At 42.1% G+C, this 125,147-nt stretch overlaps 14 protein-coding genes, 1 long non-coding RNA gene and 1 pseudogene across 18 annotated transcripts; 2 read left to right on the top strand and 14 right to left on the bottom strand.

The window, feature by feature from the left end:
- Nucleotides 1-3,945: 3,945 nt before the first annotated feature.
- On the bottom strand, nt 3,946-7,438 carry LOC130373521 (gamma-crystallin M3-like). 2 transcript variants are annotated; one of them, XM_056580068.1, is made up of 3 exons: nt 7,338-7,438; nt 4,388-4,627; nt 3,946-4,224 (listed from the first exon to the last, which is right to left on the bottom strand). In XM_056580068.1, the coding sequence occupies exons 1-3, from the start codon at nt 7,338-7,340 to the stop codon at nt 3,946-3,948; spliced, it is 522 nt and encodes a 173-aa protein (XP_056436043.1). In that variant the 5' UTR covers nt 7,341-7,438. The 2 variants fall into 2 exon arrangements, with proteins under 2 accessions (XP_056436043.1, XP_056436044.1); XM_056580069.1 differs by lacking the exon at nt 7,338-7,438 and adding an exon at nt 4,739-4,753.
- A 2,024-nt stretch (nt 7,439-9,462) lies between these two features.
- On the bottom strand, nt 9,463-10,343 carry LOC130373522 (gamma-crystallin M3-like). The gene is made up of 3 exons (XM_056580070.1): nt 10,332-10,343; nt 9,989-10,231; nt 9,463-9,788 (listed from the first exon to the last, which is right to left on the bottom strand). Exons 1-3 carry the CDS (start codon nt 10,341-10,343, stop codon nt 9,516-9,518), a joined length of 528 nt encoding a protein of 175 aa, XP_056436045.1. The 3' UTR covers nt 9,463-9,515.
- Nucleotides 10,344-21,573: 11,230 nt separating this feature from the next.
- LOC130373781 (gamma-crystallin M1-like) lies at nt 21,574-22,358 on the bottom strand. The gene is made up of 3 exons (XM_056580413.1): nt 22,326-22,358; nt 21,962-22,213; nt 21,574-21,849 (listed from the first exon to the last, which is right to left on the bottom strand). The coding sequence occupies exons 1-3, from the start codon at nt 22,353-22,355 to the stop codon at nt 21,574-21,576; spliced, it is 558 nt and encodes a 185-aa protein (XP_056436388.1). The 5' UTR covers nt 22,356-22,358.
- Nucleotides 22,359-26,383: 4,025 nt separating this feature from the next.
- LOC130373780 (gamma-crystallin M1-like) lies at nt 26,384-27,351 on the bottom strand. The gene is made up of 3 exons (XM_056580412.1): nt 27,310-27,351; nt 26,792-27,043; nt 26,384-26,659 (listed from the first exon to the last, which is right to left on the bottom strand). The coding sequence occupies exons 1-3, from the start codon at nt 27,340-27,342 to the stop codon at nt 26,384-26,386; spliced, it is 561 nt and encodes a 186-aa protein (XP_056436387.1). The 5' UTR covers nt 27,343-27,351.
- A 3,762-nt stretch (nt 27,352-31,113) lies between these two features.
- LOC130373544 (gamma-crystallin M2-like) lies at nt 31,114-32,839 on the bottom strand. 2 transcript variants are annotated; one of them, XM_056580123.1, is made up of 3 exons: nt 32,822-32,839; nt 31,472-31,714; nt 31,114-31,389 (listed from the first exon to the last, which is right to left on the bottom strand). In XM_056580123.1, exons 1-3 carry the CDS (start codon nt 32,837-32,839, stop codon nt 31,114-31,116), a joined length of 537 nt encoding a protein of 178 aa, XP_056436098.1. The 2 variants fall into 2 exon arrangements, with proteins under 2 accessions (XP_056436098.1, XP_056436099.1); XM_056580124.1 differs by lacking the exon at nt 32,822-32,839 and adding an exon at nt 31,819-31,833.
- Nucleotides 32,840-37,313: 4,474 nt separating this feature from the next.
- LOC130373545 (gamma-crystallin M1-like) lies at nt 37,314-38,084 on the bottom strand. The gene is made up of 3 exons (XM_056580125.1): nt 38,073-38,084; nt 37,702-37,953; nt 37,314-37,586 (listed from the first exon to the last, which is right to left on the bottom strand). Exons 1-3 carry the CDS (start codon nt 38,082-38,084, stop codon nt 37,314-37,316), a joined length of 537 nt encoding a protein of 178 aa, XP_056436100.1.
- A 3,798-nt stretch (nt 38,085-41,882) lies between these two features.
- On the bottom strand, nt 41,883-42,685 carry LOC130373597 (gamma-crystallin M1-like). Its single transcript, XM_056580203.1, has 3 exons — nt 42,674-42,685; nt 42,269-42,520; nt 41,883-42,155 (listed from the first exon to the last, which is right to left on the bottom strand). Exons 1-3 carry the CDS (start codon nt 42,683-42,685, stop codon nt 41,883-41,885), a joined length of 537 nt encoding a protein of 178 aa, XP_056436178.1.
- Nucleotides 42,686-46,233: 3,548 nt separating this feature from the next.
- LOC130373599 (gamma-crystallin M1-like) lies at nt 46,234-47,037 on the bottom strand. Its single transcript, XM_056580204.1, has 3 exons — nt 47,026-47,037; nt 46,620-46,871; nt 46,234-46,506 (listed from the first exon to the last, which is right to left on the bottom strand). Exons 1-3 carry the CDS (start codon nt 47,035-47,037, stop codon nt 46,234-46,236), a joined length of 537 nt encoding a protein of 178 aa, XP_056436179.1.
- Nucleotides 47,038-50,534: 3,497 nt separating this feature from the next.
- Nucleotides 50,535-51,338, bottom strand: LOC130373559 (gamma-crystallin M1-like). The gene is made up of 3 exons (XM_056580142.1): nt 51,327-51,338; nt 50,921-51,172; nt 50,535-50,807 (listed from the first exon to the last, which is right to left on the bottom strand). Exons 1-3 carry the CDS (start codon nt 51,336-51,338, stop codon nt 50,535-50,537), a joined length of 537 nt encoding a protein of 178 aa, XP_056436117.1.
- Nucleotides 51,339-56,130: 4,792 nt separating this feature from the next.
- On the bottom strand, nt 56,131-56,934 carry LOC130373560 (gamma-crystallin M1-like). Its single transcript, XM_056580143.1, has 3 exons — nt 56,923-56,934; nt 56,517-56,768; nt 56,131-56,403 (listed from the first exon to the last, which is right to left on the bottom strand). The coding sequence occupies exons 1-3, from the start codon at nt 56,932-56,934 to the stop codon at nt 56,131-56,133; spliced, it is 537 nt and encodes a 178-aa protein (XP_056436118.1).
- A 3,858-nt stretch (nt 56,935-60,792) lies between these two features.
- Nucleotides 60,793-61,598, bottom strand: LOC130373468 (gamma-crystallin M1-like). Its single transcript, XM_056579988.1, has 3 exons — nt 61,587-61,598; nt 61,179-61,430; nt 60,793-61,065 (listed from the first exon to the last, which is right to left on the bottom strand). Exons 1-3 carry the CDS (start codon nt 61,596-61,598, stop codon nt 60,793-60,795), a joined length of 537 nt encoding a protein of 178 aa, XP_056435963.1.
- Nucleotides 61,599-62,616: 1,018 nt separating this feature from the next.
- Nucleotides 62,617-62,735, top strand: LOC130373921 (5S ribosomal RNA; annotated as a pseudogene).
- Nucleotides 62,736-71,597: 8,862 nt separating this feature from the next.
- LOC130373466 (gamma-crystallin M1-like) lies at nt 71,598-72,403 on the bottom strand. Its single transcript, XM_056579986.1, has 3 exons — nt 72,392-72,403; nt 71,987-72,238; nt 71,598-71,873 (listed from the first exon to the last, which is right to left on the bottom strand). Exons 1-3 carry the CDS (start codon nt 72,401-72,403, stop codon nt 71,598-71,600), a joined length of 540 nt encoding a protein of 179 aa, XP_056435961.1.
- A 6,844-nt stretch (nt 72,404-79,247) lies between these two features.
- Nucleotides 79,248-86,539, top strand: LOC130373474 (uncharacterized). Of its 2 annotated transcripts, none has more exons than XR_008893517.1 (3): nt 79,248-79,433; nt 79,661-79,860; nt 86,164-86,539. It is a non-coding gene; the product is annotated as an uncharacterized LOC130373474 (long non-coding RNA). The 2 variants fall into 2 exon arrangements; XR_008893518.1 differs by having other exon boundaries at nt 86,128-86,539.
- A 5,704-nt stretch (nt 86,540-92,243) lies between these two features.
- LOC130373778 (gamma-crystallin M1-like) lies at nt 92,244-93,103 on the bottom strand. The gene is made up of 3 exons (XM_056580411.1): nt 93,092-93,103; nt 92,684-92,941; nt 92,244-92,578 (listed from the first exon to the last, which is right to left on the bottom strand). Exons 1-3 carry the CDS (start codon nt 93,101-93,103, stop codon nt 92,306-92,308), a joined length of 543 nt encoding a protein of 180 aa, XP_056436386.1. The 3' UTR covers nt 92,244-92,305.
- A 23,738-nt stretch (nt 93,104-116,841) lies between these two features.
- On the bottom strand, nt 116,842-119,635 carry LOC130373777 (gamma-crystallin M1-like). Its single transcript, XM_056580409.1, has 5 exons — nt 119,543-119,635; nt 119,213-119,329; nt 117,625-117,694; nt 117,245-117,513; nt 116,842-117,117 (listed from the first exon to the last, which is right to left on the bottom strand). Exons 1-5 carry the CDS (start codon nt 119,633-119,635, stop codon nt 116,842-116,844), a joined length of 825 nt encoding a protein of 274 aa, XP_056436384.1.
- Between the last annotated feature and the right edge of the window lie 5,512 nt (nt 119,636-125,147).

The following is a 125,147-nucleotide window of genomic DNA, read 5'->3' as shown; positions in this document are numbered from 1 at the left end:
TGGTTGCTACTGAACGTGACCAGCATTCGTGCGCCGGACCGATGGAGTGGAACTCGTTTGATGCGTACGGTCGACGCATGGGCACGATGCCAATTTAGACAAGCGTACCCACTAAAAGAATATAGTGCTGCATGCTAAGTGTGCGAGTATTACTCCATGTGCGTTCATGCCTGGCCGGGCGTGTATTTGCCCGCTTATAAGAGCATACATGGACTTTATTTTCTTCATTCAGAATTCTGTCTCTAGATTATGGTCTACATTTAAGCCTATTCCAAATTTTACAAAAGGTTTGCATTTGTTAGTGATTTTGTATGTTTTTTTAATAAAAAATACTATTCTTGTTCGGGGTTGGATCATTAAAATGGCAATCAATGTTATAATAGAAAGTGTTCGTTTTGTACCTTGACCGACAATTTTGAAATAACAACGTCGCCCTCTTCTGACCAATGTTTTTAGTGCATTTCAACGCGATGGATTAGGCTACGCTGATTACAAATATGATATAGAGCTATTGTAGGCCGGCCTACATGGAGATATACAAATACAATTCGTAGAGGAAGTTTTTCCTTGGGAGGCTTCGACCAACTCTTGTTTGTCGACAAACCACACTTAGTTGCATGTCGTCGTGGTCCCCAACCTCATTGAGCTTACGCTGTGATCTAGTAAGGATAAGGCTCTGTTTTCTCCAAACGTCTCCTCCCTCTCCCTGTGTGTCTCAGGTCTACTGATTTAAAGACTTCTCCCCTGAGAATCTCCCTGTTGTTTTACATAAAACATGAGTATTGCACCTAAGACTGGTTCAGTGTCTATCCCAGATGTTTGCACGTGTCACACGTTACCTTGCTCTACGCAAATGTATATTTAATTAGAAACTAAATATGGGGTAATTATTTGAAATTATTCAAACACGTCAACTGTAGGTCTTTCTTTTTGTAAGTGAGAAATACAATGGCTCCTAATGACATGTTAACTCCCATTAGCTCATATATAGTAGGCCTACAGTGTCATCTTATTTTTGAAACACAAGTTTTCTTGATGTACATAATGGATTACTGCCTTCGAGTGGCATTCAGCATGCAGCTGGGGCTGGTTTGTGGACTACTTGTATAGACCTGAGGTTGGTACAAGAACACAACACTTCATCACACAGTGTGCATGGTTGTGGTCAGCAGTGTGCGATTCTGAATTGGGATATAAATATTCACAAATTGTAGGAAAATGTACATGACCATACAAATGACTTATAGCTATTGATTCATTACTTATAGCTATTGATTCATAACACACTTATTACCCTTTATGGGCTTTCTCCAAGGGCTAAGCCAGGGCTATTCAACCTCCTTAACAAGTGGGCCGAAAAGGAAAACCACTGGGGGTTCATGGGCCACACAGAGTAAAACTACGTCAATGAATCGCTACAAATAAATCGTACTTAAAGTAGTGTTAACTTAATATATATAGTACTACTACATGGAATAAACTTGTCAGACGCATTCCTTCCTTCTTCACTTTTAATCATATCACTATAAAAGATTTTGTTCTCACATATTTTGGACACGTATTTAGAATTCAACCATGTTGTTTGAATCATCACAAAAGAGAACTACTGTACATATGAGACATTTTGAGCCAGTGACTCAGTGAGAAAGATTGCACTGCCTTGTTTGCCTAGTTTGGTTCATCCTGAGACACTCATGCAGCTTCTCATAGGTCATCGGGCAACGTGCCCTTGTTCTGATGGCATTCATATGAGAAAAGCTACTCATACGTATCGGTGGAGCCAAACATTGTCAGAATAAGTGATGCCAGTTCCTGATTGTGGGGTACTGATACTGGCTAGTATCACCGGCTACACACAGAAACCTGATTTGCATGCAACTATGTTTCTCCTTTATTTTATTTATTTTTTGCATGCAACCTCTTGCGGGCCAGAAAAAAATTAAGAGGGGCCGCATTTGGCCCACGGGCCGCTAGTTGAATAGGCCTGGTAAGCTCTTGGACAGCTTTACCAACTGATGAGTGTGGCCCAGCAGTGCCATCTGGTGGCGGAAATTGAGTATGGCACATACTGCTCTGACAGGCTATCAATTCTATGTTTCAGTTATTGTATAAGCTCCTAGAGACCATAAAAAAATCCCATTATAGGATGTCCTTTACCTTAACTAACACTTGCTCATTGAAAACAGTCCAAACTAGATTTATCTATATTAATTGGACCCATAACATCTAAATAGAAATATAATTGTTTATTCTCATCGACAGTGACAATTCAGATCGGTTATTGTCCAGACGCGTATAAAACCCTTTTATATCAACTCTGACTTGCTTTGAGTGTAGGTCGTCAAAAAGTATACATAGCTCTACTGATAGTAAACTGGCAGTAAAGGCCAAGAATTGGGAGTTCCACTGAACCCTGCTCCCCCCCAGAAACACAAGACACAAGCAAACAGGAGCCTGTACCACTCTCCGTACAATGCCATTCACAGGTTGGAAAGTTACACGGAAACCAAGTCAGAAAATGTTTGCGAGAATAGTCATGTTTATTACTTCATGAAATCTACAGTTTTTTATAAATCCTAACCAAGTAGTTTTGTTGCCTAAACCCAATCAAGTAATTTTGGTTGCCTAAATCACGTAAGTCTATAAAAGACCATGGACCAACAACCCCTGGGAGAAAGACCTGAATACGAGCCATTCATCCACTACAACCTCCTAACCTCCATGTAATTTGTGGCTCTTTATACTACATCACCTGACTTTCTTAAGGCTTTCCGGCAGGAAGCCATGAACACAAAGCGAGTGCTAAGGGCCATGGCAGCTATTTTTCTAAATGGTCTCTACAGACCTGCTTGAGAGTATTATGAAATCAACCCAGAGTTTCTGGATTCAGTCTATAGTCAAACTACACACTGGATGGACTCAGCCAATGTAGTGCAACAGTTCCCACGCACCCCTTAATTCTCCATGGTTCTATTGCATTGAGTGCAAAAAAAAGATTATCTGTATAGGTTCCAAAAAAAAACAACAGCTTTGATCATCATACTATCTTGAACAAAATGATTAGCTTGCATTTAAGGTCCATCGCCATTAGAGGAGGATGTATCGGTTGTTATCATTACACATATGGACATATTGACAGACAGCTTACATTTAGGGTTGATTATCCACTATTGTGGTATGTGTGTTTCTGTAGCTGTAGAACTCTATGTTATCACCCCAAGGCCCAGACACGAGACAGGCAATGTATTACAGTACACTATGTGTACAATGTCATTGTATGTCATTTCTAGAGGAATATGAATATTTCTACAGTCGGCAACTTAGCTTTGATTGGGTGTGTGTGTGTTTCTGTGTTTCTGTGTGTGTGTGTGTGTGTGTGTGTGTGTGTGTGTGTGTGTGTGTGTGTGTGTGTGTGTGTGTGTGTGTGTGTGTGTGTGTGTGTGTGTGTGTGTGTGTGTGTGTGTGTGTTTGTGTGTGTTCAGTGCCCGCACACACAATTATTCCAAAAATAGGCATTGTTTCTTTTCTCTTTTAACTTTAACGCTGCCATTTTATTGTGTTGTTTGTGCTTGCCATATTTTTATTTATTATTTTATCCAAAGTGTACCTGTCAGCCTGTCATTAAGGATCAGCTAGGGATTTGGCTTCTCATTTAAGGATGCCTTGATAAAGACTGCCAACTTGGGGCTCAAACAAAGTACTTAAGTTTAACACCACTATACTATATTCTTCTGACATATAATGGGAAATAAATGTATTTGGTATGATGATGGTATTTATATGTTAAAAGGTGTAAACTGCTGCTACCTAACCATCAAATATGTTTAGCCATCCAGTCATGCATTCATAAGATCATTGACATACATTTTTCAAAAGTCAAAAGAAAGTAACTAGTTACAAGTGAGTGATACTGTATTAAAAGTTACTGAATTTTATTCACTGGCTTCAATAGCAGGAATCCATGATACGCTTCATGCTCATGAACCTCTGGCCGCTCATGCCCATATCGCTGAAGCTCCTGTACTCTCCGGGCCTCATGTACATCATCTTGCCCTTGTAATGGGGCTGCTCGTACATCAGCCAGTGGCCGTCCATCACGTTGCAGGACTGGCAGTCGGACATGCGGTAACGATCCTGGATGTTGTCACAGTCGTCCATCATCTCATTGGACTGACCACCGAAGTTCTCGTTCTCGTAGATCTTCATCCTGAACTGGCCTCTGTGCTGTAAGTCAACATACGTGGAGAGACACATTTCAATCAGCTGTAAATATTAAAAACAATCAGCACTAGGGTTTGACTTTAGTCAAGGTACAGAATACAATTAGGCTATACATTTGCACAAAAGAGGATGTGTGTATTCAAAGTCAATGTTTAATACCGCTTACCATGGGGATCATGCGGCAGGACCTGATGCAATCGCTCATGCCCATACGCTGGTAGTCAGAGTACTCGCCCCTTCTAACAAAGTACTGGTTTCCCATGTAGCTGGAGCGGTCGTAGACCATGAAGCAGCCGCTCTCCACCCTGCAGGAGTGGCACTTGCTCAGGAAGGAGGTCATGTCGGAACAGTCATTGCTGGTCTCATAGGAGCGGCCCTGGAAGTTCTTGTCCTCGTAGAAGATAATCTGAAAAGAATTTCCAAAGAGGTCACTATCTTACTGTAAAGCAGTGTATTTCAGATGTGTATTACATTAACCAAACACCAGTTTGATGAAACATTTCAAATTACTTCCCACCTTGCCCATAGTCATGATTGCAGTTGGTTGTGTATTGGCCCAAAGTGATTGCACAGTTTCATCTGTGTGTCTCTCTTGCTTTTATACCTGACCCCACACCCAAAGAATACATGACCCTTTTGTTCAAATTCCTGACAGAGCAACATGGAACAGAGGCCCCCTGTACAAAAGAACTTTGTGTATCAATGTGTACCACAACGTGGACTTCAAAGCACCTGATTTGTGCTGGTGGCTTATGTGAAAAGAGGTTTGGCTATTGTTCTGATATGGGTATTGCTGATAAGGGGGTGACTGTGAAAGTGAAAATATAAATGAGCTAAAAAAGTGTTCATGTTACCATTTATATTTGTTTTGAGATACTTCAACTGTAAATGAGCTATCAACCAACATGGGCATTCTAAATATCTAAATGACATTGAGTATAGTGTAGAGATTGTTAACAATAAAATAAAGTACTTCATCTATTGCTGCAGAAAAATAGAGAAATGCTGCAGTCATATTCTATTACTGCAAACCATCTGCATAATGGGACCTAATACAATTGTCTATTTGATTGCTTATTTCTTATACTTTTCTACTCTACTCAGACTGTATCTAGAGTATTTGCAGTACTGTACCATATCACATGTACTGTATTGCAGGGTGGATAATGCTCCTTTTTGAACGAAAGTGGTAGTTTTGTGATTACCTACATTGAGATGTTTCAGTACTTTCTATGGTATATACAGTAAAGTACAGTATATACAGTACTGTAAAAATGAAGCAAACCAATACAGTAACATTTCGTGGTTGCTCTTTTCTATAGAATGACTAGAAGACCTTCTTGGGGCGGACGCCAACGCCTGTTCACCCAACAGCAGGAACTTGCCATTGTGGGCCTGGTCCGAGCAAACAATGCACTCCGTCTCAACCAGCTACAGCAACAAATACTTGCAGATAGAGAAGTATTCAATACAGTTTTGTTTGATGGTGCAGTAGCCCTTGAAGGCTTATGGCAGCATACAATGAGATATTTCCCCCGCGCTGCCCCAGGACTTGCACAATTGCCCTTTGGCCAATTATGTTACGACCCCGTCGTCTTGTTTTGCTGAGGTTGAATCCAGCCTCATCAATGTAAATAAATTCATGAGGCTGTGCAGCTCAATCCATCTCCAAGATGCGCTGTAACAAAACAAAATACATGCAATACATATTTTAGATGGCATTACTCAAAACACTCAACTACAGTACTACACATACAGAACCCCCACCCCATCGAACAGGTACCTGGTACCTCTCTGAATGTATCTATGTGGTACTGATACAATGGCACATATTCAGCTGTAACTGGATGACACCAATACTGTATTGTAAATGTAAAGGACTGTAACACTTACCTGTACATATTCACGTCGAAGTCCTGTGACCCTGACACTGTTTCTCTCAAATGGGACCCTGTACAATTGCTTCATGGTAATTTGGTGCTTTACCAAGATGCGTCTGATAGTGGAAATGCTCACTCGCTCTATGTTATTGAATACTTCTCTATCTGCAAGTATTTGTTGCTGTAGCTGGTTGAGACGGAGTGCATTGTTTGCTCGGACCAGGCCCACAATGGCAAGTTCCTGCTGTTGGGTGAACAGGCGTTGGCGTCCGCCCCAAGAAGGTCTTCTAGTCATTCTATAGAAAAGAGCAACCACGAAATGTTACTGTATTGGTTTGCTTCATTTTTACAGTACTGTATATACTGTACTTTACTGTATATACCATAGAAAGTACTGAAACATCTCAATGTAGGTAATCACAAAACTACCACTTTCGTTCAAAAAGGAGCATTATCCACCCTGCAATACAGTACATGTGATATGGTACAGTACTGCAAATACTCTAGATACTCAGAGTAGAGTAGAAAGTATAGAGTTGAAGACATACCTGTTTTCCAGTCGGAATGTCCTTATCATGGATGAAACTGTGAAACGGCTTAGATTAGGGTGGACTCTCTGCCCAGCTTCCCTCATAGTCAGGCCACGGTTTATGACATGGTCCACCAAAGTTGCTCTTATGTCATCGGAAATAATGTTCCGTGCACGGCCCCTTCCACCACGTCCTCCTCTATGTCTCTGTCCTCCTCTTCCTCCTCTACCTCTGCCTCTTGCTCTTGCTGCACCCATGCTTGCAAAGTTCTCAAAATGGCTTAACTGAGGCCTTTTTGCAGCTGGCTGATTGGTGTTCAGTTTTGGAAGAAAGTGTTTTAAGGTGTGTAAGTAAGTATTCTCAATTAACCAATGAGTTTAGGATTTTGAATGAATGTGTTTTCCCAATGGTACAATGAGACGTCATTTTTGAATTAAGTGTTCTATGTATGAAATACTGTGTAGTGTGCAGGAGCAAGTGTGTTGCAGAAAGGAGCAAGTGTGTTGCACAATTGCAACTAAAGTGCAAAGCAGCGCTTTTGTTTAAGGAATGGTTACATGTGTTTAAGGTATAGAAACAAAAACTTCAAGTTGTGTTGCTTTGGTCTAAGCATGTGTCTATAGTGTTCAAGCAATTGAAAAAAACTTGGCTTAAAGCATTCTCTAAACGTAAACTTGATCCAAGGCCTGATATCATCATTACCTACCATTTTGATTGATTAAGAGATTTCACAGATAGATTGAGAGTTTCCTACAGTTGGTGAGGAGTTTAATCTCTTCAACTGAACTGCTACTTTTCTTGAAAGGAGTTCCCTTTCTTCTTCTTCTTCTTCTTCTTCTTCTTCTTCTTCTTCTTCTTCTTCTTCTTCTTCTTCTTCTTCTTCTTCTTCTTCTTCTTCTTCTTCTTCTTCTTCGGTGGCCGAGGGTGAGATTCACTAGCAGGAAGGAGGTGCTTGAAATATGTCATACCAGGTGGAAATATGTGGTCCAGGGGGCTTTGCCCATGCTGCCCATGCTGCCCCTGCTGCATCCCCCCCCCCCCCCCCTTTAATAATAATAATAATAATACATTTAATTTAGAGGCGCCTTTCAAGGCACCCAAGGTCACCTTACAGAGCATAAAGTCATCATAAATCGTTTAAAAACAAGACATTGTGGAAAAAAATAATAATAAAAAAAATAAAATAATATATACATATATATATCTCAGATTCAACTCCTTGACCTCAACTGGGGGCCATTGACGGCCCTAAGACCCCCAGCCCAGGGGCCTGTACACTACTTGTGGCCCTTCTCACAAGAAAAGGGGTACTTACCATTACTGTAAAAAAATTAATCTGGTTACTTCATTTAAGAGAGATTGTGAGCGTGCTAAAATCCCTGATCAAAAATACTTTATTTTCCTCTGTTAAATTGTTGGGTCACCCAGGAGTGCCTCAAAACAGAGGTAACTGTTGTTTTTTGCATACAGCAATTTAAACCTGCACTATGTCATTTTTATTCTGCCGCTGTTTACTTTGGAATTTTTCCCAACCATCATGATAAAATCTCCAAATGATATAGCTATAACTGCAGCTCCAACTCAAGCCACTAGATGCTGCTAATGGGTCAATTTAAATAGAGCCGGTTTAGGCTTTTTATTACCACAACGGTACTAAATGAAGATAGATGGTAGGATGGGTGGTGGGATAAACAAATGGAGGGATATCTGCATGGGTGGATATTTGGATGAAGAATGGATGGATTAAAGGTTGTTTGCCTGGCTGGATGGATGCCAGCAGGGTTGAATGCATGGATGAATAGAATGCTGAAAGTATGGATGTAACAACAACGATGCAAGGATGGAGGATTGTATTGCGGAATGCTGACTGAATGGTGTGATGGCTGGCTGACTGGATTGATGGCTGGATGAAAGATGAAAGTGTTTGACGATAGTCAAATACAGCAATAATCGTATCTGTCAATTCAGAGGGTTATGTAATCTTATTAAAGTAACTAACTCTAGTTGGGATGTCGGGCCAATTGAACCACCAACACTTTCACCGCTTTAAATAATGACATACACTCCTACAAAGCATTGAGAGGGTTAGGTTTAGCAGTAGCCCTAAATCCAACTTTTTGCAAGTAGATCTACTGCTATATATTAAAACTAATACGATACTATAATGCTATTATAGTATAGTTTAAAGTTAAACTATATACTATACTATAATATCTCATCTCATCTTCTTCCGCTTATCCGGGGTCGGGTCGCGGGGGGAGCAGCTCAAGCAGGGGGCCCCAGACTTCCCTTTCCCGGGCCACATTGACCAACTCTGACGGGGGGATCCCGAGGCGTTCCCAGGCCAGTGTTGAGATATAATCTCTCCACCTAGTCCTGGGTCTTCCCCGAGGTGTCCTCCCCACTGGACGTGCCTGAAACACCTCCCAAGGAAGGCGCCCAGTGGGCATCCTTACCAGATGCCCGAACCACCTCAGCTGACTCCTTTCTAAGTAAAGGAGCAGCGGCTCTAATCCGAGTTCCTCACGGATGGCTGAGCTTCTCACCCTATCCCTAAGGGAGACGCCAACCACCCTTCTGAGAAAACTCATCTCGGCCGCTTGTACCCGCGATCTCGTCCTTTCGGTCATCACCCAGCCCTATTATACTATAATATATATAGTGTATAGTGAATAGTATATACTTTACTATATAGTAAAAATAGCAAAAAAATATATTTGCTATTAAAGTAAATATATTTTACTTTAATAATAAAATATATTTTTTCAATATTTTTTTGGGTCAAATTTTATTGACAAAGACCACACAGGTAACACGACAAATTAGCAACAGATGAAATACTTTATTTTATAGTAGTGCTTTATTTGTTCATTTACAAAATAAATTAACACATGTCAGTGATACGCCTCATGCTCATGAACTTCTGTCCGCCCATCATATCCTTGAAGTTCCTGTACTCTCCGGGCCTCATGTACATCATCCTGCCTCTGTACTGGGGCTGCTCGTACATCAGCCAGTGGCCGTCCATCACGTTGCAAGACATACAATCGGACATGCGGTAACGATCCTGGAAGTTGTCACAGTCGTCCATCATCTCGTGCATCTGGCCACCGAAGTTCTCCTTCTCGTAGATCCTGGCCCTGTAGGCTCCCCTGTGCTGTATAGGGGAGACATAGAGAGGCAGTCGTTTACAGTTTGGCTGTGTTTGATCAGTGAACCCATGCATGTTTGAAGACCAACAATGCTGGCTGTATTACAGCTGTAAAACAGAACTGTATCACCAACCATCAGTGGTAGCCACAAGTCACATTCTGAGATGTCACGGTGCTAAATATGCAGTGTTGTAACAAGTCGTACCATGGGGATCATACGGCAGGAACGGATGCAATCACTGAAGCCATTCATGCGCTGGTAGTCGGAGTACTCTCCCCTCTTCATGAAGTACTGGTTGCCCATGTAGTTGGAACGGTCGTAGGCCATGAAGCAGCCGCTCTCCACCCTGCAGGAGTGACACTTGCTCAGGTAGGAGGTCATGTCGGGACAGTCGCTGCTGCTCTCATAGGAGCGGCCCTGGAAGTTCTTGTCCTCGTAGAAGATGATCTGTAATACAGAATGAAAACGTTACCATGTTTGCAATAAACAATTAAAGATAGTAAATGATGAGCAGAACAATGTTCTGCTCTGTCCACTGTGAGCGTACCTTTCCGTGCATGATTGCTGATGTAGTGGGCAGTGCTGTAGCTCTAATGCCTGATGGAAGCCTGTTTTATACCGAGAGAGGCATCCAAACAATCTATGGGACCATTGTAGGAAAGCAAGCAGTCAGCAGTATGCAATGTCATTCATTGTTTGCTTCCAATGTTTCTATACACTAATGTTTCTATACGCTAATGGAGAAAATGATTCTAGACCATCAGCCTTTTCTATACCCATAGTTTTGAATACAGTTTGTTCACTCTTGAATGTAGTAATAAAATAGTGGTTTAGTTTAATTGTGTTCACTCTTGAATGCAGTAATACTGGTTTAGGATGACACTGTATAAAAATTTAAGGCAGTAAGAAAAAAATAATATATTTAGATATTATTTACTCAACAAAGAATAATATTGAATATTAAATTGAACAATTGCAGAAGATATGAATGGTAGAAATATTGTAGGAACGTTTTAGTTAGGACCAGTAAAGGTTTTGTCTTGCATTACACAACAAAATTAACTGTTCAATTGTCGTTCTATTTGTATACATCATTCTTTTACAGATGCATGTGTGTTACAGTGTCTGCCGTAGATCTTGGAGGGAGATTGGATCACCCTGTGTGTTTTGACTGTCTCTAGGAGTCCGCCTTTCTCCTACTCAACCAGAAACACCTGTGGATTATCTTAATCAATGCTTCCTGCTTCGGCTTCCCAACCATTCTTCGCCAGATTGGCAAACAGTCTAGCAATGTCAGTAGCGTTCTTTGTCTCTATGTATCCTCGTTGTTATATTCAAGAACGTCGGGTTCTAACCCTCTGCTTCTGTCTTGATCTTCTCTCTACTGCGGTGCTATCATTCCACACCTCCTTCCTGGTTTCCCCATCGCCCCAGTCGGCCCTCCGTATAAACCAGCCTCTCCTCATTCCCATCAAATAAACATTTTAACTTTACAAGCCTTGTCTGTCGCCATTTGTTTGGGCTCCCTCATTCTTGGGCCGTAACAATGTGTTGGCATGAGGTGCAAAGACATGTTAAGTCATCCAGAGGGAGGGGAAACTAACTCATGGCCGCTTGTTCAAGAGAACAGCTTTTTTGTGGCACACAGGATCATATAAAAACATTATACATAACTACAATTCACAATCCAATCATCAACTCAACCAGGGTGGATTCAAAATACTAACCTTTATGTAGAACACTAAAATGTTGATGCTGCAGAAATAGTTCTTATAGTTTGGCAACTTAGCTAGAAACTATATAAGGATTGTTCATTTTATGATAAAAGCATCAACATTGGTACACTTGTAGCCAAAGACAAATAGAACAAAATTAGATGTGGAGGAATGACACATTTTCGATATGGCGTCCATTTTCAAGATGGCCGCCAGTGACCGCCTTTGTTTTGAGATTAAATTTCACATTAACAATGGATAATAGGTGATAGAAACATGAAATTGAATAGTAATGCTAAAAGACACAAATGAAAAACAATACAGATATTGACCCATCATGCATTTTTTAAATAGCGACCATTTTGCAAATGATATGAGAAATGTTTGATTTAAGCAAAGCACTTGGGAACCTTAATTTGAATTGCTCCTTTTTCAATACGGTGGCGGGCATGCCACCATATGCCTGGTCGCCTAGGAAAACAGTGCTTTCAATACAATTGCAATTATCTTGTTTGGATATCAGTTAGGGTAAGAGTTTGGGTAGTCTGTGTACATTTTGGGGTCATCCCTATGTTCCCCGGGTCCTATGTTCCCCGTTTTTCCCAAAAAGGGTCCTATGTTCCCCTGTAGCCATACATACGGCGGGGAGCATAGGACCCTTTTTGGGAAAAGCGGGGAATCTTAGGACCCTTTTCTGGGAAAAGGGTCCTATGTTCCCCGCCATCTATCGATCTTTAAAAATATTTTAACTTTGAAGCGACATTCGCGTGATGACAGCCAATCGGCATTCAACAGCGTGGCCACTGAGTGACATGTGTAACGTAACAGCCAATCAGCTTTCAACCGGGCAACTCAGTGCAGTGCAGTCCGGGGTGAACTGCAGCATGGAGGAGAAAGTGATTGTTGCCGTGAGACCCAGCAATTCCCTCAAAATGCAATGCAATGCAAGGTTGGTTTTATTTCTAACATTATTCTATAAACAGACATTTAAATCTATAGTCTGGTGTTATTATTGATTGACCTCGGGTGTACTGTGGAGTGGGTAAGACTGTTTTTAATAGCAGGCTAGCTTTTCCCGTTCACTTGCGCTAGCCTAGCACGAGAGAACTCCGCAACTAGAAGGACTGAATAAAATCGGTTGAAAACTGTCTCCAGTGATATAGAATACCAATGCTCACTTGGGAATCAGGCCCTATGTCCAAAATTCCGAACTACCCCTTTAAGTTACCCGGCCGGAAGGTGTACAAATCGCACAGGAATTAAATGTCGCTGGATGAACGATCGGGCTAGGTGTAGGGTAGTTATCACATCTGAACCTAGTTGTATCCCATAGCACATTGGTAAAAGGATAGTCCCTCTGCCTTCACTTAAGAAAATGGCGAAGAACTTTAAAGTTGTGAATCTTGTTGGTAAAAGGTCTACATCTAAGGCTGACTGGAAATCTCTGTGCAATATGTCAGGAAGTCAAAGCACAAGAATCATTGACATGGTTAATGCGAGTGCAGTCATTCAAATTCCTCGGAGTCCACATCTCTGCTGATCTCTCCTGGTCGGTCAACACCTCAGCGCTGGTCAAGAAGGCCCAGCAGCGGCTACACTTTCTGAGGGTGCGCAGGAGAGAGCATCTAAACGCACAGCTGCTTGTGACCTTCTACCGTTCCACCATCGAGAGCCTGCTGACCTACGCTGTGTCAGTGTGGCACTCCAGCTGCACGGAGGCCGACAGGAAGAGACTGCAGAGGGTGGCAAACGTTGCTCAAAAAATCATTGGCTGCCCTCTGCCTTCCTTAAGCACCATCTACGGCTCCCGCTGTCTCAGCAGGGCCAGAGGCATCCTGAAGGACACCACCCACCCCGGCTACCATCTCTTCAACCTGTTGCCCTCTGGCAGGCGCTTCAGGTCCATATATGCCAGAACAAATAGACTCAGGAACAGCCTCTTTCCTAAAGCTGTCACCATACTGAACTCAGTTCTGCACTGATGTTTTTTTTTTGTCTGTTGGTAGTCTTTACTGTGTATTTAAGTTTTACTGTGTATTTTAAATTTGTATTTATTTATTTATTTATTTATATTATATATTGCTTTTGTAATTATTATATATTTATATTCGATTACATGTATGCATGTATGGAGCTGCTCATTGCATTTCGTTGTACTTGTACAATGACAATAAAGCTTTCTATTCTATTCTATGCCCATTGCAAAATAGGTGAGTAGACAAGGGGAGTGGGTACATTTCAGTTGCAGAGCATTTGACAAAGTTCAATTAACTTGAACAGCTCCCTTCAATGTTCGCACTTGGATGGTTAGATAAGGATTGATCTGGTGTGGGACCGCTACTGGTCTGAAACCTTGAAAGCTGCTACAAGAGCAAAACGTGGCCAAGGGGTGCAGAGAGACGTGTGGTGGGTGCTGCACCCATTCCCAGGAACTGACAAAGCTTTCTTAGAGTTGACAGTAATAAGACCGAGTTGTTCACCTTACTCTCAGAGGCTCTGCTCTGGGAATTATGCTGGAAGACCAACAGCTCGTTGGGTGCACTCACACTAGGCCATCTGGCCGTGGCCGCTCGCCTATTTTGCAATGGGCATGTCAATGATTCTTGTGCTTTGACTTCCTGACATATTGCACAGAGATTCCAGTCAGCCTTAGATGTAGACCTTTTACCAACAAGATTCACAACTTTAAAGTTCTTGGCCATTTTCTTAAGTGAAGGCCGAGGGACTATCCTTTTACCAATGTGCTATGGGATACAACTAGGTTCAGATGTGATAACTACCCTACACCTAGCCCGATCGTGCAAAACTGGCCCCATTGTTCTCTGGCCTGCACTTACACTAGGCCATCTGGCCGTGGCCATTGGCCGTCGCAACTGTGGCCTGGCCACGGTAGGCTCTTGTACATACGTCATCACGTCGTAAGTAAGTCTGCCGCCAGTCAGAGTTTTAACAACAATGGACAACAACACAGAGAACGCAGTTCACACTTTGCTGAGTCTGTTGCTTATTTGGAGCCGTTCTCAGATAGAGACCACGCTCACTACTGATTTTTTCGAGTACGCAAACAAGCGTAAACATCGCTTGACGCCATGTTTACCGTTTAATAGGAAAGAAGGCTCGTCGCCTTTATTATGTCCATGGTCGTCGCATGGACTATACGTCATCCAGCTCAGGTTGCGTAGCCGTGCGTGTGCATGTGCGCGTGTCGGCTCATTAGCATCTGTACCGCGGCGGCCCGTACCGTAGCAGCACACCTCTCCCAAGTGGCCAAGTTGGCCTGGCCTGGCCAGACTGGCCACACTCACACTGGCAGATTTGAGCACGGTTAGGTGTGAAAACGGCCACGGCCAGATGGCCTAGTGTGAGTGCACCCTTAGCCACCACTTCATGATCTGTCTTCAATTGCTCCATGAACACATGAGGAAGCTGATGGTAGAATGTTATTACATGTGGCCCATGCAGCAAGAAATGGTGATTGATGATAAAAACTGTTGATACTGATGTTGTGGTAGTGGCTGTGGCAGTTGCTCAGGATCTCCAGCCAGAAGATGAGCTATGGTTGGCATTTGGAACTGGAAAGGGTTTTCGTTACCTTGCAGCCAATGCAATTGCAGCAGGACTGGGGCCTGAGAAGTCACAAGCCCTTCCGGTGTTCCATGCACTGAACGGCTGTGACACTGCATCCAGCTTTGCTGGCCATGGGAAGAAGACTGCATGGGCTCTATGGATTGTCTTTCCAGAACTTACAAATGCATACATACCCCAAGATGTTATAACTAAAATCGAGAGGTTTGTTATACTGCTATATGACCGAAACCATCCAATGCTGTCTGTTCTGTCTATCCCACCGACAAATGCTGCCCTAGATGAACATCTCAAGAGAGCAGTTTACCAAGGAGGACATGTGTGGGGTCAGATGCTGGTACCTACACCAGAACTACCTTCACCATGTAAATAGGGCTGCTCAAAGACATCTGAGGGTTAGTATGCACCCTTCTGGACATGCCTGTGGGATGCAAGCCAGTCCAGATATGAACTTGTCTCCTGTCAATGTAAGAAGGGTTGTGTTAGGCAGTGCAGGTGCAAAAAAGCTGCTTTAGAATGCACAGCTCTCTGTTACTGTGAAGGGGAGTGCTTAATAGACTTTCCTGCGCTGGACCTACTTAGACTATCACATATTTTGAGTCTTAAATTGCAGCTTCTGAACAATTCTGATGTTCATTTACTTTACTTCAGATCCAGAAAAATATAACGACACAAAGATCATTCAAATCAGAGAAATCTATGCAACTTTATTGCAACTACCATTCTTTGCTCGTTGGCTGCCATCTTGGTCACCATCTTGAAAAATAGTACGATCTAAATGATAGTTCACAAGTGCAATGCAGATAAATCCAACATATATCCTTGATATATAATCAACATCACGTTATATCCCTCATTTATTTGAAAATGTATCTGAAAGCAGTTGTCACTGGCAGCCAATTTGGAAAATGACCGCCATATTGATCATTTATGAGGGTCCATATCTGTATTTTTTTGTGTATTTGGCCATAACGGTACCAAATTTGATGCTTATATTACATATTATCCATTGTTAATGTGAAATCTATTATATATTATCTATCTATAAACAGTTGTCACTGATGGCCATCTTGAAAAAATGGATGCTATATTGAAAATTTGTCGTGCCTCCACATCAAATTTTTATCATATTGAAAAGTCTTGATCCTTCCACATGTTCCCCATGTCTTTGGCTATAACTGTAACATATTGGATGCTCCTATCCCATATTATCTATTGTTAATGTGGAATTTCATCTAAAAACAGTTGTCACCAGTGGCTATTTGGAAAAATGGCCACCATATTGAGAACTCTTGATCTATCTACATGTTCCCCATGTCTTTGGCTATAATTGTACCAAAATGTATGTTTCTATCACCTATTATCCATTGTTAATGTGAAATTTAATCAAAAAACAGTCATCACTGGTGGCCATCTTGAAAAATGGCGGCCATATTGAAAATTTGTCGTGCCTCCACATCAATTTTTTTTCTATATGCCTTTGGCCACAAGCATACCAAATTTGACGCTTTTATCATAAAATGCACAATCCTTCTGGTTATCTGCCACACTATTATGTATGTCGCTTCTATCCAAACTGACATATATAAGTGCATTTATCAGAAGAAATAGAAACAATATATCGGTGTGGGGACAGTAAGGATGTTCATAGAACAATTTTTAGGTTAATCCATTCGCCATATCCAACAAAGATAGTTAGGATAAGATGCTCCAAAATACCAAGTAATTTTTGGTATTGTAAAGTGCCAGGACATACAACATACAATAATTGTGTACATTAAGTGCCATGATATACAACATCAAATTTTCTGAATTTTCTATGAATTTCTATGAATTTCTATTTTCTGAATGTTAATTAAAGGGGATATATTATATGTGTCACCTTTACACCAACTTGTGATGTCAAAAGAGGCAAATACTCAAAAGTGAGAAGCGCCAAGTGCAAGTAGCTTTGTGGGCGGTTCTACGGCGATGTCGCTAGTTTATCGGCACGAAAAATTACTCTTGCGCCCGCCGCATATCTAAAAAGGGTTGGTCTGAAGTAGCCTAATTACAAGCAGGTGTGGTTTGGGCGTAACGTGCAACAAACCAAAGAGAGTGCCAGCTCCCATCCCCTTTAAGAGCCATGAGTGCATTTGAATATGACAAGTTGATATTTTGACAGCATGTCTGCAGTCTCCGATGAGACAGATGCACATGAATTTCAAACTGCAAATGGCTCAGTTTATGACAGTCAGTTTTTAGCCAAATAATATGGCCTAATTCACACATGGAATAAGGTTTTCTTCCACAACTTCAGAATACTGAGTCCTCAAATACATTTCGGCCTATATGATATAACATATGATATGCGGTAACTGCGGTTCTATTTAATGATATACACCAGGGGTGGGGAACCTTTTTGTCAACAAGGGCCGGATCAATTTTTGTAACTTGTTTGGAGGGCCGCACTTTTTTTAGGCCTATAAAAATAGCTCATGTCAAACAAAATTGTTTAATATATATATATATATATATATATATATATATATATATATATATATATATATATATATACATAGGCCTATGTTTAAATGTATATATTTTAAAGCTTATCTCCCTGTGCAACGACATACTGCTTTCTGATTGGCTAATGGGGTGTCCATTAAGTCCATGGAACAGTATACCTTTGACGTAATCCCAGTAGAAAAGTTAAATCAGGTATCATATCAATGCTCTTGAATAGTTACTTACGTTTAACAACCAGTAGGCCTATCACCAGAATTAATCAGGTTATTATGCCATTTATTTTCCTTAATGTAAAGGCATTTCTTAATATTAATAAAAACACATTTTGTGGATTTTGTAAACGGGAGTTAGCGGGAGACTTCTTCGCCACGCTGTGTCCATTAAGTCTGTAGAATTGTAGGCTACACCTCGACGGTCGTTATCCCTTAATTAGGACTTCTCCCATCAAACAACAAAAGCGAAAATACACACTGAAATAATAATAAAATGAATAGCCTAACAATAAACTAAGTATACGTAAAACATAGCCTGCATCAGGAATAAATGTGGCAAATGCAGACTGAAACGGAGTTAATGATCAAGGTAGATTTATTTTAACATCAGCAATAGAGGAATTGACAAAAAATATTCCAACATTAAAAAAGAACATTACACCTGATTTAACAGTTTAATTTGATAATAACAACACATAATCACAAGCGGTGGATAACAGCATGGATTGGCAGTGGCACGCACATTAACATTAACGCACATTCAGTGCGCAGCTGACTGAGCAGCACAGACGTATTAAATAACGTACTTAGCTAACTTGTACACTACTACATATCATACTAGGCTACTACTAATACTAAAATAATAACAATAATCTTGAATTTTTTTTAATTTATAAAGAGGAGATGCATGAACTGACCCACTTTCCTATGGACAGCCCAAGCTGCTCAGTGAGATGGCTGCAACTGCTTCTCTTTCACTAGGCCTCTGATGTCGGATGGCGATGAAGATGAAGCTACCCGCGGTTGATTTTCGAGGTGTTGGTCTGTTAATCTTGAGCGGAACCGAGATTTTGCTAGAGTCAATTTTGAGAAGAATTGCTCACAGCAGTAGGTTGTCCCAAACACAGATGCAAATCTCAGTGCATGTCGCCTGAGAACAGGAAAATCTGTAGCAGGCACATACAATTTATAGAACTCAAGCAGAGGGAGGTTGTTGTACTTTGCTTTGAGCTCGTCATTGCTTTGCAGCTCAATGATTTCGTGTTGCAGTTTGTCAGGCACGTCAGCTGGTTCCACATTAAATGGCGTTGCAAAAATTTTGAGTTTGTTTGTCTTACTTTTAATGTCCTGAAACCTCTCACCAAAAGCATGAAGGAGTTTTGCGCACTCTGCTGCATATTCAGATGTCACAGCAGGCTTCTGCTCTTGCAAAGTAGGAAAGTGCACGCTGTTGCCCTTTGCCAGTTGCATTTGCCACAGCTTTAGTTTCCCTTCAAATGTCTTCACATTGGAGACCAGAGCACTGAGTAGCTGGTTGGGACCTTGGAGCTTGACGTTCAGCTCAGAAAGGTGTTTGGTGATGTCCACCATGAATGCCAAATCACACAGCCACTTGCTATCTCTGAGTTCATCGACAGGCTTGCCCTTCATATCCATGAATTGTTTGACTTCTTCCCTCAATTTGTAAAACCGTGCGAGCATCTCCCCACGACTCAGCCATCGCACTTCACAATGGTACACCAGATCTCCGTATTCCGACTCAAGCTCACTTAGAAGTTCCTTGAACTGGCGGCTATTCAGTCCTCTGCTTTTGATGAAATTTATGGTGGAAACGACTGTTGACATGACATGACTGAGCTTCAGGGAATGTGCACACAAATTCTCTTGATGTATGATACAGTGGCATACAACTAACTCACTCGGATCTAGGTTTTGACGGCTCATTTCTCTTCTGATCAATGCGGTTAATCCCTTTTGGCCGCCGACCATGGCTGGGGCCCCATCTGTCGCAAGGCCACTTAACTTTTCGAATGGAAGTTGAAACTGGTTCATAGCTGACATGACTTGCCCAAATAAATCCTCACCTTTGGTCGTGCCATGCATGGCTTGCAGTGAAAGCAATTCCTCTGTAGAGTCGAACTCCGCAGTAATCCCACGCACAAAAATGGCTAATTGGGCAGTATTCGTGATGTCTGTTGTCTCATCACAGGCTAGTGAAAAAAACTCAAAATTCTGTGTTGTGTCCTTCAATGTCTTTTCAATATTCACTGCCATATCCGTAATCCGATCAGAGACAGTTCTTCGCGACAAACTCACACTTTGGAACAATTTGACCTTGTCAGGGGCAAGCAGTTCTGCTGTAGCGACAAGGCACTCCTTCACAAATTCCCCATCTGAATGAGGTTTCAGCTTCTTGGCTATTATCCCCCACTCACCACATAACTTGCACGAACAACGTTTTCTTTCTCCAAATTCGGTCTGGTGAAAGCTGCTTGTTGGGCACCCAAACTTCGCTTAAGTGCGTTTATCTTGTCAGAGCGTAACTGCCCCAGCAATTCACTTTTCTTTTCTTTGCTGATGCCATGCTAGCTGTCAGATTCAGTAGCTGTTACAAATGGAACTGTGACAAGTGGTTGTTTAGGCAACCTCACGCGACCCTCAACATTCCAAACAAAAAATAAATATCCTTTTTTTCCTTCATTTCGTACAAACGTTGTCACTTATGCTGGTAATTTGTTAACATTTTATTTCATATTTGATTTTATTTAATATTATAAAAATATATATACATATAGCCTATTTATGGGTTGCTTGCGCTGCTTTTTTTTTTGCCTTGCCTCCGCGGTCCGGACGAAAGGCTTTGGCGGGCCGTATACGGCCCGGGGGCCGTACGTTCCCCACCCCTGATATACACAATACATTATAAACATCTTTTCCTATCATTATTGTAAGCATTATCGTTATCGACTTGTGTTCCTAATATGCATGTGTCCCCCGTTAATATTCATTGCCATGGACTATATTATGCGTTACGTGTTTAGTTTGCGTGTGTTTAAACTAGCAACGACACATGCGCCAGTGATTAAGTCAATTGCGCCGGAGGCAAGATAGGGCCCCTAGTGCATATGTCACCTTTAAGTGCTATAAACAAAGGCCTATCAGTTGTTTTGAGGTGATGCTCGTTGCTCTCTTAAGGACCAGTTCTGACGCTAGACTCCTCGGCTTCTGTATCTGCTAAAGGTAATATGTAACACATTACTACAATGTTAGTGAAGTTGAAATGATAATAATGTTACTAAAGTAACATTGTAACATAAGGTTTTCCTTTAAAATGTAGTAATAATATGTTTATCACATTTGAAAGGTAATCGCCCAACACTGGTCATTATCCAGATGCATTTGCTAGAATATAATTGAAATGATAATAGTGCATTAAGCCTAGCCTTGGAACCAGACGATTCCGCAAGCTTTTCATTTGATCTGGCATGTGACTGGCCCCACTCCCATTCAGACAGTTCAATGTGGCTGACTGATAGGATGACTGTACAGAGGACTGCTCTATGGGAGCGCTGCTGAGGCCTGTTCATAAACAACAAAGATGGCTGCCGCTGATGTTTCATCCATTTGGCGGCTCCGATTGGTTGTAGGTCTTTCCAATTGTTTGCATTGGCATTTTGGCCTGCACCAGTTTATAACACCTCTTGGATTATGAAAATTAGCTGAGAGGTTTTAGACTTATATGCATTTGTGAAGTGGTCTGGTGGTATCAAGCCACATGAAGCCCCCTAGTGAAGGGCTAGGAGGGGCTGGACTCGTGGATCCTTCATAGTTATTTTCTAATTATGTGTAATATTTTACTATAAGCTCATTTCAATTTTCAAAATATTTGTTGTTTCACTTACACTCAAACTGCTTTGTGCATCTGAAAACAAATATGCAGATTCATGGCTTTGAATTAAATTCGATTTTAATTACAGATGTTACATTTCTAACACATGTCAGTGATACGCCTCATGCTCATGAACCTCTGGCCACTCATGCCCATATCCCTGAAGCTCCTGTACTCTCCGGGCCTCATGTACATCATCCTGCCCTTGTAGTGGGGCTGCTCGTACATCAGCCAGTGGCCGTCCATCACGTTGCAGGACTGGCAGTCGGACATGCGGTAACGCTCCTGGATGTTGTCACAGTCGTCCATCATCTCATTGGACTGACCACCGAAGTTCTCCCTCTCGTAGATCTTCATCCTGAACTGGCCTCTGTGCTGTAATGCAGAGATTCAGAGAAACAGTGTAAGCAGACTAATAACCAATACACAGTCAATGAAAAACAATGTGTAAGTAGGTGAAAATAAATTAATTGTTGAGTTATCTTACGAAGGGGATCATCCTGCAGGACCTGATGTTGTCAAACATCATTCCCATGCTCTGCATGCGGTGCATGTCGTTGTACTCTCCCCTCCTCATGAAGAACTGCTGGCCCATGTAGTTGTTCTTCTCGTAGACCATGAAGCAGCCGCTATCCACCCTGCAGGACTGGCACCTGCTCATGTAGGAGGACATGTCGGAGCAGTCGCTCATGCACTCATAGGAGCGACCCTGGAAGTTCTTCTCCTCGTAGAAGGTGATCTGAAAAAATATAGATGTTTTCAATATTGTTAAATTGACATTCAAAGATAAAGCTTAGATATTTGCAATGCTCTACAATGAATGTATTATTTCATTTTTTTTAGTTGCTTACCTTGCCCATGTTCATGCCGGTGGTGGTCATACTTGAGCTGTGGTACTGGTGTTGCTGCTGTCTGGTTTGGTTTTACCCTTACTTTTATACTTGCCAATACCTACAAAGAATTTGTGGCCCCCATTGTGAAAAGCCCTTAGCCAGCAACAGTATAGAGGCCTGTATAGGGCTGTGTGACCCTGTCATGTGACTGGTCTCTCGAAGACTCGATTTTTTCCTGATCCCTTTCATCAGATAACACAATGCATTTTAACAGTCGTCATTGAGCCAATGGCAATCTATTGTCTTGTGCTGTTCGATAGTATCTATCTATCTATCTATCTATCTATCTATCTATCTATCTCTCTCTCTCTCTCTCTCTCTCTCTCTCTCTCTCTCTCTCTCTCTCTCTCTCTCTCTCTCTCTCTCTCTCTCTCTATCTATCTATCTATCTATCTATCTATCTATCTATCTATCTATCTATCTATCTATCTATCTATCTATCTATCTATCACACATTGCAGCAATGTTTCACAAAGAATATTTAACTTTGTAAAGAGTTGAATTTTATATTATTTTTAATAAAATCAAAATAAAGAACAATTTAGCTATGCTAACTGAATAGTGACTATATGCTGATATTCTTCTGATCGAACTGATCTGAAATATGTAAAAAAAGACAGTTTATTTGGACTTCATTGACATTTTGAAATGACATTTTTTCCCTGTATGATTTCATCATTTTGTGAACAAAATCACTGCTGATCATTTCAGCCCTACTTATAGGCCGAATCTCATTAATTTGCTCCAAGGAAAATCTCAGCCCTACCCCTCGCTGTTGCGCGTTCACGCGCCGTGGAGCCATGTCCCAATACCAGTTTAAAGGTAGCTTAAGGGGTAAGGGGGAGGGCTAACATCCCCTCAAAATTGAGATTTTCGATGGGCACACTCAAAGCGCTTTAGTTCTGACTTGCTCCCACAATACCTTGCGAAAAAACGGAAAATCAAGAAATATCCTAGACAAGATGGAGGGCAAAAAGATGCGACAGGATTGGAAAAACACAAATGTAAGTGTTTTCTCTGTAATTAACTATTAATTATTTTATTACAGTTTTTCTCAGTCGCTTTGATTCATTTCTCAGATCAGAATTGAAATTCTCAAAACTACCTGTTCAATCTTCACATCAGTGTGTCACTTGTGCACATGAAAAAAACTGTTTCACATTTATTTGAACACGTTGCAAATGCTTTGGTACATCCATGCACATGATTATGCACAATTCTCTGCTCTTTCCTACATTATCAATTGCTTATGTCATGTTGATCAAAATGTATTGTAATGGTCTCTATGGAATAGTCTCACCCCCACAACATTTAGGTATTAGTTCATTGCATAAGTCTTTACATGCAAAATGGTTGAACAAGTTGTCATAATATGTCAAGCATATTTCTATACATTTCTACACACTGGCATTAGACTCTTTTTTCTGGTCTTTTTTCTAAATCTGTCCTGAATTGGTCAATTGCTACCAGATGAATCTTGACTTTCTCTAAAGAAGGGAAATGTGTGAAGTGTTAGATCAACCAACGATCAACCAGTACTGGAATAGCTCAAAGGTGCATCTCCTGAACCATGAACTGGCAAGTATATATATAGCTGGAGCACAACACAATGTTACATTGTCTGAGAATTTGTGGCCCAACAGACAGGAACATCAGGAGTTGTAGGATGACTGCACTGTAATTCCTACAGCAATGGATGTACAGTTTACCCTAAGGAGATTTTCCTATGTTCACATTTCTAGCAATGACATGTTCTGTCAACAAATTATAGTACAAACAGTCAAAGCGTAAATGTGAATCTTGTCCAGTCTCTTGCAATCAATCTCCCACATGCACTAAGTTGTAACTTACAATTTACAATAATTGTCTTCAAAACTTTAGCCATAGTTTACATCAGAACATCCCTCCAGAGTACGCTATTATATTGACAACATGACTAAGCAATTTGACTGTCTTATCCGTAGACAATGACACAAGGACTTGTCATTCTGATGGCACTGACATGTTCATTGAAACAGATATTTACTTTTGAGAGATGAACTAAGGATTTTGAGCTAGAGACTGGCTTTTGCAGGTAATCCATGGTGTTTTGCTATTTGAACGCATTGTTTTGAGAAATGCACTTACTGGTTTGCAAATTTTAATTCTGATCTGAGAAATATACCAAAGCAACTGAGAAAAACTGTAATTATACTCTGCAGCCCGGCCGCGGGCTTCGAAGCCCGGCCGCGGACTCTCGGAAGATCTGGATATCATACGACATGAGCCCGGCAGCTCCCCGACCGCGGGCCGCCCGACCCCGGTCCTCGGCTGGGCTGCAAAGCCCGATCACGGGCTCTGTAGCCCGGCCATCGACCGGGCTACAGATGTCAGCCTGCAGAGCCAAATTATTTATTTTACCCAACCAATTCCCCTGCTATGTATGTGCTTCTGAGAAGCCCGTTTGTTGGGTTGTTTCTGCTCTGTATTAGCCAAAATAGAGAAAAAATAGTAAGAAGTTGTCTAGCTCTGATAGTTTAAATCTAAATCATCATAATAGCCTAATTACAACAAACACAGTCTCTAAAGCTGAACCAGAACGAAACAGGAAGTGAAGGTTAATGCACTAATGTGTTTAGATGAAGCGTAATCTTGATGCCTCTGGTATCGTTGATTCGGGGCTAGGTATGACTCAACAGATTGGTAAAGGTTTAATAGTGTTTTATTCAGAGATTCAAGGTATATGGAAATGGACTCTGGAGGTGGTTCATGAAGCATCTCACGCCTATAGAGTCTGATTTACCCAGGTCTATCCTCTGTCTATGTTGGTATAGGCTGAATGGTAAAGAAGCCACACCTTTAGTTTCTTATTCATCTCAGTCCCACAAAACGCTTTTGTCTTGACCACTCTATATGTAGAAGCACAAACTTACCAGAACTGATGTAGGCACTATGTGTGGTCCAATGACGTAATAATAATGTTTGATTTACTGTAATATTGTGTGGTCTAATGAGGAAATGGAAAAAGTTCATTTCAATCAGTGTCCACCCTTTACTATGTTACTATCCCCCAAGCGGGTACATAGTGAAATGGGACCTATTTTGTATCTAGCGCCACACATCTTCTTGGCTAGCCCCAGCCTGACATCAAGGTCATATTTGAGGACATTTGACAGGAAGTATAGATTTCTCCAGAGTCTCTGTTTTATCAGGAGCTGAGGAAAAGGTGGAAGATCTGAAGGTGCAGACAGGGATCATTATTCATGTGTTGATTATTGATCGTATGTATTGGTCGGCCCAGGTGAACTGACCTGTATCGTACATCATTGATGTTGACTGTAATCTTGGCTAGCCTCAGCCTGATATCAAAAGGATGTTAGAGGAAGTACAGAACACACTGCACTAGCAGGAGCTGAAGAAGAGGCTCTAGTATAATATTTTATATTTTAAAAGGTGGATGGAGGTGAAAGAGACGAAGAGCAGTCACCTTGTTTAGAAATTGGCATAAAGGAGAGGAAAGTGCTTGAGCGATGGTATGAAGTAAAGCAATGAAAGAGGGTTAGAAATAATTCCTATTAACTTTGTCTCCATAAGCTCCCCACTGCAAGTGTTCTCAATTGAAACCACAGCAGAATTTGACTGGAACCGGTGCGATAACACACCTAACACACCGCACCTAAGTTGGATTACTGTGTTCACAATGGTGTTGTGGAGTTTGGTTCTTTGTTTTTCCTCAGTACTTTCAAGTTCCTTCAGTAAAAACATTCAACTTAAGGCAGGGGCCTACCCAAGTTCAGCATTGACCGGCAATCGTCACTTCAATGTAACCTGAATAAGAGTTACGTTAAGAAAATAACTCAGAGGTTAAACACAAACGTTTCCCTAACAAATACCTCATAGGCCTATACCCAACTACCTAAACCACTGCCAATTCCAAAATAATCAGTTTTCTTCTGTATATTCAGTTGTTATGTAAATTCAAATAACCAGTGAGAAAATAGGAAGTTCAAGTTAGATCATGTTTTATTGATGATCAACTAACACATGTCAGTGATACGCCTCATGCTCATGAACCTCTGGCCGCTCATGCCCATATCCCTGAAGCTCCTGTACTCTCCGGGCCTCATGTACATCATCCTGCCTCTGTACTGGGGCTGCTCGTACATCAGCCAGTGTCCGTCCATCACGTGGCAGGACTGGCAGTCAGACATGCGGTAACGATCCTGGATGTTGTCACAGTCGTCCATCATCTCATTAGACTGACCACCAAAGTTCTCCCTCTCGTAGATCTTCATCCTGAACTGGCCTCTGTGCTGTATTGCAGAGATTCAGAGAAATGGTGTAAACAGACTAATAACCATTACACAGTCAACTTAACAGTAGATGAAAATAAATTGAAATTTTGAGAATAAAATTGTTGAGAAATTGTTGGTGAGTTCTCTTACAAAGGGGATCATTCTGCAGGACCTGATGTTGTCAAACATCATTCCCATGCTCTGCATGCGGTGCATGTCGTTGTACTCTCCCCCCCTCATGAAGAACTGCTGGCCCATGTAGTTGTTCTTCTCATAGAGCATGAAGCAGCCGCTCTCCACCCTGCAGGACTGGCACCTGCTCATGTGGGAGGACATGTCGGAGCAGTCGCTCATGCACTCATAGGAGCGACCCTGGAAGTTCTTCTCCTCGTAGAAGGTGATCTGAAAGAGTAGAATAATTAGCACATATTACTTATGACAGAAAGGTAGAACACAGAAAAATGTCCTGTATTGTAGAATAGTTATCCTTGGTTTGCATACTGTCCCTCATTGTCTGTGGCGGTTCAGTGTGGCCCTAGTCCTCTATTTGATACATGGCATCCATGTTTGCATGCTCTCTGAAATAAAACCCCTTTGTAAACCTCTGCAGAAATGGAAACTGCAATATGTTATCCATGTATCTAAATACGTTTACAAATCAGCCGTACCTTGCCCATCATGTTTCTGTCAGTGGTGGTCATGTTGCTGTTACTGGTGAACTGCCTTTCAATCTGTTATACCAAGGTCCTTTTATATGATGTCAAGCCTAAACAACCAGAGGCCCTTCCTGTCAGAAAGTCCTTACTCAGCTACACAATCCTTTTGATGCTGAGGGGATCCCCCTGCATGTTTCTGGCATCTCTGTTGTCTTTCTCTTTAGAAAGCCATTTCACTGACAAACAAATACTATTCATATATGAAGGATAATAAGTGTATTTATACGTGAAGGACAATTTGTCACTCAATTGTGATTATTCCCAAATTAAGAGGTACAAACATGCATGCTCTTTCATGGGAAAATTATATTTAATATGATATAATTTGTGATATAATATTACAAATAAATAAAAAACTTATTTCATTAGTAGGTACAGATTATTTATTTATACAGTTTAATGTCTAAGTTTATAACGTTTACCTAGAGGTAGCTTCCTTCCTCACTCCAATTGAAAGAGGTTTGGTCATTAGCCTTTGTATCATCACTTTATACAAGACGTTTGATACTATCGCCATGTTATCCCTGGCCTGACTTCTTTATTGTGTTAATTCCTTAAATTGTCTTGCATTCCCACTTCCCCCCATTAACTTTGCCTCCCCACCCCGGCCCATCCAAAACACTCCACAGTCACTCCCTTTACCTAAGGTTTGCTAATATCAGACCTAATAATCTTTGCAATGTTGACTGCCCACAATGGGATGAGATTCATTTAGACGCTTTTTTTTACCTGAAGATGTTTGGTCATCTGATAATGCTCCATTAAAACAAATACTTTGCTTTCAAGAAGAGTCTTACAAGAAATTCTTTTTTATCATGGTTTCATTTAGTTTTGGGGTACTCACAAATACCAATCTTCTATAAGTAGTTTACTTTTGAAACACCTAAATTTTCATAAGCTATTTATGGAAAGAATCAGCAGACTAGATTCAAAGGTGATGTTTTTGACACTGCACCCTGGCAGAATTAACAGAAGCTGGGTATTGTCGCCATACGATTTAATAAGAACAATTTACAATAATTACACTAAATCAGGTGATTACCTTTCTTTTTTAAGATTACATATTGTTCTAACACCGTCTAGTAGCACTACCTCCACTGTGAAGACCAGTGTCTTAGATAGACAAGCATTTTATGTTTATTTGCTCTAATGTTGATGTGGTTGCTGAACTATTGTGTACTTTACTACGCTTATGCTGTCATACTTTGATTGCTCTCAGCCTCAATAAATAAGTAATTGTTTAAATGAACATGCGATAATAAATGACATTAAAATACAATTTTATTATTTATTGTGTAGTATTATCGCTTGTGCAATTGCAATGGAATATATAAATCTGTTGCTTATAACATATTACATTTGTACATGACAAGAAACCTTTTATCATTACAAAATATCCACCAATAGCAACATTTGCTTTTATGCAGTCAAAAGAGGAATAGAAGAAAATAGAAAATCTTTATCACAATCAACCAATTAAAGGGTTGGCTTAGCTCAGGGGGTAGAGCGGGTTTACTTGTAACCGGAGGGTTGATAGTTTGAGTGTTGAGCAGTCCCTGAGGAAGACACCTAACCTTAACTGTTCCTGACGAGCTGGCTTTCAGAATCAGAATCAGAAAAGGTTTATTGCCAAATACATTTACACATATGAGGAATTTGTCTTGGTATTCGTATTCGTTGCGCACGATCTTAACAAACAATAAACAGTAAACAATAAACAATAAGCAAGTATTGAATAATAAGTACTGAAAAAGATAAGAGTAAATAAAAAATATAGTACATTTAAAAATTTAAATAAATAATTAGAGATACTCTATATACATATACATATGCACCGTAATAAGAAAAGAAAAGAAAAGAAAAGAAAAGAAAAGAAAAGAAAAGAAAAGAAAAGAAAAGAAAAGAAAAGAAAATAATATACGTACAATTGTGCGTGATGGTGAAAGTAGTGCAAAACTTGTTGTCATCATAGGCAGATGACTGTGGGTGTTGATGGGGGAAGGGGGGGTAGTGTGCGTGTCAGTGTTGGTGGGGGTCCGGGGCCGTTGTTGGGGAGTCACACAAGGTGATGGGGGAGGGTGGGGCTGCGTTCCTCCTGAAGTCCACAACCATCTCCACTGTCTTTAGAGCATTGAGCTCTAGGTTGTTTTGGCCACACCAAGTCACCAGGTGGTCAATCTCCCACCTGTAGGCAGACTCATCTCCACCAGAGATGAGCCCGATGAGCGTGGTATCATCTGCAAACTTCAAGAGCTTGACCGACTGGTGACTGGAGGTACAGCTGTTGGTGTACACTAGGGAGAAGAGCAGGGGAGAAAGAACGCAGCCCTGAGGGGATCCGGTGCTGATGGTCAGGCTGTTGGAGACGTGCTTCCCCAGCTTCACATGCTGCTTCCTGTCAGACAGGAAGTCAGTGATCCACCGGCAGGTGGAGTCGGGCACGTGCAGCTGGGAGAGCTTGTCCTGTAGCAAAGTGGGGTTGATGGTGTTGAATGCAGAGCTGTAATCCACAAACAGGATCCTGGCGTAGGTTCCTGCTGAGTCCAGGTGCTGGAGGATGAAGTGGAGGGCCATGTTTACAGCATCGTCCACAGACCTGTTGGCTCTGTAGGCGATCTGCATGGGGTCCAGGAGAGGGTCCGTGATGGATTTGAGGTGCGACAGGACAAGGCACTCAAAGGACTTCATGACCACAGAGGTCAAGGCGACTGGTCTGTAGTCTTTGAGTTCTTTGGGCCTTATTTTTTTGGGGATGGGGATGATGGTGGAGGATTTAAAACAGGCTGGTACATGGCATGTCTCCAGTGAGGTGTTAAAAATGTCTGTTATTACTGGAGACAGTTGATCTGTACAGTGCTTGAGGGTGGAGGGGGAGACAGAGTCCGGTCCAGCTGCCTTGCGGGGTTTCTGCCTCTTGAAGAGTCTGTTACCTTTTCATGGATGACTCCGCCGTGAATGTGTGTATGAAGCGTTGTAAATCGATTTGGAATGAAGTGTCTTTAATTAGCCTCAGTTGTAATCTAAGGCCTCAACAAACCAAAACTCAAGTATAGAGCACATGTATATAATGCAAACTCAAAATGTGTTGACGTTGTATTCACACGTTAATCATTAAGCACCACCCCTCCTATTTTTTTTGCACCCACCTGATGTTTTTCAACAATTTTTTTTTAGCTGATCAATTATAATGACCTAGATAAGTGAGTCCACGTGGGATTTATGCCTTCTGTGGGAAACAAGAATGCAAGAAAGTTCCACTTGAGCTTTGGTGTGTGGAGGGCTTAAGAGAATCTTAATGCAGTGCGTATCTGTCATAAATGTAATATTTTTTTCTATTTGGGTAGCTATTTCAAATACGGCTATGAAAATATGTATTATTACATTCTGAATATAAGAAAGCCTTAACATTGAAGTCAGCCACCAAAGACATTACTTTTATAAACCAACCATTTAAAATCCCCCACTCCTTACTAATTAAGGGATTTTTTTCTTGCCCTCTGGGGAGCTAGGGTCAGGGGGGTGTCATAGATATATGGAATGTTAGGCCCTTTGAGATGGTACCTGTGATTAATAGCATTGACTTGATTTGATTATACCCTGAAGCAGGATTTTTTTTTTTTTTTTTTAAATATGTTATGATTTTAAAATAGTATTTGCCAAATATGTAGGTGTATTACAAAGTTCACATCAAGCAACAGCTTTTAATTTTACCAGTTAATCATTTTGTATCTTTATTTACATTTCATTTATCAGGATTTACATGGAATCCATGATACGCCTCATGCTCATGAACCTCTGGCCACTCATGCCCATATCCCTGAAGCTCCTGTACTCTCCGGGCCTCATGTACATCATCCTGCCCTTGTAGTGGGGCTGCTCGTACATCAGCCAGTGTCCGTCCATCACGTGGCAGGACTGGCAGTCGGACATGCGGTAACGATCCTGGATGTTGTCACAGTCGTCCATCATCTCATTGGACTGACCACCGAAGTTCTCCCTCTCGTAGATCTTCATCCTGAACTGGCCTCTGTGCTGTTGGGATTAAATAGAGAGCTTAGAATGTGGTTCATGAGTATGATTAGAATTTAAATGGAAGGAACGGACTCTCTCTTACCATGGGGATCATGCGGCAGGACCTGATGCAGTCCCTCATGCCCATCATGCTCATATAGTCGGAGTACTCTCCCCTCTTCATGAAGTACTGGTTTCCCATGTAGTTGGTGCGGTCGTACACCATGAAGCAGCCGCTCTCCACCCTGCAGGAGTGGCACCTGCTCAGGTTGGAGGACATGTCGGAGCAGTCGCTCATGCACTCATAGGAGCGACCTTGGAAATTCTTCTCCTCGTAGAACGTGATCTGTAAAGGAGTGTTTTTTATAGTAAGAAGTTCAACATCACTGTTGGAATTAGTTGATATTAACCTTCATTTAAGAAATTTCAAAGTGTGGTGACAATGCTTACCTTGCCCATGGTCATGATGGCGGTGGTTGTTGCTACGATCTGTGCTATTGGTACACTGATGTTGTTTCTGTTAAAAGCCCTTACTTTTATACCTGAGCAACCCCCTACCCCTGCATTGTTTAAACCCCTGACACCGCAGCATGGTATAGGGGCATATAGAGGGCTAAATGGGGTTGTTCACATGTCCAGTAGCCTTGATGGCCATAGAATAACTAATAATAGATCTATTGGGTGGTGCACACAATACATGAACATGCAGCACAATGTAATGGACAATGGTTATTTGGAAACACATTCTATCTAAACATTTCTAGATTGTTTTAAATCTAAAAAAACATTAGCCTTTTTTGATTTGCCTAAGAATTGTATGATACAATCTGTAGTTGGTATGCATTGTTGCATTGTTAATGTAAAATAAAATAAACATTGGTCCATTGGAGCCAAAGAAAACTGATTTTGCAGCAACCTATCAAAAAGGAACTATTTAGTATGCTGAAGGGTTTGTTTTCAATGGTTTGGTTCCTGCAACATCAGTTTAATGTTGATGTTGATATAACAGTTGACATGAAAAATTAATATTATATCATGAAAATTTGCACAACTTGCTTCCGCTTCAATAATCACCATCAACCATGAGAAGCTGCAGTCAGAATAGGGCGCTTGTTGTGGAAAGTACAACACATTTAGTCTAACAAGGAACGAGATCGGAAAACCGCTGAATACATTTACATTTGCAACTTTATTGAGAATGTTAAAAGAGTAATACAAAAGCTGAGCTGGTCTACAGAACACCTGCTTTCCAGCTTGGCAAACACTTTTTATTGTCTGCCTCTGTTATTCCTCCCATAAGCTCCAAGCCAGTGTTGTAATCAAACAATGCACATACATGGCTCCAGCGTCAAAAGACTGCTGTTGTTTCCATTATGTTTGTGGTCTCCAAGCAGAACTTGGCTTTCTACGTACTGGTGGAAAAAATTTCACCCAGTTTCCCTAATCCTTTAACCTCACCTTCCTTATCCATTCCTCTCACGACACAAATTATTCACGTTGTTTCACAACTTGACAATAATATTCAGAATATTTATATATATTGCATGTGATTTTGTCATAGAAATATAAAAATGTTCTATGACCATCCCTCTCTCTGTGTGTTCTCCAGGATCTCATCGTACAGCCAGCTCTGGGTGAACTCCTGACTCCTCTCACGACACATAATGATTTTAATGAATATATATATATATATATATATATATATATATATTTTTTTTTTATTAGTATTTCTTTTATACTTTTAATTCGCATTTCTCTTTTACATGTTGATCTTTTGTGTTTTTAAAATATGATTCCTGCCAGTGACAAACACGAAAATGAGAAGCTGCATCTAATAATAATATAATATATCTTAATATCTATATATTTTACCTGCACCATGGACATTGGCTTTGTTTGTTAGGTCTAATGAACCACATCATTATTTTTGGTGTTATAGAGTCAGAACAGTCAAATACATTCAAAAGTATGTATACCACCAGTATACCAATAATATGTTTACTTGTTTCAGAACAAGTAAACATATTATTTGAGTTCCAGAAAACATGTTTTTGAAGCTGTTTGCTGGAAAAAGCTTTTGGGAAAAAAAATCTCGCCTACCGCTATTCCCATCGGTTTCAGTCCCTTCAAAATGCGCTGTTTCTGGTGTCCGTAGCTTTAATGCAAATGAGCTGTCAGATGTCAGCATGGAGGAGAAGGTGTTTGCGGACTCCTGGAGCTCTACATAATATAATATAATAATAATATTATGCATGTGTTTTTATGTTTGACGTCTCTTGCACTATAACAACAAGTAAAGACTCGTAGTGGGGGATATCTTGGCCATGGTTGAGAAGAATTGGGGGAAAGGAACTTTGGCCTTGACTCTGAAGTCCATGAACCGCGACATGGAGGGGAAAGGGATTGTACTCCGGGAGCTGAGATGCCGATCTGCCACTGAGCTCCCCGCGCCGGAGCTGCCGGACTGCTGCCGAAGCTTCGGCGGCACCGCCGGAGAAGCGGCAGTCCGGCCACCCTCGAAGTCGTCCGGCCACAGCCGAAGCGGCAATCCGGCAGCTCCGGTGGTGTACTCCGGGAGCTGAACTGCCGCCGAAGCTTTCCGGCTGCTCCGGTGGGTGTCCTCCGAGAGCTGAAAAGTCTGGCGGGGGTAGCTCGCCTGACTTTTCTCCTCCTCTGGACTGCCGCTAAAGCTTCGGCAGCAGTCCGGCAGCTCCGGTGGTGCTGCCGGTAGAGAAAGGGATTGTACTCCTGGAGCTGAGCTGCCGCCGGGTTCCTCCCGCCGGAGCTGCTCATCTATGGCGACACATTAGTGCCATAACTCACTAATGTGATAAAAGATGCATTCGGGCGTATTATTAACTGCGAGCACACAAATGATCTCTGCGCGCGCAAAACAGCCTCTCGCGCGCGCAAATTACCTCAGCCCGCGCAAAACAGCCTCTCGCGCGCGCAAATTACCTCAGCGCACGCAAAACCTCTCGCGAAAGATGTTTTTACGCTCTCGCTCGAATTTAATTTTGGCACTATGGGGGAGGGAACCAAGGCAGGGCGGGCTTTCCTATGATTGGCCGTTTCTGAAGCGCGATATTTGATTGACAGCCCTCCTCAGCCCTCCTCTCATTCAATTCTGAATTGTACAGTAAATGGCTGAAACGATAGTTACGTATTGTAACTCCAGATTCTATGAGTATAGGCGCAGCCTTTTAAGTGTCGGCCTCATTGTCCTTTAAATAGCTGAAGAAAAGCTGTTTATTGGGAGCAGAACGTCCGCCGGCGCCCGACTATATGTGCGAAATGCGGACGTCGTTGAGGCACGCCGCACGCGGACGTAATTGAGGCCCACGCTGTTGGTGGTCGGGGATTACAAATTTTTCAGTGCTACGGCTCACGCCTAGGGATAACCCAATAGCGATAGCCTTAAAAGGCTGCGCCTATACTCATAGAATCTAGAGTTACAATAAGTAACTATCGTTTCAGCCATTTACTGTACAATTCAGAATTGAATGTGAGGAGGGCTGTCAATCAAATATCGCGCTTCAGAAACGGCCAATCATAGGAAAGCCCGCCCTGCCTTGGTTCCCTCCCCCATAGTGGCAAAATTAAATTCGAGCGAGAGCGTAAAAACATCTTTCGCGAGAGGTTTTGCACGACCTGAGGTAATTTGCGCGTGCGAGAGGCTGTTTTGCGCGCGCTGAGGTAATTTGCGCGCGCGAGAGGCTGTTTTTTGCGCGTGCAGAGATCATTTGCGCGCTCGCAGTTAATATCTACGCGTGTGGAATAATATAATACGCCTGAATACATCTTTTATCACATTAGTGAATTATGGCACTAAAGTGTCGCCATACTCATCCGCTGGTCCACAAAATCGTAGCTATGCTCTGATTGGAGGGGAGTGGGGAAGTGGGAGGTAATATTCAAATGTGCCCCCTTCCTACGTAGGGGGTGCGCTGAAACTGACTCGCTCGTTTGGTAACTGTAGGCGGGGTACTTTCAGAAATGCATATCTCACTCAAAAAATCGTGTACAGACTTTTTTCAAAGTTTACATGCGTGTGGGAGCACCAGAGACCCAAAACAAGTCCCAGGAAAAGCGTTGTTTTTATAATATGTCCCCTTTAAAGCAAATAGCAGGGTACAATAAAATAATTCTGGAAAACAACTTTATCATGTATCGGTCCATAGTCTTATCTAGAATCCAAACTCTCAATTATAGTGTGCTACTCAAGAGGCACACATTTGCAGGATTTATTTTTCTACGCATTCCTCCAAAAATATTACATAGTCAGATTAAAATTTAGACATAAAAAAAAATGAACTGAGAGGTTCATGGGTGTGGAGTAAACTATTAAAGGGAAATGATGTACCACAGTTTAAAGTGATGCATGCCTCTGTTTCAGCAACACATGATACAGATGTGGTTGGTAGGTAGGCGATAATTCACCATATCATGAATAGACACATCCCCGTAAATGCATATTAACGTGCAAATATTTTCCCAAATGCTGCAGTGTATTTGGTTGTGTAGGTTTTTTATTTTGGAGGTCTAAACGTGGCCATTAATGAAAATAAAAAGCCATTGAATTATAAGCACTGAATATTTATGAATTTAAATAATGAATCTGAATTTTTTGCCTCTGAATTTAACTTATTTTTTCAATAAATCATTTTCAGCTTTATTTTCTCAATGTTAACTAATTCAACCTCCCCAAATTCAACATGCCAAATTCAGCTGCAAAATTCAATGCATGAAAATTCAGTGTTAACATCCGGGGAACCAAAGAAGAGCAATCAATCCTAGATGCTAGATCGCGGTCAAGCAAGGAGTGCGGGAATAAGAGCGTCACTGGTTCTTTCTTGATACAAACGTTAATGCTCAAAGGTAAATCAACGTCATTAAACACTGACTGTAGCTTTTTATGGGGAGAAAAGCAACGGTGGTGGACCGTATAAACGCCCTATCCATTGTATCGGTCTGTAAAATGCTAATCAAATCAAAATTATTTACTAAGCATATTTAATAACAAGTTGAGGCGGGGGGGAGATCTTATGTTTTGATTATGTTTTTTTTTTTGTTTTTTTTTTACTGCAGTATGAAATAAACGATGAACTAATGCCTGTAGGTGAAGTGTGTGTGTGATTGCAGTGACTTGGCTGGATTTACATGCAGCGTAAGGGTAATTGTAGTGGGTCAAGGAGCCCAATTTATTAGTTGGGGCAATCCGCAGAGGTCACTTTGCCTATGTTTGGTGTGATGAACGAGAGCGCAGAGCCGACAGTATTGCGCAACTAAACCGGCAGCAACCTGTAGTTGCAGTGGAAGCACGGCGTGCCTCGGTAAAGGCGCCCGACAGCAACTGGCTTTTATTTGTCATCCTCATATCTGTATCATGTCACTCTGTGCGGAATAGTGTTGGCTCTGCGCACTCTTTAAAGTCAACATGTCGACATTAAACTTGAAATGTCGAGAATAAAGTTGAAATATTATGTCGACTTTAATCTCGATTTGTCGACTTTAAAGTCGACATTAAACTCGAAATGTCGAGGATACAGTTGAAATTAGTTGGGAGAGATAGCAACCGCTCCACAGGGCCTGCACTGAATCCAATGGCTTGTGTGGATAATTTGGTAAAATTGTATTTCAGAATCGAGTTTAACAAGAAAGAGATCCTCGCTGTTTTAGCGCAGAGCCACAGTGTGGTGATTAGTGTAAGGATGCTGAAAAGGTTGTGCGGAAAAATTCGTCTGTTCAGGAGGAGGCCCTGTCAGACATGTTAATTTACTAGTCGATGTGTCGACTTTAATCTCGTCACGGCAAAAATATTTTTTTTCTTCATGTGTGGCCCTAATACTCCGTCGTACAGCTATGTATGCAAGTGCTATTTAAGTTATATTAATAAACAACAAACCGGAACATTTAAATTAGATCATGTTTTATTGATGATAAAACTAACACATGTCAGTGATGCGCCTCATGCTCATGAACCTCTGGCCGCTCATCATATCCCTGAAGCTCTTGTACTCTCCGGGCCTCATGTACATCATCCTGCCTCTGTACTGGGGCTGCTCGTACATCAGCCAGTGTCCGTCCATCACGTTGCAGGACTGGCAGTCGGACATGCGGTAACGATCCTGGACGTTGTCACAGTCGTCCATCAGATCATAGGACTGACCACCGAAGTTCTCCCTCTCGTAGATCTTCATCCTGAACTGGCCTCTGTGCTGTATTGCAGAGATTCAAAGATAATGTCAGTAGACTTATAACAACAACACAATCCATCTAACAGCTGAAATGTTCAATTCAATTGAACAGTGTAACGTTGGGGACTTCTCTTACATAGGGGATCATCCTGCAGGACCTGATGTTGTCAAACATCATTCCCATGCTCATCATGCGGTTCATGTCACGGTACTCTCCCCTCCTCATGAAGTACTGGTTTCCCATGTAGTTGTTCCTCTCGTAGACCATGAAGCAGCCGCTCTCCACCCTGCAGGACTGGCTCCTGCTCATGTGAGAGGACATGTCGGCACAGTCGCTCATGCACTCATAGGAGCGACCCTGGAAATTCCTCTCCTCGTAGAAAGTGATCTGAAACAAATAATTTGTCAACCATAGCAGATCATGCTTGGATGTTGCCGCTATTCATTGATTCTAAAAGGAAGTATCTGAGTCGGCTTCAATTTTTTAAATGATTTGGTGTATTTTACCTTGCCCATCATGATTGCAGTGTTGGTTTCTCAGGTCCTTCAGGGATCGGTTGGTCAACTGATACCCTAATCTGTTTCAAGCCGGTACTTTTATACATGAATAGACTCAAACACTGCATGACGCCCCTATTGTTCAAACAACTGACCCAGCAACATGCTATAGAATTCCATACAGAGGCTTACGCGTGTTCTAACAGGGTCAAATTCTCCAAATTGATCTTCTGGAAAAAGAGTTGTGTAGGTGAACCCTGTGTTTAAGCTTGAATCCAGACACTAAGATATATTTAGAAAAGTGGATTGGGCTGGGAGTTCTAGGAAGGATTGGGGTTGTGTTATCCCCATGGTTATGACCCACGTCAACTTGGCGTGTTATAATGATGATGTTCGATAGGAAATGCACAACACTAAATGGCATACTATAAGCATCCGAGAGGCGTAACCCTCTCTCTGACATCAAAATAATCCACTGACCTGATTTAGCTAATCACATTCACGAACACACATACACTGTGGCATAAAATATAAGTGTCCGAGAGGCTTAACCATCTCTGGGACATGGCCATCAATATTAAACGCTGCCCAGACGGAGATCCATTCGGAAAAGGCACTTTGATGTCAACAAAGAACCCAACTTTAATTCAAAGCAGAGCAGAACGTTTGAAACAGAGACTGGCTAAAACATTTCTTATTGTAAATAACGGGTTTTTTCAGTAAGCGACAAAAGTAAGCCTTACCTATTGAACAGCTCCCCCAATGCATATAACACTCATACATATGACGTGCTAATGAAGAGCTGTGGAATATTGTCATTTTGACAGGGTACAATATAGTCAATATAGTCACTGTGAGGTGTATGGGTTTGTTTGTTAGATGACGCAAGTCGCGGTGGGACGTGACTCAATCATCGACATGACACCGTGGACCGATTGCAGGAAGTTGTGCATTTGGCGGCATATGCCACAGAATTAATCTTAAACTGCTGGGTTGCTTTAAGGATGTTCTCGAGCAGGTCTCTGCAGTGCTTAGATGATACAACAGGGACTAAAAGTTCTACCTGAGAACTTGCCACTGAAAGACCTGGGTTTTAGAGTCACACCTCAGGTCTCACCAAATTAAACTTAGGAGGGCGGTGCTTGAAAGTAACATCGACATATGGCTTCCTGATGATTCCATCATATGGATATATAGACGTGAACTGTCATTTTGAAACACTGCTGATTTCACTGGCTGTAAGTCATGGCTGCGCCCCAATGTGGAAGTTGTTAAAAAAAACTATGTATGGTTACTATGTATGAAGTTTGGGGACCCTACTAGTTCAGAATGTACTTCTACAACCTGAACCTCACTTCCTATTTTGGTAACCACGAGTTTGGCTAGCCAAACTCGTCCGGACATTGGGTTCAATTGTATTATTTATTGCCGATGTTTACAACATGAGTCATATTTAATTTGTTTGATTCATCGTTTTCCCAGCTGATGTTATTGGTCTATGTTAGTTTATTGTTTGTTTGCCTCGTTTCTTTTCCGTCACCGTATTACATCACGATTGCTGCCACAGAGTTTCTACAGCGTTCATACTGTTCCCACCTACTAGAGAAAAAACCACAGCAGACAGCGGCCTTAAGATGGCCCGATTCTTCTTGATTCATATGTGTTCATTTTATTTAGTTTACGAGGATCCATGTATTTAGTTGTTGGCAAATATCTGAGGTTATATTTGCCTTGTTAATTGAAATACATTAATGTTAATAATGAATTTCCTTTTTTATTATTAAATCTTAAATTAGTTGGAGTTAAAGCTCAGATAAATTAAGCAATACATTCAAGGTTATAAGATAGATGCACCCCATCTATGTGCAATCACACAATTGCCTACATTAATTAATATTGTTGGATTTCACACATTGCACCGCTAATGTAACAATGCCACTGTCTTTTGAAATCAATGTTTATCGGATGGTACAGAATTTTCTGGACAAAATAACATTAATTTCAATAAAAGTACTACCAAATGTCTCTTGCTTATGGGAAATGCAGAATCTGCACAAAAAGTATGTATGTTATGTATGTATGCTGATAAATTATTTGCTACAATCACCCCTATCGACATTGTCTTTTGAGGTTTGCCTGGTATTTTTGAACTGCATCATTTCTGAGGTGGAGGTAGATGGAGGGAGTTGATCAGCCAGGAGTTCAACAGTCTAGAATTTTTTTTAACAATGTATGGCTGCATCCATATTATGATATTAATTCCTGCTTGGCCAGTCTAATAATCATTGCAAATCACAAAAATGAATATCAGGCTGGTCTCATGATGCTTTGTTGCAGGAACCTTAAAAACAATTGTTCTCAACTGGTCTGGCCTTACCCTGCGTTCACACCAAAAGATGCATTTGCTGCCCGAACGCGTTGACGCCTGAGTTTTGCGGCGCGTCAAATCAAGTTTTGCGGCGCGTCAAACCTTTGACGCGGGTCAAAAGTTGAAATATTTCAACTCGAGCAGCATTTGACGCGCCGCAAAATACGTGAACGCGCCCTTCGCCCGTGCCCGGCAGCGGGCACGGACATGCCGCGCCGCAAATCAGATTTTGACGCGCCGCAAATCAAGTTTTGCTGCCCGTTTTCTCGGCAGCAAATGCTGCGGCAGCAAAGCAGCAACGCGTCTCTACATTCACTTTGAATGGGATCACTACGCGCGTCAACTTTTTGCATCTTTTGGTGTGAACGCAGGGTTAGGAGACACTTTTGGGTCCTGACCCACCATTTGAGAAACACTGCTTTAGAAGATACCATGGACAGTTGGAGATTATCAACGATCACAAATTGATGGGTTGGAAATATGTATGACATGGAAGTGCAGCGATTGTGGTGCAAACATTTAATACACTGCTACACCTTGTGTGATGGAAAATCTACATGTTGTTACATTTTTGGTCTATCTACGAACTTAAGTTTTGTTACTATTTTGTGTGATGCATATATTGCCTGCCTTCTACTCTCCTTTTCGGTCATCTAACGTGTGAAACTTAGAGGGTCGTGTGATGCATTTTATTGCCTGCCTGTTCCATGTTTTCGTGTGTTGTAAATCATCTTTCATGCAATCCTTTGATGTATGGGCCTGTTCCTCGACCCCCTGGCTAGCATCAACGAAGCCAGAGGGTTACATGGCACGGCCACCACCCCCTCCAATGGCAATGTAAAGATTACCAGCTGGTTAACAAAGGCTTTTGGTTTATTGGGGGCCAACTGCCCTCAAGGATCCGATCTAAGTGTATAAAAGCTCCTAACTTTAGCTACTCAGTGGACTTCTCCCGAGAGTACCTTTAGAGTATGAAGTAACACGCAAAGAGAAGCTCCCATCTGAGGCCTCAGATTATTGTAATGTATGCCTGTTATGTTGTTTGTTGATGCATGTTGTGATGTATCTTTGTTCGTACTTTTATTACAAATATATATGACCAGCAATTGCCTGCAAGTATTGTGTGCTTTTTGCATCTAAATATCTCATCAGCTTAGACGCAATATCTGATAGAGAAATTGCCACGACACTTGTCTCCCATTACACATTCTGTGAATAAAGGGATAGTTCATCTTTAACAAACCTCAGAGGGATAGGCCATTGGAAGCCTTGGTTCTGACATAAGGCCAACTCATAAAATCTCTGTGAGATCAGTGGTTCAAAACACTCAAGGTTGGCCTTTAAATGTTGCTCTGATGGTCTTCTGTATGCTCAGTGGTCCTATTTCACTAAAAATAACAAGCAAGAAATCCATCAAATGTAAGTTAGATCATGTTTTATTGATGAGGAAACTAACACATGTCAGTGATACGCCTCATGCTCATGAACCTCTGGCCGCTCATCATCTCCCTGAAGCTCCTGTACTCTCCAGGCCTCATGTACATCATCCTGCCCTTGTAGTGAGGCTGCTCGTACATCAGCCAGTGGCCGTCCATCACGTGGCAGGACTGGCAGTCGGACATGCGGTAACGATCCTGGATGTTGTCACAGTCGTCCATCATCTCATTGGACTGACCACCGAAGTTCTCCCTCTCGTAGATCTTCATCCTGAACTGGCCTCTGTGCTGTAATGCAGAGATTCAGAGAAACAGTGTAAGCTGACCTATTAGCAAACAAAGTAAATTTAACAGTTTAACTTTGTTAGTGTAACAGTTGAACTGTTGGTGAGTTCTCTTACAAAGGGGATCATTCTGCAGGACCTGATGTTGTCAAACATCATTCCCATGCTCTGCATGCGGTGCATGTCGTTGTACTCTCCCCTCCTCATGAAGAACTGCTGGCCCATGTAGTTGTTCTTCTCATAGAGCATGAAGCAGCCGCTCTCCACCCTGCAGGACTGGCACCTGCTCATGTGGGAGGACATGTCGGAGCAGTCGCTCATGCACTCATAGGAGCGACCCTGGAAGTTCTTCTCCTCGTAGAAAGTGATCTGAAACAAATAATTTGTCAACCATGGTATATCATTACAGAACATTGTGCTATTTCTAATGATAACAACAAGTTGGCTGCAATATTTAATGTACAATATATTGAATGTTATTACATGAATACAAATCAATGATTTATGTTAATATATCTTTACCTTGCCCATCATGATTGTGGTGTTGGTGGTCTCTCAGAGATCGGTTGGTGAACTGATGCTCTTCCTGTGTCAAGCCCCTACATTTATACCTGAACAGACCCAAAGACTGCATGACGGCCCCTATTGTTCAAAGTACTGAATCATGACTCTGACTCAACATACTGTAGAAGCTTCCACATGCTCTTAACAGGGTTAAGCTATTTTAACGTATAGATGGATACTGCCCTGAAAAAACTAAAGAGGATTCAAAATGAACTTGTATATATATATATATATACATATATATATATATATATATATATATATATATATATACATATATATATATATATATGTATAGATATATGACACAATAATTGAACCTTAACTTGGATGTTGGACAATTCTGATTCTAAATTGTCAAAAAACACATCCATTCAAAATGATCAAGTAATTGATTCGAATTCTAAAGCCCTCCCGAACAAGGAGGCTATAGTTAGTGGGATCATCCAGATAGTCAAGTTTGCTTTTCATATGAATTTGTCTGGCCTTTGCCAAACAGATAAAATAACTATGTGCTGGTCTTGCTCTCTTTGCTCTTGCCGTATCTAGTTTGAAGTAAAGCAAAACATATACTCCGCTACGAAAAAGCTTTTGTGTAGATTTCTGTAAATATTTGACCATGATTCTGTCTTAATTTGGATGGACAATTAAGAGTGCCATGTATTTTCTTAATTCGGCAGACTGCGGTATTTCTTGGTTATCATCAACAGAAACGTCCTCCTCCGAGTACCAATTCAACCTATTTTTAATTTATTTTTTAAGTGGCTTTCAATGGGGTCAAGGCCAGAATGATTATGCAGAAAGAAAAACAGTATGGGTACTCGGCTACTCGCAAGGTCATGGTGATCTCACAAGTCTAACAGCTGGGCCCGCTAAATGCGTTGCCTCGATTGTGGCAGCGCCCTGTTCAAAGCCTCTCCAGTGGATGCTTGTCGGGAGTTTACCACTTTGTCGATGGAAGGGCTTAAAACCAGGACATTAAATTCCACCAAGAGTCCGTATGCTCCACCAGTAATCACTAAATTCCAATTGTCCAAACACATGGCCGAACACGCGCTGCGAGTCGCGCTCATCTCCATAAAGTTAACTGAAGTTCAACTTTTTTCCCTCCCCTTTACCCACCAGTGAGTTCACCTGACCGCACGCGACGCGAGCCTTTGAAGAATCCCTTGCCCGCGGCTCTGCCCCACCTAATGCAGGGCCTCGAGTGTGGCTCTCCCCTCCCATTCACTTTGTATTGGACGGATGATGGATGCTGGCTCGCGAGGGCCACTCTGCTGATGTCACTAGCTTTAAATCATGGCTGTGCCCTAATGTTGAAGGTGTTAAAAAAAACATCATTGAATGGTGACTATGTATGAAGTTTGGGCACCATAATAGTACAGAAAGGACTTGTGCAAGCTGATCTTCACTTCCTATTTTGGTGACCAAGCTAGGCAAAGACGACTGGACATTGGGTCAAGTTATTTTATTTATTGTTGATGCGTACAATATAAGTCATATTTAATCTGTTTTGTTTTGTTCATTGTTGTTTACCCAGCTGAAGTTATTGGTCTACGCACAGTCGCACACATATATGTGCATACTCACAATTGCCTAGACCAGAGGTCTTCAACAGGGGATCCTAGGTGGTACTGCAGGGGGGTTGCGAAGGTTTTGGTTGATTAGACAATTATTTTATATTCCCCCCGCAATTTTTTCCACGAATTGAAATGTCTTTAAATACACATTAACATGAATCCAACACACTAGCCACGTTTACATGGACACTTTTGATCCGATTTCTAATCGGAATAGATCTATTCCTATCATGCGATCCGAATGGCATTTACAAAAGTGTCAAGCGTACGTTCGTATGTCTCTCACGCACACCTGACACATCAGGACTGGCTGCAACAATTTTATGGATTTGATTTTAGTGAAAGCCCAGCAGAAGAGAGCTTTTCTCTGCCTGCTCTTTCAATTAAGAAGAAGGACAGCACAGCGACTCGTCCGGTCTTTATATCTACCCGCTCTTCCGCCGCAAACAATACGTGTTTGGATGTGAGTGCGCAGCCAAGACTGTTGGGAGAGAGAGAGAGAGTGCTGTTATGTAAGGGATAATGTACAGAATGCCGGCCATTATCGGGGAAATAAGCGATCAGCAGAGAAATAGTCCACCAAAGACGTTGACGTCGCTAGCAACCGGACTCGCTGGGGTTGATAAGTTACCAGACTATTTCGGAGTGATAAGAAAGACACTAAGAAACATCACTGATTTTCGTTTCCACATTTATGCTTTAAAAATGTCTATTTGAATAGCTTTTATGCATGATTAAATGCAATTGACGGACATTGATGATCTTGCCAGGTATCAGTTTATTATGTTATGTTATGTTTATGAATGACAGTGGCATGGCTACCCTACTCACTGTACCTTGCACATGTTTAAAATAAACACATGAATATATGAACCTGTGTATTATTTGAATATATTAGTCTTGAATGCAAAATAACAAGGTACATTTATACATGGCACTATAGGACCAGTTTAAGATAAAACACAATTTTATGCAATATATAAGTAGGGGTTCCCCGCTCAATCTCTCCATCAGTTTGGGGGTCCTTGCCCTGGAAAACATTGAAGACCCCTGGCCTAGACTCATTTATATTTTTGGATTACACACATTGTACTGCTATAGTAACACTGTCTTTTGCAATCAATCTCTATCGGTTGGTACAGAGCATGTGGACAAAATAACAGTGAATTTCCATGAAAGTACTACACAAGGTCTTGTGTTTATGCGTAATGCCGAATCAGCATAACAAAGCGATTTTGATAATTGTATCTTAGATATTTTAGTTAGGCAAGGGGAGGCGATTACAATGGTTGGACCACCAAGAACGGCAGTGCACCTTGAATTTTTCCTGGTCTTTTTGAACTGCAGCACTTCTGAGGTTCTAGTCTCGAGAGACCATTTTTGGAAAACATTAAAATAATGCCTGGATCATTCAAAGCTCACTGGAGGGAGTTGTCCAACAAAGAGTACCACAGTATAGAGATTTTTTAACAATATAAGACTGTGCCCATATTAGGAAACATATGCTGCCTATGGCTAATGATCATTGCTAAAACCAACCGTGAATATCAGGATGGTCTCACAATGCTAAGGTGGAGGAACATTTAGAAGATACTCCGGCTAGGTGACAAATTGACAAATTGATCGGTTGGAATTGTTGATCAAATGGAGGCAGTGATGGTAATACACAGCTACACCTTCTCTACCATTACAAAATCTGTGATTAACGGGATAGTTCTTCTTTGATAAACCTCAGGGGGATAGGCCTTTGGAAGCCTTGGTTCTGACATTAGGCCAACTCATGGAATCTCTCTGTGAGATCAGACGTTCAAAACACTCTAGGTCGGCTTTCAAATGTTGCGCTGATGGTCTTCTGTATGCTCAGTGGTCCTATTTCACAAATAATATGCAAGAAATTCAGCTAATTTAAGTTAGGTCATGTTTTATTGATGAGAAAACTTAACACATGTCAGTGATACGCCTCATGCTCATGAACCTCTGGCCGCTCATCATCTCCCTGAAGCTCCTGTACTCTCCGGGCCTCATGTACATCATCCTGCCCTTGTAGTGAGGCTGCTCGTACATCAGCCAGTGGCCGTCCATCACGTGGCAGGACTGGCAGTCGGACATGCGGTAACGATCCTGGATGTTGTCACAGTCGTCCATCATCTCATTGGACTGACCACCGAAGTTCTCCCTCTCGTAGATCTTCATCCTGAACTGGCCTCTGTGCTGTAATGCAGAGATTCAGAGAAACAGTGTAAGCTAACCTATTAACAAACAAAGTCAATTTAACTGTTTAACTTTGGTAGTGTAAAACTTGAACTGTTGGTGAGTTCTCTTACAAAGGGGATCATTCTGCAGGACCTGATGTTGTCAAACATCATTCCCATGCTCTGCATGCGGTGCATGTCGTTGTACTCTCCCCTCCTCATGAAGAACTGCTGGCCCATGTAGTTGTTCTTCTCATAGAGCATGAAGCAGCCGCTCTCCACCCTGCAGGACTGGCACCTGCTCATGTGGGAGGACATGTCGGAGCAGTCACTCATGCACTCATAGGAGCGACCCTGGAAGTTCTTCTCCTCGTAGAAAGTGATCTGAAACAAATAATTTGTCAACCATGGTATATCATTACAGAACATTGTGCTATTACTAAATTATAACAACAAGTTGGCTGCAATATTTAATGTAGAATATATTGAATCTTATTACATGAATACAAATCAATGATTTATGTTAATAAATCTTTACCTTGCCCATCATGATTGTGGTGTTGGTGGTCTCTCAGAGATCGGTTGGTGAACTGATGCTCTTCCTGTGTCAAGCCCCTACATTTATACCTGAACAGACCCAAAGACTGCATGACGGCCCCTATTGTTCAAAGTACTGAATCATGACTCTGACTCAACATACTGTAGAAGCTTCCACATGCCCTTAACAGGGTTAAGCTATTTTAACGTATAGATGGATACTGCCCTGAAAAACCTAAAGAGGATTCAAAATGAACTTGTATATATATATATATATATATATATATATATATATATAGATATATATGACACAATAATTGAACCTTAACTTGGATGTTGGACAATTCTGATTCTAAATTGTCAAAAAACACATCCATTCAAAATGATCAAGTAATTGATTCGAATTCTAAAGCCCTCCCGAACAAGGAGGCTATAGTTAGTGGGATCATCCAGATAGTCAAGTTTGCTTTTCATATGAATTCGTCTGGCCTTTGCCAAACAGATAAAATAACTATGTGCTGGTCTTGCTCTCTTTGCTCTTGCCGTATCTAGTTTGAAGTAAAGCAAAACATATACTCCGCTACGAAAAAGCTTTTGTGTAGATTTCTGTAAATATTTGACCATGATTCTGTCTTAATTTGGATGAACAATTAAGAGTGCCATGTATTTTCTTAATTCGGCAGACTGCGGTATTTCTTGGTTATCATCAACAGCAACATCCTCCTCCGAGTACAGATTCAACCTATTTTTAATTTATTTTTTAAGTGGCTTTCAATGGGGTCAAGGCCAGAATGATTATGCAGAAAGAAAAACAGTATGGGTACTCGGCTACTCGCAAGGTCATGGTGATCTCACAAGTCTAACAGCTGGGCCCGCTAAATGCGTTGCCTCGATTGTGGCAGCACCCTGTTCAAAGCCTCTCTAGTGGATGCTTGTCGGGAGTTTACCACTTTGTCGATGGAAGGGCTTAAAACCAGGACATTAAATTCCACCAAGAGTCCGTATGCTCCACCAGTAATCACTAAATTCCAATTGTCCAAACACATGGCCGAACACGCGCTGCGATTCGCGCTCATCTCCATAAAGTTAACTGAAGTTCAACTTTTTTCCCTCCCCTTTACCCGCCAGTGAGTTCACCTCACCGCACGCGAGCCTTTGAAGAATCCCTTGCCCGCGGCTCTGCCCCACCTAATGCAGGGCCTCGAGTGTGACTCTCCCCTCCCATTCACTTTGTATTGGACGGATGATGGATGCTTGATCGCGAGGGCCACTCTGCTGATGTCACTAGCTTTAAATCATGGCTGTTCCCTAATGTTGAAGGTGTTAAAAAAAACATAATTGAATGGTGACTATGTATGAAGTTTGGGCACCATAATAGTACAGAAAGGACTTGTGCAAGCTGATCTTCACTTCCTATTTTGGTGACCAAGCTAGGCAAAGACGACTGGACATTGGGTCAAGTTATTTTATTTATTGTTGATGTGTACAATATAAGTCATATTTAATCTGTTTTGTTTTGTTCATTGTTGTTTACCCAGCTGAAGTTATTGGTCTACGCACACATATATGTGCATACTCACAATTGCCTAGACCAGAGGTCTTCAACAGGGGATCCGCGACCCCTAGGTGGTACTGCAGGGGGGTTGCGAAAGTTTTGGTTGATTAGACAATTATTTTATATTCCCCCCGCAATTTTTTCCACGAATTGAAATGTCTTTAAATACACATTAACATGAATCCAACACACTAGCCACGTTTACATGGACACTTTTGATCCGATTTCTAATCGGAATAGATCTATTCCTATCATGCGATCCGAATGGCATTTACAAAAGTGTCAAGCGTTCGTATGTCTCTCACGCACACCTGACACATCAGGACTGGCTGCAACAATTTTATGTATTTGATTTTAGTGAAAGCCCAGCAGGAGAGAGCTTTTCTCTGCCTGCTCCTTCAATTAAGAAGAAGGACAGCACAACGACTCGTCCGGTCTTTATATCTACCCGCTCCTCCGCCACAAACAATACGTGTTTGGATGTGAGTGCGCAGCCAAGACTTCTGGGAGAGAGAGAGAGAGTGCTGTTATGTAAGGGATAATGTACAGAATGCCGGCCATTATCGGGGAAATAAGCGATCAGCAGAGAAATAGTCCACCAAAGATGTTGACGTCGCTAGCAACCGGACTCGCTGGGGTTGATAAGTTACCAGACTATTTCGGAGTGATAGGAAAGACACTAACAAACATCACTGATTTTCGTTTCCACATTTATGCTTTAAAAATGTCTATTTGAATAGCTTTTATGCATGATTAAATGCAATTGACGGACATTGATGATCTTGCCAGGTATCAGTTTATTATGTTATGTTATGTTTATGAATGACAGTAACATGGCTAGTACTCACTGTACCTTGCACATGTTTAAAATAAACACATGAATATATGAACCTGTGTATTATTTGAATATCTTAGTCTTGAATGCAAAATAACAAGGTACATTTATACATGGCACTATAGGACCAGTTTAAAATAAAACACAATTTTATGCAATATATAAGTAGGGGTTCCCCGCTCAATCTCTCCATCAGTTTGGGGGTCCTTGCCCTGGAAAACATTAAAGACCCCTGGCCTAGACTCATTTATATTTTTGGATTACACACATTGTACTGCTATAGTAACACTGTCTTTTGCAATCAATCTCTATTGGTTGGTACAGAGCATGTGGACAAAATAACAGTGAATTTCCATGAAAGTACTACACAAGGTCTTGTGTTTATGCGTAATGCCGAATCAGCATAACAAAGCGAATTTTGATAATTGTATCTTAGATATTTTAGTTAAGCAAGGGGAGGCGATTACAATGGTTGGACCACCAAGAACGGCCGTGCACCTTGAATTTTTCCTGGTCTTTTTGAACTGCAGCACTTCTGAGGTTCTAGTCTCGTGAGACCATTTTTGGAAAACATTAAAATAATGCCTGGATCATTCAACGCTCACTGGAGGGAGTTGACCAACAAAGAGTACCACAGTATAGAGATTTTTAACAATATAAGACTGTGCCCATATTAGGAAACATATGCTGCCTATGGCTAATGATCATTGCTAAAACCAACCGTGAATATCAGGATGGTCTCACAATGCTAAGGTGGAGGAACATTTAGAAGATACTCCGGCTAGGTGACAAATTGACAAATTGATCGGTTGGAATCGTTGATCAAATGGAGGCAGTGATGGTAATACACAGCTACACCTTCTCTACCATTACAAAATCTGTGATTAACGGGATAGTTCTTCTTTGATAAACCTCAGGGGGATAGGCCTTTGGAAGCCTTGGTTCTGACATTAGGCCAACTCATGGAATCTCTCTGTGAGATCAGACGTTCAAAACACTCAAAGTCGGCTTTCAAATGTTGCGCTGATGGTCTTCTGTATACTCAGTGGTCTTATTTCACAAATAATATGCAAGAAATTCAGCAAATTTAAGTTAGATCATGTTTTATTGATGAGAAAACTTAACACATGTCAGTGATACGCCTCATGCTCATGAACCTCTGGCCGCTCATCATCTCCCTGAAGCTCCTGTACTCTCCGGGCCTCATGTACATCATCCTGCCCTTGTAGTGAGGCTGCTCGTACATCAGCCAGTGGCCGTCCATCACGTGGCAGGACTGGCAGTCGGACATGCGGTAACGATCCTGGATGTTGTCACAGTCGTCCATCATCTCATTGGACTGACCACCGAAGTTCTCCCTCTCGTAGATCTTCATCCTGAACTGGCCTCTGTGCTGTAATGCAGAGATTCAGAGAAACAGTGTAAGCTAACCTATTAACAAACAAAGTAAATTTAACTGTTTAACTTTGTTAGTGTAACAGTTGAACTGTTGGTGAGTTCTCTTACAAAGGGGATCATTCTGCAGGACCTGATGTTGTCACACTGCATTCCCATGCTCTGCATGCGGTGCATGTCGTTGTACTCTCCCCTCCTCATGAAGAACTGCTGGCCCATGTAGTTGTTCTTCTCATAGAGCATGAAGCAGCCGCTCTCCACCCTGCAGGACTGGCACCTGCTCATGTGGGAGGACATGTCGGAGCAGTCGCTCATGCACTCATAGGAGCGACCCTGGAAGTTCTTCTCCTCGTAGAAAGTGATCTGAAACAAATAATTTGTCAATCATGGTATATCATTACAGAACATTGTGCTATTACTTAATGATAACAACAAGTTGGCTGCAATATTTAATGTAGAATATATTGAATCTTATTACATGAATACAAATCAATGATTTATGTTAATAAATCTTTACCTTGCCCATCATGATTGTGGTGTTGGTGGTCTCTCAGAGATCGGTTGGTGAACTGATGCTCTTCCTGTGTCAAGCCCCTACATTTATACCTGAACAGACGCAAAGACTGCATGACGGCCCCTATTGTTCAAAGTACTGAATCATGACTCTGACTGAACATACTGTAGAAGCTTCCACATGCTCTTAACAGGGTTAAGCTATTTTAACGTATAGATGGATACTGCCCTGAAAAACCTAAAGAGGATTCAAAATGAACTTGTATATATATATATATATATATATATATATATATATATATATATATGTATAGATATATATGACACAATAATTGAACCTTAACTTGGATGTTGGACAATTCTGATTCTAAATTGTCAAAAAACACATCCATTCAAAATGATCAAGTAATTGATTCGAATTCTAAAGCCCTCCCGAACAAGGAGGCTATAGTTAGTGGGATCATCCAGATAGTCAAGTTTGCTTTTCATATGAATTTGTCTGGCCTTTGCCAAACGGATAAAATAACTATGTGCTGGTCTTGCTCTCTTTGCTCTTGCCGTATCTAGTTTGAAGTAAAGCAAAACATATACTCCGCTGCGAAAAAGCTTTTGTGTAGATTTCTGTAAATATTTGACCATGATTCTGTCTTAATTCGGATGAACAATTAAGAGTGCCATGTATTTTCTTAATTCGGCAGACTGCGGTATTTCTTGGTTATCATCAACAGAAACGTCCTCCTCAGAGTACCGATTCGACCTATTTTTAATTTATTTTTTAAGTGGCTTTCAATGGGGTCAAGGCCAGAATGATTATGCAGAAAGAAAAACAGCATGGGTACTCGGCTAGTCGCAAGGTCATGGTGATCTCACAAGTCTAACAGCTGGGCCCGCTAAATGCGTTGCCTCGATTGTGGCAGCGCCCTGTTCAAAGCCTCTCCAGTGGATGCTTGTCGGGAGTTTACCACTTTGTCGATGGAAGGGCTTAAAACCAGGACATTAAATTCCACCAAGAGTCCGTATGCTCCACCAGTAATCAATAAATTCCAATTGTCCAAACACATGGCCGAACACACGCTGCGAGTCGCGCTCATTTCCATAAAGTTAACTGAAGTTCAACTTTTTTCCCTCCCCTTTACCCGCCAGTGAGTTCACCTGACCGCACGCGAGCCTTTGAAGAATCCCTTGCCCGCGGCTCTGCCCCACCTAATGCAGGGCCTCGAGTGTGGCTCTCCCCTCCCATTCACTTTGTATTGGACGGATGATGGATGCTTGCTCGCGAGGGCCACTCTGCTGATGTCACTAGCTTTAAATCATGGCTGTGCCCTAATGTTGAAGGTGTTAAAAAAAACATCATTGAATGGTGACTATGTATGAAGTTTGGGCACCATAATAGTACAGAAAGGACTTGTGCAAGCTGATGTTCACTTCCTATTTTGGTGACCAAGCTAGGCAAAGACGACTGGACATTGGGTCAAGTTATTTTATTTATTGTTGATGTGTACAATATAAGTCATATTTAATCTGTTTTTTTTTGTTCATTGTTGTTTACCCAGCTGAAGTTACTGGTCTACGCACACATATATGTGCATACTCACAATTGCCTAGACCAGAGGTCTTCAACAGGGGATCCGCGACCCCTAGGGGGTACTGCAGGGGGGTTGCAAAAGTTTTGGTTGATTAGACAATTATTTTATATTCCCCCCGCAATTTTTTCCACGAATTGAAATGTCTTTAAATACACATTAACATGAATCCAACACACTAGCCATGTTTACATGGACACTTTTGATCCGATTTCTAATCGGAATAGATCTATTCCTATCATGCGATCCGAATGGCATTTACAAAAGTGTCAAGCGTACGTTCGTGTGTCTCTCACGCACACCTGACACATCAGGACTGGCTGCAACAATTTTATGGATTTGATTTTAGTGAAAGCCCAGCAGGAGAGAGCTTTTCTCTGCCTGCTCCTTCAATTAAGAAGAAGGACAGCACAGCGACTCGTCCGGTCTTTATATCTACCCGCTCCTCCGCCGCAAACAATCCGTGTTTGGATGTGATTGCGCAGCCAAGACTGTTGGGAGAGAGAGAGAGAGTGCTGTTATGTAAGGGATAATGTACAGAATGCCGGCCATTATCGGGGAAATAAGCGATCAGCAGAGAAATAGTCCCCCAAAGACGTTGACGTCGCTAGCAACCGGACTCGCTGGGGTTGATAAGTTACCAGACTATTTCGGCGTGATAAGAAAGACACTAACAAACATCACTGATTTTCGTTTCCACATATATGCTTTAAAAATGTCTATTTGAATAGCTTTTATGCATGATTAAATGCAATTGTCGGACATTGATGATCTTGCCAGGTATCAGTTTATTATGTTATGTTATGTTTATGAATGACAGTAACATGGCTAGTACTCACTGTACCTTGCACATGTTTAAAATAAACACATGAATATATGAACCTGTGTATTATTTGAATATCTTAGTCTTGAATGCAAAATAACAAGGTACATTTATACATGGCACTCTAGGACCAGTTTAAGATAAAACACAATTTTATGCAATATATAAGTAGGGGTTCCCCGCTCAATCTCTCCATCAGTTTGGGGGTCCTTGCCCTGGAAAACATTGAAGACCCCTGGCCTAGACTCATTTATATTTTTGGATTACACACATTGTACTGCTATAGTAACACTGTCTTTTACAATCAATCTCTATCGGTTGGTACAGAGCATGTGGACAAAACAGGGAATTTCCATGAAAGTACTACACAAGGTCTTGTGTTTATGCGTAATGCCGAATCAGCATAACAAAGCGATTTTGATAATTGTATCTTAGATATTTTAGTTAAGCAAGGGGAGGCGATTACAATGGTTGGACCACCAAGAACGGCAGTGCACCTTGAATTTTTCCTGGTCTTTTTGAACTGCAGCACTTCTGAGGTTCTAGTCTCGTGAGACCATCTTTGGAAAACATTAAAATAATGCCTGGATCATTCAACGCTCACTGGAGGGAGTTGACCAACAAAGAGTACCACAGTATAGAGTTTTTTTAACAATATAAGACTGTGCCCATATTAGGAAAGATATGCTGCCTATGGCTAATGATCATTGCTAAAACCAACCGTGAATATCAGGATGGTCTCACAATGCTAAGGTGGAGGAACATTTAGAAGATACTCCGGCTAGGTGACAAATTGACAAATTCTCTCATCATCTCATCTCATTTTCGTCCGCTTATCCGGGGTCGGGTCGCGGGGGGAGCAGCTCAAGCAGGGGGCCCCAGACTTCCCTTTCCCGGGCCACATTGACCAACTCTGACGGGGGGATCCCGAGGCGTTCCCAGACCAGTGTTGAGATATAATCTCTCCACCTAGTCCTGGGTCTTCCCCGAGGTCTCCTCCCCACTGGACGTGCCTGAAACACCTCCCAAGGAAGGCGCCCAGTGGGCATCCTTACCAGATGCCCGAACCACCTCAGCTGACTCCTTTCTAAGTAAAGGAGCAGCGGCTCTAATCCGAGTTCCTCATGGATGGCTGAGCTTCTCACCCTATCCCTAAGGGAGACGCCAGCCACCCTTCTGAGAAAACTCATCTCGGCCGCTTGTACCCGCGATCTCCTCCTTTCGGTCATCACCCAGCCCTCATGACCATAGGTGAGGATAGGAACGAACATCGACCGGTAGATCGAGAGCTTTGCCTTGCGGCTCAGCTCTCTTTTCGTTACAACGGTGCGGTAAAGCGAACGCAATACCGCCCCCGCTGCTCCGATTCTCCGGCCAATCTCACGCTCCATAGTACCCTCACTCGCGAACAAGACCCCGAGGTACTTGAACTCCTTCACTTGGGCTAAGGACTAATTTCCTACCCGGAGTAAGCAATCCATCGGTTTCCTGCTAAGAGTCATGGCCTCAGATTTAGCGGTGCTGATCCTCATCCCAGCCGCTTCAGTGAGTGCTGAAGGTCACAGGCCGATGATCCAATGAGATCATAGACTTTACCAGGGAGGCTGAGAAGTGTGATACCCCGGTAATTGGCACACACTCTCTGGTCCCCCTTTTTGAACAGGGGAACCACCACCCCGGTTTGCCACTCCTTTGGCACTGTACCCGACTCCCACGCAATGTTGAATAGGCGTGTCAACCATGACAGCCCCTCAACACCCAGAGCCTTTAGCATTTCTGGCTGGATCTCATAAATCCCTGGGGCTTTGCCACTGCGGAGATGTTTGACTACCTCAGTGACCTCCACCAGGGAAATTGACGACGAAACACCATCAACCTCGAGCTCTGCCTCCAACATAGAGGGCGTGTTATTCGGATTCAGGAGTTCCTCAAAGTGTTCCTTCCAACGTCCGACGACCTCCTCAGTTGAGGTCAACAGAGTCCCATCCTTACTGTACACAGCTTGGATGGTTCCCCGTTTCCCCCTCCTGAGGTGCCGGATAGTCTTCCAGAAACACTTTGGTGCCGACCAAAAATTGACAAATTGATCGGTTGGAATTGTTGATCAAATGGAGGCAGTGATCGTAATACACAGCTACACCTTCTCTACCATTACAAAATCTGTGATTAACGGGATAGTTCTTCTTTGATAAACCTCAGGGGGATAGGCCTTTGGAAGCCTTGGTTCTGACATTAGGCCAACTCATGGAATCTCTCTGTGAGATCAGACGTTGAAAACACTCAAAGTCGGCTTTCAAATGTTGCGCTGATGGTCTTCTGTATGCTCAGTGGTCCTATTTCACAAATAATATGCAAGAAATTCAGCAAATTTAAGTTAGATCATGTTTTATTGATGAGAAAACTTAACACATGTCAGTGATACGCCTCATGCTCATGAACCTCTGGCCGCTCATCATCTCCCTGAAGCTCCTGTACTCTCCGGGCCTCATGTACATCATCCTGCCCTTGTAGTGAGGCTGCTCGTACATCAGCCAGTGGCCGTCCATCACGTGGCAGGACTGGCAGTCGGACATGCGGTAACGATCCTGGATGTTGTCACAGTCGTCCATCATCTCATTGGACTGACCACCGAAGTTCTCCCTCTCGTAGATCTTCATCCTGAACTGGCCTCTGTGCTGTAATGCAGAGATTCAGAGAAACAGTGTAAGCTAACCTATTAACAAACAAAGTCAATTTAACTGTTTAACTTTGTTAGTGTAACACTTTAACTGTTTGTGAGTTCTCTTACAAAGGGGATCATTCTGCAGGACCTGATGTTGTCAAACATCATTCCCATGCTCTGCATGCGGTGCATGTCGTTGTACTCTCCCCTCCTCATGAAGAACTGCTGGCCCATGTAGTTGTTCTTCTCATAGAGCATGAAGCAGCCGCTCTCCACCCTGCAGGACTGGCACCTGCTCATGTGGGAGGACATGTCGGAGCAGTCGCTCATGCACTCATAGGAGCGACCCTGGAAGTTCTTCTCCTCGTAGAAAGTGATCTGAAACAAATGATTTGTCAACCATGGTATATCATTACAGAACATTGTGCTATTACTAAATGATAACAACAAGTTAGATGCAATATTTAATGTAGAATATATTCAATCTTATTACATGAATACAAATCAATGATTTATGTTAATATATCTTTACCTTGCCCATCATGATTGTGGTGTTGGTGGTCTCTCAGAGATCGGTTGGTGAACTGATGCTCTTCCTGTGTCAAGCCCCTACATTTATACCTGAACAGACCCAAAGACTGCATGACGACCCCTATTGTTCAAAGTACTGAATCATGACTCTGACTGAACATACTGTAGAAGCTTCCACATGCTCTTAACAGGGTTAAGCTATTTTAACGTATAGATGGATACTGCCCTGAAAAACCTAAAGAGGATTCAAAATGAACTTGTATTTATATATATATATATATATATATATATATATATATATATATATGTATAGATATATATGACACAATAATTAAACCTTAACTTGGATGTTGGACAATTCTGATTCTAAATTGTCAAAAAACACATCCAATCAAAATGATCAAGTAATTGATTCGAATTCTAAAGCCCTCCCGAACAAGGAGGCTATAGTTAGTGGGATCATCCAGATAGTCAAGTTTGCTTTTCATATGAATTTGTCTGGCCTTTGCCAAACGGAAAAAATAACTATGTGCTGGTCTTGCTCTCTTTGCTCTTGCCGTATCTAGTTTGAAGTAAAGCAAAACATATACTCCGCTGCGAAAAAGCTTTTGTGTAGATTTCTGTAAATATTTGACCATGATTCTGTCTTAATTTGGATGAACAATTAAGAGTGCCATGTATTTTCTTAATTCGGCAGACTGCGGTATTTCTTGGTTATCATCAACAGAAACGTCCTCCTCCGAGTACCGATTCAACCTATTTTTAATTTATTTTTTAAGTGGCTTTCAATGGGGTCAAGGCCAGAAGGATTATGCAGAAAGAAAAACAGTATGGGTACTCGGCTACTCGCAAGGTCATGGTGATCTCACAAGTCTAACAGCTGGGCCCGCTAAATGCGTTGCCTCGATTGTGGCAGCGCCCTGTTCAAAGCCTCTCTAGTGGATGCTTGTCGGGAGTTTACCACTTTGTCGATGGAAGGGCTTAAAACCAGGACATTAAATTCCACCAAGAGTCCGTATGCTCCACCAGTAATCACTAAATTCCAATTGTCCAAACACATGGCCGAACACGCGCTGCGAGTCGCGCTCATTTCCATAAAGTTAACTGAAGTTCAACTTTTTTCCCTCCCCTTTACCCGCCAGTGAGTTCACCTCACCGCACGCGAGCCTTTGAAGAATCCCTTGCCCGCGGCTCTGCCCCACCTAATGCAGGGCCTCGAGTGTGGCTCTCCCCTCCCATTCACTTTGTATTGGACGGATGATGGATGCTTGCTCGCTAGGGCCACTCTGCTGATGTCACTAGCTTTAAATCATGGCTGTGCCCTAATGTTGAAGGTGTTAAAAAAAACATCATTGAATGGTGACTATGCATGAAGTTTGGGCACCATAATAGTACAGAAAGGACTTGTGCAAGCTGATCTTCACTTCCTATTTTGGTGACCAAGCTAGGCAAAGACGACTGGACATTGGGTCAAGTTATTTTAATTAATGTTGATGTGTACAATATAAGTCATATTTAATCTGTTTTGTTTTGTTCATTGTTGTTTACCCAGCTGAAATTATTGGTTAGTTTATTGTTTGTTTGCCCATTTTATTTTCCGGCACCGTTTTGCCTCCCGATAGCTGCCACAGGGTTTCTACAGCGTTCATACTGTTCCCACCTACTAGAAAACAAACCACAGCAGAAAGTGGCCACAAGATGGTTCAACCTTTATTAATTTTTATGTTTTTATTTTATCTAGTTTCCGGAGATCCATGTATTTTGTGTTGGCAAATATTCCATCTTATATTTGCAATGTTAATTAAAATGCCTTGAAGTAAACACACAATTTCGTTATTATTTTAAATCTCAAATAAGTTGGAGTAAAAGCTTAGATAAAGTAAGCAATACAATCAAGCTGATAAGGTAGAGGCACACATATGTGTGCATACTCACAATTGCCTAGACCGGAGGTCTTCAACAGGGGATCCGCGACCCCTAGGGGGTACTGCAGGGGGGTTGCGAAAGTTTTGGTTGATCAGACAATTATTTTATATTCCCCCCGCAATTTTTTCCACAAATTGAAATGTCTTTAAATACACATTAACATGAATCCAACACACTAGCCACGTTTACATGGACACTTTTGATCCGATTTCTAATCGGAATAGATCTATTCCTATCATGCGATCCGAATGGCATTTACAAAAGTGTCAAGCGTACATTCGTATGTCTCTCACGCGCACCTGACACATCAGGACTGGCTGCAACAATTTTATGCATTTGATTTTAGTGAAAGCCCAGCAGGAGAGAGCTTTTCTCTGCCTGCTCCTTCAATTAAGAAGAAGGACAGCACAGCGACTCGTCCGGCCTTTATATCTACCCACTCCAAACAATACGTATTTGGATGTTAGTGCGCAGCCAAGACTGTTGGGAGAGAGAGAGAGAGAGTGCTGTTATGTAAGGGATAATGTACAGAATGCCGGCCATTATCGGGGAAATAAGCGATCAGCAGAGAAATAGTCCACCAAAGACGTTGACGTCGCTAGCAACCGGACTCGCTGGGGTTGATAAGTTACCAGACTATTTCGGAGTGATAAGAAAGACACTAACAAACATCACTAATTTTCGTTTCCACATTTATGCTTTAAAAATGTCTATTTGAATAGCTTTTATGCATGATTACATGTAATTGAAAGACATTGATGATCTTGCCAGGTATCAGTTTATGTTATGTTTATGAATTACAGTGGCATGGCTACCCTACTCACTGTACCTTGCACATGTTTAAAATAAACACATGACTATATGAGCCTGTGTATTATTTGAATATCTTAGTCTTGAATGCAAAATAACAAGGTACATTTATACATGGCACTATAGGACCAGTTTAAGATAAAACACAATTGTATGCAATGTATAAGTAGGGGTTCCCCGCTCAATCTCTCCATCAGTTTGGGGGTCCTTGGCCTGGAAAACATTGAAGACTCCTGGCCTAGACTCATTTATATTTTTGGATTACACACATTGTACTGCTATAGTAACACTGCCACTGTCTTTTGCAATCAATCTCTAATTCTCTATCGGTTGGTACAGAGCATGTGGACAAAATAACAGTGAATTTCCATGAAAGTACTACAAAAGGTCTTGTGTTTATGCGAAATGCCGAATCAGCATAACAAAGCGATTTGGATAATTGCATCTTAGATATTTTAGTTAAGCAAGGGGAGGCGATTACAATGGTTGGACCACCAAGAACGGCAGTGTACCTTACATTTTTTCTGGTCTTTTTGAACTGCAGCACTTCTGAGGTTCTAGTCTCGTGAGACCATTTTTGGAAAACATTAAAATAATGCCTGGATCATTCAACGCTCACTGGAGGGAGTTGACCAACAAAGAGTACCACAGTATAGAGATTTTTTAACAATATAAGACTGTGCCCATATTAGGAAAGATATGCTGCCTATGGCTAATGATCATTGCTAAAACCAACCGTGAATATCAGGATGGTCTCACAATGCTATGGTGGAGGAACATTTAGAAGATACTCCGGCTAGGTGACAAATTGACAAATTGATCGGTTGGAATTGTTGATTAAATGGAGGCAGTGATGGTAATACACAGCTACACCTTCTCTACCATTACAAAATCTGTGATTAACGGGATAGTTCTTCTTTGATAAACCTCAGGGGGATAGGCCTTTGGAAGCCTTGGTTCTGACATTAGGCCAACTCATGGAATCTCTCTGTGAGATCAGTCGTTCAAAACACTCAAGGTCGGCTTTCAAATGTTGCGCTGATGGTCTTCTGTATGCTCAGTGGTCCTATTTCACAAATAATATGAAAGAAATTCAGCAAATTTAAGTTAGATCATGTTTTATTGATGAGAAAACTTAACACATGTCAGTGATACGCCTCATGCTCATGAACCTCTGGCCGCTCATCATCTCCCTGAAGCTCCTGTACTCTCCGGGCCTCATGTACATCATCCTGCCCTTGTAGTGAGGCTGCTCGTACATCAGCCAGTGGCCGTCCATCACGTGGCAGGACTGGCAGTCGGACATGCGGTAACGATCCTGGATGTTGTCACAGTCGTCCATCATCTCGTTGGACTGACCACCGAAGTTCTCCCTCTCGTAGATCTTCATCCTGAACTGGCCTCTGTGCTGTAATGCAGAGATTCAGAGAAACAGTGTAAGCTGACCTATTAGCAAACAAAATCAATTTAACAGGTTAACTTTGTTAGTGTAACAGTTGAACTGTTGGTGAGTTCTCTTACAAAGGGGATCATTCTGCAGGACCTGATGTTGTCAAACATCATTCCCATGCTCTGCATGCGGTGCATGTCGTTGTACTCTCCCCTCCTCATGAAGAACTGCTGGCCCATGTAGTTGTTCTTCTCATAGAGCATGAAGCAGCCGCTCTCCACCCTGCAGGACTGGCACCTGCTCATGTGGGAGGACATGTCGGAGCAGTCGCTCATGCACTCATAGGAGCGACCCTGGAAGTTCTTCTCCTCGTAGAAAGTGATCTGAAACAAAACATTTGTCAACCATGGTATATCATTACAGAACATTATGCTATTACTTATTGATAATAACAAGTTGGCTATAATATTTAATGTACAATTTATTTTTTATGTTATTATAAAAATAGAAATCAATGATTCATGTTAATATTTCTTTACCTTGCCCATCATGATTGTGGTGTAGGTGGTCTCTCAGAGATCGGTTGGTGAACTGATGCTCTACCTGTGTCAAGCCCCTACATTTATGCCTGAACAGACCCAAAGACTGCATGACGGCCCCTATTGTTCAAACTACTGACTCATGACTCTCAGTCAACATGCTGTAAAAGCCCATTGAGAAGCTTCCACATGTTCTTAACAAGGTTGAGCTAATTGAACGTATAGATGGATACACGAGAAACTTAAATAGGATTAAAACCCAGAATTGTTCAATTCGCTCAGATATTTTTGAATTATTTTTACACCATAGTCTTGGGAATACTTGATTCTGAAGGGCTGCAGGGCGTCCATTAATTCCTGATACATGGACACCTGTAGTTCCATTAAAAATTTCTGTTCAGCCTTCAAAACGAGAGCTGGTAAATTATTAAAATTGGATCTTTAATCAAAAAATGTATGCATATGCTATAGAGCGTATCTGTGTTATAATGGTTGAGACGAAAATTATAAATATTTACACTTTATGTTACACTTTAAAGAATAGAACGTCGCGATTCCCTTTGAAACGAATGTTGCGGTGATTAGTCTTCAAAACGAGAGCTGGTAAATTGTGAAAAATGAATTAAAATGTAATCAGACAGCACGATTATATGCTTCAGACCCTAGAGTATCTGTGGTATAAAGGCTGGGACAAATATCAAATTATAAATATGTACAATGCATAACGTTAGCCCTCTGGCTCATAGCTGAGTGGACTAGAAAACCTCCCGTTGCCAAGTCGTATCTAAGTTCCGTCCTATTTACTGGAGTGAACAATGTTTCCGTTGCATAAGAACCTTATGGGAGGGTAATGATTGTTCCAGGTATTTGTAAAACCATCAGGCGTTACCAGGGAAACTAAATTAGTGCTTGTGAAAAGCTTTATTTTGTTCTTTGTTTTTTATTTGGATCCCCATTAGCTTCATCAAAGTGGTTGCTAGTCTTCCTGGGGTCCAAACAGAGAGCAACAACAATTAAAACAAAAAATATTACAAACGGCCTTACCACCATGGACACGCCCGATCTCGTCTGATCTCGGAAGCTAAGCATGGTCGGGCCTGGTTAGTACATGGATTGGAGACCGCCTGGGAATACCAGGTGCTGCAAGTGGCGTCTGCGGGTGTCCTATAGGTGGCACACTTCCCCTGGCCCCTTCACGATCCCCCAGTGCAGTGATGAGGACACTATGATGTGGAATGTGCTGTCCTTCGGACGTAAAACCGAGGTCCTGACTCACTGAGGTTATAAAAGATCCCAGGGCACTTATTGCAAAGATTAGTGCTTTCCCCGATGTTCTGGTCCAACCAGGTTCATTCAATCTGGCCCCCTAATCATCCTCCTGTATTATTGGCTGACTCATTAATTCCCTCACTCTCCACCTCAAACTGGTGTGTGGTGAGCGTTCTGGCGCAGTTTGGCTGCTGTGCATCACCCAAGTGGGTGCTACAAACTGGTGGTGGTTAGTGAGGTCCCCCCTTCACTGTATAGCGTCTTTGAGTGTCTAGAAAAGCGCTTTATAAATTCAATCCATTATTATTAAAGTCACACTATATCAATAAAACAAGAATAATACAAACAACAAAACAAAACAAACAACAATAAACAACCAACTCATTCAAAAGAGATAAACAGTGAATGACAAGCAATAGGAACCGATAGTAATCAGGCACATTTACTGATCTAAATGGAATTCATAAATATTTTTTTTAAGCAAATATTTGAAAGAACATCTACTTTTGGTGAGTCTGATGCTAAAGGCGAGCTTATTCCAAGCAGAAGAAGTCCTATAGAGAACAGTTCTCATCATTAAATTTGTTCGTGGACTTGGCACAACCAGATGACCAGTGCTTACTTTACTTTGGATTGTAAAATGCCTGAAAATATAAATTAATGGTCTAAATTTATTTTCTTTGGCAAGTGAGTCTGACCATGGTATAAGCGGCATAATGCCCTTCGAGGTGTCCATAATGAGGAATTAATGGACTTCGCAGAGGCCTGCCTCTGGTTCTAGCGCAGCTTGCCCACTGCATCCGTCGGTCAACGGATGACAGAAGGCGTGTCTGACAGATGGGGGAGTGGTATTTGCTGACGGAGCCAAGATCTGATTGGCTGACGGATCCGTTGCAGCCTGAAAATGTACAATTTTCTCAACTTCTGAACGCAAGAGACGGAGCCGACGGAACGAACAAACCCACAATGCATTTCGTGATCGCCCCATGCAAAGTCAATGAGATCCGTCAACGGATGGATGCGGAGGGCAAGGGGTGTAAAGGCCCATTCACACCCTACGGTAAATACGGAACCGGACCGTTTCGTCCGGTCCCGGAGGTGTTTCGTCCGTAAATGGGTCCGTCGCCTCTGATATTACGAATTGGGAGTGCTCCGGGAGAACCGGAGCAATACCACCGGAAATCGAGGCGGCAGTATAGAGTCAAAAGTCAGTCAATTCGCGAAAATAGATAGAGTAGTATAATATCTGATATATATATATATATATATATATATATATATATATATATATATAGGCCTATATAGCCTCTATATATATATATATATATATATATATATATATATATATACTGTATTTGACGTTTTGTACTTATATTATACTATATACCTGACATTTTTATTTTATTGTTTATTGTTATTGTTCCCCTACTTTGGCAATGAGTTGTAACTGGTCATTTAACAACATTTTGAGGAGATAATCTGCGGGTTGGTGAGGGGTGTCACATGCCACCGCACACTTTTTGCACTCTTTTTCTGATGACACAAAGCCAAATCATCTCTACAGATGTCATGTTTGTGATTGTCGATGCCGTTAATTTGTGAAACGACAGTCACTGCCCTCTAGAGGATTTATTGCGTAACATCCATAACAAGGCTGAAACCAGACGGAGGTATGAAGGGTAGCTCCGGGGGCAACGTTTGGGGCGATGGACGAATTTCGTCCGAATCCGGACGAAATTCATAAATCCTCTAGAGATGATTTGGCTTTGTGTCATCCGAAAAAAAAGTGCAAAAAGTGTAAGGTGGCATGTGACACCCCTCACCAACCCGCAGATTATCTCCTCAAAATGTTGTTAAATGACCAGTTACAACTCATTGCCAAAGTAGGGGAACAATAACAATAAACAATAAAATAAAAATGTCAGGTATATAGTATAATATAAGTACAAAACGTCAAATACAATATATTTATATATATATATATATATATATATATATATATATATATATATATATATATATATATATATATATATATATATATATGTGTGTATATGTGTGTTTCAAACGTCCCGACTAGGCGGGGTATTTCAAACAAATGTCAACCTACGTTCAAAGTTAAAAAACAGCTCGATCATCCAACATATGTATTAAATTACACTTGTAACTAAGAGAACACACATGTGAGTTGTTGATCACATGTTGAAATTATTTGTATACATAACGACATCTTTGAAAAAGACGTTTAACTGAAAAGTGTTTCAATCGACCCGGCTCTCCCCTACTTCGGTGAAAGAAACCGGTAATGCGCATCCCTCTTCCTAGCAGCCGTGTGACAGCAGGGATTTTAAGAGCATCCTGCGAGGCCAAATTAAATGTGTGGGCAAAGCAGCCAACATGCAAAAGCTCCATCAGACCTGCAGCACGTACCATGTAGGCAGCATTAGTGACGATTGCCGGTTCCTTTGCTGATGACCCCCATTCACTTATGGCTTCCGTCAACAAGTCCGCTATATTGCTCCCTGTGTGACTTACGTTCACAGGAAACAACGGAAATGATCCATTTAAAATAAATAAATCTGAATCTAAATTTAATCGAGAACAAGTTAATAGCATTGCATTGATGAATATATATTTTTAACCAGCCATACTTAATACCCTGAGGTGTTCAGTCTGCTTCCAAAAGTGTGTATTCTGAATGGGTCTGTCCAGGTGAACCGGCTTGGAGGTGCGCCTTCCCATGCCATCCAGTGTTGAGTTGCCGATGGGCATCATGAGTTTCCTTACTCTGATCCTTCCCGGGATCAAAGACGACACATATTTTCCAAGGCTTTTGCAGATGATACAGCCCATGGTGGGGAAAGTACCATTCTAGCAGGGCTGGACTGGCCATCGGGCGTACTGGGCATTGGCTGGCAGGCCTTTTTGGGCCGACGAGGTTTACTTGAGGTTTACTTTTCCTCTTTTTTTTCCTCTTTTTTTAAATGGACCCGGCCCGGCCCAGCCATGTCACACAGCCGAGGGCCGAGGTCCGTTCCTTCCCTCTCGGTCGTGCGGGCTTTCAACTTAACCTGAAAGTTCAATACAACTTTGGCCCAGGCCATAACTCATTATGATTGGTTCTGGGCTGGCCCTGGCCCTATCACACACACAGCAGAGGGCCTCGGCTGTCAATCAGTCAATCAGTCACGCCACTAACTGACAGAAAAATGGAGAAGAAACGTAAAGGAGGCGCGGAGAATCTCTCTCTCTCTCTCTCTCTCTCTCTCTCTCTCTCTCTCTCTCTCTCTCTCTCTCTCTCTCTCTCTCTCTCTCTCTCATACTTTAGGGTGCCACTTTGACTTAATGTGTCATAATTTGTTGTGTTTTAGTTAGTGTAGGCCTTAATAAAAGAATACATATATTTTGCATTCTTCCTGTTGTTCTGTGTTCTTGCATTTTTTGCTGATTGTGAGACGGTTCAAACTGTACATATTATAAGCATTAGTAATTTCAGAGGGGATTTGACCTAGCTGCAAAAGTCTCTGCAATTATAGTGAAAGAGTGTATCCATTTTTTAACATGGTTACTCTCTTCCATGTAGGCTACTGCGCTTTATTTTAATTGTTGAAACAGCACAATATGCGGATATATCCTCTGGTATGTTGTGTGCCTCCGCATGTCGTATAAATAATCATAGTGGGCTGCCATGGCCAAAAATGCCAGGGCCATTTTTTGGTCCCAGTCCAGCCCTGCATGCTAGGGCCTTGCTGACGTCTTCTCGTCTGACCCTTTTTGCATCTCCACGGGTTATGGTCTCGTCCATGAAGGTCTTGTAGTCTTGGTAATACTGCTCGTTTCCCCTCAGCTTCCTTTCTAGGCATCCGAGACGCTGGATAGCACATCTTATCTGGTAAGTTGGGTCTGTCTTTCTTGAATAGCAGTGGCATTTCATAATGACCATCCTCCTTGAACCTTATGCCCTTTTCCTTCCTTGACAGGAATTTGAGGTCTTCTTGAGATATGTTGCTGCCTCTGAAGCTCTTTCAACAAAGTCAGATTCCAGCACCTTGAGGATAGCTGCAGTTGAGACACCTTCCTGTATCTGTGTTCTGCAGACGGAGTGCACTTCGCTTGTGAGGTTTGAAAAGGATGGATTACCTGGTATCGCTTGCTTCAGGATGACCTGGAGCATCACTCCAATCGCATCTCCATGATCAAGACATAGGTTGCTGTAGCCAACTACACTCCAGCCCACGTCGGTTCTCAGTGCAAAGGGCTGATTCTTTTTGTCTTTGGAGAACTGCTTGAGGACAGTTAGCCAACTAGCAAGCCTACGTCACAGCTTTGGTCTGGAGCTATCTCATCTGCGATGTGTTCCATTCTTTCACCGTCTCAGGTTTGGGAATATGATCTCTGTTTGCAGGTATGAATTCTCTTTTATAGGTCACTGGCTGAGCGATTATCTTGTCTGAATAAAATCCTCTTACTTGTAGACCAGTAAGTTTCCTAACTAACTGGTCTACCTGGAACATGACCTGGAGCATCACTCCAATCGCATCTCCATGATCAAGACATAGGTTGCTGTAGCCAACTACACTCCAGCCCACGTCGGTTCTCAGGACAAAGGGCTGATTATTTTTGTCTTTGGAGAAGTGCTTGAGGACAGTTAGCCAACTAGCAAGCCTACGTCGCAGCTTTGGTCTGGAGCTATCTCATCTGCGATGTGTTCCATTCTTTCACTCTCTCAGGTTTGGGAATATGATCTCTGTTTGCAGGTATGAATTCTCTTTTATAGGTCACTGGCTGAGCGATTATCTTGTCTGAATAAAATCCTCTTACTTGTAGACCAGTTAGTTTTCTACAGGACACAAAAGTATTTCTTGCAGCTATTGTGGAGAGCTTCAACTGAATTGAATCTTTCTTCAAGTGTAGAGCCTTTGCAGTGTCGTCCAGGAGAAAGGTTGTGTCACCCTGTGTATCCAGAAGTGCATACACAGGAATTTCCCGATCAGGCTCACTTGTGGCTGACACCCACACTGGGATGATGGTAGGCATTTGAGTGTCTTGAGGACCTACTGGACATGCTGGACATGCTGGAGGACCCTATTTCATGTTGCCTCACATGAAGTTCTTGTTGCCCTATCCTGTGATCATTCAATCTTGCGTCCATTTGACCTGTTACTTGATGCATCAGGCATTGTTGACATCCTTCCTTCCTTGGTGCGATCATCATGAGGCAAGTCGGGTGTTTTTTCTCACACGTTTTGCAGATCATTCTGTTTTTGCAATTATTTGAGGGGTGGCCAGCCAAAGCACAACATCTTTTCTTGCAAAAAAGGTCCGACTGTTTCATCCATGAATTTATAACATTTGTGAAGACTGTGCCCTGTCCTTTCACAGCACACACGGCTTGTGGCGGTAGCCCTTTCATCTGAATTTGCTGCTAATACCTTTACTCTAGGACCTCTCTTCCTTGGATCCTTACTCTTCTCACTTTCACTTGGTTTTAGAGCATGCAGGGATGTTATCGGGTTGACGAACTGGCTGAAGCTTTGGAACCTTCGACTATGTTCTTCTTCCTCCATGACCTTCCTATTCCATCTTTAGCTCAGCCAGGCTGGAAGTTTAGCAAGCATTTTCTTATTCTCGATCCAGTCATTATATTAACTCAAGACCCTTAATCTGAGACATGGTGGCCTCACAGCTGCGCAGGAAGTCAGAAAGTTGTCGTAGTTCAAAGCTACCTTTTGGATCTTATTTTGGGCCACGTATTACGCTTGTCTCTGGAGGCTTTGGCAATGAGGAATGGATTGCCATATCTCTCCTCTAAGATGGTCAATGCTGGGTGATAGGCCCACTCTGTGCCTAGCAGGAAATAACTCTCTGCCTTTTTTGCAACTCCACCCGCATGCCTTCGCAGGGAATATATCTTCTCTTCACCAGGTATGTTTTATCTGTTTCAGTCTCTGAAATTAAACCTTACAGTCGTTGAATCTGAGTGGATGCCGTTAAATGTTGATGGGCAGGTATAGGAAGACGACTTGCACTGATAAAGTCTACGAACACTTTCACAAGAGCTGCTGTGCTATCTTCTTGGTTCAGGCGTGGCATAGATAGTGATTTAAGGGTGATGCTTTGACAGGTTACTTTCCTGTTTGACTTCCTTCTTCTCCTCCTTCAGGGGGACATGTTGATGGAGCGGCGCTTCCATTTCTTCATCTGAGCATTCTTCTGAGAGTTTTTAGAGTAGGTCCGGCGAGGATCGTAACGGGTCCACAGTATCATGTCAGTCCACCCATCATCCCGTCAAAGATCCTTTCTGCAGGTTCCACTCGAGAAGTGAGTTATCATTCTTTGCTGTATAGAATTTGGTTGGCGGTGTGTCAGGGAATGACTTCAGTAGTTTGGCTAGCACAACTTTGAAGGGATCCAGTTTATTTATTGTACTGGTGTTCTTCGGCAAGTTGTTCCATAGTCTTGCCGCCTTTACAGCAAAGGAGTTTGCATAGTGTTTGGCCACAGACCTCTGGGCTTTGTTGTTCAGTGGTGGTACAATAGCCCTTAGCCCCTGTCGGATTAGGTCTTTGACATCATCCAATATCATTTGGGGCAAGGCCGTTTGCTATCTTCAAGTGTGGAGGATAGGAGATCAGCAGATCCAGTTTTTTCAAACGCTCCCTGTAGTCAAGCTCTCCGGAGCTGATTCTTCATGTGTAGTTACATTGGATTCTTTCGATAGCTTCAATGTCGGATATCTTTGACGGGTTACAGACAGGACAACAGTACTCCAGCTTACTCCTTACCATTGTCTTGAAGAGGGTGAGCATCAGAAACTGTGATCTATCCCTAAAAATGCTGAGGACCCAGGCTTGGGGGGCGGTATTGTCAATGAAAAGTGTGATGGCCAGGTGGTCGGGATGGAGAGGTCGCTGCTGGAGACATTGTGGATGTGGAGGCCAGTGGAGAAAACCAGGTCTAGGATGTGTCTACGGTTGTGGTTGGGAAAGTGTATGTGAGATGTGTTTAGCAGTTGAGTAACTCCAGAAAGTCCATGGCGTCAATACGGAGGCCGCTCCATTCGCATTCATCTTCTGAGTAGGTGGTGTTGTAGCTGTATGAGTTGAGGACTCTCTTGCTAGGGGCATCTGCACCATTGAGTAGACCTCAAATGACCTTCTTCTTGGTGTGGTCACTCTGAGCTTTCTTTTCTTCCATTTCTCTCTCACTAGAAGGCTAACAGGCTAGCGGCGGATCTAACAGGCTAGAGGCGGAGCTAACAGGCTAGTGGCGGAGCTAACAGGCCAGCGGCGGGGCTAAGAGGCTTGCGGCAGAGCTAATAGGCTAGTGGCGGGGCTAACAGGCTAGCGGCTAACCCTAATCTCAACATTCATCCTTTGTTAGGCAAATAACCATTCACGCTTAATCCATTTTTTAGCGCATCACTCTTCCAAAAGACTGGATCTCAAGTAGTGAGGGGCTCGAACAAAATACCGTTTCATCTCCCCTGTTTCCTCATAACACACTGAAAGAGCCTACAGTGTGAAAGGGTGAATCTGGAGTCTTGCCTGTGTGAAAATGATGATTTTGGAGCTGCATTCAAATTAGGGATGAACGATTTGGGGAAATAATCTAATGGCGATTATTTTGACCAAGTTTGCAATTGGGATTTAATATTTGATTTTTTTAAATTTGTGATTTATTTTGAAGTTCCTTATGTTCTGTATTATTCACGATTCAAGAGCAGTTCATATGCAGTCAACATATAAACTGCTCTTTCCTTTAGGCCAGGCCGATGTGCTGAGATGAATTTATATTATAACATCTTTATTAACATCTAAATACATATATTAACATATATTATAACATCTTTATTAACATCAAAATAAATAAAAATCGTACTGATCTCCAGTTAGTAACGTAAAAAAATGTGGCTGTATGAAAAAGTATAGCTTACATTAGTAATGAGTTCATGCAGCAGTTCGTTTGAGCATTGACCACTCAGCGTACCTTTCGAATCCTTAATGATGGTCTTCCACTGCAACTCATTGTGCAGTTCTTGGCCCTTTTCTGTCAGGTTATGAACTCCTCTGCCTCTCTTTGCCTCTTCTGAGGTAGTGAGGTTATCAGCTTCAGTGCCTTCAGTCGTTTGAAAAAAGATCTTGATATTTTACTCGGTTGGGTTTGAATCAAATATTATCTTTAGCTTAGTAATTACCTCAGTACAGTGTAGCTTGCAATATTTTTTAGGAATTTGTTTTCAGCTGTATTTATCTTAAATTACTCTGAGTGATGAACAAATAAACGTACTACCTCTTGCAAAGGTAAGCAACCGACACATTAAACACTTGCTAAGTAACAGCAATACACTTTTAAAATCACAGTAATACAGTTTCTTGATTTAGTGTAACCACCAATAAATGTAAGCTCAATATCAACACAATGTGAGTATCAATGCACTTCAATGAAATTAAATGAGAAAAGGTAGGTAAACATCAACTTGTATGAACATTTTACTAAAGTTTCAGTCTCTTGTGCACATAAGGTCTGTTGGTTGTAATCAACTGTTATATGAAAGATGCAGAGGGATAGGCCTTTGGATGCCATTGGTTCTGAAAGCATGCCAACTCTTGGTTCAAAACTCAGGGTTGGCTTTCAAATGTTACTCTGGTCTTCTTTATGCTCAGTGGTCCTATTTCACTAAAAATAACAAGCAAGAAATCCAGCAAATTTAAGTGAGATCATGTTTTATTGATGATGAAACTAACACATGTCAGTGATACGCCTCATGCTCATGAAGCTCTGGCCGCTCATGCCCATATCCCTGAAGCTCCTGTACTCTCCGGGCCTCATGTACATCATCCTGCCCTTGTAGTGGGGCTGCTCGTACATCAGCCAGTGGCCGTCCATCACGTGGCAGGACTGGCAGTCGGACATGCGGTAACGATCCTGAATGTTGTCACAGTCGTCCATCATCTCATTGGACTGACCACCGAAGTTCTCCCTCTCGTAGATCTTCATCCTGAACTGGCCTCTGTGCTGTAAGGCAGAGATTCAGAGAAAGAGTTTAAGCTGACTTATTAGCAAACAAAGTCAATTTAACAGTTTAATTTTGTTAGTGTAACAGTTGAACTGTTGGTGAGTTATCTTACAAAGGGGATCATTCTGCAGGACCTGATGTTGTCAAACATCATTCCCATGCTCTGCATGCGGTGCATGTCGTTGTACTCTCCCCTCCTCATGAAGAACTGCTGGCCCATGTAGTTGTTCCTCTCATAGAGCATGAAGCAGCCGCTCTCCACCCTGCAGGACTGGCACCTGCTCATGTAGGAGGACATGTCGGAGCAGTCGCTCATGCACTCATAGGAGCGACCCTGGAAGTTCTTCTCCTCGTAGAAAGTGATCTGAAACAAATAATTTGTCAACCATGGTATATCTTTATAGAACATTGTGCTATAACTTATTGCTAATAACAAGTTTGCTAAAATATTTAATATACAATATATTTATGTTCTTATATAAACACAAATCAATGGTTTATGTTAATATATCCTTACCTTGCCCATCATGATTGCGGTGGTGGTTTCTCAGGTCTCTCAGAGATCGGTTTGTGAACTGATGGTCTACCTGTGTCAAGCCCCTACATTTATACCTGAACAGACCAAAAGACTGCATGACGGCCCCTATTGTTCAAACTACTGACTCATGACTCTGACTAAATGTATTGTAGAAGCCCATTGAGAAGCTTCCCACATGCTCTTAGCAGGGTCGAGCTTATTTAACGTATAGATGGATACTTCACGGAAAAACCTTAAGAGGATTCAAAATGAACTTGGAATTTTTCAATCCGGTCAGCTATTTTAAACTCTGAGAGACAGAGTCAACACATGTAACCATACATTTTTTTTTTTTTACAATAAAGCTAGCTGAGTAGGGCTGTCTGGTGGGAGCCAGTCTGCCACCTCTCTTTCCTTGGCAGAATCCATGTGGATACTTCCGGCAGAAGAAATGATATCAAATAATGAAACAAATTAACAAAAGGTTGACATTAATATATCATGTATCACCAATAATCATGTAAAATATATACAGAATATATATCAATTAAAATGCCTCCAAGAATGTAATCGATTCGATTTCTAAAGCCCTCCCAGAAAAGGCATATGTTGATCTACAAGGCTATGAGGAGGACCCTTGTGAGTCCATCCAGATATTCAAGTTTGGTTTTTCTTTGAATTTGTCTGGCCTTAGCCAAACTGATAAAATTACTAAGTGTTGGTCTTGCTCTCTTTATCCATATCTAGTTTGAAGTAAAGCAAAACATATGCTCCTTTGCGAAAAAGCTTTTTTGTTGATTCCTGTAAATCTTTTACCATTATTCTGTCTTAATTGGGATGAACAGTTAAGAGTGCAGAAGATTGTGAAACTTCTTTGGGCCCCGCCATGTTTTTTCTTAATTCGATAGATTGCGGTATTCCTTGGCTATCATCAACAGAATCTCGCTTCCCCAAGTACCGGTTGGATCTATCTTTGTTTTTGTTTTTTTGAGGCATTCAATGGGGTCAAGGTCAGAAAGAATGTGCAGAAAGAAACAGTAAAATCAAGGTCAGGATGATCTCACACGTCTAACAGCTCAGTCTGCAAAATGCGTTTCCTCGTGTGTCGCAGCTCCTCGGTCAAAGCTTCTCTAGTGGCTGCTTGTTGGAGTTTACCACTTTGTCAATAGATGTACTTAAAACCAGGAACGGAAATTCCACCAAGAGCCCATATGCTCCGCCAGCAATCGCTGAATGCCGATTGTCCAATCGCATGGCCGAACGCACGCTGCGAGACACGCTCATTTCCATAAAGTTAATTGAAGTTCATCTTTTGTCACCTAATGCAGGACCTCGAGTCTGGCACTTGCCTCCCATTCACTTTGTATTGGACGGGTGCTTTAGGACTTGACATTAAGCTTTTTAAGCCACTTCTGCGCTCAAGACTAACTTTTTGATTCTACTGGTGCACCTAACCTTTTTTTTTTTGGTGCACCAGCACAAAATTTCATTGCGTCGCCTTTAACAGCATAACGTCACCTATTTATCGCCCTCTTTAACTTTCATTTAACGTGAATGTATTTTAAACAAGAATAATCAGGGCTCCAGACTAACTTTTTTAACTAGGAGCACTGTTTTCCCCAACTAAAAATTGTAGGGGCACAAACAGAACTTTTAGGGGCACACACCGTAAGTCAACATGCCATTGTATCAGTAATACATTTTTACATCATGCCATTGTATCAGTAATACATTTTTCACTGTATTACTGATACATATTTTGATAATAGATGCAGAAATAACAATGTGCGGTTTCAATTTCAGTGTCGCATTTTATTGTGATTCTCATCTATTGCGACTGTTTCCACGTGCGTGCACGTTTACGTTCGACGAGCACGGAAGCGACAGTTTCACGGGAGTGCGCCCGCTTGTCGTGCCGCTTGACGGGAAGCTGCGCCTCTTCTCTGCCCGCTCGCCTCTCCATTGAGAATGCAGCAGGCACGACAAACACCTGCCTTATTAAAAGCCCTTTATGGCACATGAAGGCCTGACCGGGTTCGGGTACCCGGGGGTACTCGACGGGTGATGACCCTCACAATTTGGATGAAACAGATGAAAAATAATGTACTGTGTCGGACACGGGTGCGGGTCGGGATCGGACGCCTGAACAGCGTGGGTCGGACACAGGATTTGCAATTGCAACAAGACTTCTCTGGTGCAGGATAAGTTATTCAGAAGCGACGCGGTAAACTAAAACCGTCAACAGTGAATTATGTTCTTTTTTTGCACCAGGCCAAACACAACATAGTATAAAACCCCGGCGTTCCATCTAATGTGTTTAAAGGTCCCATGGCATGCTACTTTATGAATGCTTTAATATAGATATTAGTGGGCCCCAAACACAGTATTTGAAGACGTTCCCAAAATTCAGCCGTGGTGCAGAATTACAGCCACTACGAGCCAGTCACACATTGAGCTTTCCCCAAACGCGCCATTTCGGTGTCTGTAGCTTTAATGCAAATGAGGAGGAGAGAGGTGGGTCAAGAAGGAGGTTGGGGGTGTGGTCCTTAGCAGCTTGCGGCCACGGTACCATGCGCTGTGTGTACAGTGGATGTGTGCACCTCCATACGATATTATGAATCACCAACGACTGCGTCGGGTTCTCCGACGTGTCTGGTTCTTCCACGTCCACATCAATCTGAAGTAGACTGAACCACGACATGGAGGAGAAAGGGATTGTTGAGTGCGGTTGTCTCCCGCCCGAGCCGCGCCGCCGAGGGACCACCGCCTCGGCAGCGCTTAGGCACCACCGCCTCCTGCAGCGGGCAGCACCGAGGCGGTGGTCCCTCGGCAGCGGGAAGCAGGGCTCAAGCGGGAGACATTCGGAGGCAAGAATGCCTTTCTCCTCCATGTTGTGGTTCATGTACCTCAGGGTTTCAAAGCCAAAGTTCCTTTCCCCCAATTCCTTCTCAACCATGGCCTAGATAACCCCCACGGTTAACGGTTAAGTGTACAACACTTGCGTTACAGTGTGTGTAATCACACACAGACACACACACACACACACACACACACACACACACACACACACACACACACACACACACACACACACACACACACACACACGCGCGCACGTGGCACTCGCACGGTCGTATCTCATTGGTGGGCCAAATTCTCTGGGCTGGCAAGGCAGAGAAAGGGGAGGTGGCATCTCCCCTTATTTCGACATACGGGGAAAATTCCAAAACGGCTCATCTTAGCTTCGTTTTTCGAATGCCTAGTGCTCGTTTTACACCATACAAAATGTCTAGCTACTGGGCTAGGATAGGAAGGCTAGGGATACTCAAATTAATGTTAGAAAACCTCAGAAAGTGACATTTTCATGCCATGGGATCTTTAATTTTCCTTCGGGTGCGGGGCGTGTGTCGATATCAATTTATAGTGGGTCAGGCTGGGTGCGGAATGTATTTGCGCTACTGTCTGAACACGGGTCAATGCGGTTTTAAGTATTAGAGGTGCGGGTTTGCAAAATAAGTCCCGTACAGGACTCTGGCACTGGCTCACTAGCCGCAAGTCGGAAGAACGAGTCAATAGTTTGCTCACAGAGACGTTTACGCACGCTTGATATCTAATCTCTATGACCCTCCCCCTCTACACATTAGCCGCTAACAGTGGCCATTCCCTATCCTTCTCACACTCATTGGCCTGCTGCAGATTCCGGAATCGTTGACGCGCCCTTCCCCCGTTAAATAAAAAAACAAAAAAGGGCACATTTTCAGTCACACAATCTTACATTTTGGTCGCAGAATGCAACCATTTGGTCACGGTCTGGAGCCCTGATAATGGTGCGTTCCAGGCAACCCTTAACCCGTGTTTTCACAACCTTCTACCTGTGCAAATGCCCTGGAACGGCGGGTAGTTCTCCCCTAAACAACATTGTGCTCCAACACTATTATTTATAATATTAAAACAATTATATATGATAATTGTATTATCATATATTTATAGGTGAATATGCTGCAATTTTAATATGCTAACTCCAAATTAAAGAGTCAATCTTTTTACCGATACACCCTAAATATAGGGTACAGATTAATAAAGGCCTGCATGAGACGCATGTTATCCTACCAACAAAAGTAGCAAAATATAAACCTGGTGTGCAAGGATCATGTTTTAAATAAAAAATGTGCTTATTAGATGGAAGACGGATCCGCGCTGTCCTTTAGGACAGATGGGAATTTTTACTCTGTTTCAGCAGCGCTGGCACTCAGGTCGCTCGCAATTTTAAACAAACAAGCTAGTGGTGCAACGGATCAACCTTCACGGTTTGGGACGCAAGTGATCCACGAATCGGCTCACTATGCAAAAAAATAAAAGTTGTGCGTTCACGTGCTCGTCGATGTTTAAAGGACAATTCCGGTACTTGGCACATTGAGCCCCCTTTCTGGTTTGTGTAGCCCTGTACAAAAGCATATAAGTTACAGAGCATAAAAAATAATTTACAGTAGGAATAACATGTGTTTTAAAAAGGTTTATAAATAGAGTTCATAATAGTTAAAAATGGTTGAAATGTGTGCTGGTTAAAAGCATAAATATAAAATGTAGTTTATTAAGACTATTTACAGTTAAAAGATAAATTCATATAAAGGTCTTTAAGTTCATTAAGTCTGTAAAACATCTGTGATCCGAGAGGAAAGTAGAGAAGAAGAAGCGTGTGTGTACGTACGTGTAAGCTAACCTGTTACCTGTCATATGTCAATCATTTCATTCCTGTTTTGTCTTTGGTTGTGTTAAGGCCTCACGAGTATGGAGTCAGTTTCCTGCCATAATTCAAACCTGAAAAAAAAAGTTTCAAAGGCTTGTAAGTCTGGGTTTGAAAACTCAACACCTTGTAAAAAAAAGAGATTATAACCTGAAAAAAAATAAAACTAAAATTCAAACATCTGTAAACATGATTTTGTGTTCTATTTTATCTTCTTCATCATTTTCACCAACACATTTTCAAAGTTCAAACAATTTTACCAGCGCATTTGCAGAGTTTCAAATCTGGCACTGTTCTAACAGTGTATTTCATTGTTGCCCGGTTTTGAAACCTTGTAAATGGGATTCTGCAAACAGGTGTTCATACATTGAGAAATACGTTTTGAAAGGTTGAATATTTAGTTTTAAAAACTTGTAAACTGAACTGACTTTTCAGCACTGACTTTTCAGAGATTTGACCACACAGGCGCAAGCTTCGAGTCACGTGAATATTGGCAGTGTTCTGACGCTGTCATGCCAAATTTGTACCGGCTGCCAAATTTGTACCGGGCGCGTCATCCATACGTAATCCATTCCAAACCCTGCCTGACAACAGATGATCGCATCGTCCGTTGCCTGGCAACGGACGATCGCGTCGAACGACGTGAAAGGTTCACGGACATTCGCGAACCTTCTATCTAGCGATCCGTTATCTGTATTGTGCTATTTCGTCCTTGACCTGCTTTAAACACTCAGTTTACTTGCTAAATTTGATTAAACAATTAAATACAATACAAATATAAAGTAAAAACAAGTGTTATCTAGCGATCCGTTTTCTGTATTATGTTATTTTGTCTTTGGCAACATGAGCGCGAATGTTTTTTGAAACCCGCTTTAAACACTCAGTTTACTAGCTAAATTTGATTAAACAATTAAATACAATACAAATATAAAGTAAAAACAAGTGTTTTTACTTTATATTTGGACGACGCGATCATCTGTTGCCAGGCAGGTTTGGATGGATACGTATGGATGACGCGCCCGGTACAAATTTGGCAGCCGGTACAAATTTGGCATGACAACGCCACTCGTTTTGAAACTCCTGACAGTCGAATCTGAAAAAAAAAAAAAACGTTCCTGGGGGCGGGACCATTTAGCTCTAAACCTATTGGTTGCTCTCGGCTGACGTACATTCCAATCACATGTGCCGTTCACCGGGCTGTGCGTGATTGACAGTGCTCTGCCGATGACACGAATAACAAGCGACTTTCGCGGTTGATTTTGATTTCCATTTTCTGGAACCATGACTGTTTCCCAAAGTGAAGGCTGCAGCCTTGCTAGGACACGTCCTTGCTAGTCGCGTCCTATGGAGATGAGACTATGGTTCTAGAAAATGGAAATCAAAATCAACCTCGAAAGTCGCTTGTTATTCGTGTCATCGGCAGAGCACTGTCAATCACGCACAGCCCGGTGAACGGCACATGTGATTGGAATGTACGTCAGCCGAGAGCAACCAATAGGTTTAGAGCTAAATGGTCCCGCCCCCAGGAACGTTTTTTTTTTTTTCAGATTCGACTGTCAGGAGTTTCAAAAAGAGTGGCGTCAGAACACTGCCAATATTCACGTGATTCAAAGCTTGCGCCTGTGTGGACAAATCTCTGAAAAGTCAGTGCTGAAAAGTCAGTTCTGAAAAAATACGTTGCAATGTCATAAACGTACACCTTTACAAGTTTTTAAAACTAAATATTCAACCTTTCAAAACGTATTTCTCAATGTATGAACACCTGTTTGCAGAATCCCATTTACAAGGTTTCAAAACCGGGCAACAATGAAATACACTGTTAGAACAGTGCCAGATTTGAAACTCTGCAAATGCGCTGGTGAAATTGTTTGAACTTTGAAAATGTGTTGGTGAAAATGATGAAGAAGATAAAATAGAACACAAAATCATGTTTACAGATGTTTGAATTTTAGTTTTATTTTTTTTCAGTTTATAATCTCTTTTTTCAGTGTTGCAAAACCTTTTTTTACAAGGTGTTGAGATTTCAAACCCAGACTTACAAGCCTTTGAAACTTTTTTTTTCAGGTTTGAATTATGGCAGGAAACTGACTCCATACACGAGCCAATCAGAGTAAAGTCCCTGTGTAAGTGGCGGGATTAGTGGCGCAGGTTAGTGTGGGGAGTAGTGAGGAGAGAAACAGACGCTATCGACCTGAGAGTTAAAGGGAGGAGGCATCGCGGTGTGGGGAACATTTTAGTTTTATCGTGGAGGTCGACAACTCGTGGTCCTGATATAAACTTGTGTATGACTTGCAAGAGGTGAATATATGTATGCCTGTATTTTGTGCTATATCTAACTGTTATAGTGAAAAGAGACTGGATGTGTAACACACGTTTAGCGACGTGCTCGCTAGCGGTAGCATTCGGTGCTATTGTGTCTGCATATCGTAGCTTTAACATTGTGACATTTCTAAAGCTAAAGCAAAGCTAATTCGACATGAGATAGCGTTTGATATTGCAGCTCAATTCGGATAATATGCTTTAAGGAGACGGACGTTGGAGAGAGAGAGAGACGGGTTTCCAACCGATGGCCCGGCTGTGCTGTTTTTCCTCCTTGTGACTTCGCCACCGTGCCATTGCCCGCTCGTGTGTTTGATTTGTGACCGCCAAGGCGCCAACGCCATTGCCATTATCATCGTGAGACTCATCCCCCCCCTCCTACCTCTACTAACAACACCCTGGATTCGTGAGTACTAACATACACATGCACGTGCTTTTATTTTGTGCTCAGCTCTTGAGTGAGGCGGCCATTACCGTTTTCAGGCCCCACAGCGCACAAGCTTCAATAAACAGGCCTGCAACGCTTTGAAATCTTATTTAATGTTGAGTTCATATGAATGTGTGTGTGGGACCACAGGTAAACTATTGAGTTTGGGAGTTCTTGTAAATTACTATTTGAAGGTACCTTAACAATTCTAAAAGGGATTATATTTATTTTCATGTTTATTTTGAAAATCTTTTATTTCATTTATTCATTTGATGAATAAATAAATACCTGTTAAGGGATTTTTGCATTTAAAGTACAGTTGTGGTGGTCATTATTAAAATAGCAAACATTATTGAGGGTACACAAAGTTGTAGTTTACTACAACGAGCCCAGGCCCAGTCCCATTGTATTAACCACTCTACCTTATTTTAACTACATGGGACCTGGGTTACTTTAGTCCAAGATTAAATATAGTGGTTGACACCGAAATGTTGGCTATTGGTCCTGTCTCGGGTATTTGGCGAATTTTGAATCACCCCTGCCTGCTTTAGAAGGCTGGCTATTGACTAGGGATGGGCATTTGATGAAATGTCCTTGATCGAGCATCGCTAGAGTTATCGATCAATTATCGATTAATCATTAACTTTTTTCGAGGCTATATTGAAATTCCCGTTGGTAGAAAATGCAGCATGTTTTTATCAATGAAATCTTTATTCCAACAATAATGTATGGGCCAACATTAATACAATACAGTTAACTTGAATACCTACAACTGTTTAACAGTTTTAAAATAATAAATACATGCATTATTTATAGGTTATAGGCCTATGCGGCGCTCGTAAAGTCCGAACAAAGCGCCTACAGGCGCTCTTAAAGGTTTGGAAACGATTCAACAAGACTAAATCTGTAGCCTATTCCAATTACAATTAGTAGCCATCTTATCGGACAACAATAATCAAACAAAGGCAGTAGGCTAAAAGTGGACATTAAACGGTATAACTGTTTTGAAAAAACGGGGGAAAAAAGGCCGACATATAATGCCTATAGGCTGCAGCCGGCGCGCGGAAAAGGCTCGCAACAAAAAGATGAGCCACCCATTTACAAACAATTGCATGAACTAGTCTATCTAAAAGCAATTAGGGGTGTAACGATACATCGATGTAGATCGATACATCGATTGATTGGCGAACGATCCAGCTGCATCGATGCAACGCCCAAACATCGATGCATATTGCTGTATTACACGCTTTTATTATTATATATCTCCTTTCGCGTCTGTGAAACTATTTCTGCGCAAAGCGCCAAGCCGCTCGTATCCATTCACCGGTTAAATGAGGCAACAGCGAGCACATGTGTGAGCGCGAGGATGTCTAGTTTCGTTTTGTGTTGCCAGATTGGTCATACGTCCCGTTTTTCCAGCCTAACGTGATTAAAAGTAGCCAAATCGGGCTGAAAAATGTGCCCAATCTGGCAACACGGACGGCTTATCTTTACAGCCAAGATGATTCCGAGGGATGTTTTGTTTTTAGAAGAAAACTATCCACACAGATCGGTTGGGAATGGTCTACGTTCAAAATGAAAGATCATTACAGGCTCTTTAATTTAAGCCATAAAAAACCTTTGGCACTTAAATGCAATTATGTGGCACTTTATTATTTTATTAAAAATGGATTGTTTTTGTTTTAAATATCCAGAAGAGCAAAGAAATAAAATGATGAAATTATAATTAAGTTGATGTGAGTTGATGTGATTGTAAGATGTTGTGTTAAATGGGCATATGATATCGTCTCATATCGATCGCATGCCCCTGAATCAAATCGTATCGTATCGCGGCAGACTTTTGATATCGGCAAATATCGTATCGTTGTCCAATGAATCGATATAATATCGTATCGTGATGAAACCAGAGATTTACACCCCTAAAAGCAATACCTTATTGAACATATATAAGGCTGAATTTGTTGCTAAAATATCAACATTTTGGCAAAATGTAACGACTCCAAGAGGCACCAAGCCGAAAGAAAAGCGGAGTGAGAGACAACACATTAAGAAAAAAAAGAGCGACTCACATACGGTGGTGACTGTCCCTACTGTCCATAGCATAACTCCAGCCTACATATTTTTGTTTAGGAATATAAGCATGTTAACATGCTCGCGGGTCAGACGCGAACGCAGCCTTGTAGGCTAACTGTCAGTCCAGCAGCAGAAAACACCCGCTCTGACGGGACCGAAGTTGCGGGGATGCAGAGGTATTGTCGCGCTAACTTTGACAGGAACCTTCTTCCATTCACTTTCCACCAGCGGGCAGGGTGGTATTTCTCCCACATAGTGATATTCAATTAAATGCTTCAAGACTCACAGTATGCAACACAACGTCCTTTTGATCGCTAACAATATAAATTGATCGACGCATTTCTTAACGATCGATTATCGAGCATCGATTAATTATGCCCATCCCTACTATTGACATTCACAAACCTGTCCTTAAACAATCCTAAACATTCGTTTTCAGAAATGTGCAACTCACCAAGAGGTTGGTGGTTTGTTAGTGGTGTTTGTTGATTTGTATGTTTTCACCCGGGCAGCGTTAGGTGCACCAGGGCGACCTAGAAAAATTATATGTCGCAGCCTTAAATATTTTGGTCGCACTCTGGAGCCCTGTACTTGCCCTTCGGGCAAGTGTTACGTTTTATTTGGCCAATAACAAAACATACCTGCCCAAAATGAAAAATGTAGGCCTATTCATTTTAGGGCTGTCAAAATTGCTCAAAAATGACATTTGAATGTTCGTTTGGAAAAAAAACACGAATTCGAACTATTCGAATAGTTCGTATTCGAATAGCTCGCGTTCGAATAGCTTGTGTTCGAATAGCTCGTCGGTGCGGCCAACGAGCTTGTGGCAGCGGGCTTCAGAAAAGAATCGAGCCGGGGCTGTTTGGCCGTTGGTCCGCTCTCAAGCTCACCCGGGTGCGCCGTGGACAGATGTGCCCGCATGTTGCTGGTTGTCGAGTGGTAGGCCAATTCAACTTTGCACAGCTTGCAAATAACCTTATGCCTTGGCTCAACAATTTTTCCCCGCTGAGCCCAAAAGCCAAAAAACCTCCACACGGCACTTGTAAGGTTGCGGGGGGTTATGATCTCCCTCCCCGACTCTGATGCAGCCGCGACGTGTTCTGTATTTTCAGCCATTTTTTATCTGATAACGGTTTTTCACATATAATCATGACGTAGCTGTTTTTGGTTTTTGCGTTGCTGTGATTTGTTTACATTTCCCGGGTATGTGTGCGTACAGTACGTACAGTATCAGTGTTTCCCACAGAAATTTTGGAGACTATGGGGGGAGGGGGGGGGGGGCATTCAACCGGACATGCGCGGTGGTTTGCCTACTAATAGTAAACTAACACTAACAAAGAACTAATTCCTTGGTATTGATTATGGACTTTGTACTTGTTGAGTTGTGGTGCACTATTGTTGCAGCTCACGTTGCATTCAGATGAAATAATAAATGATGGAATTATCTTTAGCCGTTCTTGGCGTATATTTCTGCAGATATACATTCTACACAACAGATGGCCAATCTCCTTTTTTCAGTGTACGCCTATTTAAACACAATGGCGTGGCCTAAATGTCACCTTCTCAATCGTTTCATAGGCTATACATTTGTATAAACCCCCCGTTTACACAATGGGAAAACACATGTTTTCATACGTTTTGCCCTTTCATTTAGGCTACACGAAAACTGAGTTTTTATCATGGGAAACGATCATTTATAAAAACTCTGAAACTCTGTTTTTATGTTTGCGTGTGCACTAGGTCAAACGGAGTTCTATGTTCTCAAACAGTATGCATCTAAAAATGCATCACCTCTGTGAGCATCGTATGTTTACAGTTAGTTAACTTACTGATCATGGATGCTGTTAAGGTAGTGCTCATACGTTAATGCAAAATTCCGAATGTCGCGCTCTCTCTATATTTTAGACAACTCAAGACCCTCTGCAATGTAAGCACACGCACGCTAAACTGATTGGCTTTCATCACGATTCGCCAGACTCATTTAAATAAAGTTCAAGGATTGCCAACTTGGATTCGGCTGCAGAAGGCTATTCGGCACAGTCGCAGGCAGACAGCCGAACTTCGTGCTCTCATGCAATCCCAATGAGAGCGACACGAACTTCGTCTGAGCAAAAAAAAACAAAAAAAAAAAAAAACTTCATGTGCACGCAGAGACTATGGCGGCCGTAATTAGACTATGGCGGGGCGCCGTAATTAGACTATGGCGGGGCGCCATAGTCTCGTCAATGTGTGGGAAACACTGGTATCAGATCACGTACAGTACGTACAGTAACTACAGTTACAGATTACACTGTACAGTCATTACGTAGCTATGTTCTGTGTTTGAGCTGCAGTGGTTTGTTGAAACTTCCCGCGCACCAGCACGTACAGTAGTAGCCTATCAGATTACGCTGTAGGCCTACAGTAGCCTATCAGATTACTTTGTACAGTATGTGTTCTATGTTTGCCGTCTCGTTGAGAGTGCTGGTGGGCGGCGGCTTCCTGCTGGGCATTTCCTTACTTTAAAACGAGGGACATCGCGAACAGACAGAGGCTCACTCACAAAGCAGATAGGCGCTTGTGTAACCGAGCGTTGGCACTTAGATATTTATATGACAAGAATGACACAAGCGTGGAAGGGAAAATAGTCTCGTTTACTTAGTAAATATCAGAAGGCACCCAGTCACAGCGTGAGAGCTGGAATACCTATATCCAAGTACGGAAACCCCGAGGGGATAAAATACATTCGCTCTTCACAATACTAGTCTGTTACACTTGTACCGCGGGAGTGTTTTTTCACATTCGAATATTATGAGGGACATCGCAAACAGACAGAGGCTCATTCACAAAGCAGATAGAGGCGCTTGTACCGCGCGAGTGTTTTTTCACATTCAAATATTAATTTTCACGTTCGAATCCCCGTTTTTGGAAACATTTCGAACGAATATTCGAACTTCGAATATTCGTTGACAGCCCTAATTCATTTATTATTTATTGAATTATAATAATTTATTCAAATAAAAAACGTAACAAATATGGTTGCAAAGCTGTCAAACCAGCTAGCCCAACAGAAGAAACCCTAGGGCCTCAAAATTAATCAATTAATGTGTTCATATAGGGCCTACTACAGCAATCAGAATAGTAATCTATTTTTATTGATTTTTGGGGAGTATTTCAAACTATTAATTGCATCCCGATTCGATATAATGAAAAATGATCTGCAACTAATCACCTGTAGTAGGTAACAGCCCATGTAGTAGGTAACAGCCCACCATTGGTAACTACTACAGCAATCAGAATGACAAAATGTATTTTTGTAGATTTTTGGTGAATATTTAAAACTATTAAAGGTCCCATGGCATGAAAATCTCACTATGTGATTTTCTAACATAAATATGAGTTCCCCTAGCCTGCCTATGATCCCCAATGGCTAAAACCTGCTTTCGGTGTAAACCGAGCACTAGGTATCCGGATCGCCTTTGAAAAAATAGAAGCTCAACGGCGCTGATTTGGAATGTGGCCCCATATGTTGTCATAAGGGGCCAAGCTACATCCCCTTTCTCTGCCATGCCCGCCCAGAGAATTTGGGCCGACAATGAGTTATTTGGATAACCGTTCTGCTGTTTGTGTAATGGCGCATAACACGTTGGTTCACTGACGTCTCTCATATTTCCAAAACGAGACTGTAGTGGGGGCAGTGTTTCCGCTAGAAGAAATTGGTGCCGGTCATATGACCGGGAAGGTTTCATTTTACCGGTCAAATTGGAAAAAAATCGGTCGGATATAATGTCTGTTTATTGCACTTAAAAAAAAAAAGTGCAGACGAACAAATATAATATAATGCAAGGCAAAGCATAAATAATAATAGCCTAAAACAATACAAAGTAGGCTACCTACAGTAAAACAAACTGGCGCATAACATTATAAAATGCAGACTGTAATGAAAATAATTAAATTAAAATCATTAAACTACAGTGTAACAAGAGACGGGAGTATTTTAAAGTGGATAAGAAACAGTGAATTGCCGGCCGTGACTTGAACTAGGCCTACAGCATAAAATAAATAAAAACGATATTTTACTTCTTTCGATATTCGGCAGCTGTGAAGCGTGCCGCTGCTGAATTAAAGTCAAATGTATCGAGTGTCTCTGCTGCTTGCAATGCGCATAAGCCTTGTGACTCTTCCTTCCCCAAGGCGGCTTCACTGAGCAGTCTTTATGCGGTTCTGCAGGGAGAAGCCTCTCTCCGCTGGCACACTGGAGACGGGGATAACACAGGCTACCTTTGCCAGTTTGACCCACTCTGGGAAGATTTCCACGTAATCTCTTATGAGCATCTCGCAGGCCGATGAAAAATGCAAGCCCCCGTAACTGCGGAGGGCTGTCATCATTGGGATGGCATCGATGAATGTGGTGGCTGTTGCCGAATCGTCCTCGCTTGCAATGTCTTGGCCAAAATGACCCAGCATGGTTTGGATTGCTGGTTCTGCATTCTCCCCAAGTGCTGAGAGAACGGAGGGACAATCAGTCTGTGTTTTTTTATTTTTAGCCAATAAACAACTAATTATTCCTTGGTTATTCCTGTGTCTCCAACGTTCATGTAACACTGTACAAATCAGTTTTGTTAGGCCTACATTAGCCTACTGTCTCGCGTTTCCTTATTGTCCGTCAGCAGCCTATTATGGCAACACGGACGATTTTTACCACGATTTTGACGGTTACAGCATGGCCTAAAGCAGTGGTTCCCAACCTTTTTTCCTTGAGGACCCCCCTGCCAGGGTCCAAGACAAGCAAGGCCCCCCCAACCCTAACTCCGACCCACATACACACAATAAAAGAATAGAGTGATTAATTACAAACTTTTATTTGCAAAAATAAACAGCAGTTGTAGGCTTTTGTTCTTATTCTCCTGCTTTTACACTGTATATAGACACACACACACACACACACACACACACACTAGGGATGTGTCGGTCGCGACTGATTCGTTACAACGAACGAATCCCGAATGTGAACGACAAGAACTGGTTCCCCAAAACAAGAAGAACTGGTTCTTTGATTCTTTTTATTTAACATAAACCAAACATATGGTCACGTAAATAAAATATACAAACGAACAGAGCTCCGTCTCCCCGCGACTCATATTGATTGTGTCTACAACTTCCTCAAAGATTCAGCCAATGAGAGGTAGCAATGGTGTTGGAATGGCACCTGGGTAAACCAATGACAAGGCGGTACCGTCGAATATGCACGCTTTCTCTGTCTGACGTATCTTGGGTCATGCCATTCGACGTGGGGCCACTCATATATCCCCCTACATCTTTTCGAAAATAGACTTGACCTCGTTCTGTTTATTGGATAAACGCATTTCCCAATCCCAGGAGTCTTTGCTCCATTCTACGTCAATTTAAGAACAAACAAAGAAATTAAACTGCAGTTCGTATTTTTTATTTATGACCATGCAAGTTCTGTAATGCCTGAACAATGAAGAATTAAATGTAAAGTAAAATAAAATTATAAATGTAAAACCATGAATGAAATATAGAGAGTAAGCAAGTGGTATAAATATTGGTGGGACGTTCGATTTATTATATAGCAGGTATCTCCAAACGGCGGACAGCGGTCTTGACGGTCCTATCCGGACCCATGACCAATTAAAAAAAAATAAAAAATTATGAAAAGTTTTTTTATTTTTTATTTTTTTTACGATGTAATCTGACGTAACGAACGAATCAAAACGACCGAATCAAATAAACGAATCGTTATAGTGAACTGAACTGAAAGAACTAGTTCCCGGAAAAGAATCATTTTGCCCATCCCTAACACACACACACACACACACACACACACACACACACACACACACACACACACACACACACACACACACACACACACACACACACACACACACACACACACACACACACACACACACACACAGTGTATAAAAATATGAACAGAAATTATAACTGCAAGGACATTTAACTATCTCTTTTCCTTTAACAACTGACAGGTGAGTGGACACACACACCATCTTACATAGGAAATATACTTTCAGTAGTGTTTAAGCACTTTGGCTTATACATATAGCTCTGTCACAGATCTCATTCAGACAACAAAACAGGGGTAGTCTTTTGATATTCACATGCACATCATGTCAGTGAAGGTTGGGACACAGCTATACACGTTTATGTGTAATAATTACAAGAACAGTAAACATCAATAACAGTAAACAAGTTATTCCTTACGTTTTTTTTACTCTGCCAGTTAATTAATTCATAAACTAATGGCTACCTTGGACTTGCATACCTTTGACCAGGGATGCGATGTCAGGTGTGATGGTTGTGACAGCCAGTCTAAAGTCCTGGGGGGTATACCATGAACCTCGCTGAACATACCCAGGCTTTCTTAGGAAAACCTGGCTCGACAGAGCCGCAACTCGCAATCAGAGTTAAATGGTACCACGAAGCTCACTTTAGATTCAATTAGTTGAACCAGGTTTTCCGCTTTAGGTTCAGTGCGCGTTCACTTGAAAGGGGCATTTTTTGCGTCATTTTTCTCACCTTTACGATAGATCAAGCAGTCTACAGTGTTTCCCGCAGGATTTTTTTCAGCAGCGGTGGTGTGGTCCCCGAAGCCCTCTTGGGGGGTCCGGGGGCATGTTCCCCCGGCCGAATTTTTTTTGTACCCTTTACATTGGAATGCATGAATCTGGTGCACTTTGAGAGGAGAATATGTACTTAAATCCTATTCAAACAGTCCTGTGTATTACTGTAGATGGGATTATTGGTGTTGTAACTTTGCCTTTTGTGTCTTCATTTACAGATTTTTATATTTTTGTATAGTAATATTTAAACAAAAAATGCCACAACGCAAATATAATTTGCACAATTTATTTACAGATTTTTGCCTAATGCTTAAACACTAAACATGGTTGCTATGCCCAAAGCATAACTGTTTTTTACATAAGACACTTTGTTCAAAAATGTCCTTAGGTTTTTTCCCTGCATTTATGCTAATGACCACATGCTTACAGGCGATTAGCATAAATCCCTAACTAAAATACGCGATAAACGGATTTTATATGGCAATAAAGAACAACATCGGATCTAACAGTATGGATTCATTTTTCAAAGTTCCCGAAAATACCTAGGCTATAAATTCCTGACTGGATATAAGCTCCAGCCGCGTTTACATGGACACATCTGTTCCGCATAGATTTCTATGCGGAACAGAAAATGATCATGTATACGCTTCATTCGGAATACAATTATCTGTTCGGCATAGATTCTATGCCGAATAGAAGAGGTGGTGTAGTCCGTTTTAATCGCCATGTTTACACTTATTCCGAATAGATTGGGGTTAAATTTAGAGCAGCCGCAGTAGTTCGCCATTGGTCCACTGAGCTCCGTCTGTACTTTTAAGCACACCGAACTTCACCGCTGTCAAGGAAAGTGGATTTATTGCCTGATTCATGTCTTTGTTATCACTCCGTAAAAATAGTCCGGTAAGCGTGTCCGGTTGCTTAGCGACGGGACATGGGTGTTTATTAATGACGTGTCCGCGCGCGTCCGAAATAACTGTAAATGAGTAGGCTACTACTAGTACTTTTGCAGGCTGAACGTTAAAATACATCTCAACTTAGAGAGATGGCATCTGCAGTAGTGCGCAATTGGACCTTCGAGGATTCCTGGTCTAAATTCCCGTAAGACCACTCTCTACCACCAGTCTTGGCTGCGGACTCACATCCAAATTCCTCTTGTTTGCGACAGAACTTAGGGTAAATATAAAGATCTGACGAGAAATTGACGTTGCTGCGCTGTGCTGCTCCTTCTTAATTGAAGGAGCAGGCAGAGAAAAGCTCTCTCCTGCTGTGCTTTCATTAAAATCAAATTTAAAATCCCCGATAGTGATAAGACATCCATTATGTCGCCGCCGGTCCAGAGATGTGTCAGGTGGCGCGAGAGACATAACGGACACTTTTGTTACTGCCATGTATACAGTACATTCGGAACACATTTTAGGAACAGATCTATGCTGTATAGAAATCTATGCGGATCAGATGTGCCATGTAAACGCGGCTTGTAAAGGCTATGAGTGATCCCAAAAAGAGCGACAACACGCGCACACACACATAGGCCTACAGGCTACACACACACACACAATACTAGAGGAAAAACGGCACGGAGGTTGCGGTTTATAGATACAATAAAATGATAGGGCTCAGAGGGTTTTTAACACTGGTGGTCATGTAGCGACACATTTTAGCAACTTACTTTCTCTCTCTCTCTCTGTCTGTCTCTCTCTTTCCTTCTTTCTTCAATCTTCCGCTTCACTCGCTACTGCTAGAATCAATGTAACTTTGCAACCGTGTAGGGTAGCCTACTGCCAACAACTGCCACACTCGCTGTGTATTTTTCTTCTTTGATGTTGGTTACGTGACGATGTGCCGCGTGCTGCGCAATTGACGTTACGCGCTGTACATTTTCTAAAAGGAGCTACGTAAAAAAAAAAAGAAGATAATTAGGAGAAGGATTGTTATTGCAGCAGCGGAGAAAATTCAGCAGCGGCGGCGTGCCGCTGCTGTGTGAACGTGGGGGAAACACTGGTCTATATGCGTATAAGTGAAAATATTCTGCATATTGTCTATAAAATAACTATGCCAAATGCAGAATTGTTCGCCATTAATCCAAATAGAATGATGATGATTTAAAAATGCAAAAGCAACGTCCATCCTGCCTTATTTGATCATTTAGGGAATTCACTTTAAATACACCCTATGTAAGAAATGTATCGTATGTTTTCAACCGCTGAGAGGTAGCGGCTGTAGCGTAGTGGATTAGTATAAGACCCGAAAGCCAGCGACCGGGGTTCAAATTCGCCGGTCTATCATCATGCATTTTACCCCCATAGGTGTGGTGCCAGCACGGCCTTGAAAATATGGGTTCAAGTTCGAAATAAGCACAAAAATATAATTCCATAAGCTTTAGTGAATAAGTATTCCATATGCATGAGAATTGGGACTTTTTAAAGGTCCCATGACATGCTATTTTATGTATTCTTTAATATAGGTATTAGTGGGCAACTAAAACAGTATTCAAAGACGTTCCCGAAATTCAGCCGTGGTGCAGAGTTACAGCCACTCCGAGCCAGTCGCACATTGAGCTTCCCCCAAATGCGCTGTTTTGGTGTCTGCAGCTATAATGCAAATGAGGAGGAGCGAGGCGGGTCAAGGAGGAGGGTGGGGGTGTGGCCCTGAGCAGCTTGCAGCCACAGTACCATGCGCTCTGTTTACAGTGGATGTATCGCAATGGCGAGGCGCACACAGCCTTTAGCCGTGTTCTGTAAATATTCTATAACACACGGGAGTCCTGGAGCTCTATATCTAAATATTATCATATAGCCTACATAGATATCTATATCATATAATATATATTATCACGGCCAAAAGCTGTGTGAGCCGATATTATGAATCTCAAACGACCGCGTTGGGTTCTCCAACGTTCCTGGTTCTTCAACGTCCACATCAATGTGAAGTACACTGAACCGCGACAAGGAGGAGAAAGGGATCGTTGCCGGGCAGCGCTTAGCGTCGACGTTTTTCAATGTTTCTGAGAAGGACCCACGTATAGCGATTTGCAAAAATTGCAATGCCTTGATTTTAATGAAGTTAGTATACAGTCATAGCCATAAATGCAATGGTACTAGGGTTGCCGCGTGTGGACATTTTCACACCGAGTAATACACTCGTGTCAACACCGGTATATAAACGGTATAAAATAGTATAATATAATTTTGTAGATAATATCACGGCCAAAAGCTCTGTGCGCCTCCAGATGGCTGTAGCGCGGAGCTCTCGTAGGGATTGGGCTTCGGGGGGTTTGTTTACTGGCGTTGCTATGGTTACCGGTCTTGTGCGTTCCAACGCTTTTAGGTAGCCTATCTATTAGTTTAAAAAATAAAACTGCAAAGACAAACTGCCAAACTTTTTTTTTAATCAAATAGGCCTAAAGATGACGTTGAATTTCTTTTTATTACTGAAAAAATAAATAAAAAAATAACTCGTAGTTGCCGATGTGCAACACACTCGGTGTTGGCCTCAACACCGGTAATTCCGTATACCGCGGCAACCCTAAATGGAACTAATAATTGGCTAAATAATTTCATTCTCATTTTCGGTTTCGGCCAAGAATCTTTATTTCGGTGCATCCCTAGTTCCTACATTAGCTGGATACTCATGGAATCTTGCTGTGAGATTAGTGGTTCAAAACTCTCAAGGTTGGCTTTAAAATGTTGCTCTTCTGTATGCTCAGTGGTCAAGCAAGAAATCCAGCAAATTTAAGTTAGATCATGTTTTATTGATGAGGAAACTTAACACATGTCAGTGATACGCCTCATGCTCATGAACCTCTGGCAGCTCATCATCTCCTTGAAGCTCCTGTACTCTCCGGGCCTCATGTACATCATCCTGCCCTTGTAATGGGGCTGCTCGTACATCAGCCAGTGGCCGTCCATCACGTGGCAGGACTGGCAGTCGGACATGCGGTAGCGATCCTGGATGTTGTCACAGTCGTCCATCATCTCATTGAACTGACCAACGAAGTTCTCCCTCTCGTAGATCTTCATCCTGAACTGGCCTCTGTGCTGTAAAGCAGAGATTCAGAAAAACATTGTCAGCAGAGTCATCAACACAGTCAATGTAACAGTTGAGCTAGTTCAGCGTAAAAGTTGAACTGTGATTTCTCTTACAAAGGGGATCATTCTGCAGGACCTGATGTTGTCAAACATCATTCCCATGCTCTGCATGCGGTGCATGTCGTTGTACTCTCCCCTCCTCATGAAGAACTGCTGGCCCATGTAGTTGTTCCTCTCATAGAGCATGAAGCAGCCGCTCTCCACCCTGCAGGACTGGCACCTGCTCATGTAGGAGGACATGTCGGAGCAGTCGCTCATGCACTCATAGGAGCGACCCTGGAAGTTCTTCTCCTCGTAGAAAGTGATCTGAAACAAAGAATTTGTCAGCCAAAGTTTATAATTTCAGAATATCATGCCATTTCTTAATTTAACTAGTTGGCTTTAATCTGTATCATGTGTCATTATCTTGACGCAAATCAATTATTTATGTTAAAACTATGTGTATATAATATATATATATACCTTGCCCATCATGATGGCTGTGTTGGTTTCTCAGAGATCGGTTGGTCAACTGATGATCCACCTGTGTCAAGCCCCTCCATTTATACCTGAAAAGACCCCTAAAACTGTGACGGCCCCCTATTGTTCAAGCTACTGACTCATGACATCTACTCAACGTACTGTAGAAGCCCATTGAGAAGCTTCCACCTGCTCTTAACAGTTTTGAGCTAAATTAATGTATAGACGGATGCTTTGCTGACAAACTTGGAGGTTTCAAATATGAACTTGACATTTTAAATCTACCCATATTAGTGTTGCACGGTATACCGATGCTAGAAAGGTATCACGATACCCTCACGCAAAAAAGGATACAATACACTTATTTTTTAGTATCCTGACTTTTATTAAAAAAAATAATAATACTTTTATTGATAAAGAAGCAGTAGCAGCAAGCGCGGCTATTGACACTTCTGATCAGATTAGATTTCTGATCGGAATAGATCTATTCCTGTCATGCAATCCGAATGTACTGTATGTATGGCATTTACAAAAAGGGTAAACGTGTGTCCGTATGTCTCACGCACAACCGTTATGTTGGTCTGGACTGATGTATGTAAGGGATAATGTTGTACAGAACGCCGGTCATTATCGGGAAAATAAGCCCCGACCGGGCGAACCGGACCCCGACGCGAACCGGAGATGTCTTGCTTCGCCCTGAAGGGTATTATTTTCGATAATGACCGGCAATTGACAGACATTGGTGATCTTGGAAGGCAGGGCTCCAGACTAACTTTTTCCTTTGGTGCGCCTACATTTTTAATTTGGGTGCACCAGCACGTATTTATGGTGCACCCAAGTTTTGAGTTGTTGAGGGGGGGGGGGGGGGGGGGTTGGACCGTGCTTGCCTTGCGCTGAGTTGTTGAGGGAGGGGGGGGGTTGGACCGTGTCTGCCTTGCGCTGAGTTGTTGAGGGGGGGGGGCAACCCGGGCAGCTGCACCGGTTGCACCGTCGATATTTACGCCATTGATTAATAATATCTTGACCATTAAATAAATGCCTTAAATAAATGCCGAATCTGTATCTCTCATAAAGAATATCGTCAGACAATGCCAAGGGATCGGTTCTGTCCCAAAAAACCCTCTGTCTCCGGAGAGACGCCTGTACGATAAGTGCGTCGAGGTCCATGGGAACACCCACAAATGGTGACGCCATTATCGGAGGAGGGGCTAGGAAGCTGCGCACGCCGATATAAATAGCCGATCTCCGGGTAGACTCGCTGAAAAGCTGCTCCCGACCAGGTTTGGTTGCGAGCGTAAGTCACCATGGTGATACAGCGACGCTTAAAGAGATCGACTTTCATGGTACAGCTAACCCAGGCTTTCAGCTCAACATACCTCGCTAACCCTCTAATCGAGCTTCGTAGTACAGGCCCCTGGATTGGGCTTCGCGGGTTTGTTTCCCGGCGTTTCTATTGTTACCGGTCTTGCGTGTTCCAACGGTTCATTAGGTGTCTAATAAATCGCTGTCTAATCAATACTTCATTCACTGCCTCTTCCGTGGTTATTACAATATTATGAATAGACTGCTCTGTAAAAAAGTAAATAACAATAATTATACCAGATACATTTTCAGTCGCACCGGTGCGCCCAAATAAAATATTTGGTCGCACTACCCCGAATTGTAAGCGCATGTGCGCCCAAATTAGGCGCACTCTGGAGCCCTGGAAGGTATCACTTCGTTATGTTATGTTTATGCATGGCAGTGGCATGGTCACCCTACTCACTGTACCTTGCACATGTTTAAAATAAAAACATGAATATATGAACCTGTATATTATTTGAATGTCTTAGTATTGAATGCAAAATAACAAGGTAAATGTATAAATGGCACTATAGGACCAGTTTAATTCTGAAACACAATTTTATGCTATAAGTAGGGGGTCCCCGGTCCATCTCTCCATCAATTTGGAGGTCCTTGGCCTGGAAAACGTTGAAGACCCCTGCTCTAGGGTCTATAGCATAAAACCGCGTTGTCTGATTACAGTTTAATTCATTTTTCACAATTTACCAGCCCTTGTTTTGATGAATAATCAACCTGCCATTCGTTTCAAAGGGTATCGCGACGGTCTATACTTTCAACATAAAGTGTACATATTTATAATTTGAAATTCGTCCCAGCCTTTATACCACGGATACTATAGGGTCTATAGCATATAGCCTTTTCTGATTATAGTTGAATGTGACAGTAAGCTGAGAACACCGCAACTGCAAATTAACCACACAGAGATAACCATTGCAACCGGTCAAACAAATTTTCTATTTTCGATCATTCTGCACGCATCCGCCGTGTTGATAAACTAATAATCCCCCTATTGAAGGAAGTTAAACCGAGTGAGCGTGCCGTTCACAGACACCAGAATGAACGAGTTCCCAGTAAAGTTCATCAGGCAGTAATAAAGTTCAGTTCACGTTTGCCCAAAATATGAACGACTTGATCATCAATATGAACGACTATCGTTCAATGAACGCGTTCAGGAATAAACACTGGTGATATGTGAGCCAAGAAATGCATTCGTAATTTGTGAGACCGAAATGGACCATTATTCGTCTCTTACCAGATATTTTAGATTTTCACCGCGGTATCAGTTCATTATCAAGTATCGAGGTATTTTTGGGCAGGTATTGTATCGAAGTCATAATTTTGCTATCATGCAACACAACGTGCAAGCAACCCATATTTATTAGATCTTTATATAATTTTCCCAAAAATATGTTTACATGCAATACGTCTAACGTTTATATAGTACAATACAATGAGTAAACACGTGTCGTCTTATCTTTTTTTTTTATATACATAACTAAGTATGATAAAGGCTAGTTGGTGGAAGCAAGTCCACATTCGGGCCTGCCATGCCCGAACTGGGCGGGGCTCAGGTACAGCAACAAACACTGGCCCGTTGGGCTGTGCTGGAGGAGCTGGGATTGGTGCGGCCTCTAACCATGCAGCCGGCCGAACTCTAACAGCGGGCACAACCAGGTCTGGGCCCTGGGGGGCGTGTACCTTGCACAGGCGGCTAGCATGCCAGCGTAAATATAATAAAAATAAACGTAATATATAACTAAATGCCATGAAGTTATATATTTATATATATCATACTAGCTCTCCATTATTTTCATTAACCATGTAAACTAACAAAGTATTTATTTTCTTTATTTTAAAATGAAATGATTTACCTTAAAACAAATTTAGTTTTACCATATGACGTAGTACATCTTCAATGTTTCATTGCATTTTTTTGTAAAAAATTGATGTATGCCAATTCAGAATAGTTTCAAAGAAAGAGTAGAATATATTTCCCAACAAACAACACTTTTAGTCAACTCAACTCTCTTCAATACAAGAAGGAACACAGAGTCAGTATGTGCTATATGTAATACATGACTATCAGTCAAATTTAAAACAGTGAGATAAATTATCAGTTAAAAAACCCCAGTAATATTCATATCTGCTATCAAAAGGTTATGAACAACCTAGTCTGGCTGAACGGAAGTGGACAGCGTCTATTGCCTAGCGTCGGATTTTGCCGCGACTCCTCCCCTTCCGGTTGCTCCCCCTCAAACTCGGAAACTAGGCAGTATGGCGAGTTTTGCAGAGCACTTTGACGGCGCTGTAAAGTTGGCATGTTTGGCTCTTTCCGTCGAAAATTGCAAAGAACTGCAAAAGATTTGCTTACAGCATTTGCTGAGGAAGAAAGATGTTATATTTTGCATGGACACTGCTGCTGCTTCCCGGGCTTAGCCCCGCCCTAGACGATTGTGATTGGTTTAAAGAAATAAAAAGAGGCCCGCCCAGTTTCCCCACGGATAGACGGCTCGAGTTAACGTGGCTCCAGACCATTCTACTTGCTGTAGTTTGGATTGGCTTTGCGAGACTATGAACAACCTAATCTCGTATCATTTAGAGTAACGGCTCATATCAAAAGACTCCTCACACCGTTTTGTGCTTTTCACTTGGCTGCGAAAAACAGTATAACATAACAAATAATTGTACCATTGTTGAGACAAACAGGAATATTATCTCTCAATCGAATTGTCAGTTGATTTATCTGGTATCAGGTTATGAACAATCATGTCTACTTTAATATCTCAAAATGTAGTTCATATCAAATGCATAACCCCACACACTCTTTTTCGCCTTTCAGCTACAACAAAATTAAACGCTTTACTAAACCAATAAAAATAAAGACAAACCTGTTATTCTTGATGCAAATGAAGAAACATCCCCCCACCCACGCACGCACGCACACAAACAAACACCACTACTACAAAGGGCTTGTCATTGTATTTTCAGACTGATATGAGTCTATCCCAATCCTCAGATTACAATCTTAAACTTCGACTGGTTGATGGTTCTGGTTCTGAGATGACCGCTATTACATCTGATTGGAAGTAGAATAGCACATCTCGGGTTTGGGGCCATATGAAGCAATTCTTCATCCCAGCCGAAGAATTTCATACAGGTGACCTCGATTTCTTCCTAGACGATCTTCAGTACCTGCCCAACAAAAGGCTTTTTGTCATAAGAGACAATAACCATCTTTCCAACCATGGGCCCTGTTTTAAAGGGGACCTATTATGCTTTTCGACTTTTATGACCTATAAACGTTGTTTTAATTATTGATAGTCATGTTTAACCATACACAAAAAACGATATAGATTTTCGGGAAACTCTTCCCATCATCTGGGCGATTTCAGCCTTCTCTGTCAACGCTCGGTTTCGTCCTTCTCTGCCCCATCGCCCCCCTCCTGCCAACCCAACTCCGTTGTGATTGGTTACCTTCCTTGAAGCGCGCGTGGGCAGATTTGACCAGGCATATGGGGGCGCGGCAGGAGTGCCTCTACGTAGATGATTTCCTGGAAATGTGAACTAGTGAATCGCAAACGTTGTCCCGAGTCTTTAGCGCTCTGCACAGCCATCCCAGACTGTCAGCAGGGAATACGTTGAAATGCATGTACGTCATTATTTGACACTTTAGTATGGTTAAACATGACTATCAATCATTATAACAACGTTTATAGGTCATAAAAGTCGAAAAAGCACAATAGGTTCCCTTTAACAGTCTGAAACGAAAGTGAGAAGCGCCAAGCGCAAGTAGCTTTGTGGGCGGTTCTATGGAGATGTCGCTATTTTACCGGCGCAAAAAATGACTTGTGCCCGGCGTAAATCTAAAAAGGGTTGGTCTGAAGTAGCCTAATTACCTGAGGTGTGATTTGGGCGTAACGTGCAATAAACCAATGAGTGCCAGCTCCCATCCCCTTTAAGAGCCATGAGCGCATTTTAATCTGACTAGTTGATATTTTGACAGCGCGTCTGCAGTTTCCGATGAGACAGATGAATGAATTTCAAACTTCAAATGGCCAAATAATATGGCCTAATTCACACATGGAATAAGGTTTTCTTCCACAACTTCAGAAATATACCTCAAATAAACTTTGGCAAAGAAAACTTCTATGATATAACATATGATATGCAGTAACTGTGGTTCTATTTAATGATATACGCAATACATAATAAACATTGTTTCTTATCAGTATTGTATGCATTATCGTTATCGACTTGTGTTCCTAATATGCATGTGTCTCACCGTTAATATACATTGCCATGGACTATATTATGCGTTGCGTGTTTAGTTTGCGTGTGTTTAAACAGATGGACGCACACACGTGCACCCGCATTCATTAATTATTTTACACATACACACGTGCGCCCGCATTCATTCATTCTTTTCTCACTTACGATTAAACAATGTTTTTTCAAGATCAAATATTCATCAATCCTAAAAGTTATGGGCATGTACACGATGTCTGTCAAGAAAATATGTGTTTGCTGTACGGTGTTTGCAGATGCATTGATTTAAATGTACAACTCATTACCACTGTATCAGCTGTTCTTTCCCAAATAATTTACCAAGAATGTGTGGCTAGGTAGATGAGAGAAGCAAAGTGTATGCGCGAGGTGCATAAGCAACATTATGCATGCGCCCTTAAAATAACATCTGAACAACGTGCCACTGACTTTAAACCAGGTATTGCCTGGTTTGTGGCGCAAGTGGTTTCTGAAACTGCAAAGTAGCACCAGGGAACGTTTGAGCCAGAACACGCCTCCTCCTTTCGCTACCCCTCCCCTTGGGGCGCAAGATCATTCCCTAATTAGAAGAAGTAGTAGAAGATCTTGCCTGGGGTGTTTGTTGTCTCTTTATGAATACCCAAAGTGCCTCTGACTACTGGCAAACTACCTGGCACAGCCTCATCCACCCTGGCAATGTCAGCCTCTGACACCCAATGGAATTTCACACTAGAATTGGCTTTTGTCAGAAAGGAGTACAATTCTTCAGGGCGTTGGATATCACCTCCTTGAAGCACAAATGCATCGGCAATCCTTTTTATTGAGCCACTAACACCATCTGGTGCACCCTTTCCATGTGCCTTCTCCGAAAAGTTCCATGTTAGCTCCTTTATGCAACGAAGAAAGCACAAGGTGCACATCAAATATACATTTTTCCTATTCCTATATTCCGTTAGTGGGCCATCACTCATGAAGTGCACAGTTGTAATGCTTGCATTAGCTTGAACTTCGTCTAACACAGGCTTCAGATGTGCCCATACTGCCCGCTCGTCATGTCTTACAGAGTCAGAGATTGTGGCATAAGCTTGTGACCCTTCTGCAGTATAAACCATGCATGTATGGCCAGTGGCCTGTTTTCGTCTCCCCCCAATGGTAGTGCTGGACCTTACAAGCTTAGTTCTCAGAGAAGTGCAGGTGTACTTTGCCAATCAATCAAGTTTTTCATTGATCCTCCCACGCCCCAGTCAAGAGTTTTTTTCACAAAATGTGAATACGTTTTCCCTTCAGTGCAGACCCTCTCCCTCTGCCATTGACTCCATGACACCTGGCTGGTTTCGTCTGGAAGGAGTGGCTCCATATCGGTATAGAAGCACTTCGCACACGGCCTAAACATACACGCCCTGCTTTTCAAATCACACACAATGTGCGCCAGTGCTTCAGAAGTACTCCTAATGCCTACAAGGCCACTCTGGTGCAGTTTCTCGAGTAGGAGGCTTACATTTTCATGGTCTAGGCAGGCACAGGTGTCTCGGTCATTAGCCTTTGGCTCAGTTACATAAAATGGACGGAGGCGGACAAACTGCCGGTATGACACTGTCCGGGGCGGCGGCGCAGCACGGCGACTCGGCCGTCGGTGAGTGTGCCTCACCGTAACTCTGCGTTTACATGCGGACACATCTGATTCGCATAGATGTGGAAGAACAGCTCAATCGGAATAGAAAAGTATCATATATATATACGCCTCAATCGGTTCGGAATAGAATTTTATGCGGAATAGAATAGGTGGTGTAGTCCGCTATAAATACTTATTCCGATTAGTTTGGGGTTTAACTTGGAGCAGCTGCAGTAGTTCGCAATTGGTCCACTCCGTCTGTACTTTAATGCACACCGAACTTTACCGTTGTCAAGGAAATTGGATTTATTGCCTGATTCATGTCTTTGTTATTATCACTCCGTAGTAGTTACAGTAGTCCGGTAACTTATCAACCCCAGCATGTCTGGTTGCTAAGCGACGGGTGACATCGGTGTGTGTGTGTGTGTGTGTGTGTGTGTGTGTGTGTGTGTGTGTGTGTGTGTGTGTGTGTGTGTGTGTGTGTGTGTGTGTGTGTGTGTGTGTGTGTGTGTGTGTGTGTGTGTGTGTGTGTGTGTGTGTGTGTGTGTGTGTGTGTGTGTGTGAATGACAGGGAGAACGAGTGCTATGCAGAGATGAATGGACGGAACGATTTTTAGATTTCCAAATCGCGTTATTGAATTTTTTTCTTTTTTTTTTAATGTAAAAAAAAAAGACATCAATTGGTGGCGCTCAATGTTGATTCTGTGGCGCCGCGCCACACAATGGTCTATGTATGGGAAACACTGCCGCCACCTGCCTCTGTTTCTCTCTGCATCGTCTCTGGTCGAGCCTCTACTGTTCCCTCCTCTTTGCGTGTGTAGTACATGCTGTCAACTATTTGACGGCAGGATAATAATCACCCTGTCCAGTTTGTTTCCTCTGCCGTTGCCTGCATGTATATATGTACATTTATTGATATTTATTCATAAATATACATACAAATACACATACATTTATGTGTATATTTTAGAGCTGTCAAGCGATTAAAATATTTAATGGTTATTAATCGCATTAATGTCATAGTTAACTCACGATTAATCGCAATTAATCACAAATTATTTTTCTATGCTAAATATCCCTTGATTTTTTTGTCCCATAATTCTTCTCATTTTAATTCTCTTATCAACATGGTGAAGTGCATCGGCTTGCCTTGTGCAAATGATTTATTGATAACAACATTGGCATATACTGATCAAAACAGGACGATACAAAAAAAGAGCCTATAGTGCAATTAAACGACTGCTTTGAACAAATGTCATTTGAACATAGCAGTCAGGCTACTGCTTCTTTGTTTTGAGCCAAAGAAAAAAAACACAGTTAAAATTGGTTTGCGTTAACGCCGTTAATAACGCGTTTAACTGACAGCACTTTATGTGTGAGTGTGTGTATATTAGGGCTGCTCGATTATGGGAAAAATCATAATCACGATTATTTTGGTCAATATTGATATCACGATTATTCAAACGATTATTTTTGAGTTTGAAAACATGCATTTATTGACACAATCAATTATGACATAGAAACATGCTCTCACACTCCCCGCTCATGGAGGCAGGGGAAGTGCTTGCCTCCAGTCTCTTTCACAGCCGTTTTTATGTAAGGTCAGGCTCAGCCATTCTAAATAGGTTCTACACATACGTGAAATAATACATTCCCTATTTAATGTCTAGAGAACAACGGTCCCAGCATTTCTCCATAGCAAAGTTAAAAGTCCCAAAGCCATAACAAACACATGGCTAATAAAAATCATATTGTTGTTAAACAGAAATACATATACAAGATGTACTTGGCAGTTCTGCCTTAAAGAACTCTTAGTTAAAGTCTGCTATGGGCGCATGTTATCGTTCATCAAACTGTAACGTCAGTGATGTTGATAGGTTTTCAATGTAGTGAGTCCCCAGGACCCACAGGTGGCAAGTTGGGTGGGTCCCTGAGAAATTCAATGGGTCCCGACTCCCCAGTTTAAAAAATGTGTTTCTTTTTTATTATTATTCTATTTCTTAAATTAAATTAATAGTGTTAAACTCCTTGATGGTGGTATGATATGGTTAGAGCTGGAGTACTCAACCGTTCATGTTTAACACTAGAAACGCCGGGCCATTTTTACTTACTCCTAGCGCCGCAAGAGGGGTCAAATGACCCCTAAGTCATTTTAATGAGAGGCTGTGCATTTGCACATAATGATCACTAGGTGGCGCCAATTAGCTATTACCGCGTGAGCGCCACATTTGTGTGTGTGTGTGTGTGTGTCACAAGCCTAGTCCTCACGATTTTGTCATAAATGTACATATATTCAATCAGAAGGATTGCAAAAAAATCCTGTTTGATTTGCTCATTCGACACGAATGAGCACAGCATCGAGCAGTGGAAACCTGGGTTTATTTACTATGAAGTTCGTATTTTTAATTGTTGAAATGAAATCAGCGTTGACGAGCTAGTTGTTTTGGTAGCGGCTAAATTAGCATGTCGCGATACTTTGTACAGGGGATCACGTCTGCGCCGAGTAGATGCACAGAGGGTTGAAACAGCGCTTGTCCGATCTGCTCACAAGAAGGTTTCTTTGGCCAGTTACTGTGATTAAACACGAGTTGTTTAATGTTCACAATGTATCGTTTTTTATGGGGAAAATGAGATGCGTCCCCGGGACGCATGGATAGTGAGTTTAGTGCGTCCTTTCAGATTTTAATGCGTCAGGGACGCAGGACGCATACCTAGCAAGATCACTGAACGTTACTGAAACTTTAATATTCCACACGGTAGGTCTACTCCAACATGTCTGTCAACAGTCGATGCTGCTGATTGGCGGTTCACTGGCATGTCCCGCCTCCTGCCAACGGCATACTTCCTGATGCAGCACGCCTGTTAGATTGTACTCCCTCTCGCCGCGTTGAATGCTTTCGCATGCGCGTTAAAAAAATTATCGCACGATTAACGTAATTGTTTTATTTAAAAAAAACATTTTTTTTTTTTTTTTTTTCTTTCGCTCAAAACATAGAAGCGTGTGTGTGTGTGTGTGTGTGTGTGTGTGTGTGTGTGTGTGTGTGTGTGTGTGTGTGTGTGTGTGTGTGTGTGTGTGTGTGTGTGTGTGTGTGTGTGTGTGTGTGTGTGTGTGTGTGTGTGTGTGTGTGTGTGTGTGTGTGTGTGTGTGTGTGTGTGTGTGTGTGTGTGTGTGTGTGTGTGTGTGTGTGTGTGTGTGTGTGAGGACGACGCGTCGACGTAATCGATTACGTTGACACGAAAAATGTGCGTCGATTTCGAATGACGCAAAATAAAGATGGCAGCGGAGGAGCGTAATAACGCGAGTGGCTCTTCAGAATTCCTAAAGTGCAAGGCGACACGCAGTCGTTCTTCAATAGTCTGGGAATATTTTCATTTAAAAGGAAACGATTCGGTGATATGCCGGCTGTGCAAACTGGAGATGGCTTTCCATTCCAGCACCACGGCGATGCACCAGCACTTGAAGAGGCGCAACCCGGGAGCAGCTGCAGATGACCGAGCACCGTAAGGTTTTTTTCAACTCCCCACTTTGCACTCGATGTTGAAGTAGGCTATAATACATTGTCGAAACCTAAAGTTTTAGGGTATGTAGTGTATGTTTTCGGTGTAATTAATTACTACATGTAATATAGTCGTGTATTCAACGTGTGAAATCACAACGCTTGAGCAAGTCAGGGCATGTCAGTGAGCACAGTTAGATGCCAGAACTAGTGCTATTCCGGTTTTAAACGAAAAATTGGCGCATGTAATAGTAACTGTGTTCACTGTCATGCAATGACTGCGCAAGTGACGTTTATGTTACAAACATAGGATTTGATTAGCCTACTTGTTGATATTAATCATAGGGCATAGCCTCTGCTGAGGTGGATACATAGAAAAATCGTATATTGTGTTTCTTTGTTGTTGGTTTATTATATTTATTTTAATGTGCGTGTGTACTTTGTTTTCAGGGATAAGAAGAATAGTGTGGAAAATTACTTTCGCAAGAAAAATACAACCCCCTGCACCCCCCAGGAGGCTGCCATACTTACTGAGAGCGTCGTTTCAATGATTTGCAAAGACATGAGGCCAATTTCTGTGGTTGAGGGTGAGGGATTTAAAGAAATGCTGACCACCTTCCAAGCAGGTTACACTCTGCCTTCTAGGCGCCATTTCACTACTCTGATCGAGAAGAAGTATCAAACTTCAGTAGAGAAACTTAAAAACAAACTTAAAATGGCCACATCCAAAATCTCCCTTAGCACTGATGCCTGGACCAGTCTGGTGACAGAAGCCTACTTGGGGGTAACTTGTCATTTCATTGATGACAATTGGGAGCTTGTCTCCTTCAATTTGATAACACTGCCAGTTGAAGAACGCCACACAGCAGAAAACATTGCCTCATGGCTGGAGAATGTGGCAGAAAAATTCAACATTTCGTTTGAGAATGTCCTTGCTATCGTCCATGACAATGCAAGTAACATTGTGGCAGCTCTCAGAATCTTGGAAGAGAGATTTGGGGTGGTATCCCATCGGTGCGCTGGGCATACACTTCAACTGGTAGTCAACAACGCAATGAAGAACCCTGAGATTGACAAGGCACTCGCAGCTACACGGTGCCTTGTAAAACCCAAAGAAAAGTGAGCCAGCTACCACTAAGCTGAAGCTTAAACAACAGATGGGCACAGTTGAACATAAACTGATACAGGATGTAGCAGTCCGTTGGAACAGTTCATACTACATGATTGAACGTGTTTTAGAGCAGCGATGGCCGGTGGTTGCGACGCTATCAGATCCAGAAATCACACAGCGCGGAAAGCACTATCTTGATCTGAAAAACCATCAATGGACTCTTCTGCAGGAACTGGAGGTTGTGCTCAAGCCCTATGAGCAAGCCACGGTTTTCCTTAGTGGTCAATCTTATGTCACAGCCTCTGTTCTCCCCCCCCTGCTGAAGGGTCTTCTGAAATCCACCCGCAAAAAATCATTTGATTCTGCTGCCATGACCTTTTTCCAGACCAAAGCAGAAGAGGGGATATTGTCAAGGTGACAGCAGGTGTTTGTATTTAAAGAGGGTGGGAAAAATGTGTCTCTCATTGCTGCTGCACTTGATCCCCGTTTTCGGAAATTGAAGTTCCTTCCAGCAGATGATGCTCTCAAACTACAAGTGCAAATACAGAGTTTTGCTCTTGATATCAAAAGGAAGCAGAAATTGTTACAGGCAGCTGTGAGGCAGGAAGCCTCAGCAAGCTCCCCACCAAAGAAGAGGTCCTGCTCTTTGTTGGACACTTTGTTGGGCTCAGATTCTGAGGGGGAAGACGAAGTAAACATGGACCAGGAGGATGGTGACGGGGACAGTGAGACAGTCAGGAAAGAGGTGATGCCGTATTTTGGGGAAAACCCTATCCCAAGGGATGATAACCCCCTTACATGGTGGAAGGATAACGCCATAAGGTTCCCCACCGTGGCTGCAGTAGCCAAATCTTATTTGTCTATACCTGCCACATCAACGCCATCTGAAAGGCTTTTCTCAGTTGCTGGGAACATTGTTTCCAAAAAAAGGGCAAGCCTGACTCCTAAGCATGTGGAAATGCTTACATTCCTCCACTCTAATATATGAAGGAATTCATGTTTTTTTCATTCAGATATGTAAATCAACAGGTATAAATTGCTATTAGTCAATTAATTGGGAGATAATCGATAATCGAATCGAAATCAAACTGAAAAAATGAATCGTTAGATGAATCGATGCATCGAAAAAATAATCGCTAGATTAATCGTTTCAAAAATAATCGTGTGTGTGTGTGTGTGTGTGTGTGTGTGTGTGTGTGTGTGTGTGTGTGTGTGTGTGTGTGTGTGTGTGTGTGTGTGTGTGTGTGTGTGTGTGTGTGTGTGTGTGTGTGTGTGTGTGTGTGTGTGTGTGTGTGTGTGTGTGTGTGTGTGTGTGTGTGTTTAAAATTAACTTTGTTTCACCACCGTCCCGGAACCATCCCGAAAAACATTTTGAATCGTCCCGAATTTTCCCATAAATCTTTTTTCCAGTTTCAGTTGTTACTTACTGATAATATAATGAAAACACAAAACATTATGTTGAGGAAATAGTAATTTATTTGTAGATGACAATCACCCTCAGTCGCAGAACTGTGGTCTACGTGACCTTCTGCCAGTACTCCACCATTTAGTGACTGCCTTTATTGAGTTGTACTCGTCCAGAGGAGGGCCATGCATTGAGATTAGCATGAGGCTGGTCAGAGTGTCATTTGCTAGGCGAGACCTCCAGTCCGACTTCACCCGTTTCATGCACGAGAAACCACGCTCGCAGCAGGAGCTACTCATGGGGAGGACAAGGCTGATCTCTGCTACCACCTGCATGTGCTGGAACTGACCGGCTCTTCCAATGGCACCCTGGATCAGCCTCTGCCACAGCACCTGAGAAAATGGGTTGAAAGTCTGTTCATCCTGCATGTTTTTATTCTGGGATTCTTTGTGGACCTAAGCACACTGTGCTGCAATGTACTTGTAGGAAATGTGCTATTTAAGTACAATGTTGCTGTTGGTGGGGAGGAAACCCCTGGAGGATCACTCACCTGGGAATCGAGATGCCTGTAGCGACGGGCAACCAGGATCTTGAGGTCAAGCCACTCTCGCCTTGCTGCATCCTCAGATACAAAGTCCTTGCATGGCTCCAGGACTGGGCGGAAATGCTCCATGATGACATTTAGTTCATCTGTGCCAAATGTAGCCAGGGCGGTGGTGTCTTCTGGCCAGCTGGATAAGTCGAATAGTGTCGAAACCGCTTTCAGAATGGCAGTCTCGAGACTCTCGTAACGCTCTGACACGAACTCACAGAAGCTGTTGGTGAGGCGAAGCTTGATGTTGTTAAAGATGTCATCATCGGTGCTGGTCCTGTTGATCTCAACCCCTTGCCAGTTGGATCCAGTCCCAACTTCGGTCAGGAACTGCTGCAGCCTTGGGCCTGGGTTTGTCTGCATTACATGAACAAACATTTATAATAATTTCATCACCAAAAACCACAATTCAATCATACAACTCTGACTTTTAGCTGTTACAGCCTAAATTTAATATGCAATAATGTAAAATAAGGGAACATTGTTCCTCACCTGCATAGCTACAAAAAACATGCATGTAGTCTTCAGCCCATCCGAGACCATCTGGAGTGTGAGGCCGTCTTTCTGAAACAAGAGGCTGAGCTGCTTCAGTTCGTGAAGTATATCCAGCATGAGGTGGATGAAGAGGAGTGTGCTGTACTGCTTCAATATCATACTTCGTTGAGTATTTCTACACGGTACAATTATGGACTATATGGTGCTAGAATGTTGATGATCCACAAAGCTGACAACATTTATCTTTCAAGTATTCGAAAATGTATTTATGACAGATTTAAAGAAGCAGACTTCTCTTTACCTTCTGCTGTTTTAGCCTGTGGCCTGCCAACATTTGCGTTATGATCCATGACTGCCAGTTGGGCCAGCATGGTGTCATAGCTGAAGTGGAGCCTTTTCGGTGCATACTTCAGCATCCCTGAGAGGTATACCTCAAGGGACCCTGTGTAGGTTCAATTTAACCCATCAAAATATATCAGATAAAATTTAATAATAACGTGTTCAGAAATAGTTCAGAAAGATAGATTTAAAACAACTACTTCTAGAACTACAGTGTCTGGTTATTCGAGAGGCACAGTAGAGTATTGCTACATATAATCATGCGTAGTTGTAAACGGACTTTAGTCATAGGAATAAAACATTTCTCCAGATCTCAAGTTAATTATTTTGGAGGCATACCTGTGTGCTTGAAAAGGGCCATCTGCTGCAAGTCACGCAGAAGATTCTTTCCCAGGACTACGTCTTTCACAGCCCGGAACGCTGGAGAATCAAGACTTCATCCACCTCTTTTTCGTTGTTCCTCCTCCGTCAATGGTGCATGATGACATGTATGTTCAACCCCAGGCTCCTCCCATCTATGCACACCACAGATGTGGTGCAGCAGTGACGTCCACCGACGCACACATTCCTGAAAGACGAAATGAAGGTTTTGGGTTACACAATTTACAATTTACACAAAAGATTTCACCTATTGCTTTTGTGCAGTCTTTGGCACTATGGTGCCCCTGCCCAATGACAATACATAAGTTCCTTATTACCTTTCCATCACCATGACTTGTTACAGGACCAGTACATGTGATTGCAGATCGATTTTAGCCATGGGAGTAGATCTCTATTGTCTTTTTTGTTGCCTAGGGTGAGAAGTTTTTTCTTTATGCCTAGAAAAAACAAAAAGGGTAGATCTGCAAAAATATTAAAATATATTGTGTGAAAATATGGGTTGTTGTAGATGTGTCACTTACCCTTACTGACATGCCATGTGTCAAACTCATGACGGATGTGGCCATAGCTCTCCCTCATAATTTTCCGTATAGAGGGAGCTCGATCAGTGGTTATGACACCAACATCCAAATCCATTGAAAGAAGATGGTCCAGGCCTCTTTGAAATCCAATTGCCTCCATGGCAACGGAGCTGGGGGCCTCTGTGACCTATGGAATAACATTTCATATTTATCAGCCAACCAACTGGATACATCTTGTCTTGGTAATATATTTTTGTTCACAAAATTTTCATGCAGATTTACCTGGACTAACTGGAATTTTTTTAGTTGCATCATCCTGGAAGGAGTATGTGGAGAATTTGGCGCTGAAACCTGTACAGTAAATACATACACATAAATATAGCTGTACCTTTATGGTGTTCAAAATTACACTCAAATTGAATTAATAATTATGCATACCCGGGCTATCACACCTGGCATCTCCTCCCAAGTCAACTTTCTGTCAGGAAGCACAGTTCCCTGACATGCTCTATGTTTTTATCTTGCTGAGCCTTGTATGCGTCGTTCACAGCTGGAATGAGGCATTTGGATTGGATGGCATAGTATTGTGATTTACTGGGGAGTTGTAGGTTGACAAGTTATGCCCAGTCTTTTATATCTGTGAAGGTTGCTCCTGTAAACAAGATGGCAGCACAGGTCAGTATGTTGTTACGTCCCATCTGCCTCTGGTCCGGGCACGATTCCCATTCTCCGCTGTGTCCTTGCAGGCATGTCCAATTAATTTTTATTTTGCTTCCATGTCGTGATGTGGTCTGCTCTTCGATGGCTGTTCCGCATTGTTGGCATGTTTTAAAAAGTTCCATCAGTTTAGCCTCATCCACCAACCACCTCCTGTCTGCCGAGCTATTCTCAGAGCCTTTACTGGATGTAGAACCTGAACACGATCCTGGACTAGATGGGGAGGTGTCACTCAGTGGCTCGAAGCTATCGTCAGCTGGGTCGTCTAGTCCAAATTCACCAAAGCTTGTGCTCATTTCATGTAGAGGATCATCTTCATCTTCCTGTGGAATTTACAGGGATATATTTAGGATTTTATGAAACAAAGCAAGTTTTTAAATCAGAGTTCAACAATGACATCAAAGCATAGTTAGATAGGGCCGGAAAAGCAAGCCATTTACTCACGGGTGAAATGTCTTCTGGGGCAGAATGAGGCAGAATCCATGATGCCGATGTAGCACCCAATACCTTGCAATTAAAAATAAATAAATATACAGTTCACAATGTCAAGTCTCTTGGCTTGAAACATCAACGGCAAAATTTGTGATGCAATGCTTACCTCTTGAAGTTTCCACGTTGGAGGCCGTGCCAGGTATCTGCCAGATAGTGTGGGCTGTGTGCCTGGCCTGACCACGGCTGGTTCTGGACTAGTCAGGGATAAGGTCAAAGCTGAGGGCAGACTAGATGTGGACTGTTCAGCGCTGTTGCCTTTGCTCTTCTTTGGGGTAGACTGAGGGACTCCAGCCAACTCTGAAAGGTCCATGTGTGTTCCAGAAGACTGAACACCACTAGCCTAAATGTTGAAGGAGAATATTCAACACCGAAATCAGTATCAAATGTAGCATACATTTTTAGATCAAATTAGTGGATTCATTTCATACTAATATTACAGCTGCTTCTGTGCCATACATGTTTAATCTTGTATCTGATTATGGATTATCTGAACTGTAAAATGCTGAAAGCATAGCATGCCGAATTTGTCTTTGAGCAACATAAACGGATCTTGCTCTGCTGTTACAAATGGGATCAACATGTAGGCTACTTCATTCAACTCTCACAACCATTCAGCCCACATCCCCCACCCATCTCATCAAGACGGCCACGATCCCGCATTTTTTGACACCATGAGGAGCTTCAACTGATAGATTACCATTTAATAAACCAAATGGTAAGGTAGTATTGGGGGGCAATGCTGCCCTACAATGGCAATATGAATTCCTGGCTTTAGCCAATGCAATGGACTTCTCCTTGCAACGTTTGTTTTATTGTTTATTGTATGGTCTTGTACCGTTTTTACACAAATATGTGACCGCAATTGTTAGACGTTCTAATGACTTTATTCTACCCGGTTTACACAGAAAACGATTGACGTGGTTTGGAAATTCCCACCACAAATCCTTATGCACAATAAATCGAGGTTGGCCTACCTGGACAACTCACAAGATCATCTTTCACTTCCTCGAATTAAGTTACGGCTTATAGGACTTAAAGCTTTGTTTCGTGACGCATCCTCCCCCACACCAATTGTGAACAATCATATATAACATGAAAAATAAGCAGACAACTTTACCTCAAGTCTATCCGTAGCCAATTGCCGCACTCGAGGGATTGCATTTCTCTTCAGTGAAACTCTTTTTGGGTTCTTTGGGTCATCAGCTTTTCGGAATGATGAAATCAGCACTGCAGACACGGTCATCCTTCTGCCTTAGCATCTTGATTGGCGTGTCAATGTCCATATGCAGAACAATAAGCCACTGTTCTAACAGAGATCGGTCATTGTACCGCAATGGTAGTCTATGAAAAGTTTCTGGAGTGTAACTTCATTTATTATTCGCAGCCGGGGAAAACACAAACGCGAACCATCTCTCTCTAGACTACAAGCTGTAGACGGCTCGTCTTCTCAGGTGCTTGAGCTGTCCTTCACTCTATGCGTCAATCACGTGTGCAGTGCATCTTCCTCCAACAACGTGCCATGCTTGATTGTAGCGAACAATTATTTTGTAACTGTAACTTACATGTGCAATTCCTTTGATTTACTTGTCAACACTTATATATTATTTATAAATTCCAAAACTTTCCTCCTTGAACTGAACTCTGGTGCATTCGGCAATCGATTTGTGTGGACTTCCTGGAAACACAGACCTACCGGTAATGCTTGTTAAACTTTCTTTTTAAATAAACTCCGGCTTTGCAAACTAAGTTGTTTGTGCTTCGTTTTATGTGTAGGGACCCTAGTCATGCTACTGCAGAGGTTTGGTGCTATTTTTAACAATATTAGTGGTTCAAAAATGCAGATTTAGAAGCGAAACTCGATGCCCCAAGCCAACAACATGGACGCCAAACATTGCGCCCGGCAAACTATAATACTCGATTTTCAATTCAAAAGGTATCTGGAGGGCTTATTTGATGGGTATTCATGCCAAAAAAAAGATCCTGTGTTCAATTTGCGCCGGAATTACACTTTAAGCAGATCCAGGGAATCGTCAGGGAAACGGGCGTGTAAAGCATCGATCAGGTGTTGAATGTAGCTTGTTCGGGCATTTTTAAAGGCTTGAACGGACCGGTCGCCTGCATGGGTCACTTGAATGCCTTTGTACATGCCTTCTTGGGAGTCCGTTTGGTACCTCTGTTCTTCTGGACTGGGTGCATCTCGTAGCAGTGTGAGGGCCGAGACGGATGCTTGAACCATTGGTCGGATTGTGGCCAGATTCACATCATCTTTCTGAAAAACCAAATTCAGTTTGGTCATCACGGGGAGAACATCAGCCAGTGTGTGCGTCAAGGCGATAAAGCTGTATGGCTGGATTTGTCCCAGGAAGCCTTGGGCTTGGGCCTTTCCTCCCACAGCTTCTTCATTTAGCTCCATCGCCAAAGCAGGCCAGTTCTTTTTAATACTCTCCACTGCCCTATGCAATGACAGCCAGCGGACAGCGCATGGCTGCTTCAGACTCGTCATGTCCTCTTCGCTCAGAGTTGCTGTTAGTTGACGGAGGCGATTGGTCCTGCTAGCTGAGTGTTTGTAGAAGTACACAGCAGAAATTGTGCGCTTGTAGGCTCCTACTCGGTCCACGGCTTTAGCGGCATCTATCGCGGCCACTCTCTTTTTTTCAGGAGAGCGGCAACGCGGGACAGCTCCACATTCCTGCCGCGGAGAATCTCTGCTACTTTATCGAAAATACACTGTGCCGTCCCGGAGTGTACGTCGTAGTTTCCCACAAAGCACGTCTCCACTCTTCCACTCACTTGCAATTTTACATACAGGATCAACTTTTTGTCAACCGTTATGTTGACGGTCTCGTCAATTATGATCCCGATGTAATCACTGGCTCGTATTTTCTCATCCAATCCCTTCAACACCACATCCTCGAGAGCCATTTCCATGTCACAGATGGATTCGCTGTGCCGGTAAAGCCCCTCAGAATCTGTGAAATCCGGGGCCTGAACTGCTCTCAGAAGTTCTGTCATCCCCACATACTGATGACCCGGGATGTCGTGTTTGGCCATGTGAAACACAACTTTCATCTGCGAGCACAACTTTTTTTTTTTGGAGGAGTCTGTGAGTCGGCTTTCTCACATTGGCCTTCCATGGCCATTTGTAGCTGTTTTAGGTTGGCAACCGAAATGTGATCATTGCACTGACTGTGCTCTGTTAAACTTGAGAATCGCATATTTGCGGACCCCCGAGTGAAGCCATTCTTCCTCCCTGATCTTTCCGCACTGAGCGCAAAACAGCCTCTCCTCATCCTCTACAATATCGCACCTCACCCAGGGGACCTTCTCTTTCCAGTCCGACCTGAACGCCCGCGTTTTCCTCCTCTTTTCTGCTGGAGCCACGGGCACAGCATCAGCCGCCTCTTCTGACACGGATGGAGGTGTGTGTGTGACGTCAGGCCTGCCGCTGCTGCTACTTTGTTTGAAGAAGTGTGTGATCATATTTTGATTCGCCATGGTTATTAAATACCGGTTCTCCGCAAAGCTTGCCACCGGCTTTCACTAGCTTGCCGCCGTTTAATTCATAAACCTATGGTAGTCTATAGCGATCAATTTGAGCGTGTGCACGAAATGTAACAACTTATTTTATCACACAGGCTACGCTACAATCAAAACCCTCATTGTTTTACATGAATTGGCTAAACAAATTACCACTTTAGCATATTTAAACACAATTCAAATTAACACATTCACAAGTATTTCTGCTCAATTGAAAACGTTGAATCTCCTCGTGACTGAATGTTCGTATAAAGCGCCCGCGCTGTATGCGCGCAGGGTTGATACGCTCCACTTTTTTCTGTGGAGAACCAGCGCCTTGAATATTCCGCATAAAACGAAACCGGATCGTTTTCGAACGTTTCGGCTCCGCGTGGACGGGGCCTTATTTCTAATCGGTCATTCTGACCGGAGACATTTAGAATTTTCGGTCCTCCTCATTTTTTTTGACTCTGTGCAGAAGAAACATAATTTACACACAGCTGGTGTGGGCGGTCACATGACTGAGTGGCTAGTAGTATGTTCTCCTCGCTGCTGTCTGCCCTCAGGTGGAGGATGGGCAACCGGGACTCGAGCGTGCCCACTGCCTTGGTGAGTCCCAGAGAAATGGAATAGGTGGATTAATTTGCCCGCACATTCCAGAGCAGATTGAAACTGAACTTTTAGGTTCAGAGCTGCTGCTAATGTTAGATCATAATTTTCCAGTTAGTCTTTCCCTAATTTGGTTTGAGTTTGAGAACAGTATCGGGTGGTCCCTTCTCATTTCGTCCTGTAAGGCCAAGTATTTGCAAACGCTAGCCAAACCCCGTAAATCAGCCGCCAACTGCGTCACCGACTCACCCGACCGTTGGTAAATCGAAGGGGAGAGTACTTTGTGGAGCGGCAAAATGTTATTTTATTAGCTCCACTGCATTTGTTAAAGTCACTGCGGTGCCAAGAGTGCCAGACACTCGCTGTCCTTCTGCTCCTAGATAGTGCAGCAACAGTGCCGTCAATCACATGACACTGACGCAGCAGTGCCAGATGTAACACAGTCAATAATTGTACTTTAATTTACTACTGCCGGGCGGCAGTAGCTCAGGAGGTAGAGCGGGTTGGCTGGTAACCTGAAGGTTGTTGGTTCGATCCCCGGCTCCTCCTAGCTGAGTGTCGAGGTGTCCTTGAGCAAGGCACCTAACCCTGACTGTTAGCTCCCAACGAGCTGGCTCGTTGGGAGTTGCCTTGCATGGTTGACTCCGCCGTCGGTGTGTGAATGTGTGCATGAATGGTGAATGTATTCATTGGCGCTTTGAGCTATATAAATGCAGTCCATTTAATTTAGATTAGTGTTTGACAATTCGGATTCTAAATTGTCAAAAACACATCCATTCAAAATCCATAGATTCCTTGTGAGACCATCAAGATATACAAGTTTGCATTTGCTATGAATTTGTCTGGCCTAAGCTGGACAGCATTTGATTTCCAAACATTGGCAGGCCTTATATTTTTAAATGAATGGATGAAATAACTAAGTGCTGGTCTTGCTCTCTTTGCTCTTGCCGTATCTGGTTTAAAGTAAAGCAAAACATATTCTCCCCTCTGAAAAAGCCTTTGCAGAATTATTTTCATGTTTTTACCATTATTCTGTCTTCATTGGGATGAACGGTTTAGATTCCGCAACTTCTTCGGGCACCGCCATGTTATTTCTTAAGTCAGCAGACTGCGGTATGCCTTTGCTATCATCAAATTTAACCCACTCCCGGAGCGCTGGTGGGACCTCTGTTTTTTTGGAAGAGGCTTTCAATGGGGTCAGAGGGATAATGACTATGCAGAAAGGAACAGTGTTTGTACTCGCAAGTATAGGATGATCTCAAAAGGCTAATAGATTGGCTAAGTCCCAAACTCATGCATCACGTCTTGACTCTGGAATCTGAAAAGTTATGTGGGAGTTAATTGCGCCTCATAAATTTTTTATTTCTGAACCTAAATGAAATGTTCCTGGCAGGGATGTCTAATTTAAATAGATTTCACCATCAATGAAAATACTTATTTATTATTAATTCATGTTTACAGCTGTGTACCTACAGAAATGTCAACAGATAAAAACAGACTATAGTGGGCTATTAATCATACAAATAATTGTGCTCCCTTCTTTAAAAATTTGACTGGTGTTGCAAATTCTTCTACACCTGATATTTTAAACAATATTACTATTTTTTTTATCAGGAAAGAACCATTTAAAATTTCCTTCCTTCCGATTTAGATCAAAATTATAACATTTTTTTCATATAGCACGATTGATTCCTATACAATTTTTTCGGTTGTCCAAGGTCCATACCTGAAGAATGAGATTTGTTTGAATCAGCCTCTCTATACAGGGGTGGTCTGTGGGGAAGGCTTTACCTTGAATAGCAAGGAGGAGCCCTTGGGGAAGAATGATTGGAAGGGAGAATAGGTCACAATAGCGCTCAGGCTGTGGAAAAGGAAGTTGTGGAAAAGGAAAAAGCATCAGAAACAGAGTTAGGGAGTTGAGGCCTGGGTCCCATGTGTTTTTAATTTGGGCTGTTTATTACTGGAAGCCTCAGCTTTTAACCAACTCCTGGAATCCCTCTGGAAGATTGTTGAATAGTTGTCGGAGAATGAATCCTTAGATGCTGACATTTATATAAACTATTCCTAGAACAATGAGGATGAGTGATGATTGGTATTAACGATTTGAAGTCATTTGTAAGCAAAGGTATGGTATAGTTTCTGTGTTGATTGGATTTAGTTGTCTGTAAGAAATAATGATGATTTTCAATTGTAGTGTTTGAGGAAGGAAATTAGTATTGTCAAACTACCGCATGGAATCCATCTTAATTTGGGTAAAATGATAATTGCCCATTTGTTTCCATGCTTATTTGTGTATTTGGTTTTACATTTTTCGGATTGTGTTTTTTGGATTAAATAACATAAAAATATCAAATAATTATCCTTTTCTTTTAAAACAATTATACATTCCAGAAAATGCTGTTGGTTTGGTTCAGGTATGCATTCAGAAGATAGTTACAGATTTGCAAAGTCTGGCAAAATAAGGGATTATTTATTAGATATGTAAATTGTTATGCAATGCATATTGTTAATTGATATTCAATGTTTGAGTTTGGTTGAGTTTGATGTCTTCCTCAATATCCCCATGCTTGTTACCTAACGGAGGGTCAAATAACCATATTTATATTTATTTACCATATTACCATAGTAACTTTTACATAGATAATGTAAATACTACAATATGTTTTGTATTGTAATTACTTTTGTACCCCATATCCTTAAAATACAATCTCCCTTAAAATTGCCGTCAAATTATTTTAATCATAATGGCTATCTCCAGAATATAATGTATTATTTTAGATAGTCAGGTGCTATCAAGTTATAATGACCATCAAGAAATCCAGCAAATGTAAGTTAGATCATGTTTTATTGATGAGTAAACTAACACATGTCAGTGATACGCCTCATGCTCATGAACCTCTGGCCGCTCATGCCCATATCCCTGAAGCTCCTGTACTCTCCGGGCCTCATGTACATCATCCTGCCCTTGTAGTGGGGCTGCTCGTACATCAGCCAGTGTCCGTCCATCACGTTGCAGGACTGGCAGTCAGACATGCGGTAACGCTCCTGGATGTTGTCACAGTCGTCCATCATCTCATTGGACTGACCACCGAAGTTCTCCCTCTCGTAGATCTTCATCCTGAACTGGCCTCTGTGCTGTAATGCAGATATCCAAAGAAAAATCTGAGCAGACTCCTAACCTAAATAACCATACACAATAAACAGCAATGTAGAAGTTGAACTGGGGGAGAGTAATGTTTGAACTATCGGTTACTTCTCTTACAAAGGGGATCATTCTGCAGGACCTGATGTTGTCAAACATCATTCCCATGCTCTGCATGCGGTGCATGTCGTTGTAGTCTCCCCTCCTCATGAAGAACTGCTGGCCCATGTAGTTGTTCCTCTCATAGACCATGAAGCAGCCGCTCTCCACCCTGCAGGACTGGCACCTGCTCATGTAGGAGGACATGTCGGAGCAGTCGCTCATGCACTCATAGGAGCGACCCTGGAAGTTCTTCTCCTCGTAGAAAGTGATCTGAAACCAAAATATTGTCAGCCATTGTTTATAATTTCATTAAAGCCATCAATCTATATAATGTCATTATATTAAAGCAAATCAATTATTTACATTAATACTATATATATATGTGTATCTATATATACCTTGCCCATCATAATGGCTGTGTTGGTCTTTCAGGTCCTTCAGAGATCGGTTGGTGAACTGATGCTCTACCTGTGTCAAGCCCGTACATTTATACCTGAACAGACCCAAAGACTGCATGACGCCCCCTATTGTTCAAACTACTGACTCATGACCCTGACTCAACGTACTGTCAAAGTCCATTGAGAAGCTTCCACATGCTCCTAACAGGGTTGAGTTAATTTAACGTATAGATGGATGCTTCACTGAAAAACATTGAAAGGAGGATTGAAAGGAATTTGACATTAAAATTATCTTCAATCTTTCTTCATAAAATGTTCTCAAAAATATGTATATATGCCATAGTCGAACAGCAATAAAGTACAATACAAGAGTACACATGTTTATATTTTTAATATAACTAAGTTTAACTGATGAAGGCTAGTTGGTGGAAGCCAGTCTGTTACCTTACTATAACTGAGACTGAAACAAGCCCTAACGTTGGAGCATACTCCATTCATTCACAAAGATGCAACTAACTGAACTCGGATACGGTCACATGAATAGCACTTTGCAGTCAATCACATGACACTGACGAAGCAGTGCCACATGTAACACAGTTTGACAATAATTGTACCTTCATTTGGATTATTGTTTGATCATTCAGATTCTAATAATCTTCTGTCAAAAACACATCCGTTCAAAATGCCTAAAAAAATTGTATTGATTTGATTTATTTGGAGACTTTTGGCCCTTCTGAACAAGGAGGGGGTTGATCTAGTAGGCTATGAGGAGGATCCTTGTGAGACATCCAGATATTCTAGTTTGCTTTTGCTATAAATTTGTCTGGCCTTAGATGGACAGCATTTGATTTCCAAACATGGGCAGGCCTTATGTTCTAAAAAAACCCAAATAAAAGAACAAAGTGCTGGTCTTGCTCTCTTTGCTCTTGCCATATCTCCTTGAGGTAACAAAACATTTTCTCCTCTTAGAAAAAGCCTTTTTTCAGAATTCTGTTTATCTTTTTCCACTTTCGGGCGTAATTGGGATTAACAGTTTAGATTGCTGAAAAGGTCTGTGCCACCAACCCAGGCATCTTCCCACTCCCACCCCTTTTCCCATCACAATCCTCTCCTCCACCCATCGTTCACACCTCTGGCCCTCCAAACCTTTCAACCGAATCCCCTCCATCTCAGTCCCCTCCATTCCCTCCCTCCCACTTCTTTAAACTCCCTACCCTGCCCTCGCCCCAAACTATCAAGGTTCAAGGTGGGTCTAAAACAAAGCCTTAGTGGTGTCACAGTTTGCATCCTGCCTTAGAGCATTTGATCTTTCGAGGGGTCTGAACAAATAGCTCTATGGCTCTCTCAAAAGGAAACTCTCTTGTTGGGGGTCATTGATGCTCAAGCGCATACAAGTGGCAAGATGCCCCTGTAAACGATTTCAGAGGTCAGTCTTCACCTGAAAGAAAAAAAATAAATAATAATAATAATCAACAGACGAGTGGAAATGGGGCCCTAGGGGGTGAGATTTGAATCAAGTCAAATAATTATATTACTTGCTCAAGTATCCTACCCTGTTCATTGTAGAGAAATCCCTTTCACAGTTTACGCTGGAAACTTTGATGGTCAGGCCAATGGCTGCCAGCTTGCTCAGTGATGGGTAGAGCTGCCCCCATTCACCCACCTCTGACGCCAGGCCCTGCATCAGGTGCTTCTGATCCATGTCCTGAAACACATTAAACCCAACATTAATCTAGGCTAGAGAACTCCTGAAAAAGAATGTTACTCAATGTAATTCATTTCATGATACCTTCAATGTCCCAACTAGCATATGCTGCTTGAAAAAGGGCCATTCCTGCAGCACCTTGTTACTCTATAAAAACTTGCAGACAACGAGCTGCAAATTGGCCACGTGAACTGCCTCATCACCAGTCGCTGCCTGAGGGCTGAGCACATGGAAGGCCCCGAAAAGGTCCAGGTTCTGGAACCTTCCCTCCAGGCTCTCCAGCAGGCCATCAATATATGGATCCATCACCTAACCAAAGCAATAACATGATTCAACAGAATTTTTCTTTTTGAGGGGGGGGGGGGGGGGGGGCGTTGGACCGTGCCTGCATTGCGCTGAGTTGTTGACGGGGGGGCAACCGGGCAGCTGCACCGGTTGCACCGTCGATATTTATGCCATTGATTAAGAATATTTTGACCATTAAATAAATGCCTTAAATAAATGCCGAATCTGTATCTGTCATAAAGAACAGGGGTTAATCTAAACCGGGAAAGAGGGGCGCTGCGCCTCCTTGTTTCAACCCAGCGCCTCCTTGTCGAAAATTTTAAATTACTTAAAATCTCCCGGAATGGAGAGCGAGCGAGCAAGATCACGCACAGGAGACAGACGTGCTCCTAACCGCGTTCGCATCGCATCTGTGTGCACGTGAGCCTCAGGCGCCTCCTGATTGGCCTGGATCGGTAAGTCAACCAATCAGTTTACAGTGTAGGCGGGCTTTTATCTCTTCTCCCGAACCAAATGTATCAATTCAACTTTGACCAAGCAGTGGAGCGTTGGGGGGGGGGGGGGGGCTGAGGAATAGAAAAATACTAATTTAAATAATAAAGAAAGTGTTCTTCCAGCAGGTTCCCGAAGTACGTGTTTTTTGTTCTATATACATTACTGTATGTAATGTTCTGCATCTATGGTAACTTAGCCACAGTGATGTTGCTAGGTACGCGTCCTGCGTCCCTGACGCATTAAAAGCTGAAAGGACGCACTAAACTCACTATCCATGCGTCCCGGGGACGCATCTCATTTTCCCCATGAAAAACGATACATTGTGAACATTAAACAACTCGTGTTTAATCACAGTAACTGGCCAAAGAAACCTTCTTGTGAGCAGATCGGACAAGCGCTGTTTCAACCCTCTGCGCATCTACTCGGCGCAGACGTGATCCCCTGTACAAAGTATCGCGACATGCTAATTTAGCCACTACCAAAACAACTAGCTCGTCACCGCTGATTTCATTTCAACAATTAAAAATACGAACTTCATAGTAAATAAACCCACGTTTCCACTGCTCGATGCTGTGCTCATTTGTGTCGAATGAGCAAATCAAACAGGATTTTTTTTGCAATCCTTCTGATTGAATATATGTACATTTATGACAAAATCGTGAGGACTAGGCTTGTGACACACACACACACACACAAATGTGGCGCTCGCGCGGTAATAGCTCATTGGCGCCACCTAGTGATCATTATGTGCAAATGCACAGCCTCTCATTAAAATGACTTAGGGGTCATTTGACCCCTCTTGCGGCGCTAGGAGTAAGTAAAAATGGCCCGGCGTTTCTAGTGTTAAACATGAACGGTTGAGTACTCCAGCTCTAACCATATCATACCACCATCAAGGAGTTTAACACTATTAATTTAATTTAAGAAATAGAATAATAATAAAAAAGAAACACATTTTTTAAACTGGGGGGTCGGGACCCATTGAATTTCTCAGGGACCCACCCAACTCGCCACCTGTGGGTCCTGGGGACTCACTACATTGAAAACCTATCAACATCACAGTAGCCATTTTGAGTAATTTGGCCTTACTATACGAGTCAACATACTGGTCCTTCTCAAGCCTCAGAATGATCCATTTCTACCTCAAATTTTCAAAAGCTCCGCACCGCGGAAGGGGGGGAAACCCCCCCTTCCCCCCCCGCTCGGTCGCTTTGCTCCCTCGCCATTGATGTTTTCCCCCTTGTGAATTTTTTCTAGAAAAACCCCTGAAGAATATCGTCAGACAATGCCAAGGGATTGGTTCTGTCCTGAAAAACCCTCTGTTTCCGGAGAGACGCCTGTACGATAAGTGCGCCGAGGTCCATGGGAACACCCACAAATGGTGACGCCATTATCGGAGGAGGGGCTAGGAAGCTGCGCACGCCGATGTAAGTAGCCGATCTCCGGGTAGACTCGCTGAAAAGCTGCTCCCGACCAGGTTTGGTTGCGAGCGTTAGTCAACAATGGTTATACAGCACGATTAAAGAGATCGACTTTAATGGTACAGCTAACCCAGGCTTTCAGCTCAACATACCTCGCTAACCCTCTAATCGAGCTTCGTAGTACAGGCCCCTGGATTGGGCTTCGCGGGTTTGTTTACCGGCGTTGCTATTGTTACCGGTCTTGCGTGTTCCAACGGTTTATTAGGTATCTAATAAATCGCTGTCTAATCAATACTTCATTCACTGCCTCTTCCGTGGTTATTACAATATTATGAATAGACTGCTCTGTAAAAAAAATTAATAATAATAATTATACCAGATACATTTTCAGTCGCACCGGTGCGCCCTAATAAAATATTTGGTCGCACTACCCCGAATTCTAGGCGCATGTGTGCCCAAATTAGGCGCACTCTGGAGCCCTGAACAGGCATCTCAATTAAACATACCGGGCTCCTGAATCGGGCCCAGAGCTCGTATCTAGGCCCAAGCATTTTGATTCAGCCTGGAGTACAGCTTTGTGATTAGCACTGTTCCCGAAGTACAGGTGTGGTTGCTGTAAAAGGTCCCCGAAGGAGTCAATTTAAGCCACTCCTGTTGAAGCATCCTTACAGCACAGGGCGAGATGATATGCGGCACATGTAAGTGACACCAACCATGGGAAGGTGTCCCGGAGCTGCTTGCCCCCCCCCATTCCCTCTCCCTGTTTCAGGGAAAAAAAAAGTAAATCATGATTTAGTTTTTAAGTAGTAAATATCAACCTTGTTTTTGTTGGTAGTTCATACCAGTCATGACAGCTGCTCCATCTGTCCCCAGGCCGTAGATCTTCTGGTTTGGAATGTTCTTTTTTGTGAGGACCTCCCTTATTGCTTTGACGATGGTGTCAGCTCTACCATCGCTGACTGTCACCAGGTTCAGAAATTGTCTGTTCCGCAGTCCCTTCTTGTCCATGTATCTGATGAACAAAGAGACATATGAAACATAATAAAAACATGTAGACTTAAATTATTTTAAGTCTTAATTGTTGTCATTCTCTGAATAAAACTATACCTAACGTGAACATCAAGTTGCTTCTTAACAGAAAAATCAACAAAATGTTCACGTCGACCACCAGCCCAATTGCCACAGAGGCACTGATGGATTTGAGGATGGGCTCTTCAACTGTGCCCAGGTTTTTTAGCACCTCATCCATGATTCTGTGTGATGTGTAATTTTCTTCTTCCCAATCTTAAAGAGAACAAATTAGCTTAGATTAAATATTACATACTTTGTGAAGATGTTGATTAAAGAAAGACAAGCATTAATATTTACTTATAACTTTTCAAAATACTGGCAGCCAAGTAGTTCAGCAAGCTCCAGGAGGTCAGCGTAATTTGTGTGATGAGCCTGTTCCTTTTTTGTGAGATGTTAGACACTTGAAGCCACCAATCACTGCCTCGTGTTCAAGAATGACAACAGGGTCAAAGGCAACCCTAAGGACCCTGTTCCAACGTAAAAAAAACTAAAAATAGATTTTCAAACAAATGTGGGATGAATTTTTATTAATGTTAAAAATAAGAAATATTAGTGAATTTGACCTTGAATCAGTGCAACGTAGGGCTGGGCGATTAATCAAATCTTGCTCGCGATTTCGATTTTAGCTTCAAACAATCACAACATTTACATAATCGAGTTTTTCAATGTTTATTTTTTCTTATTATTATATCTTTTTTTATGTTTTATAGAAAGGGCAGAACAGCTGGATACATATCTGTATATCATTTCAGATTGGAACATTTTATTTTTGACCATTTATTTTACTTTTTCAAGGCGAAATTCAAAGTTCTCAGTTACAAAGTTTTTTTGTGGAGAGACGTGCTGAATAAATACAACACGTTTTCAAACTCAAAAATAATCGTTTGAATAATCGGGATCTCAATATTGACGAAAATAATCGTGATTATGATTTTTCCCATAATCCAGCAACCCTAGTGCAGCGTGTGCCTTCACACTGTCTTGATGGAAAAGCTGGCTGGCACCCAACCTCAATACATTTCCGTGTGGATATGGAAGTAAATCTGTGCCATCAGATTTTGAGAGTATTGCGCCACTGAAGCGGCAGCAGCCGGTAGTTCGAGTGGATGCACGGCGTGCCTCGGGGAGAGGCGACCGACAGCAACCTGCTTTTAATTGGTCATCCTCATATCTTTATCATATCACTCGGTGCGGAATAGTGTTGGCTCTGCACGCTCGTTGCGCTCTTGAGACACACAGAGGCGTATATACCGTTTTGCTCCAGCCACTTAACGTTAAGTGACTGAGGCCACTTTAACTTAACGTTTGTAGTAAGAAAGAAAGAACTAGTGAGTGACGCTCTTATTCCTGCTCTCCTTGCTTGACCGCGATTTAGCCTTTAGGATCGATTGCTCTGTCTTGGGTCCCCGGATGTTAACATTGAATTTTCATCCATTGAATTTTGCATGATGAATTTAAATAAAATATTTAAGTTGAATTGTTTAACGTTGAAAAATAAAGCTGAAAATGATTATTGAAAATTAAAAAAAATCAAAAAGTTAAATTCAGAGGCAAAAAATCCAGATACGTTATTTAAATTAGGGATGCACCGATACCACTTTTTTACAAACCGATACGATACTGATACTTTTATTTGTGTACTTGCCGATACCGAGTACCGGTACCGATATTTTCTGGATTTGGTCTCTATGAAAGAAGTGCAATTAATTTGAAGGCAGATTTTATTTTCTCCTCCGAAGATTATGTCAAGCCTTTAGTAAGGCTATGGTTTTAACAAAGAAGCCTTCAAAGACAAAATTCCATCACATTAGACTAAAGTAAATATAACCAGATAAAGCGAATAACAACAAAAATAATCACAAAGTGAGTAGAACTATTGCTTAATAAGCACATTATCACATTTCAGTTATCAAAAGTCTCCTTCTTTCAAGTACACAAACCATGTTGCGCTATTCCCATGTTTCTTCAGAAAGGCTAAACAAATCAACAAACTGTTGTCAAATGACTATCAACACACAATGTTGCCTCTGAACTAGACTGTATTTTTGGAGAAAGTGAGAGGCAGATTTTTTTTTATGAACAGAATCATCTCTGCATGATCAGGTGTTTCAGCCTGTTTTTGCCTTCATTCACAATGTGTGACACTGAGCTAAACAGACGTTCGCTCTCAACGCTATTGCAAGGTGCTGAGAGGTATTTGCATGCCACTTTGGCCTGAGTAGGGAACCGCACTTTGTTAACCCCCCAGTATTGCAGTGGATTGTCCTCACGTGCCACTGGAGCCTCCCAAAGGTATGTCTCCAATTGTGCGGTAACACCCACAGCAGCTGGGGTCAGTGCTACTGATGCTTGCTCATTTGCAATTTCATCAAATATACAGTCTAAACTGCTGCTGGCCTGGTCCTCCCTGCGTGGTTTTCTGGTAGGTGTTTCACAGTGGATGTCCTCTTCCTGATTGTCCTGTTCTGCAATCAGTCTCATCAGCATCTCCTCCTTGGCATTTGCAGCAGTGTTGGTGTTTGAGAAATACACACTTTTGTATCTAA

The sequence above is a fragment of the Gadus chalcogrammus genome, chromosome 20, assembly GCF_026213295.1.
Source record: "Gadus chalcogrammus isolate NIFS_2021 chromosome 20, NIFS_Gcha_1.0, whole genome shotgun sequence".
Classification (NCBI taxonomy): domain Eukaryota; kingdom Metazoa; phylum Chordata; class Actinopteri; order Gadiformes; family Gadidae; genus Gadus; species Gadus chalcogrammus.
This window is presented reverse-complemented; position numbering and strand designations above follow the sequence as displayed.

Excerpts from the sequence above, each read along its gene's own strand:
- LOC130373521 (XM_056580069.1), bottom strand. Across the intron at positions 4,225-4,387 it reads CCTGCCGCATGATCCCCATG|CACAGAGGCCAGTTCAGGAT; the intron begins GTAAGCGGTATT and ends GTTGACTTACAG.
- LOC130373522 (XM_056580070.1), bottom strand. Across the intron at positions 9,789-9,988 it reads CCTGCCGTATGATCCCCATG|CACAGGGGAGCCTACAGGGC; the intron begins GTACGACTTGTT and ends TCCCCTATACAG.
- LOC130373781 (XM_056580413.1), bottom strand. The coding sequence starts at position 22,355 with ATGACCACCACCGGCATGAACATGGGCAAG. Across the intron at positions 22,214-22,325 it reads CCGGCATGAACATGGGCAAG|ATCACCTTCTACGAGGAGAA; the intron begins GTAAGCAACTAA and ends ATATTTTTTCAG. Across the intron at positions 21,850-21,961 it reads CCTGCAGGATGATCCCCTTC|CACAGAGGCCAGTTCAGGAT; the intron begins GTAAGATAACTC and ends TCTGCATTACAG.
- LOC130373780 (XM_056580412.1), bottom strand. The coding sequence starts at position 27,342 with ATGACCACCACTGACAGAAACATGATGGGCAAG. Across the intron at positions 27,044-27,309 it reads ACAGAAACATGATGGGCAAG|ATCACCTTCTACGAGGAGAA; the intron begins GTACGGCTGATT and ends CTACTCTTTCAG. Across the intron at positions 26,660-26,791 it reads CCTGCAGAATGATCCCCTTT|CACAGAGGCCAGTTCAGGAT; the intron begins GTAAGAGAACTC and ends TCTGCAATACAG.
- LOC130373544 (XM_056580123.1), bottom strand. Across the intron at positions 31,390-31,471 it reads CCTGCCGCATGATCCCCATG|CACAGAGGCCAGTTCAGGAT; the intron begins GTAAGAGAGAGT and ends TAATCCCAACAG.
- LOC130373545 (XM_056580125.1), bottom strand. Across the intron at positions 37,587-37,701 it reads CCTGCAGGATGATCCCCTAT|CACAGAGGCCAGTTCAGGAT; the intron begins GTAAGAGAAGTC and ends TCTGCAATACAG.
- LOC130373597 (XM_056580203.1), bottom strand. Across the intron at positions 42,156-42,268 it reads CCTGCAGAATGATCCCCTTT|CACAGAGGCCAGTTCAGGAT; the intron begins GTAAGAGAACTC and ends TCTGCATTACAG.
- LOC130373599 (XM_056580204.1), bottom strand. Across the intron at positions 46,507-46,619 it reads CCTGCAGAATGATCCCCTTT|CACAGAGGCCAGTTCAGGAT; the intron begins GTAAGAGAACTC and ends TCTGCATTACAG.
- LOC130373559 (XM_056580142.1), bottom strand. Across the intron at positions 50,808-50,920 it reads CCTGCAGAATGATCCCCTTT|CACAGAGGCCAGTTCAGGAT; the intron begins GTAAGAGAACTC and ends TCTGCATTACAG.
- LOC130373560 (XM_056580143.1), bottom strand. Across the intron at positions 56,404-56,516 it reads CCTGCAGAATGATCCCCTTT|CACAGAGGCCAGTTCAGGAT; the intron begins GTAAGAGAACTC and ends TCTGCATTACAG.
- LOC130373468 (XM_056579988.1), bottom strand. Across the intron at positions 61,066-61,178 it reads CCTGCAGAATGATCCCCTTT|CACAGAGGCCAGTTCAGGAT; the intron begins GTAAGAGAACTC and ends TCTGCATTACAG.
- LOC130373466 (XM_056579986.1), bottom strand. Across the intron at positions 71,874-71,986 it reads CCTGCAGAATGATCCCCTTT|CACAGAGGCCAGTTCAGGAT; the intron begins GTAAGATAACTC and ends TCTGCCTTACAG.
- LOC130373778 (XM_056580411.1), bottom strand. Across the intron at positions 92,579-92,683 it reads CCTGCAGAATGATCCCCTTT|CACAGAGGCCAGTTCAGGAT; the intron begins GTAAGAGAAATC and ends TCTGCTTTACAG.
- LOC130373777 (XM_056580409.1), bottom strand. The coding sequence starts at position 119,635 with ATGGATCCATATATTGATGGCCTGCTGGAGAGCCTGGAGGGAAGGTTC. Across the intron at positions 119,330-119,542 it reads TCCATGTGCTCAGCCCTCAG|GACATGGATCAGAAGCACCT; the intron begins GCAGCGACTGGT and ends AATGTGTTTCAG. Across the intron at positions 117,514-117,624 it reads CAGCCATTATGATGGGCAAG|CAATATTTTGGTTTCAGATC; the intron begins GTATATATAGAT and ends AACAATGGCTGA.